We start from the raw sequence: 113,495 nt of genomic DNA, 5'->3' as shown, positions 1-113,495 counted from the left end.
TCTTGTTTTCATTTATACCATTCAGTGTCTCTGTTTGACTAGTATTGCTAGGGGACAGTCTGTCCTTGTTCTCTGGCCAAAAGAACACACACACACACACACCACAGAGGAGGGTCAAATAATTAACTCAGGTATTCCACAGACAGATTCCAAACTGCGTGAGTCTAGTAGAGGAAAGATGTTCACCATTGCCCTCCTTATTGATCTGATTCGTCTCTGAGCATGGTCCATGAGCACAGACCTCACTGGCCTGACCTTGAGGGTGTACCCCCATGGTTGTCCTTAGCACTGGAAAGTGTCCTCATCGACCCCCTTGTCTCTCATGGCACCATGCCCTTCTCCCCCAGCCTCACTGTGCTTTCACTTATTTCTTTTCTCCCCCTTTTCTCCCCACTTTCCCTCTCCAGGAGTGGCCCTTCCCCAACATTAGCAAGTCTTTGGCCTCTTGCTTTGACCTGGAAATTCTCTCAGTCCCTGAGTCCCTGCTTCGGGCTATGAGTCACAATTTCTTCCACCTGTTCCTGCTGCTGGATGGGAGAAGAGGGAAGGTTTATATCCTGAGGTGGAGATGGGGTCAGAAGGACATGGGCTGGAGAGACTTGTTTTCTATTTCTTTATATATACTTTTTTTTTTTTTTAAATAATTCTTTATTTTATTTATTTATTTTTGGCTGTGTTGGGTCTTCGTTTCTGTGCGAGGGCTTTCTCCAGTTGCGGCAAGCGGGGGCCACTCTTCATCGCGGTGCGCGAGCCTCTCGCCGTCGCGGCCTCTCCTGTTGCGGAGCACAGGCTCCAGACGCGCAGGCTCAGTAGTTGTGGCTCACGGGCTTAGTTGCTCCGCGGCATGTGGGATCCTCCCAGACCAGGGCTCGAACCCGTGTCCCCTGCATTGACAGGCAGACTCTCAACCACTGCGCCATCAGGGAAGCCCCCTTGTTTTCTATTTCTTTTCTTTCCTCTCTGTGCTTTGGCCATCCTATTTAAAATGCAGACATCTTGCATCAGATGGGTAATCCTCTGCCAATAGCTCTCAACTGGTCCATATATGGGAGTCATATTCTCCTTGCTACTCTAACTTAGGACCTTATCAATCAAACGAGCACTGCTTTCCTCCCAGTCTTGTGTAACATTGCAAGGTCCTCTTTTATTAACCAGCCTTGCGACTAGCCATTGCCCTCTACTAAGAGTTGAAGGAAAGGCAATCTCTCCATATGTGTAAGGTCTTATGAAGTTGCAGAGGTCAGCAAACTGTGGCTATGTCTGTGAGCCAAATGCAGCCCACCGCCTGTTTTATAAGTAAAGTTTTATTGGACATAGCCATGCCCATTATTGTCTATGACTGCCTTTGCTCTCTAACAGCAAAGTTGAGTAGTTACAACAGTGACCTTGTTACCAAACACAAGTTCATGTGCCTGACGCACAGTGAGACAAAATAAACTGAAATGTCAGAGTTTGGAGCAGAGAAAGGTTTATTGCAGGGCCAAGCAAGGAGAACAGATGGCTTGGGCTCAAAAATCCTGAATTCCTCGATGGTTTTTGGGGAAAAGTTTTTACAGGCAAAATTTGGGGTAAGGGCTGCATGGTGTGTGACTTTCTTCTGATTGGTTGGTGGTGAGGTAGCAGGGTGGTGCTCCAGGAATCTTGTGCTCAGCCTGAAGTTACCATCCTCCACCTGGGTGGGGGCCTTAGTTCTGCAGAAGAACTCAAAGATCTTGTTATGTAAATTCCTTGAGGAGGAACCAGGACCCTGCCCCAAGACTGCACTATTGTTTCTTTCTGTTTTAATTTTTATTTTATATTGGAGCATAGTTGATTAACAATGTTGTGTTGGTTTCAGGTGTTCAGCAAAGTGATTCAGTTATACATATACATGTATCTATTCTTTTTCAAATTCTTTTCCCATTTAGATCATTACAGAATATTGGGCAGAGTTCCCTGTGCTATACAGTAGGTCCTTGTTGGTTATCTATTTTAAATATAGTAGCCTGTACGTGTCAGTCCCAAACTCCCAATCTATCCCTTCCCACAACTGTTGTTTCTTGACTGCTCCTCCCTTGTTTCTGCATCCCCTCCCTTCCCTGATTAGCAACTGTTTGAATCTGCCCTTTTGAACTCAGGGAAGGTCAGGGAGGCTGAATGAAGCCTATTTCCTACAAACAAGAAAGGGGGGGACACAGAAAGGATTTGTACCCGGGAGCCCCGCAGGGTCGTGCTCGGTTTCAACCCTGTGGTCCACAAAGCCTAAAATATTTAATATCTGGCTCCTTATAGAAAAGGTTTGCCAACCCCTGATACGGTGCATCACACCTAAAAGGAAGAGCACTTCAATCAAAACGATTACGCTTAGCTGCTGCTTTTAAGGGTTTTGGGTAGCTTTTTTCTTTTTTTCTTTTGAATAGGAGACTTAGGCTCTGGAGAAGTTAATCCTTTCATTTTTCTTTCCCTATACCCTGCATGCCTTCATTGTGGCTAAAAGAAATGTCATTTTTTAAATGGCAGAATCTATAAAATTAACATATTTTGTCACTACCAAAAATTTAATTTAGATGGGCAAGTTCATAAATGTGAAACCTTGGAGTTGCTCTTGACTCCCTCTCCTCATCCCTCTATCCATATCCAACTGGTCACCAAGTTCTACTGCTTCTTCCTCATAAATGTCTTCTACATCAACCCCCCCTTTTCTCTATTCTCAGTACCGTACTCGAAGCCCTTATGTCTCACCCGCACTGTACAATGGCCTCCTACTTACTTTCTTGGCCTCCAAGCCATCCTACCTCAACTAAGTCATTCTCACTATATGTAAAGTGCCCTCCCTCCACTAAATTACTCACCACATGTGCAACCTTCCTCAACATGTACTAGTCATGTATACCTCACCATATGTACACCTCTAATCTCAGAATTGGGCTTCTATATTATTAAATAGCACTACTATTTACCTAGTCACTCAAGCCAGAAACCAAGGAATCATCTTTGATTTGTCATCTTCCTTCATATCCCCCACCTGATTGGTCAGCAAGCCCTGTCAGCTCTACCTCCAATAATTTATAGTAATCCTAACAGAGTTAAAGAGAGTTCAATTAACACTTATGTTCCCAGGCCCGTTTAAGAAACAACTGAAAGGTAAACATAAAAGTCAACAAATAGAGATCAAAATACCTAGGGGCCTAGACTCAGCTAATTATTGTTCTGACTGGCTCTCCATTTTTATTTCTCATCCCTGCTGTGCCTTCCCTTAGAATGCCAGTTCCATAAATTTCTCTGACGTGTGCCCTCTAGGTACATGCAAAACCTGTTTGCCACCTGTAATAACTGTCTGTCGCTGAATCTAACCCATATAACAATTATTTGAATATTTTGTGCTTATCTTTCTGGTCTTCCCCTCTCAAATTTGTTCAAATTCTTTGTGACCACTTGGTATAATGACCCCAGTCTTCAAAAGATTTTTCCTCAGTTACTCTTACTGTGGATTCTTCATCTGCTCCTTTTAGAGGAGATCCAGTTTACTCCTGGGTCTGACTTCTTGCAGGCAGGGGGCATTTATTAAGTCAGAGGTCTTACCTCTTTTCATTTGTTTTTTAATAGGCCCAGTCACTACTCCTGAACTAGTAATAATTAAAACATCTTTATCTTTTCTAATACCCTCTTTATAAATAATTAGAACTGAGTAAAATCCCTTTTCCTTTTGTATATATCCATCCTTGTCTCCAAGGGCTCATGTTGATCTTCCTATATGTCTAGTCTCTTCACTAAGCCCTCATTCTGTTTCTACTATGGACTGAATGTTTTTGCCCTCCCCAAATTCATGTTATATACTAACACCCAATGAGATGGTATTTGGAGTTAGGGTCTTTGGTACGTGATTAGGTCATGAAGGTGGAGCTCTCATGAGTGGGATTAGTGCCCTTCTAAAAGGGACCCCAGAGAGCTCCCTTGCCCCTTCCACCATATGAGGTTACAGTGAGAAGATGGATGTCTATGAACCAGTAAGCAGACTCTCACAGACACTGAATGTGCCAGTGCCTTGACCTTGGACTTCCCAGCTTCCAGAACTATGAGAAATAAATTTCTATTGTTTATATGCCACTCAGTCTATGGTATTTTGTTATAGCAGCCTGAACAGACTAAGAGGGTTTCCTAAGAAAAGTTTACTCTCCCTCTAGCTAATCATCTTGTCTCCCTTTATTTTGATTTCATTCTTTTTTTTTTAAATTAATTAATTAATTAATTTATTTATTTATTTATCTTTTGGCTGTGTTGAGTCTTCATTTCTGTGCAAGGGCTTTCTCTAGTTGTGGCAAGTGGGGGCCACTCTTCATCATGGTGCATGGGCCTCTCACTGTTGCGGCCTCTCGTTGCAGAGCACAGGCTCCAGACGCGCAGGCTCAGTAGTTGTGGCTCATGGGCCTAGTTGCTCTGCGGCATGTGGGATCTTCCCAGACCAGGGCTCGAACCCATGTCCCCTGCATTAGCAGGCAGATTCTCAACCACTGCACCACCAGGGAAGCCCCTGATTTCATTCTTTCACTTCCTTTGTTCTTATAGTCAGAACGAAGCATAACTTTCAATTCACCCAATCCCTCCTTGATTTCTTGAGAAAACTTCATTGTTGGAAATGAAAACTCCAGGCACAGGACTTTTAGGTTTTTTTCTACCTAAGGAAGTGGCATATTCTCTTTACCTTAAGAGCGTCCATTCCTATGTATGGGTTTATTAGTAAAATTTACCATTGTTTTATGGGTGAGATTTGCAGTTTGGGTCTCCAAAACCTAAAGCCATGATAGAACTTGTGTAACAAATCCAGAGACATTTGGGGCCACATAGCAGGGCTGATTCTTGAGTCTATGGACAAGCCCCATGAATGTTAGTTGTGTCATAATTTTCTCTCTGAGCTCAAACCACCAGAAAGCGGAACAAAATTCAGACAGCTGATCTAACACTGCCTACCTAGAGCTGGCAATAATAATTTAAAGCCAGAACCTTGTCTAACACCCAAGCCAATATCATCTCTTGACTGGATCGTTACAATAGTTCCTAATTCATTTCCCTGCCACCATTGTTACCAAGCAAGGGCTTGCTGCCCAACATGCATAGAAGCCAATACTATAGCACTGACTTTTGAGAAAAGAAAAAGCTATATTGTGAGGTCGACCAGCAAGGAGATAGGAGGCAGGGCTCTCAAGTCTGTCTCCCCAGTATGGGGTTTGGTCACACTTTTATGAGTTAGGGGAGGAGGGTTGGAATGTGGAAGCACTGGTGGGGATGGTTTGTATTGGAGGGCTTTGGAACTTGGCCATTTTTGGTAAGGATGGTAAAGGGTCTTCAGCACCAGATCTTCCTGAACAATGGACCCTTCACTTCTGAAAGTGTTCCTGCATTCAGGTTCTGTTCATGTCCTGGTCCTTTTCTTCCGTGGTGGGGAGAAACTTTGGTTCCCGGTGTTATTTGAGGTAAAAAATTTCCCCTCTGTGCCTTCTTTGGCCATATGACTTACAGTTTTATTCTGTTTCTCTAAAAAACTCAGTATCTTGTTAGAAACAGGATAAGGCCAGTTTGGGGCTGGTTCTGCAGTTACACCATTCTAGTGCCCCCCCCCATAGTTCATCTTCCACATAGCTGCCAGAATGATCTTTTAAAAACTTATATAAGGTCAAACAAAGGACACGATCAAGAAAGTGAAAAAATAACTCATAGATGGGAGTTCTCTGGTGGTCCAGTGGTTAGGACTCCGTGCTCTCACTGCTGAGGGCCCAGGTTCAATCCCTGTTTGGGGAAATAAGATCCCACAAGCCATGCAGTGCAGCTAAAAAAAAAAAAACAAAAAACAGATAACTCATAGAAAGGCAGAAAGTTTTTGCAAATCATGTGTCTGATAAGGGCCATGTATCCTGAATATATAAAGAACTCTTACAACTCAACAATAAAAAGACCAATAACCCAATTCTAAAATGGGCAAAGGACATGGGTAAACATTTCTCCAAAGCAGATATACAAATAGCCAATAAGCACATGAAATGACTCTCAACATCACTAGTTATTAGGGGAATGCAAAACAAAAAACAAAAAAACAACACATTAAGAGGACATCCCTGGTGATGCAGTGGTTAAGAATCCACCTGCCAATGCAGGGGACATGGGTTTGAGCTCTGGTCCGGAAAGATCCCACATGCCATGGAACAACTAAGCCCATGTGCCATAACTACTGAGCCTGCGCTCTAGAGCCCATGAGCCACAACTACTGAGCCCATGCACCACAACTACTGAAGCCTGCACGCCTAGAGCCCGTGCTCCACAACATGAGAAGCCACCGCAATGAGAAGCCCACACATCGCAGCGAAGAGTAGCCCCTGTTCACCACAGCTAGAGAAAGCCCGCGCACAGCAACAAAGACCCAAAGCAGCCAAAAATAAAAATAAATAAATAAATAAAAGTTAAAAAAAAAAAAAGTGGTGCAGCCACTTTGGAAAATAATTTGGCAGTTCCTCAAAATTGAAACAGAGTTACCATATGACCTAGCAATTCTACAGAAGAGAAAAGAAAGCATATATTCATACAGGTATATACCCAAGAGAAATGAAAGCATATAGTCATATAAAAACTTGTATACAAATATTCATAGCAGCATTATTCATAAAAGACAAAAAGTGAAACAATCCAAATGTCCATGAATAGATGAATGCATAAAACGTGGTATATACATACAATGGAACATCATTTTGCCATAAAAAGCAATGAAGTACTATTACATGCTACAACGTGGATGACCTTGAAAACATAATGCTAAGCGAAAGAAGCTAGACACAATAGGCTGTATCATTCCATTTTTATTAGGCAAATCCATAGAGACCAAAACCAGACTATTTTTTGCCAAGGCCTGGGGAAAGGGTCAAAGGGAGTAACTGCTAAAAGGTACAGGCTTTCTTTTTGGGGTGATGGCAGTGTTCTGGAATTAGTGGTAATGGTTGCACTCGTTATGAACTGCTAAAAACCAATGAATTGTACACTTTAAAATGGTAATACATGTTATATATAAATCATATCTCAATTTTCAAAAACACTAATGAGAAAAGAAAAAATTTGTAGTAGATCATGATCTTCTACTGGTTAAACTCTGCAATGGCTTCCTATAGTACTTCAGATAAAATTCAGTCTCCTCACCTTGGCCTACAAGGCCCTATATGATATGATCCCTACCTGCCTCTCTTATCTCATACCCCATCACTCCCTTCACCCCCTGTCTCACATTTACATTACATTCTGGGCTCACTGGCCCTCCCACTCCCAACTTTACACTTAATCTTCCTCCTGTTTAGAGTATTCTTTGCCTAGGGCTGCTCATGGCTGCCTCTTCCTTGTCATGGAGGTCTCAGATCAATTTCACCTCTTCAGAGAGGCCTCCCTCACCATTCCCATCACTGTCTATCATATTACCATGTATTATTTTCTTCACAGCATGTATCACTGTCTGAAATTGTTTGTTATACACACATTTTCTGAGAGCAGAGATTTTGTCTGCCTTGTTCACTGCTATCAACCAAGTGCTAAGAATAATGCCTGGCACAGAGTAGAGGCTCAAAAAATACATTTTGAATGAATGAATGGGACCTAATTTGTGAACAATGGAAATTTAGATATTTTGAAGGTACTTGGGGTGCTGAGAACTTCAACTGATTTTGAATGAGAACCTCAGAAACCCCATTCCTGAACACATCGAGACTACATATATAGCATCCAGGGAGAGCAGTAAGAAACAGGAGGGGTGTGGAAATGTACCTCACCATCATTTCCAAATTACCAAAGACAAAATTTCATAGTTGTGGAAACCATGATAAAACTGCCCAAAGTTTATGAAATCAGCTATATAAATCTTGCCACATAATTCATGATTCTGTCTGTTCTCTGAGAGGAGAGTTGAGGCACGCACACACTTGATCTGGGCTCCTTGGAGGAGATCAAAGGGAGGATGGCTATGAGGCAGCACAGTGGGGCATCTCTGGGATTGCAGTTCAGCCCAGACTCTGGGCTCGAGCTTTGTTCCTGGGAAGGGGTAGTAATAAAGAACAGAGCCCCCGAAAAGTACAGAACACAAAGTGCATCTGCTTTGGGGCCCAGGAAGAGGGTAAGCTGGGAGAGACGGGTGGCATAACAACCATTAAGAATGGAATTAAGGGGACTTCCCTGGTGGTCCAGTGGTTAAGACTCCATGCTCCCAATGCAGGGGGCCGGGTTCGATCCCTGGTCAGGGAACTAGATCCCGCATGCCACAACTAAAGATCCCGAAGGCCACAACGAAGACTGGCACAGCCAAATAAATAAATAAATAAATAAGTATAAATATTAAAAAATAAAAAAAAAGAGAGAATGGAATTAAGGAGCAACCAAGAATATACCTGTGCTGGGAGGGAGGGGGATGTCAAGGTAGTGGGAACCACAGGGCTGACCTCGGAGGGCAAATGAGGATGCCGGGAGCCAGGGAGACACCTCTGAAAGAGACACCCTACTGTTCTTGAAGGATCTGAGGCCTGGAATTTCCATATTTTGCTGATGAAGACCGAACCACGCGCTGCTGTTTCACGTTTCATCGATATGACCTAGGGAAATGTGGTTACACATATAACATAGGGAACAGTGCTCATATTCCCTTATCCAAATGAGGAAAATATTCTCTTTTTATTCTGATATAATCTATGAATCATATACGTGGAATCATTAAGTGGAAGCAACATTAGGGGGAGGACCATCTGCCACTGTATATTTTAGTGAATTTGATCATGAGGTGAAATGCCTCTAAACTAAGCCAGGTGGAAAAAGGATGTAAAGATAATTTAGGTTTAGATTATCAGATGAGGAGAAAAGTTTACTGAGGTAGGAAAGAAAAAGCTTGGAGGGTTGAGAAAGTGAGGTGGCGCAAAGAAATCAAAGGCTGGTTTAGAAACAATAACCAATATTATGAAATGGGAAGAATAGATTTTTTAGCTTAAAAAGGTAGGGCTTAAAAAATTTTTTTTAATAAAAAAGGTAAGGCTTTATTTTAAATCAGTTTGAACATTTACATGCAAAGTATTGAAAGTAAGTGAAAGTGATTTTTAGAAAGTTTAAATATAAGAAAGGAAGCAGAACGTGATGTGGCCCAGCTTGCCCAGACACACTGAGGTAGTACCTAGGGATGACCTCCACCGTGAGTTAGATGCATGTCAGGTTATAAGAAGGAACGTACTGCTGGCTTGCACAGAACTGAATTTCCAGAGCAGCCTGCAGGATGGCCTCTGCTGTCAAGCCATCCCGCACACTCTGTCGCCCAACTAATCTGCCTGAAGTAGGACTTTAATCACTCTAAAGCCTTCACTGCCTTCCCATCCATGTCTTACAGACTCTACCCTGAATTCTGCCTGGATGTCTAGCCCCACCCTACCTATTTAATCTTTGCTTTTAGTTCTCTCCGGAACACATCCCTCTCAAGGCCTGCCTCTCCACTTGTCCTGCACCTGGGTCTTTGCCTAAGAGGCTGCCTTTGTCTGAAGTGTACACTGTCTCCTGTCTGCCTAGCCACATGCCACCCTTCTCTCAAGGTGGAGCTTACATTTCACTTCCACCATGGGTCTTTCTTGATTGCCCCTATCTTTGAACTCCTCAAATACAATTACTCAATTACACACTGCCGTGCATTATTCACTATTCTTGTACAGGTAGTAGCATCAGGAGCTAGCGGAAAGAGAAGAGAGGAATTAATAACAGAGGGGATTGAATTCCCCATTTTAGATTCGGATTTGGATGTGGGTGTCAATAAAGGATGGAGGAAGGACAGCAGAGTGATCCCAGAGGCTTTGATGCAAGAAAGGAAGCAGGGTCAGTTGTAATGAGCCCCTTGCTTTCCCTGTCACTTGGCAACAACATCTTCAGTTTTAAGTTCAGCATCATGAGGAATGAGAAATTTATCTGGATGTTCCAGATAATGGAAGCTTACCGTGCAAATTCTTGGGTTCCACCCTACCTACTGAATCAGAATCTCTGAGGGTAGGGTCCAGCAATGTGTGTTTTAATCATGCTCAAGGTAATTCTGATGCACGGTAACATGAGAGAACCACTGCTTTCGAGCATAAAAACTTGAAAACTACTTGCCTTTTGGAATAGAACAGGCAAAATATAAAGTGGTCCTTTCTTGTGGGACCAGAGTCGCCATATGAACACGACTTCTTGCCCAGTGCCATTGCAACAAGCAGCACACCGAACTAAACACCACGCTGCCAGGGCAACAGTCCACCTGGTCACCTCATTCAGGCAACTGACTGCACTGCTGTTTGGGTCCACTCAGCCCTGATCATTACTTATAACAATACTGGAGGAATTCTTTCACTTGGGACTTGATAAAAACAATGCAAAGGCTAATTGAAGCTGAGTGAACCACAGTATAAAAGAAAGTGCATGCCGTTCACTAATTACACCCACACAATGCTACAGAACAGACACTGCGCAGTGGCATTCTGATGTTGTATTCCAATGTCTCCACTAAAGACGTGGTGGAAATTCTTAGGCAACTCTCAGGAAATGTTTCTGTTCTCAGCTGGATTTCAGATTTTACATTATCCAGGCTTTACTGATTCTCCTCTGAATAACTGACTCACTCTGTTCTTGCCACACACCTGTTTGCCCAGGAATGACAGCTGCTTTACAAGTCCTTTAAAAGAATTCTCAAAATCTGCATCTGCAATTGCTCAAAGTTCAGATTTACTGAGATACCTTCCCAGACAATGGCTGTGGGGTTGTAGCTGTCCTTGAATGCATTGTGGTGAGCCTGCCACCAGCTTCGTACCGCTGGGAAGTGGCCCCTTTTCTGCACTCACAACTTTGCATCTGTCTCTGACCAGCATCTCTGTGCTCTGCCTATATCGAGCTTTACAATGAGATTCATAACCAGTTCAGTGCCTTTTGGGAAGAAATAACTTCCAGATTGAGTCCCAGCTGAAGAGGATTTCCTTGGACCCATATGAAAATTTGACAGATGCTGCCAAAATGCCTCTCAGAGGGGTTTACCAATGTGCCCCAGAAATGTAGGGGATGCCTGTTTCCCTACAGCCTCACTGGCAGAGACGGAAATTTCTTTTTCCTGGGGATATCTTAGTGTCCTATGCCATCTTCCCGTGACAGTCACCATGAGAAGAACTTAATCATCTTTCTTCAGACGCTGCTCCTTCCTCTCGGATGCAATTTTCATTTTCAATTTAGTTCAAAGAATTGAACTGAGAACTTACTTTGAAACTACTCCTCACAAGTATAAAATCCCAATGCTGGCTATGATATTTGTAATGACCTCTATTCTTTTTCTGTTTGAAGATGAGTCAAGAAGGAAAAGAAAATTTTAAACGGTCCTGCCCCTTTTTGTATAATAGAATTTGGGGTCTCATGGCATCTACCTCCATATTCCAAGACTTGTCTTTTTGTTTCTGTTCATAGAAAAGCACTGTTATTTATTGGGAATCAAAAGGTTCCCTTACCACACAGTACTGTCCTATTCTTAATTTCTAATACAGCTGAAGTTCAAAAGTTAATCACTAATGCAGAATGTTAATTATAAGGGAAACCAGGCAGAAGAGAGGAGGAGTATATAGGATCCTTCTGTATTTTGCACTCAATTTTTCTGTAAACCTAAAACCGCTCTAAAAAATAAAATCTGTTAATTGTAAATTACGTAAATCAATTTTTATTACTGCTCCATTATTATAATATTTGTGAGATAAGATAAAACCAAATACAACAAACTGTCCATTTCAATTTTAACTCACTACAAATACTTTCCTACCTGAAAATTAAATATCATTAAAAGAAAGAGAATAAAATAGTCTATTAATTTTTTAAGGCAAAAAATAGAATGGGCTATGTAAGGAAATGCTGTGTTTTTTAAAATATAAATTTATTTATTTTATTTTATTTATTTTTGGCTGTGTTGGGTCTTCGTTGCTGCGCGTGGGCTTTCTCTAGTTGTGACGAGCGGGGGCTACTCTTCGTCGCGGTGTGCGGGCTTCTCATTGCGGTGGCTTCTCTTGTTGCGGAGCACAGGCTCTAGGCACACAAGCTTCAGTAGTTGCGGCACACGGGCTCAGTAGTTGTGGCTCACGGGCTTAGTTGCTCCGTGGCGTGTGGGATCTTCCCAGACCAGGGCTCAAACCCGTGTGCCCTGCATTGGCAGGTGGATTCTTAAGCACTGCGCCACCAGGGAAGCCCCAAAATGCTGTTTTTATAATTGAGAAATACATACACAGAAAACAACAAAACACATTTTACAAAAACACATACAGAAAGAAGATACTCATTTAATACGTTAGAATGGTGATCTTTGGGGGCAGTGAAAATGGAGGTGGAGTATGATGATGAAATGGAATTAATAAGAGAGGGACATTACATGGACCAACAGTGATAACATGCCGTGAGCTGAGTATGATCAAATCTGCCCTATGAACTTGAAATTCAGAAAGGAAAAGAAAGTAGTGGTTCTCAGTCTGGGCAGGGAGGTAGAGTTCAGAGAAATTTAAAAAGAACATACATGCTTCAACCCCATTTCTGACCAACTGCATCAGAAACTCCACTTGTGAAGCCCAAGCTTGTGAATTTTGCAAAAGTTCCTGTATTAGCCAGGAACTTTTAGTTACAAAAGTGCAACTCAAATAAGCATAAGCAATAAAACAGACTGGATTGGCTCATGTGACTTGGAAGACTGGGAAGAGGTCTAGCTTCAGACACAGATGAATCCAGGAGCTCAAGCGATCTCATCATGCTCTCTTTCACTGCTCTCAGTCTCTCCTGTTGCAACAGGTTCTCTTTCCATGTGATAGGGACATGTCTGGTCATGTGGTCACCTTTGTTCCTGAGGAGAAGAAGGTGGGGTAAAATGGAGCCCTGTAACTGACAACCCCTCAAGGGCCATGGGAAGTGAAGTAGGAGTTCCCCAGTAGAAGGGAGAGGCTAAACACACCAAACAAGAGATAATTACCATAATTTCCCAGGCAGTTTAATTTAGAATTATTTGAACGTTCCCTTATAGGGCAGTATGGATCTTCATGACTTAAAAAAAAAAAAAAAAATCACTGGAAACATTTTCCAGGTTCCTCATCCTGCCATCCTGGTCTTGTGCTCGTCTGGCGTATGCTGCCATGTTCAGTCTGGTCATGAAGATGCCATCATATTCAGTTATACCATGCTTTGTCCCAGGAATACAAAAGCATTCATTTGAACTTGCTGTGTGTCTGGCTTACAGCTCTCCAAAGTGGGCTTGGAATAAAAAAATAAAGATATTTAAGGCACCTGGGCGTTCTGTGCTTTTCCATATGTATTATCTAATTCTCACAATGTAGATGATGAGTCTAAGATGGAGACAGACTGGATAAATTAATTTATCCAAGGTGATTGCATGTAGAAATGAACCCAGGTTTTATAATCTCCAAACCTTATCTCTGTCCAAGGTGCAATGCTGCACAGGAAGTATTAATAATAACAATTGCTACTATTTATTGAGTCTTTCCTATGTGCCAGACAATGTTTTGCAAATATTATCTCACATATTCTCACAACAGGCTATGAAGAAAGTGTTATAAACTCCGTTTTACATATGGGAGAACTGAAGCTGCCAGAAGTTAAGTAACTGTCCAAATCACATAGCTCTCTGGTGGAGCCGGGACTTAAAACCAAGTACATCTAAGAAAAAGGAAAATTTCAGAAGGTCATATGCTGTATGATTTCATTTATATAACATTCTTGAAATAACAAAGTTGTAGGAGTAGAGAGCAGATTGGTGGTTGCCAGGGGTTAAGGATGGTATAACGGATTATGAAAGAGTAGCGCAAGGGAGATCTTTGTGATGATGGAATAATTCTGTACCTTGATTGTGATGGTGGTTACATAAATCTACACATGTGATAAAATGACACAGACTTATACACATACATTATACCAATGTCAATTTCCTGACATTGACATTGTACTATAATTACATAAAATGTAACCAATGGTGGGAATAAGGTGAGACCTCTTTGTACTATCTTTCCAACTTCCTGTGAATTTCATATGTTAAAAAACTAAAAATTACTTCAAAATTAAAGTTTTTAAAAAGTACACCTGATTCTAAAGCCCATGTCCTTAATTGCTGTCCTATATTATGGTTTCATTATTTGAGGATGAGACTAGCAGTCCAGCAGAGCATAGCACATAAGAAACTGAACATGATTATACAAATGTAAGGTACCATTATCATTTGGTAGCATTAATATGGAAATGTCAGTTCTCCTAGAAGATAACTTCAATATATTTTGCCTCCAGTAAGTCAGAAAGAGAAAGACAAACACCATATGATATCACTTATATGTGAAATCTAAAATATGACACAAATGAACCTATCTATGAAGCAGAAACAGAATCATGGACATGGAGAACAGACTGGTGGTTACCAAGAGGGAGGAGACTGGGGGAGGGATGGAGTGGGAGGTTGGGGTTAGCAGATGTAAGCTTTTATATATAGGATGGATAAACAGCAAGGTCCTACTGTATAGCACAGGGAACTATATTCAATATCCTGTGATAAACCACAATGCAAAAGAATATTTTTTAAAAAGAATATATATCTATGTATAACGGAATCACTTTGCTGTACAGCAGAAGTTAACATTCACACAACATTGTAAATCGAATGTACTTCAATAAAAAATTTTTTAATTAAAAAATTAAAAAACATATATGTAATTTTAACATCTTTATTGGAGTATAATTGCTTTACAATGTTGTGTTAGTTTCTGCTGTATAACAAAGTGAAGCAGCTATACGTATACATATATACCCATATCCTCTCCCTCTTGCGTCTCCCTCCCACCCTCCCTATCCCACCCCCTAGGTGGTCACTAAGCACCGAGCTGATCTCCCTGTGCTATGCGGCTGCTTCCCACTAGCTATCTATTTTACATTTGGTAGTGTATATATGTCCATGCCACCCTCTCACTTTGTGCCAGCTTACCCTTCCCCCTCCCCGTATCCTCAAGTCCATTCTCTAGTAGGTCTGCATCTTTATTCCCGCCTTGCCCCTAGGTTCTTCATGACCATTTTTTTTTTTTTTTTAGATTCCATATATATGTGTTAGCATACGGTATTTGTTTTTCTCTTTCTGACTTACTTTACTCTGTATGACAGACTCTAGGTCCATCCACCTCACTACAAATAACTCAATTTCGTTTCTTTTTATGGCTGAGTAATATTCCATTGTATATATGTGCCACGTCTTCTTTATCCATTCATCTGTCGATGGACACTTAGGTTGCTTCCATGTCCTGGCTATTGTAAATAGAGCTGCAATGAACATTGTGGTACATGACTCTTTCTGAATTATGCTTTTCTCGGGGTATATGCCCAGTAGTGGGATTGCTGGGTCATATGGTAGTTCTATTTTTAGTTTTTTAAGGAACCTCCATACTGTTCTCCATAGTGGCTGTTATCAATTTACATTCCCACCAACAGTGCAAGAGGGTTCCCTTTTCTCCACACCCTCTCCAGCATTTATTGAAAAAACAAATATATTTTGCTTCCAGATTTTTTTTAAAAATTTATTTATTTTTGGCTGCATTGGGTCTTCGTTGCTGCACACAGGCTTCCTCTAGTTGTGGCGAGCGGAGGCTACTCTTTGTTGCAGTGCGTGGGCTTCTCACTGTGGTGGCTTCTTTTGTTGCAGAGCACGGGCTCTAGGCATGCGGGCATCAGTAGTTGTGGCACGTGGGCTCAGTAGTTGTGGCGCACGGGCTTAGTTGCTCCGCGGCATGTGGGATCTTCCCAGACCAGGGCTTGAACCCGTGTCCCCTGCATTGGCAGGCGGATTCTTAACCACTGTGCCACCAGGGAAGCCCGCTTCCAGATTTTTAATGCGTAATAAATCTAGGCATAAAGCTTGCTTTGCTCCATATGTGAGTAACCAGACCCAGTTATGCACCTTAGCAAATTTACTTGGCCTCCACCTGTGCCCCTCCCCCCACTTCTGCTACTTGCAACTACTACCACCCCATCTTCTAACATCATCAACTTCTCAGCTTCCCCTGAGGATGAGGGCTGGGCTTCAGCAAGGAGCCCAATACATAAATTCCTTCTCCTCCCTCCATGGAGGGTTCTGAGTCTCATGGGGCTTTCTTTCCATGTCTTCCTCATTTCTCTTTTTCGCTCACTCTTGCTGCCCTGGGATTGCACCATCAGTGAACCCATAGTAGGTAAGGTTTGTTTCAGGTTTTGTTTTCTAGGAAAACTGGACTAAGATAATGTGTGTTGCCAAAAAGTTCTGCTCAAATTAAATTTTGTCAGATTGAACTATATTTTAAATGAATTTAAGGGGATTTTTCTGTTTAAAATTTTAATGGAATGAGAACCTCTCTGCAATTCATATAAATACATTCTACTATCACATTCACTTTTTGTAAGGTTAGATTTTTACCTATTAGTTTTTCACAATTAAGTTTATAGAACACAGGCAAATGGCTCATACTAAAACAAACACAGTTTAAAAATGTGTATATTTTTAAAGTTTGTAACCAACAGCAACAAGCATGCCCAGTGTGCCCAGATTTTGAATTCTAATACATTCTTTAATAAAAAGAATCAAGGCTCCTTAGGGAAATGGCTGATTCTAAAGCTGGGACAGGGAACATACAAGATGAAGCATTCTATTGTCTCAAAAAACAAAAGGATGGCGCAGGTCAAGGACATATGGGAGCCAACGTGAAGGAGCTCCCAAAAACAAACCTGGAAGAATCTGAGAGCAAAAATAATATAGCGTTGAATTATAACCCCCAAAATAAATAAATGTTCAGGAGTCCATACTGGTATAAATAAATGACTGAAAAAATGAACAAGAGAAAAGGGATGTCTTCCTTCTATTAGAATTCCAAATAATTGTTGTAGCTACTTCCTCTCAAGGAGGTGGAGCTTACTATCTCTTCCTCCCTTGAGTGTGGGCTGAGTTTAGTCATTTGCTTCCAAGGAATAGAGTATGATGAAAGGGGGAAAGTTTCTTTATGGTGAAGAAACCTGGCAAACACTACCTAAACTAAATGAGCAAGGTTAACATAACAAGTGATAAGTCATATTGATAGCATATATCCCTGATATGATGCGACGAGAATGGTACTTCACTTCTGTGATCATCCTCTCCAAAGCCTGTGACCCCAGTCTAACCAAACACACACACACACACACACACACACACATACACACACACACACACACACACACACAAATCAAATTGAGAGGGATGTACAAAGTACCTGACCAGTACTCCTCATCCTCAAAACTGTCAAGGTCATGAAAAATAAAGAAAGCCTAAAAAATTCTCATAGATCAGAGGAGGCTAAGGAAACATGATGACTAAATGTAATGTGATGTCCTGGATGGGATCCTAGAACAGAAAAAGACCATTAGTGGAAAAACTAGTGAAATTCAAATAAAGTCTGGAGTTTAGTTCATAGCAATGTATCAGTGTTGGTTTTTTAGTTGTAACAAATGTAGCTTGCTAATGAAGATGCTAACAATAGGAGAAACTGGGTGAGGGGCAGACAGGAACTCTCTGTACTATGTTGGCAACTTTCTTGTAAATCTAAAACAATTCTAAATTTAAAGTTAAAAAAAAACCCTAAAACATTCTAACTTACCAGGTACTTATGATGTAATTTAAAAACAGAAACCAGAAAGGAAAAACATTGCATATAGATTCAGCAGGAGAGGAGAAAAAAAGATATTGCTTATATTTCACGTGAATTATTATACACTTCCTTTTTAAAAATAGTTCTCTGATGGTGTTACTGGAATATTGTAAATGAAGAGGGACATCAGAGAAGTAAAGGAGAGCAAGAGGCAAGGTCACATTGGGGTGAAGGCTAAGGAAGCCAGAGTGAGAGGTCAGAGTCTTCTGAGCAGGCACCGCAAGCTCGGGGAGCCCGCAGGTGGGCTGAGCAAAGCAGCCTGCTTCGCCTCTTACCCGGCAACGCCTACCTTGCCCGACACTGTAACCCAGTTGGAATTGAGCTCAGTAATGCAGAAAGAGACTTTTTGGTGTCTGAGGGAAGTCATTAAGATCTGGAAATCTCCATATCCCAGATTATCCAGAACTGCCTGGGTCAAAATCTGGATATTGGTGAGGGTGGGGAGAAGCTAAGCGACTGAGGGAAAAATTCAGCTAAGATTCTGTTTGCTCTTTGCCCTGCAGGAGCTCACCATGGTGCTGTCCAGTTTTCTCAGACACAAGATGTTTAGAAATAGACAAACTGCTTCAGGGCAGAAATAGAGACACAGATGTGGAGAACAAATGTGTGGACACTAAGGGGGGAAAGCGGTGGGGGGGTGTGGGGGTGTGATGAAGTGGGAGATTGGGACTGACATATATACACTAATATGTATAAAATTGATAACTAGTAAGAACCTGCTGTATAAAAAATATATTAAATAAAATTCAAAAAAAAAAAAAAAGAAATAGACAAACTGCAACATCATTTTCCCTTTCATGGGATGGTGGTGCTAATTCATATTCAATAAACTACTTAGAAAAAATACTCCCACCAATAACACTGATTTTAATTGATTCTTATAGCTTAAGTGACTATAAATTCTACTCTACAGGAAAACATTAAAAAAGAATTTAAAACTTAGCTTATATTTACTTCCATGTTTAAATGAATCATCATATAAAGTTTATAATTTAAAAAATCTTAGCTGATTTTATTATATCAACCCACTGGTAGAATAGATATTATTTCCATCGTATAAATGAGAAAATGTGAGGCTCTGAATAATTAAGTACATGGTTGGAGGGCATACAACTAGTAAGTAGCTGATCCAGGTTTAGAACCCAAGTCATCTGGCTTCAGTTCTCGACCTGATGCTGGTCACTCCATATTCTCAGCCTGCCTGACACTGCCAGGTCCCTTTATAGGCTCAGAACTTCCAGCTTGAATGGGGTGAAGGTAGATCCTGGTACACTTTGGGGATAGGTTGTGCCTCTCACACTGGCAGGTAAGCTTAACCTTGCAGCTCTCAATGTCCTCATCATGTGCTGTCAAGCAGTGGGGAATTGGCTTTTTACACAGTCACAGTTCCACAAAACGCACTGAGTTCTAGGAAAGGCAGCGGAGGTTCCTTACATGGCATTTAAAAGTCTCCAATGAAATGATATGTTGATTGGATTCTGACATTTACTTTAAAATAATCCAGGAGGGGACGGAGGGGAAAGAGGATACCAATGACGTAGGAATGGCCATAAATATGTAGGAAATGGCACATACACATAAGAAATAGGAATGGCCTTATAACATAAACATTGAAGTTTAGTGATGGGTACATAAGGCTTCATTATATCATTTCCTCTACTTTCGTATGTTTGAAATTTTACAAAGTAAAAAGTTCATAAATTAACAAAGATACAGAAACAAATAACATCAAGACTAGACCCTGGGGGAAAAAATAATTCAAATAAATAAATTGATTAGACTAGACCCTGGGGGGGAAATAGGTATCTAAATTTTGAAGAAAATAGCTAATTAGGGTAAGTTCACTTACTTTATAAATTTATTTATTTATTTATTTTTGGCTGCATTGGGTCTTCGTTGCTGTGCGCAGGCTTTCTCTAGTTGCGGCGAGCAGGGGCTACTCTTCGTTGTTGTGCGCGGGCTTCTCACTGCGGTGGCTTCTCTTGTTGAGGAGCACAGGCTCCAGGTGCGTGGGCTCAGTAGTTGTGGCTCATGGGCCCTAGAGCGCAGGCTCAGTAGTTGTGGCGCATGGGCTTAGTTGCTCCACAGCATGTGGGATCTTCCCAGACTAGGGCTCGAACTCGTGTCCCCTGCATTGGCAGGCGGATTCTTAACCACCACACCACCAGGGAAGTCCGGTTCACTTATTTTGATACATAAACTTTAAAAGATAATCACTCAGCAGCTAAGCCCGTGCGCCACAACTACTGAACCTGCGCTCTAGAGCCCGTGAGCCACAACTACTGAGCCCACGTGCCACAACTACTGAAGCCCACGTGCCTAGGGCCTGTGCTCCGCAACAAGAGAAGCCACCGCAATGAGAAGCCCACGCACTCAACGAGGAGTAGCCCCCACTCGCCACAACTAGAGAAAGCCCGCACAGAGCAACAAAGACCCAACACAGCCACACACACACAAAAAAAGATAATCACTCAAACACAATAGAGGTTTATTTCTCTCTAACAAAATTGTTGTTCAGGGGAGTGTTGCAGCCTGGAGGAGTAGAAAAGTAAAAGGGGGTAGAGAATGCTCTGTGAAGTCATTCAGGGACTCAGTGAGGCAGTGGTTCTGCCATCTTCAACATGTGGCTTCCAAGTTCCCTCCACTTGTCACCATATTGGCCCATGAGAAGGAGGAAAGTAGCGCAATACCCACTCTCCTGAAAGCACAGTCCAGAAGGGCACATACTACTTCTGCTGCATTCCATTAACAAGAGCTTAGCCACATGAAACACTTAGCTGCGAGGGAGGCTGGACATTGTGGCTCCATAGTTACAGCCTCTCTGGAAGAAAGAACAAATTTTGGTGGAAAACTAGCTGTCTTTGCCACAACAATCTAGTAGACTTAGCCATTAACATTGGCAGAGACCAATTTATCATAAAGCTTATGAGAGTCAAACTTCTAGGCTTCTCACTTGCATAGGCCTCTTCCAAGGCCCTGTGAGGGGCCTGCATTAGTTACCAATTTCTGTATAACAAATTATTCCAAAACTTATCAGCTTAAAAACAATAACCTTATTATTCCACACAGATTCTGGGTCTGGAATCAGGGAGCAGTTTTCTGGGTGATTCTGACTCAGAATATCTCATGAGGTTGTAGCCAAGTCTGTAGATATTTAAAGGCTTGACCAGGGCTGGAGGATCCCCTTCCAAGATGGCTCACTCACATGGCTATGGGCTGGAGGCCTTAGTTTCTCAGCACATGGGCTTCTCCACGGGGCTACCTGAGGGTTCTCACAGCATGGTAGCTGGGTTCCCCAGAGTGAACAATCCAAGAAAGAGAGAGGTAGAAGTCACAATGTCTTTTATAACCTAGCCTCCAAAGTGACATCACTTCTACTATATTCTAGAGATTATATTGGTCTCACAGACCAATCTCAGCACGGTATTGGAGAGGAATTACACAACGGCATGGATACCAGGACATAGGAATGATTGGGGGAAATTTTCATAATGGGAAGATGGGTACCACTAGGCCCCCAGCAGTGTGTTCACATGTTCTTGTAACATTTGCAGAGGTAAGATATTTTTATATTCTTTCCTTTTTTTTTTTGGCTGTGTTGGGTCTTCGCCTCTGTATGAGGGCTCTCTCTAGTTGCGGCGAGCGGGGGCCACTCTTCATCGCGGTGCTCAGGCCTCTCACTGTCGCGTCCTCTCTTGTTGCGGAGCACAGACTCCAGATGCGCAGGCTCAGTAATTGTGGCTCACGGGCCTAGTTGCTCCGCGGCATGTGGGATCTTCCCAGACGAGGGCTTGAACCTGTGTCTCCTGCATTGGGAGGCAGAGTCTCAACCACTGCGCCACCAGGGAAGCCCCTATATTCTTTCTTTTAATGAGCCCCACCCCCACCTCCATTATATAAGTTTTTGGCCCCATGAAGCACGAATCCTTTTCTTATGTGACCTTGCTTGAAACTTTAAACGTCATTTTAGAATTTGGTGAAACTATTCCACAAACCAAAGTCATAATAACTAAATTCTGAAGGAAATGAAGTAATTTTTCAAAATGTGTTTGTTTTGATTACTATTAATTTTACCTAGTTTGTGCACTGCTGATTTATTATCAATGCTAGATGAGAAGTTAGGAGATCTGGATTCCAATCCAGATTCTACCTCTAACAGACTGGGTGACCTCCTTTTGATAAGATGCAGTCTGCTTTTTAAGCTGGCTTTTTTTTTTTTTCCTTTTGTCAGTACAGTGAGGGTTGCATTAACTAATCCATACAGGTACTTCCATCCAGCTCTTTAAAAGCTTATGATTTAATGATGTCTCTCTATGCCACAAATTCCTCATCCTTAAAAAGGGATAACAGTATTTACTTCATAGAGTTGTAGAGATGATTAAATGAGATAGCCTACATAAGGTGCCTGGAATATGCCTGGCAAACAGTGCATGCTCAATAAATATTAGTCATTTTTATTATCTTATGCCTGAAAGCTAACCAACCTCAAGAAGACTATTTTGAATGCTTTTATACTATCACAGTAAGTTCAGTTTTCATCTCAGATGATAGTATAAATTTTTATAAGTTGGCAAAAGATAATGTAAAGTAATATCAAGGATGTGGAACAACTGGAACTGCCATACATTTATTGATGGGAGTATAAACTGGTATGACTTTGGCAAAGTATTTGATAATATAACCACTTAAGCTGAACTTATGCATATCCTATGACACAGCAAATCCTCTTCTGGCTATACACCTAACAAAATTAGTGCTTATGTCCACCAACAGACATATACAATACTATTCATAATAACTTTATTCATAACAGTCTTGAAACTTGAAATAAACCCAAAATGTCCTCAATAGTAGAATGGATAAAGTACAATACAGTCATACAATGGGATGAGTATAGCAGTGAAAAAGAACAAAACTCACCAAGATGATGGTGAGAAAAAGAAGCTACTTCATTATGTGGAGTTCAAAGTCTGGCAAACAAATCTGTGGTGTTAAGAGGTCGGAAGCAATTACCTTTGAGAGGATGCTGATTGGCAGAGGCAGTGAGCGAGCCTTCTGGTCTGCTGGAAATGTCCTACATATTGATCTGAGTAGTGGTTACACTGACATATACATATATAAAAATCAATCAAGCTTTAGATTTAAGATTTGTACATTTTATTGTAAGTTGTACCTCAATAAAACATTTTTTTAAGTTGGTATAGAAAAACATACTGCCGGTATCCTCGACGTAGGAAAAGAGGCTTGGTCATGATTTAGATTTATGCAACTCTGTTTCATTTTAGCTAAATCTTTGACAATTATGGTCATTAGGCAGTCATTAATGAATAATTAATCATTTATTACTCCCCTATCATTTACTACCTTATTAATTGTGTCAACTGTTCATTCATTTCACAAATATTTAAGTGCTCAGTACTCTGCTAGGTGATGGGGCCACCAACAATGAACAAAAGAGACATAGTTCTTGCCTCCACAGGGTGAGGTGTATTGGGGCAAAACAGAAAAGTAAATCAGGAATTACAATTGCTTGTCACAAATGTATTATGGGGATGTAGAAGGTACCTCCTGCTACTGGAGAACAAAGCAGGGGCAACAACCCAGAAGGGAAAGATCTAATGAAGAAAATAATATCTAAGTTGAATTCAGTGACTTTAGAGCAGGAGTAGCATGCTGTTCCCCAGGCCAAAGAGAACATGGCATATCCCAGGACCTGGGAGAAGTTGAATAGGGCTGAACACAAAGTGTGCTGGAAAGGAAGCAAGGGGTGCAATAAATGATGCTGGAGAAGCCAACCCATGGAAGACCTTGCAAGCCCTGAGAAGGAGGTTAAGATGTTATTTATTCTATGGACAGGGAAGACATGATGTGGCATGTATTCTGGATGTAGCAGTCTGTCTTCAATGTGAAGAATGAACTAGAAGAAGGAAGAGACTGGTTAGGAGGCTGTTGCACTAAACTAGGCTGGAGGTGATGGAGCCTAAAACTAAGGCAGTAGAGGTGAGAGATATTTCGGAAGTAGAAGTTGTAGGACTTGAAGTATGGTTGGTTAAGCACAGAAGAGTGAAGAGTGAAGGTTGACACCCAGTTTCTGGCTTGAGTGCTCCTGTTGACAGTGGTGCCATTGCCCAGGGTAGGGAATATAATAAAGAAGTAGTTTGCTAGTTTGAGGGATTTTGATGAGGTGAGAAGAGGAAGCTAATAAGTTCTGTTTTGTCTATCTTATGTTTAAGGTGCTTTTGAGTCACTGAGGTAGAGATATTCAGAATGCAGCTGGTGCTGAGGAGAGGTAACTGTCCTGAAGAAATAAATTTGGGGGGATCCCCTGGTGGTGCAGTGGTTAAGAATTTGCCTGCCAATGCAGGGATACAGGTTCGATCCCTGGTCTGGAAAGATCCCACTTGCCGTGGAGCAGCTAAGTCCGTGCGCCACAACTACTGAGCCTGTGCTCTAGAGCCCGCGAGCCACAACTACTGAGCCCGCGTGCCACAACTACTGAAACCCACACACCTAGAGCCCGTGCTGTACAACAAGAGAAGCCACCACAAGAAGTCCGCGCACCGCAACGAAGAGTAGCCCCCACTCGCCGCAACTAGAGAAAGCCGCAGACAGCAACAAAGACCCAACACAGCCATAAATAAATAAATAAATAAAATAAATTTATTTAAAAAATTAAATAAAGTCAGAAGGCAGCATTGTACAGGAATTTTTTTTAAGAAATTTCTATAAATTTTTTTTTAATTTTTGAATTTTATTTTATTTATTTTTTTATACAGCAGGTTCTTATTAGTCACCAATTTTATACACATCAGTGTATACATGTCAATCCCAATCTCCCATTTCATCCCACCACCACCCCCACCACCCACCGCTTTCCCCCCTTGGTGTCCATACGTTTGTTCTCTACATCTGTGTCTCAATTTCTGCCCTGCAAACCGGTTCATCTTGTACAGGAATTAATTAAAGCTGTGAGAGTTGGGAAAATCTAAAATCACCCCTGAATAAAATGTAGAGTAAGAAGAGGAGCAGATTTGGTGTAGAACACTGAAGGATACACATCTAGATGATCAGCAGCACAGAAAGAAGGCCCCTCGGAAAACATTGAGGAGAAACGGAGAAAAAGTAAGGAAACCAGATTGTATACACAGAAGCTAAAGGGAGGGAGATTTTTCTAGAACTGTTAGGTGGGCAACAGGGTCAAATGGTTCCAAGAGGTTACATCAGGGAAGTCTCGGTGATCTTAACAAATGCAGTAGCAGGGAAGGTAGGTGCCAGATTTCAGTGGTTGAGGACTGAATGGGAGGTGAGGGGGTTATTGTGTCTGAATCTCAAACACTCACCCCTTCTCTGAAATTGGGGAATCCTACTGCCCTTGCATTGACTAATTTAGTATCATCATATTAGAGTACTAATTTTAGACAACAGAGTACACTCTCACTAGTTTAAGCAGAAAAGGATTTATTAAAGAGTATTGGTTAGTTTACAGGATGTCTGGGAAGGCTAAGGAACCAACCTTGGTCTTTGCACAGTTGTTGACAGCACAGCCAGGGGAAAGGCCCAACCACATCATGGGAACTTTCCAGCAGATATGTCCTCGCTGCCATCACCTGCTGCCTGCTACCCATGAACCTAGGATCTGGTCACTAGAACCTCTACAACAGCTGCAGCAGAAGAAACAAACGCCTCTACATCTGTGCTTGCCAGAAGAACCGTGTGGCCTCTGCCTTGTGATGCTCGCTTCTGCATGCCAAGTCTGGCAGGGGTACATCTGCCTGGCAGAAGCATGAGTAACCCTTGCTACACTTCATGAGAGTCTTGGAAATACAGTCTTTAGCTTTTCAGCTGCTGAAGCCCAGGAAGGCAGGCTACAATGAATTGAAAAGGTATGGCATGATTCACTCAGTAATATTGTCACTGTCCATCCCTTTGGCTATTCAGCAACAGTTCATCGCTCTCCCCATGCTTAAAATTTCAAACCACAAATTGCAACAACATGCTCCTTCCTTTCCTAATGCAATGATTTCTTGTACAAAAGAAGTTACATTCATTCTCTCCCTTCAAGATACAGAATCTCATCAATAATTTCATTCATCTTTGGTTAATGTTTTTCCTCCCCTGGTTAAGTTACAACTCAGTATTGATATCCTGAAATCTACGGACTAAACTGTGAAGCTAACCACAAAATTAAAAGATCAAGGGTAAAAGGAACAGAGCAAGGAAGAAAATAAGGATAGCTTCTACAGGCCACGAGGCTGTAATGGGCGATTATAACTTTCTTCTGCCCCTATTTAGTCTATGCTCCCTTTGCTCTCAGCCAGAAGCTTAAGTGGTTGGAGTCATTTACCTGATGAGATGATCCAAACCTTCTTTCCTGAAAGGTCTGAGCTTTTCATGACTCTGACATATAGATTCCTGAGGTTTTCCATTGGTTTTTACCACTAGGCATGGTAGTAATAGGAGGCAAGGAGGCCCTAGGTCCCAGATATGCTCCTCCTTGCCTTCATTGTATAGTAGAAACCCTATCTCCCCTTTAAAATCAAAATCAAGTACCCCAGCCAATACATGTAATCTCCCCCCCTTGTTCATGATGCATCAGGAATCCAAAAAGACCAGGTGTCAGTCTCAACCTCTAGTTCAATGAAACCACTTTTGTGTCTCCTAATGGACTCATTCCTCCCTTGGATAAGAAGACTGTCAGACCAGCAGGGACAGAAAGCAAAAATTTGGGGAGTGGGTCATTAGATTTATTGGTGGGAGGTGTCACTCCCACTTCACATACATGGGTTTCTGGACCCGTGTATTGTGGGCATGGAAGATATGCATTTACTGCATCCTAACTGATAGCATCATACCTCCACGAAATGTTGTTTCCCAGCTGGTACCTTAACTAGATCTCCCAAAGGACTATCTACCTTTCTAAAAGTCCATCCACTTCTAAGTGATGGGATACATAATAAGATCAGTGAATCTCAGCCATATTCTACTTCATACATCAATAAACAAATTCCCTGGTCAGAAGCAATGGCTAATGGGATACCACAACAATGAACTAGGTACTTAGTAGGACTAGAGATAATGACGCAAAAAAAAATTTGGCATTCAGGAAAAGTAAACCTATATCTATAGTAAATACATATTTACAGCGAGGAAGTATTGCTGTCCTCTTCATGATGGAAGAAGCCTATGTAATCAATCTGCCGCTAGACGGCTGGTTGATATTCCATTGTTGAAGCTGGCTCAGGGCTCAGTTACTGATCGCTGCTGCAGGTATGTTAGGTACTCAGAAGGTGAAGTAGCCCAGTCAGCCCCATTGGAGCAAGCTGATGTAGGAGCTTCTTCTCTGTAGGAGTCCTTGACAAGAATCCACATGGGACACAGTTATTCTCATATTCTGGGCAGAATCTAAAGATGTCCATTCATGCACTTCCTTCCTCAAATCTCCTTGTCACAACTTTCAATCTTGTTTTTTCCATGACTTGACTTAGCTCATGAATCAATATAGATCCACACCTCGGAACATCTCCTTCCATACAAAATGGACCACGAGGTGTTCCTTGTAAAACTCACACATCTGCATCTGCTCGGCAGAAAGAAGCTTGTTACGTGAGAAAACCCTTGATGATGATTTCTTTTTCCCTGTGAAGGGGAGGCAAGGTCATCTGCTAAAAGTGAGGAAGAAAGTGACAGAATCAGAGATATGAGGAATTCAACAGTTTTAAAATAGGGAGAGAGCCATTTGGAAAACAAAGAAACGATTTGGGAGCAGTTTTGAAAGTGTCCAATTACATAGTTATGTGATTTTTCTCCAGAAGCCCTACTGTAAGCCAGTGAGAAGCAAAAACCACCACAGTGGACAGGTACAACATGTTTACTGAAACTTCAAGACTATCCATTCACCTGTGTTTAAACAGAATTCCTGGAACTTCCCTGGCGGTCCAGTGGTTAGGACTCTGAACTTCCACTGCAGGGGGCAGGGGTTCAATCCGTGGTCGAGGAACTAAGATACCGCAAGCCGCTCAGCCCAGCCCAAAAATAAAAGTAAAAGTAAAAAATAAATAAATAGAATTCCTAGTTCACAAAATCAATTTACCAGTTCTGACTAAATCAGGGTTATTATTTACATATTAGCTTTTTAATAGCAGCTTTTGTCAATTAAGGCATAGGAGTAACGTATAAAAATTATTTTTCCAAATAAGGATTGTTTGGAATAATCATCTTTTAAAATCTGTAAAATCAATTGATAACAACGGTTGCCTCTGGGAAGGGGAATTAGGTGGCTGAAAGATGAGAGGGAAAAGAGATTTACTTATCCCTTTGTAGCTTTTTTTTAAAAAAACAAGACATTCCCGAGAAATCATTGCTTTCCTGGAATATACTTCGTCTTTTTAAGTCTTTTCTTTCCTCCTGGTAGTTCAGAGACTTCTAATGTTGATTTAGAGGTGAATAAAAGCGAAGGCAGGGCCGGTGCTGTGCGTTGGGCCATAACCCTCCACGGTCCACCGGGGCTCCATCTCACCCGGACAACAGCCATTTGCTCATCCCTGCCTGTCTATAAACAACAAGAATTTGAATAATTGCATGTTATTTACTTGTTTCTCTGTAAGAAGGATCTGGAGATGTGTATGATCAGGATTTCTGAGAAGGGCTTGAGGCTGAGAATTACAAAGAACAGTCTTCATTTAGGCTATTTCAAAATATCAAAATCAATAGATGAGCAAAGAAATAAAGACTGCAGGGGCTTCCCTGGTGGCACGGTGGTTAAGAAACCACCTGCCAATGCAGGGGACACGGTTTCTAGCCCTGGTCCAGGAAGATCCCACATGCCGCGGAGCAGCTAAGCCTGTGTGCCACAACTACTGAGCCCACGTGCCACAACTACTGAAGCCCACGCGCCTAGAGCTTGTGCTCCGCAACAAGAGAAGCCACTGCAATGAGAAGCCCGCACACTGCAACGGAGAGTAGCCCCCACTCGCCACAACTAGAGAAAGCCCGCGCACAGCAACGAAGGCCCAATGCAGCCACAAACAAACAAACAAACAAATAAATAAATAAATAAATAAAAATAAAAAAAAAAAAGAAATAAAAACTGCAAAAACTTCAACGAACTTAGAGGTTGCCAAAATCTAGCTCTGAGCTTCCTGGAGGCCAGAGCAAAAAAAGAAATACTTTTTCATTTTTTTAATTGCAGTATAGTTGATTTACAATGTTGTGTTCGTTTTAGGTGTATAGCAAAGTGATTCCGTTTATATATATATATATATTCCGTTTATATATATAATATATATATATTCTTTCTCAGATTCTTTTCTATTATAGGTTATTACAAGATATTGAAATAGTTCCCTGTGCTATACAGTAGGTCCTTATTGTTTATCTATTTTGTATATAGTAGTTTGTGTCTGATAATCCCAAACTCCTAATATATCCCTCCCCGCTTCCCCTTCCGTGACCATAAGTTGTTTTCTATGTCTGTGAGTCTGTTTCTGTTTTATAAATAAGTTCATTTGTACCATTTTTAGATTCCACATATAGGTGATATCATGTGGTGTTTGTCTTTCTCTGTCTAACTTGCTTCACTTAGTATGGTAGTCTCTATGTCCATCCACATTGCTGCAAATGGCATTATTTTGTTCATTTTTGTGGCTGAGTGGTATTCTATTGTGTGTATGTGCCACATCTTTTTTGTCCATTCATCTGTCGTTGGACATTTGGGTTGCTTCTATGTGTTGACTGTTGTGAATGGTGCTGCTATGAACATGGGGGTGCATGTATCTTTTCAAATTAGAGTTTTCTCCAGATATGTGCCCAGGGGTGGGATCACTGGATCATATGGTAGCTCTACTTTTGGTTTTTTGGGGAACCTCCATGCTGTTTCCCATAGTGGCTGTACCAATTTACATTCCCAGAGAAATAATTTTTGTATTTAATTTGCATTTGGAATAAAATGGAAGATGGCTGTTTTTGCCAAAAAAAAGAAATTCTTTTTTTTTTTTTTAATATTTATTTATTTATTTAGCTGCGCCCGGTCTTAGTTGCTGCGTGCTGGATCTTCGTTGGGGCATGCAGGATCTTTTTTAGTTGCGGCGTGCGGGATCTAGTTCCCTGACCAGGGATCAAACCTGGGCCCTCTGCATTGGGAGCGTGGAGTCTTAACCACTGGGCCACCAAGGAAGTCCCTCCCTTTGCAGCTTTTGAATTTATACCAATACATAAAAATACCTCTGTAGTCCCTCATGTGTCCAGCCTCACCAGATACAAGTGCAGTTCTCTAGAGGGCTGGATTTTCATCGGAGACTTGACTGGGAAAAGATCTGCTTCTACACTTACATGGTTGTTGGTGGCATCCAGTTCCTCTCCGGATGTCAGACTGAGATCCTCAATTGCTTGCTAGCTGTTGGCTGGAGGCTGCCCTCATTTCCTTGCTACGTGGTCCTCTCCTTAGGGAAACTCACAAGACAGCATCTTGCTTCTTTAAAGCCAGCAAGAGAAAGTCTCAGCAAGACGGATGTTATAATCTTAGTAAGTAATCACATCCATGTAACCACGTACATCCCATCACCTTTGCTGCGTTCTATTGATTAGATGCAAGTCACAGGTCCCACCCACACTCACAGGAAAGGGATTGCACAAGGACATGAATAGCAGGAGGTAGAGATCATGGGGCCACCTTAGAGTCTGTCCTGTACCACAGAACATGGCTTCAGGATAAAAACTAGGGGGAGGTGTCACAGGGGTGTCCAAGGGATCTGTTAGGACCATTTTAGTGAATATTTTTCAAATGACCTGGAAGAGAGGAAAAATAACAAAATTTGCCAGTTTTCCAATGGAAATAATTTTCTAGAGAGTGAGATGTCATGACATTGGGAATAAGGAAAGACTGGTCAATGGAAATCACAAGCAACAACGGTAGCAGCATCATTGGCAAGCAGCATGGGGACTTACATCTGAGAACCGTGACACAGAAGCAATAACGGAAACAGTCTAGAGGAGTCTATCAGCCAGGCAAGGTGCCTGCCTTAAGGAGTGTCAGGTAGTGCTGCCCCGAGAGGTCAGCAGTGGCGGAGGAAAACATGCTGGTCAACGCCACAGCAGGACAGCAATGGGGGTGTGGTGAAGATTCTCTTCTCAGAGACTGAAGGGAATTCCCTGGTAGTCCAGTGGTTAGGACTCCACACTTTCACCGTCAAGGGCACGGATGAGAAACTCTGATTGCTTTAAAAGAGAGAGAAAGAGAAAAAAGCATTTGCATTCCACTTAATTCAGGGGTATTTGTCACGGACAAAAACTAAGTAGGTCATAGTATATGGTTGTCAAAGCTCAGAAAAGATAACCAACTGATTAATTTCTTACAGACTGAATAAATTAAAAATGCACTTTAATATCAAAAATCCCATAATCTAAGGCTAAACTATATTGTGTTTTATGAGTATTTGCCCTCAGTTGTGTTCAAGAAATATTTATTGAGCAGTTATTATGCTAGGAAATGCTCTAGATGCTTGGAATACAATGTGAACATAGACAAGTGAGGTCTCTGCTCTCGTGGGGCTTATAATAGTGGGAAAGATGAGCATTGAATGAATAGTTACACAGATAGCCATGTAACTATTACTGATGACTGCTATAAATGGCAAGAATAGAGTGCTTTGAGAAAAATATAGCAGGGAGATACAATCTGGCCTGTAGGATCAGGATTGAAGGAAAAGTGACATTGAAACTAAGACCTGAAGGATGGGTTTCCCTTGCAAGAGGGGGAGAAAGAACAGGGCAGCAGAGGAAACAACATGGAAGAAGGCCCTGGGAGGGAAGGAGTTGAGACGTACTAAAGGACGAGGGAGGCCAGTATGGCTGGGACATGGTAACTAAGAGCTCAAAATGACAGTAGCATCATGTAGCACCTGGACAGTAAGCATTTTTAAATTTTATCTTAAGGGCAACGAGAAGCCACTGAAAGATTTTGCAAGCCAAAAAAATGACTGCTATGGTCTGAATGTTTGTGTCCCTCCTCAAATTCATATGTTGAATCCTAACCCCCAAAGATCATGGTATTAGGAGGTAGAGACTTTAGGAGGTGATTAGGTCATGAGGGCTGAGCCAACATGAATGGAATTAGTGCTCTTATAAAGGAGGCTCCAGAGAGATCTTTAGCCCTTCAACAATGTGAGGACACAGCAAGGAGTAGTCCACCCACACTGAATCTGCTGGCAACTTGATCTTGGACTTCCCAGCCTCCAGAACTGTGAGCAATAAATTTCTGTTGTTTATAAGCTACCGGTCTGTGGTATTTTGTTATAGCAGCCCTAACAGCCTAAGACAAATGCCATAACATGATCTCCCTTTAAACTGTCACTCTCATAGCTATTGAGGATTGGACTGGAGAAGGGGCAAGTGTGAACATAGAGTAGCCAGTGAGAAAGCTTTTCGGTTGTCCAGAGAGATACAACAGTGGCTTGGACCAGGGCAATGACAATGCAGATGGAGAGAAGTGGACAAATTCAACACATTTTTTTTTAATTGTTTCAAGGGCTTTATTTTTACCTTTTATTTTATTTTTAAGAATTTGTTTATTTATTTATTTTTTATTTTTGGCTGTGTTGGGTCTTCATCTCCGTGCAAGGGCTTTCTATAGTTGCGGCAAGAGGGGGCTACTCTTCATAGTGACGCGTGGGCCTCTCACTATCGCGGCCGCTCTTGTTGCGGAGCACAGGCTCCAGACGCGCAGGCTCAGTAGTTGTGGCTCACGGGCCTAGTTGCTCCGCGGCATGTGGGATCCTCCCAGACCAGGGCTTGAACCCGTGTCCCCTGCATTGGCACTGCGCCACCAGGGAAGCCCTCAACACATATTTTGAAGGTAGAAAGATCACTTATTGGACGTGAAGTACCCTTCACAGGGAGATGGAGTTTTCAAGCATGACAACCATGTTTCAGGCATGAGCAACTGGGTGGACAAAGTTACCATTTACTGATAAAAGGAATGCCAAGATGGGCATAGATTTGGGGAGAAGTTGAAAAGGCTTCAGTTAAAAGATGTGAGATATTCCCTTCACCAATGGTGGTAATAATAAAAATAATAATAAGATTGTAATGATTAGGTAAGAACTGAGCCACATGATTTTTCCTTTTCAAAATAAAATATGCCTTAAGAGTTAGGAGGTAGAATATTTATATGCTGCAGAAGCAGACCAGGATGTTACAGAACAACCTTTGGATTTTGAACAACTTATTTCTGCATGGAAATGCTAATGACATTATCTTAGGTTGGCAATATCCCATAATCAACTCTAGCAAGTTAGTTCTAAGCACACTGAGCACCCCCCAGTTGACCAATCTTACCCTTGCTGATATAGTAGCTCCCAGAAAGTAAAACCTTTGGAACTAGGACCAAACAACTCTTTCAGAGTTTGTAGAACACAAATTAAAATCATGAATGACCAAACATTTCTCTTCTGAATATAAAAGAACATTTCTGAGCTCTCGTCCAACTACCTGAGGATAGCAGGAGACCGTTTCTCTAAGTGAGAATAAAGCTTATTCTGCCAACATTATTATAATGTGTCACTGCCAAGTGATGCCCATATTGTGAAAGTATTGTCTGTGTTAACATTTCATAAAATTGATTTGTTCAAGTGTGTTTTGCTTTTCCATGTTGGTTGGCCTCTCAAGTCAAACATTGTGAGGCTGCTAGAAACAGCACTGTGTCTTATTCAACTTTGAGCCATTGTGGATGTTCAATGAATGTTTGCTGGGTAAAGAAATGAACGTTTATTGTGTGGAATGTAAAAAAAATGCAGAAATATGATAAGTGAATTCAATATAGATAAGTGTTAAGATAAATGCATTGGAAGAAAATAGCTCAGATCGCACTAATGAAATACTAGGTTCTGAGCTATCAAAATACAACCAAAAAAAAAAAATCTAGAACATAAATAACTGGTTTATGGAAAATATCTATTCTGTGTTTCTCTAGGATAGCAGCTTAAAGCAATGAACTGTAAACAGAGACTCCATTCACCATGATTTTAGAAATGTAGTATTTGGATATCAAAAACAAACAGGCATTGACCATAAAGAGACAATTTTTTATGTGAAAAAAAATCAGACAGCAGTGCATACAAAGTTACACACTTACAACTGGTTTATAAAAATAGAAAGTGGACTTATTTTGTAATACATCTGTCTCTTTGGAAACTTCTGTCAAAGATAATAATTACTTTAAACAGTCATTCGAATTCTGTGATATTGAGGGAGGAAGAATATTTCATAAAATATAAATTAAAAGGAAATTGATTCAAATCTCTGATGAATGATTCACTTATTACCATTTGTTTCCATAGTTTGGTTTCTTTAGCATGGTTAAATTGTAACCTACCTGGTACCTATTCAGTGATCCACAACAGGGCACTCTAATTTTTATTGTGCAATCATTTATAAACCTTGGATTGTAGCCACTTTACATGTAAACACCACCAATGATGACTCTTAGGAAACCGGTGCTGTGTGGTTCTTTCCAACAGTGCTGAAGCTATAGCCCAACATGGTTTTTTTTGGTCCTTAAAGACTAAGATTGAGTTGCAAAAGGATTAATTCACCACCTGCTCTTCAACTTTAGCTTCAGAAACTGTTGTGTTTTTCAGAGAGAAACGAAGATTGGGGAGCAGATTTGGGAGGAAGATTTGGTTTATTACTGGATAAACTCCTAAGTTTGATTTTCTTTACGTATTTTTACCACATGCATGTATTATCTTACGATAACCGCAAAGCCACAATTTTTTTCAAGTTAGCTACTTCTAAAAAACTACGTAAGTAATAGTTGTTGTTGCTGTTCAATCTCTGCTTTCCCCAAAGTTCCATGGAACTTACTGATATTCTTACTATGAAATTCTCTATTATATTATGTAAAAAACAAAGCTGAACCTCTACATAGTCAATCGGAACAAGTTAATTCTCTGTATTCCCAGGATCATGATGCCAAAAATAAGCTGAACTCTTCAAAATTCAAGGCTCTTTTTAGCAAATTTTTGATCCCAATCCCAACAACTTTTTGTTGAAGCTGCTCATAGGAAATGAAACGAGCTGAGATGAATTGAGTTGGATTGTCTTTTATTTCTTAACCTCAAGCTCCAATCAACGTGCCGTAAGCAGAGGAAATGCATTGAAAAAAAAAAAAAAAAAAGGCTGAGAATCTGGACAAGTATTGACGGGATTCAGTCACTGGGTAAGAAAGGACTGCCTGGCTGTGTGAGGCACTGACGTTAAGGTGATAGGAAGCAAAGCAAGTTGAAGTCATCTGGGGTCCAGGGTCCAAATTCACCCTGGAAATGAGCCCCAGATAAATTAGCTAATGTTATCTGTGCTCATCTGTGGCTCAGTTGTACTAGTAAGTTAACTTATTAAAGAATAGTGGGCAAAGAGACCTAGATCACCTCCGTTTCCTTTCTTGGTGAGGTAGGCCCACTTAGGGCTCCAAAGTTCAAGTCCGCAATTGCTTTGGAGAAGTCAAAATCAGAACCTAGGGCTTCTCTGTTCATCAAAATCGGGTTTAAAACAAAAATGTTTTCTTTCTCCTTCAGCTCTATGTTGGTTCAAAAATATGGAACCAGTTATGGAGAAAAATACTTTGCTGACAAAGCCATCCTTTTTCCTTTAAGACGTTTCAACATTCATCTAGCCTGAGGTTTTTGTGCAAAAAAAAAAAAAAAAAAAAATTTAGGCGTTAGGAAAGTTTTCCAGGATGATCTACACTAAAATACACAGCCTTTGCACATAGTCCAAATTTCTCTCTAGTTAGCCTTAAGATTTCATATTTGTGGTTTTCAGCGAGGGTGGGACAGGCTTGACCTGTGTACTATAGTTTGGAAGATATACCATGGTGATTTGAATATATCAAGTTGGTACCTATCCAACTCTAGTGGACACATTCACACACAAGCACAAAAGCCAGGGTCTCTGTCAGTACATCTCAGATTTTATCCCATTGCATTCCAGTGCCTTCTCACAGTAGATCTCATCCATCAACTGAACAGATTTTATCAAGCTTAATTTTCTTGGATTGTATTAGGAAAACAGTAGTCATATTCAATACACTTTTTAAAATTACACATGCTCTCCCATCATGAGAATAATTGTTCTGAGTTTACCTTTCAATTCCTCTGCTAACAGCGCCCTTTCCTTAAGTATATTCCTCACACCTTTATGATGGCAAAATTCCAAATTCATAATAATGCAATGTGACATTACAAAAGATTGCTCTAATACATTTTGGGTGAGTTTCTACATAAATACAATGTCTCCATAATATATTGTGACATTTGCTGCCACTTGTTAAATTCACTTTTATGGTTTTGGCTTTCAAAAAAATTGTATTCGCTTTTCACGAAAATCCCACGTAGTAAGGCACCACAGACTTTGGATTGAAACTATAGGGCCTGAGATTTAAATGATAATTCTCTACTGAATCAGCCACAAAATTATAAAGTGAAATTTTCATATTTTATTTAAAATAATCATCTTTATTAAAACCACTCGACATTTATTATTTTAAATTATTTTAAAGCCACTTTGAAAAGTACAGTCGGCACTTGAATAACACTGGGGTAAAGAGTGCCAACTCTCTGCAAAGTTGAAAACCTGCGTATAGTCAGCCCTCCATTTAATTCGTTCCTCTGTATCCGCAGTTGTGCATTCTCCAATTGAACAAACTATGGATGGGGTAGTACTGTACTATTTACTATTGAAAAAAATCCGTGTATAAATGGACCCATGAAATTCAAACCCATGTTGTTGAAGGGTCAATTGTAAAGAAATTCCACACCTTTATTAATAAACCTGCCACGGGAAGTCTGTAATGTGATCCTCAATGCACGAACCCTGGAGCCAGGCTGTAGAGTGGGAACCTAACTTCTGCTATTTTAATTTCTAATTTTTTCTTGAGTTCTATCACTTCCTTTTTGAATTCTAATTTATTTTGCTCTTTTATTTCTTATATATGTATTTTTTAATGTATTTTACCTCATTTTGAAACAATATAGTACTTCAGATCTGCTTATTGAGTATGTCTTTCTGACGTGCTTTTAATGTCTGTATGAATGTTATTTTACTCCTTATTCTTTTTCCTTATAATAACTTTGTATAGCATCAGATCTTGATATTTTCTTGTTGCTCATTTTTATATGAATTTAGTTTTACTGAATTTTAAGAAGAAAGCTTTGTTCAGATAACTTTTATAACTTTGTTCAAAATAGGGCAGCTTGCTTTCAGATGTTTCCTGATTGTTCCCCTTTCCCACATTAGTCTAGACCTTTTTTTTCTTTCTTTCCTTTTTTTTTTTAATTGAAGTACAGTTGATTTATAATACTGTGTTAGTTTCAGGTGTACAGTAAATTGATTCAGTTATATATATATATTTTTCAGATTATTTTCCATTATAGTTTATTACAAGATATTGAATATATTTCCCTGTGCTATACAGTAAATCCTTGTTGCTTATCTATTTTATGTATAGTAGTTTGTATCTGTTAATGCCAAATTCCTAATTTATCCCTCCTCCCACTTTCCCCTTTGGTAACTGTATGTTTGTTTTCTATGTCTGTGAGTCTGTTTCTGTTTTGCATATAGATTCATTTGTATTATTTTCTAGATTCCACAAATAAGTGATATCATAGAGTATTTGTCTTTGTCTGACTTACTTCAGTAAGTATAATAATCCCTAGGTCCATCCACATTGCTGCAAGTGGCAAAATTTCATCTTTTTTATGTCTGATAGTCCATTGTATGTATATATACACCACATCTTAAGCCAGTCATCTGTTAAGGGGCACTTGGGTTGCTTCCATGTCTTGGCTATTGTAAATAGTGCTGCTATGAACATTGGGATACATGTATCTTTTCAAATTAGAGTTTTCATTTTTTTTCTGGATGTATACCCAAGAGGGGAATTGTGGGATCATATGATAGCTCTATTTTCAGTTTTTTAAGGAAACTCCATACTGTTTTCCATAGTGACTGCACCAATTTACTTTCCCACCAACAGTGTAGGAGGGTTCCCTTTTCTCCACACACTCTCCAGCATTTATTATTTGTAGACTTTTTGATGATGGCCATTCTGATCAGTGTGAAGTGACACCTCATTGTGGTTTTGATTTGCATTTCTCTAATAGTTAGACATGTGGAGCATCTTTTCATGTGCCTGTTGGCCATCTGTATGTCTTCTTTGGAGAAATGTCTATTTAGGTCTTCTGCCCATTTTTTGATTGGGTTGTTTGTTTTTTTGATATCGAGTTGTATGAGATGTTTGTATATTTTGGATATTAGCCCCTTGTCGGTTGCATCATTTGCAAATGTTTTCTGCCATTCAGTAGGTTGTCTTTGTTTTGTTGATGGTTTCCTTTGCTGTGCAAAAGCTTTTAAGTTTGGTTCGGTTCCATTCATTTATTTTTGTTTTTATTTCTTTTGCCTTGGGAGACTGACCTAAGAAAATATTGCTACAATTTATGTCAGAGAATATTTTGCCTATGTTCTCTACTAGGAGTTTTATGGTGTCATGTCTTATATTTAGCAGACTTTTTCTTTCTTGACTGTTCCTGTCCTGCTAGATTTTGATTATGCTTCCAATCATTTCTCTTCAGTGTGAAGCCCCAGCCTTGAGGCAAAACTAATGCATCAGTTTTTTTGTTTTTGTTTTTGTTTATTTATTTATTTATTTATGGTTGCATTGGCCTTCGTTGCTGTGCGCGGGCTTTCTCTAGTTGCGGCAAGTGGGGGCTACTCTTCGTTGCAGTGCGTGGGCTTCTCATCACGGTGGCGTCTCTTGTTGCGGAGCATGGGCTCTAGGCACGTGGGCTTCAGTAGTTGTGGCACGCAGGCTCAGTAGTTGTGGCGCACGGGCTTAGTTGCTCTGCGGCATGCGGTATCTTCCCAGACCAGGGCTCAAACCTGTGTCCCCTGCATTGGCAGGTGGATTCTTAACCACTGCGCCACCAGGGAAGCCCTTAATGGGTCAGTTTTGAGAATTAATGGGATTACAACACTCTGGCCTGTGGGCCTTACCTTGAGATCCTCAGTTTCCTAGCCACCTACTAGCTGTGTGACCTTGGACAAAAATTGCTGTACCTTTCTGTGCCTCCATTTCTCCTTTCATAAGATGAAAAAATAGGATGATCAGTTTTCATTCAAGGTGGTTAACACATTGACACCCAGGGATCACTTTTTGAATGTTTGGTTAATAAGAAAAATATCCATCTGCTCCTTCTTTACGAACTCATCTTTAAGTTGTAGAAGCTCTGAGGTCATCTGATCACAACTATCCAAAATCCCCAGTGCCTCAGGGAGATTATTCATGGGCTAGCCATAGTTAAAGCTTTAATTTACCCACTCAACATACCTCACACCATTTTGGTTATTAATAAAAGATTCAAGAGAAAGGAAAACTGCTCAATGTCATCCTACTAAGGACACAAATGCCCTTACTTTGGTGTTGAGTCATTTCTTATTACATTTTTTTCATTTTTTTCTTCCCTAGGCTCTCTAGAAACTTGAAGGTAACTTTATTTGTATATATTCAAATAGGACTTCTCAACACCTGGTACTTGAGCAAAAGTGGCAAACAATCTTTTTAGAATGGCCCTGGAAAAACTTTTCTTAAAACTCCAGAGCATTTTTTTAAAGGTTTCTGAAGTTTTCATTTTTTATAGCTTATGATTTACTGCTGAAAATTTGTATGATCTATAGTAAGAGTGTGCCATTTCTTTAACCTGTTGGATTGTATGTTTTCCCTTTTAAGCAACTTTGTTTTAAAACTTATGAATACAAAAAAGGCTAATCAACCAGATTTTTGGAATTCAAGTTGCCAAAAAGCATTTTTCTACATCAACCTAGGATTTATCTACAAAAATATGACCCCAAAAAAGTGTGTGTGGAGGAACTCGTGACAACTAAATGCAATGTGTGGTCCTGGTTTGAATCCTGGACCAGAAAAAATGTTTTCTTCTTTTTCTATAATTATTGGGAATTGATGAAATTTAAATAATGTCTATAGAGAGCAATATTGTATCAATTTTCCTGATTTAGATAATCACGCTGTGATTGTATAAAAGAATGAACACAAAACATTTGGGGAAAGAGGCATCATGCCTGCAACTTAGTCTTGAAGAGTTCAGAAAAAAGAGAGGATGTGAAAGCAAATGTGGTAAAATGTTAACATTTGGGGACTCTGAGTGAAGGGTATAGGGGAATTTTTTGTACTGTTCTCCTACAACTTAGTGAAAGTCTGAAACTGTTTCAAAATAAAAAGGATTTTTAAAAGTTGGGGGGTTAAGGGAAGAAAGATAGTAAGATTAATGTTGGTAGGGGCACTTTGAGCATTTACAGTATCCCTGAATGTTGCATGTGGAAACAAAAACCTTATTTTAATAGAAAAGTTGGGGGCTTAGAATGCCTCAAATATCTTGACTAGGATTCCAGAACAAAGTCACTTCCCAGAAGTATTCACTTTGATAGGTGCACTGATGTTTGAGTCAGTAAACTGCCATTCCATATTAGCTGAATCAGTGATATCCTAGTGAGCTAATAACTCAGGCTAAGGTCATTAGAAATAGCAGGCACTATCAGATTGGCAGAGATGAAGTTGAGTTATTATGCTCAGCTAGCATGTGGGGCAACGATGGTGCTTGTAATCTGTTGGTGGGATTTAGATTGGTATAATCTGGTATAATCTTTTTTAAGGAGCAATCGGGTAGTATGTGTCACATTTTAAATGTTCATACCCTTTGACTCAGCAATTTTACTTCTAGAAATTTATCCTAAGGAAATAGTGGGGTAAGTGAACAAAGATGTATATTCAAGGATGTTCACTCTGTCACAGTAAAGAACAGGAGACATCAGTAGGAGATTAAATAAATAATGGTTTATCCATACAAGAAAACATTCTTCAGCCATCACAAAGTATGAGGTAACTGACAGGGAGCAATATCTCTAATATATTAAATAAAAAGTAGGTTGCAGAATAGTATGTATAATATGATCCTATGTATATTTGCATTACTTATTTACATTTAAAGTAGAGATATTACATAGGCATTTATTTTTAAAGAGTGAGGAAACATATGCCAAAAAGAATTTTGGGTAGGTAGAGAGTTAGAAGTGTATACATTGCATTATCCATGGCAGACTATGCAATTTGCAAGTCCCAGTGCAAAATGAAAAGGGGGAGCCTCTCGATAAAAAAAATTAAGAATTTCAAGATAGTGACAGCGATCATTAAGGCAAATGTGGGGCCCTTCTAAGTGCAGAGCCCGATGTGACTATATAGGTCACATGTCCATGAAGCTGGCCCTACATATACACTGTACTATACACTTAGATATATACTGCACTATACTATACATTACACTACAAAGTATATGCTAAGATATACACTACACTAAGTGGTAGTGTATGGAAGGGTGGGTGGAAATATACATGTTGTCTATCCACTCCATCCACCTCTCTGTTATTTTGGGTATAATAATCAGGGCAATACTTTGTGATAAGGGCAATTCAGAGTGTGTTTAAATTATTCCTAAAAGGAGCTAGCATGTTAAGGGTGCCAAGATTAACAATTTGCCAGTGTACTCTTTAGATCACTTTGCATGCCACAAGAGTGCCTCCAAGAGGACTGCCAGAGATTCAATGAGGAGAGAGAGATGTGCATCTCTCAAGAGAAATGTCTGTGGCAAATTTGAATTACTTTTAAAGAGGTTCCACTTTAATGACTATCAGGACAGATAAATGATGAGTGATTTTTTTCTTCTTTTCATGTGGCAAGTAGAAGAAAAAAAAGAACAAAAAATATAAACACAAATTTCCTATCTCTAGAAATTAAATAGCTCTTCTAGGCCATCTGGGTATCCATAAATATTTTTCTACTGCTCTAATTGTTCTTTTTTTTTTTTTTTTGCTGCATTGGGTATTCATTGCTGCGTGTGGGCTTTCTCTAGTTGCAGCGAGCGGGGGCTACTCTTTGTTGCAGTGCACAGGCTTCTCCTTGTGGTGGCTTTTCTTGTTGTGGAGCACAGGCTCTAGGTGCGCGTGCTTCAGTAGTTGCAGCACGTGGGCTCAGTAGTTGCAGTGCGCAGGCCCTAAGGCACGCAGGCTTCAGTAGTTGTGGTGCATGGTCTCAGTAGTTGTGGCGCTCAGGCTCAGTAGTTGTGGCGCTCAGGCTCAGTAGTTGTGGCTCACGGACCTAGTTGCTCCACAGCATGTGGGATCTTCCCAGACCGGGGATCGAACCCGTGTCCCCTGCATTGGCAGGCAGATTCTCAACCACTGTGCCACCAGGGAAGTCCCTCTAATGGTTCTGTGATAGACTTGAATTAACCAAATAATAGTATTGCTAGTCATTAGTTGACTGTCTACAAGCTAAATGCTCCTCTGATACTTCTCTTTATAAGTAGAGCTAAAAACCTGGGAAGTCTAATTTGGGATCAGCATGGTAGCTTATGTTCTGCCATGTAGAACATCAAGGTTTGATTAGGCAGATCCTAGGGATGTAGCCAAAAAGGCAAGAGGATAAGACATTCTAATATCTAACAGGCTTTAAATAAGATGGTCTAACACTAACCAGGCCCTGATTCTCAATAGTTTTTATAGGGCCTAATGAGTGAGTGTTGGGATAAGCATGTAGGTGAAAGAACAAGGATTTCCAGGGTTCAATCAAGTGGGGAAGAGGTGAGAAAAACATTAAAAGATTTGTTAAAGATTTTATTTTGAAGTCCATCATAAGGTAACTAAGTCTAACTGACACACCAGGAGTTCCAGACCTTTGACTCTGTAGGCATCTGGAAAATTTGTTGAAACTATTAGAGAAGTTCTCCAAGAGACTTCAGGGTTTTGTATAACATAGTGACAGAACTATAAATAGAAAGCTGATAAATCCTATGAGGTGTTATGTATTTCAAGGCTAATTTCTATGTCTTGAATGTGTTCAATCTTGTACTATTTTTAAATTCATTTTCTAGAATTATATGTGTATACATGGTACCATGTGTCATATCTAACTTATGCTCAGTAATAGGGAAAAACAACTAATAAATACATCAGAGTTCTACTTGTATGTGATTCTCCAAGGCAGTCAATTGTTTTAGGGCATCAGTTCTGTCTTCATTAAAGTTATTAAAATCACTCGTATTCATGAGAATTAATTTTCACCCGTCTGACTAGCACTACTATTCTCAAATTTCAAAAAAGGACCCATAATCCAGGTGTAAGACATTACTGAAGGCGGGAATCTATCATTTTCACAAATTTAAAAAAAAAAAGAGCTCCATTAATGCATCTGCCCTTTTTTTGTCTATAGATATTTAACTGCTCTGATCTTAAATATTACAATGACTTTTTCTTTTAAATGATATTATATACACACATGTGTTTGACATGAAGAAATTTCTAATGATATCCTCTGAAGACTGAATGGGTTATGATTTAAGAAATATTGAATTCCCCATTAATGAATGTGTTGCCCTTGATGAGAATGTTGAAGTGAGAATTCAAGCACAAAGTAGGTGGTTGAACTAGTTACCACGTGTGCTCTTTTCCAACTCTGAGACATCATGAATATGAAACAATTCTTACAGGTCTTGAACAGGGCAGAAGATGGTCACAGGGAGATGGGAAAGGAGGCAAATGAGAGAGACACCATGAAGATATCCTATTAATTCAATACCATCTGTTCTTGATTGGACATGGAATGGCAGGAGAAAAGGATGAAGAATCAGTAACACTTAATGTTTTCAGCTCAAGAAACTGAGTAGAGTAGCACCATTAAGAGAAATGAGAAAGGATTAAGAATTAACAAGTTTTCCTTTTTTCATTGTTTTGATTGTGAAGGAATCCCCTTGAACAGGGTGACTAAAAATAAAATTAACTCTGCATTTCTGTTTTGTTTGTTGGTATCAGAGACCATTCTAGGAGACCAGTCAAGATATGGCAGGAGAACCCATTCCTGACTGGACCTGCGAGGGTGTGGCCCCGAGGAGGCGGCTATAGAGGAAAACCTGGCAAACAGGCTAGAATTCAGGAGTCGAGGACGAACAGTTAATGGAGACATGCTCTGCCTCTTTGCAGATTGACTCAAGAGCTGGGACAGGCCTGAGCCTTCAAGGAGCTAGGCAAGTGGCAGAGGATATGAGGTTTAACCTAACAGCAAGGAACTCAGAATAGACTTTACAGGCTCAATGGAGCTAGTCTTTGAGAAGAATGTCATCAATGGTATTCGAGAAAACTCAAGGGAAAAACTGGAGGCAGAAAGGGGACCCAGGAAAGTATTGCATCAATCTATTCAGAAAGTAAAATGGAATTGGATATTACTGACCTGTAAATTCTATCCTTGAAACATTAATTATGTGGTACATTTTTTGAGTAAGAGTCATATAACCGTTATTTTATATTTGCAGTACTTTGAAAATTTACATGACATATCATCATCTATTACTGTGATGCTTAATTATACTTATTTAACTCTATCCTTACCTTAGGCTGAAACCACCTTAAATGGGATGGCAGGCCAGATCTAGTAGTTCTCAAAGTATGTTCCAGGAACCAGTACAAGCAGCATCAAGTGAGCACTTGTTAGAAATTCAAATCTTTAGATGCTATCGCAGACCTACTGAATCACAAACTCTGCGGATGGAGTCCACCAATTGGGGTTTTAAGACTTGCAGGTGGTTCTAAAACACTCTAAGGTTTGACAACCACTGCTTCAGGCATTTCAGACTTAGACCTCTTTAGAGCCTGTTTAGGAAAAAAATACTCTTCTGTTTTCTGTCGACTCACAGCACTACTCTCACTTCGGATCACCAAATGTGTGGGTTTTTTTCCCACACCAAACAATTCTGCCACACCAGCTGGGTGACCTACATTTAAACTGAGTTCTGACACTACCTGGAGATAGTGTCAGATCCAACAGGTTAAAGTCTTGTGGGACTGAGCCCCACCCCCTGACATCAGTCACCAGTTGCAAGTTCAAGGTGTTACCTGTGCTTCTGACCTATAAGCAGTAAATTGGGGGTTCATATAACCCCCTCCTGGGGCTTGATTAATTTCCTAGAGCAGCTCACAGAACTCAAGAAAACAGTTTATTTACTGGATTGCCAGTTTATTATAAAAGAATATAACTCAGGAACAGCCAGGTGGAAGAGATGCATAGGGCTCAGTATGGGGAAAGGGCTCAGCTTCCATGCCCTGTCTAAGCTCGCTGCCCTCTCAGCACCTCCATGTATTCACCAACATGGAAGCTCTTCAAACCAGTTGGTCTGTGGTTTTTATGGAGGCTTCATTAGCCACTGCTTCAACCTCCAGTCACCCTCCCCTCACCAGAGGTCCCTATCCTTAGGAGCTTTCCAGAAGTCATCATATTAACATAAACTCAGAGGTGGTTGAAAGGATGCCCATTTCATTCTGGAGCTATTTCACAAGCTGAGAAGGAAAGGTATCCCTATAACCCTTATTGCTTAGGAAACTACAAAGGTTTTAGGAATTATGTGCCAAAACTGTGGAGGAAGACCAAATATATATTTTTTAAATCACAATATCATTGTGGTCTGGCAGAGATTTTTGTTAAAAACCAGCGAGGTGGGAATTCCCTGGTAATCCAGTGGTTAGGACTCTGTGCTTTCACTGCTGAGGGCCTGGGTTCAATCTGAGGCCAAAAAAAAAAAAAAAAAACCAGGGAGGCAAAATGGTTTTTTTGTCTGTTCGGGCTGCTATAACAAAATGTCATAGACTGGGTGGCTTATAAACAACAGAAATTTATTTCTCACAGTTCTGGAAGCTGGGAAGTCCAAGATCAAGGTGATGGCCAGTTCAGTGTCTAGTGAGAAGCTGCTTCCTCATAGACCATCGTCTTCTCACTGTAATCTCATTTGGCAGAAGGGATGAGAGAGCTCCCTGGGGCCTCTTTTATAGGGGAACTAATCCCATTCCTCATGACCTAATCACCCCCAAAGGCCCTACCTCCAAACACTGTCACACTGGGGATGAGGTTTCATGAATTTTGCAGGGGCACAAACATTCAGTCCATAACAATGGCCAACTATAAATAGTGGGGGTTTGCAGCTGGTCAGGCCTGGAATCAAACTGGGGCTCCAGTACTTGTTAGTTGTATAGGATCTTGAGCGAGTTGCTTAGCCTTTCTAACCTCAGGTTCCTCACACAGAAAACAGAAACAATAATATCTACCTTGAGAGGTTACTATGAACTCTGAAGTCTGTGTACCTAGATGGTAATCAGGAGTGCTGACTCTGGTGTCAGACCCAGTTCAAATGCCAGCTCTTCTATTGACTGTGATCTTGGGAAAATTACTAAACCTCTCTGTGTTTCAGATTTCTCATCTGTAAAGTGAGTAATAATATACTTTCTTCATAGGGTTGTTGTGAGGATTCAATGAGTCAATATTATCAATGGCTTAGAAGACTGCCTGCCCCATAATTGCTCAATAATTATGTTTATAATAGAAATACAAATAACAACAATGATAATAAAATACATCACATAGATAGAATACCTAGACCTAGAATATGGTAGATATTAAATATTTGGTAGCAATTATTATTATTATTACTATTTTTAAAAATTTTTTGGCCTCGCTGCATGGCTTATGGAATCTTAGTTCCCCAACTTGGGCCCTTGGCAGTGAAAGCGCCAAGTCCTAAACACTGGACCACCAGGGAATTCCCAGTAGCAATTATTATTGTTGTCATTATAAAATTCTCAACAAGCATAGGGTTATAAGAGGCTCCAGTATATAGGCACCCCCTGATACTTTCATATAGTCTTTACATTCTAATGACTCCCGTCCCCTATGCATAAGCTCTATGGATTATATCAACATCAATTTTCTGGTTTTGATAGTGTACTATAATTACTCAAGATGCTACCATGGGAGGAGATGGAGCAGAGTAAAGGATATATAGAATGTCCTTGTACATTTTTTTTTTTTGGCAATGCCTGTGAATCTGTAATTATTAAAAAATAAAAAGTAAAGAAGAAAAAAAAAAAGATAGGGGTAGGGAGCTTGCCTGAAGTGAGAACTACTGGGGCAAGTGGTTGGGCCCAGTTCCTTATTTCTCAGCCCCTAGAATCCTAACATTCCTCTTTACCAGTTTGGGCTACTAGAAGCCATGGGAGCCTGACTAGTGAGAGCTAGCCCAGGTTCCCATAACATTAGGTAAGATATGAATTTGCAGAATCTCTGATACATGGAATTTTACATGTAAGGAACACTGTACTTTGTCACTTCCTCACCTAGCACAGTTCCTGGTGCATGGTGGCAAAGACAAGAAAAGTGCTCCTCGCAACCAAAGTTGTAACTCCAAATACAGCATTTTCCTCATAGAACTATTGCCACATATTGTCACTAGGTTCTATGACATTCATATAAGTACTTTATAGATTAAATAAGCCCTTGTGGGTTAACTTGAACACCTACTCACTAGTCATGACCATGCTTTTATGCACACGTTTCAAAGAACTAATCTTCAAGCAAACTTTTGAAATACCACCCATTTGTAAGTCACTGTACTTACAAACTGGTGCTATTAATAGAAATTTTTTTTTAAATTTTATTTATTTATTTATTTATTTATGGCTGTGTTGGGTCTTCGTTTCTGTGCGAGGGCTTTCTCTAGTTGTGGCAAGTGGGGGCCACTCTTCATCGCGGTGTGCGGGCCTCTCACCATCGCGGCCTCTCTTGTTGCGGAGCACAGGCTCCAGACGCGCAGGCTCAGCAATTGTGGCTCACGGGGCCAGTTGCTCCGCGGCATGTGGGATCTTCCCAGACCAGGGCTTGAACCCGTGTCCCCTGCATTGGCAGGCAGATTCTCAACCACTGCGCCACCAGGGAAGCCCAATACAAAATTTTTAAATTGAAGAGAGATAGTGACTCTTCTCAATTCACTGATTTCAAGTTTCCAAATAGTGTTCTGCTTAACACTGTCTCAAAGTTCCCACTCCCCGCACCCACCAAGTTCTAAACTTGTAGACCAAGGAAAGTTTTTGTGTTCGTTTGTTTTGTTTTAAAGAATACTTACTAACATCTAGATCTGGGGAACTCTCTGTTTAAGAAACACTGCTCTAAGTCATATGATCAGTCTCCTCGACTATTTGGTTTAAGTGGCTCCTTCTGTGCTGTTTACTTTTTAAAAATTAAAAATGAAGAGTATACGTATCCTTTCATTTTTTCAATATTTAGGTCCAAATAAAAAGCAAGTGAAGGAGGCTTCCCTGGTGGCACAGTGGTTAAGAATCCGCCTGCCAGTGCAGGGGACACGGGTTTGTGCCCTGGTCCAGGAAGATCCCACATGCCGTGGAGCAACTAAGCCTGTGCGCCACAACTACTGAGCCTGCGCTCTAGGACCTGTGAGCCACAACTACTGAGACCGTGAGCCACAACTACTAAAGCCCATGTGCCAGAACTACTGAGCCTGTGCTCTAGAGCCCGCGAGCCACAACTACTGAAGCCCATGCGCCTAGAACCCGTGCTCCGTAACAAAGAGAGGCCACCGCAATGAGAAGCCCGCACACCGCAATGAAGGGTAGGCCCCGCTCGCCGCAACTAGAGAAAGCCCACGCACAGCAACAAAGACCCAATGCAGCCAAAAATAAATAAATAAATAAATTTTAAAAATAAAAAAAAAAAGCAAGTGAAAAAAGTTTTAAAAAATCTATGGATGTTTGCCTGGTGGCAATACAAATAGATATTTACCAATAATCAATGATTTGTACACATGAATTATGAGTATTTCTCCAATTAATTAGTCAAAACTAAGCTTAAAAAAAAAAACTAAGTTAAAAGAAAAACTGGTGGCTCATCTTTCTCAGTCAGATTATTATCAACAGCTATGCTTTTAATCTCTTACCATTCCCGGACTTGAGTCAAAATAAGAAGTAATTTTTTCCAGGCTCCTCAAAAGTCTGAAAAATCCTGGCAATATAGAGGAATAAAGTCCCCCACTACCTGATCAGTTCTGTTTTCCTAAGAAAATAAAAGCATATTAACAAAGGTCCAATGTTTTTTTCTCTCTAAAAAAAAAAAAAGAACCACTCTACTATAAAAAATAGAAATTACACTTTAGTTAAGATTTAGCAGCACATAAAACTGCTTCTTGTTTCAGTAAATACTGCCTAGAGTTTTGCTCAAGAAATCACTCATAACTCCCCAAACAGTAACACAAACTGTAAGATCCATATTCTAGATTAAAGAGGGATTCCACAATCTTCAAGTTAATATATGTATCATGAGCATACTCCAAACTGCTTAAATGAAATAATGATCAATTATAATTATTTTTGAAATTACATTTGATCAGCTAAAACCCTGTATAAAGCTTCACAAATCCTCTCACAAGTCTCTGCTGCAGAACAGAGAAATAAATAAGTAAAGAAAATAAAGAGATAAATTTCTTTATTCAGAAAGTGACGAGAATTTCATGACACATTGAAAGCTAGTATCTCCATAATATTTTAGACTTTTTTTATACCAAAATAATAACAAGTCAGGATATTACGTACCTGCCATTGAATATCCTGTTTAAAATAGGTCTCATGTATAAGTCTTACAGTGTTTGGTTATAAATATATTTCATAATACACACAAAAAACTTGTTAAATAGTCTGTGTTGAAATGGTATTAATGGCTGCATATTACTATTTCCTTAGTTCAGCAAGTTAAATTTCTGACACCTCCTAACTAAGAGCTACCATATCTTGCCAATTAGATTGTCGATCTGCATTTAGATCTATTACCGACTCCCCGGAAAAAAAATGTACTCCTTTTATATAAATTATGTATCTTCTATCTGGAAAGAACTGGAGGTACAGACACTAAACATGTAAAGTGAGTGGCAATGGGTAGTGATAATTTCAAATGAAAAATTTAGGCCAGCAAACAGACTACCTAAGCATTATAATTAAGGACAACTGTTCGTTTTAGAAAAGTGTGTCACGACTCCTTCTAAACATGTGTGTGTGGGGGGTTGCTCTGAAGCCTATGTCTGATCTACCCCCTGAACTTTAACCCTGGAGTGAGCATGATACCAAATTAAGAATTATTAGAAGGAACCCAGTGTAGATTAGAAGCTGTACTAACTCAGTCAACATTTTTAATCAAGAAGTGTTAGCTTGTCTTTTAACTTATGAAACATACACTCACAGCAGCTTAGATTCAGGTCCTGCCTTTGATAGTCACTGAGTGCACACTACCATGCCAAGTACTAGGTGTCGGGTATATAGAGAAAAAAAAACAAATATGGCCCTTGACTTCAGAGAGCTTATCGTGTAGAGAGGGAGAGAGACCTTAGACAGACATTAAACAAATATTTAAAACCGAAATTACAAGTTGTGGTTATTTCCGGTTTGTATTGCATCTCTCTTAGTGGATAACTGTGATCACACCCTTCTTTTAGGAGTACGGTATTCTAAACTGAATTTTCTTATCCTAAACTCACTTTGAAGACATCAGTGCTACAGTGTGCAATGTTATTTCAATTAAATGATTCTTTGGGGAATAAAGATTTATAATGAACATCATTTTAAACTTAGAATCGGCACTGAATTTACATTCAAGTGAACGTTCAGTGTGAATTATTTCCAGGTACAGCTTCTGTTTGCCTAGGCAGCTCAAAGCATACAAAGTATTGAGGACTTTAAAGGTATTATACTTATTTTAAACGTTTTATCTCTGCACGTTCTACCCCGAAAAATATACCGGTAAGGAAGTGGGAGGGACCAGGTGTAAAAGTTCCCAAAGTAGTTTGAATAAGGGTCTCTTCCCGCTAACTCGCCAAATTTAAACACACCCAAAGCTTCTAAACACCCCGCTTTCCTTCCGACCCCAATTGCTCCTGCATATTTGAGGAGCTATTAGTTGGATTTAAATATATTTTAAACCATTTCCTTCTCCCGCTTTCTAAAACATTTTAGTACGTTCTTTGTAGCTTGTGTTATTTCTGCCTCTGGTAATAACATTTCTGGTAGAGATGTATATCTTTGGAACTCATTTCCTTTCTCAACAGAGTTAAAATATTACATTGCCTATGCCAGGTGCCACGGTCCCCGCCTTCCATAAGTTAGTACTTTGTGGCCGAGGAGCTCCTTTAACTTTCTAAGACGAAATATCCAGGGGGTGGTATCGTCACAGGATCATCAGCGCTTCCCAACTTCCCACCTGTTGCGGGACTTGGTTAGAGAGGATGAATCAGATTCGTCTAAAACGTCCTTTGCCTTTTCCACCCACTGTCTCTACCGCTTTCCGCTGCGCATCCCGAACGCACGTCACTCATTCCAGTCCAGGCCCCGAAGCCGGGCCCCCAGACAGCAGAGACCCCTGACAGGGTAGGGAGCTCGGTTGAGAGGAGGGGGTTGTCCCGACCCGGGATGGAGCAGAGGCGCAGATCCCACTTCCTGTAAAGCCAGCGGAGCTCGCAAAGAATGCTCTGGAAGAGAAGGCTCACCGAAGAAGAAAAGAACGTACTTTAAGTGGGCTTCGACCCCGGACCCCAGACGTCTGGGGTGGGCCGTACATGAGCAAACCAACTCGTTCCCTGGCGTCTCCTTCCCCTTCCCGCCTCTAATTCTCTTTCGCTTCCTCCCCCTTGCTCCGGGGGCACGTGGTCCCTCCGGGCTCTGCCCCCACCGCTCCCCTCCCCTCCGGGGCCAGGCCTGTGCCCAGGCCCCTTCTTCCCAGCGTCGCCCGCTTCCCCTTTCCGTTCGCTCTTCCGCCCCCGCTCTCCATCGTTCTTTCTGATTGGTTGAACGCACCAGAGTCTGGTTGGCCAATCGGCGAGCTGGGCTGGCGGCGATGGGCGTGGCCGAGGCGCCGGGGCCCTCAGATCGAGGCTTCCTCCCCCTCGCAGCCGGCAGCACATTCCGCCGCCGTTGCCGCCGCCCGGCCCCGCAGTTGTCTTCGCCGGAGCTGCGGTCGTGCTGGGGTTAGGGCGGGGGGGGGGGCGGAAACGGGCGGGGAGAGGAGGAGAAGACCGCGGCGGAGGCAGGTGAGAGGAGGAAGGAAGCGACGCCGCGGCGGGCACAGCAGCACAGGCGGCGGCCCGGTTGCTGGGAGTGTCGGTGCGGCGTGGTGGTTGGGGCGGATCCCGCGGGGCCCGGGCGGGGGAAGGAGTCACCGGCCCGGCCATGGCGGACAACGAGAAACTGGACAACCAACGGCTCAAGAATTTCAAGAACAAAGGCCGCGACTTGGAGGTAAACTCGGGGGCGCCGGAGGGGTGGGGGCCGTGGGCCTCGGGTTGATCTACGCCGGGACTCGGAGTGTGGGGAGTAGGGGCGGGAGCCGCCTCCGGGCCGTGGGGGAATGGCGCTGGGGGCCGGCCCGTCCGTGACGCCTGTGCTAACGCGCCGGGAAGTTTGTGTCTGGCCTGGTCCGCCTCCGCCGGGGAGCGAGGTGCCGGGGTACCGCCGGCGCGGCCTAGGCCTGCCCCGAGGAGCCGGCCCGGCTCGGGTGCGAGGGGCTGGGCCGGGCGCGGCGAGTGCGGAGGAGGCGTGCGTGTGCCGCGCTGCCCGGGCCGGGCTGCGGCCCCCATCTCGGTAGCGGCGGAGATTCCGGCTCTCGCTCCCGCACCGACGTCGGGCGCCGCGGGCAGGAGGGCGGTGGGAGGTGGTGGCGGAGGGGGACTAGCGTGTGGTGACCGAGTGGGTCTCAGAACTTCCTCAGCGAGGCCCGAGTCGTCTCCACTTAAAGGCATTTTCTCTGGTCTTCCCGACTCCCGCTTTACCCCTGCCTCCCCCCAGTATCCAAACTACAGGAGTCAACTTCTCCGTTGAAAAAAAACACCCCCGGCGTGAGAGGCCATCCTGGTGATGCTAACAGTTCCTTCCAGCGGCCTGTGTTTTACTATGGATATAGCTGATTCAAGATGTGGCTCACGGTGTGCCCTCTTCCAGGCAAAGGATACCCCTTATTTCAGCTTGTTCACAAATCTCTTTACCCCCTCCTGAGAGACCACCAGCTGCATTCTTACATATAGAGTCCAAAGGGTTATACAAAGCTGTCATCCTCTAGTCTACAGTATCCTTTCCCTCCACCTGCCGGTGGTGGTGGTAGCGGGGGATGGGGTGGGCTGTGGAGTGGCACCATCACATTTTATTATTTGAAAAGGGTGAAAAGCAACCTTCATTATCTTAAGTAACAGCTGCTCCTGAGGTTCTTAGGCTACATAAGGTGTGTGGGTTAAGCACACACCCACATCACAGATTTTTAATAGAAGACTTCTTGCCTTCAGGTTTAGGCGTCTAGGTAAATAGGGGTTTTTGTTTGTTTTTGTTTTCCATTCTGCATCTGAATCAGGAGGTTAGCTTTTAGGAGAAAGTGGTCAAGTAGTAATTTTTATGTTGTTTCTTTGTACTTTTTTATACTGAGATCTTCAAATTCCCATCATCTGTTTCTGAACTTTGAGCATTTGCTTGACTGAGATAGTAACTGTCTTTTGGACTTTCCACAAAGCCATTTACTTTCCAAGGCAGTTAGTGCTGTCTTAGTGGGTTTCCTAGTTTGAGGGACTATTTCCTAGTTGAAGTGAAATTTCAGCATCTTTATTGAGATAATTCATATGCTATAGAAATTGCCATTTAAATGTAGAACTTACGATTTTTATTAAGTTTACCTAGTTGTATAATGATGTGATTAAAAATTTTTTTGACCAGTATTAATATTTAACATGAGGGAAAAAATCACAAATTACAAAACCTAAAAACATAAATATCACAAAGTTACAAACATCCAGAGAAATAACAATTAAATGCTTGACAGTCCTTCTGATCCTTTTCCCCTCTACATTTCTGGCTGCGCTTTTTTTTTTTTTTTTTTTTTAACATTTCACTGAGATGTGATTCAAATACCATACAGTTCACGCATTTGAAGTGGCTTTTGGTGTTTTCACATAGTTGTGCAACCATCAGCACAGTCAGTCTTAGGACATTTTCATGTAGAAAGAAACCCAAAGAAAGAAACCCAAAGAAACCCAAACTCACTAGCAGTCACTCTTTGTCTTTCTAGATTTGCCTATTCTGGATGTTTCATATAAATGGAGTTATACAATATGTGATCTTTTGTGACTTGCTTCTTTTAGGTAGCATAATGTTTTCAAGGTTCATACACTCTGTAATCAGAATGTATTTGTGCTTCATTCCTTTTTATAGCTGAATATTCCAGTGTGTGGATAGACTACATTTTGTTTATTCCTTCATCATTTGATAGACTTTTGCATTGTTTCCACTTTTTAACTATTATGCATAATGCTGCTCTGAACATTCATCTACACATTTTTGTGTAGACCTGTGTTTTCAATTCTCTTTGCTTATACACCTAGGTGTGGAATTACTGGGTCATATGATAACTTTATTTATTTATTAAACATCTTTATTGGAGTATAATTGCTTTACAATGTTGTGTTAGTTTCTGCTGTATAACAAAGTGAATCAGCTATATGTATACATATATCCCTATATCCCCTCCCTCTTTCGTCTCCCTCCCACCCTCCCTATCCCACCCCTCTAGGTGGTCACAAAACACATATGGTGACTTTATGTGGAGTTGCCGAACTATTTTCAGGTGATCCTTATTTTTTGAATTGATGTTTCCCCTTACTGTGTATCTCTTATTATTTTAGTCAAAATAAGATTGTGTTGATTCTATATTAGAACAATATTATGGTATGTGACTTTTAAAAAAATAATTATAAATACACATTAGGTAAAATTTTTTTGAGAAGTTCATTGTGCCTTATGGGCATCCTTGTGACTTTGATAACCCTGTGTGTGTATTAGAAATATGAATATTTTCACATTTCCACATAAGAAAATGGAATATGACTTTAAGGGAAAGTCATACTCTCTCCTCACTTGTGATTTATTCTGTCACATATGCCTGCAATGAGATAGAAACATCTTTTATTATCCTTAGAGAACACTTGAATGCCTATTTTGTGTATTTATTCATTACATATATGCCTGTGTCCCTCAAAATACTAATTATGCCCATTTCCTCCCCCCTCAAAATATGGTTTCTGTATTGTGCTACAACAGATTCTAAGAAAATACTGCTTTTTGGTTGGTCTTACAGTGACATGTTTCATTGGAAGGTCTTTGAAAAGAAGTATGGACCAGTGCTGTCCAATGAATTTTATTTAATCCGGTATATCCAAAATACCATTTCAACATGTAATCAGTGTAAAAAAATTTAATGAGATGTTTCATGTTCTTTTCATACTAGTCTTCAAAATCTGGTCTGTCTTTTACACTTACAGCGTATCTCAATTTGGGCTAGCTACATTTCAGGTTCTTAATAGCTGCATATGGCTAGTGGCTACCTTATTGGACAGCACGGATATAGAGGATAGCATGAGATAATTATAACATTTTTTGGTTTGACCTAACATTGTTTGATTCCAAATTATGATGAGTACAAAGTCTTAAGAGTTAATTTAATCTAATCTCTAACTGTGTGTGCCTTTGGGAGAATCAGTTAGTCTTAGGGTTCTTTCATCTGTAAAACTAGAGGTCCTTGACATCTGCTTCATGAGTGTTGTGAAGATTAATAGGTTAATGTTAGGAAGATGCCTGGCAATTCTCTGAGCATTTATCACCTTCAGCTTTTCTTAGGGGGAGGAAGAAGATTTAATAGGATTCAGTGAAATTGATTCTCTAACTCCCTTATTTGCAGTTGGCTCTTTGTTTTTTCTCTGTGTGCATATATAAGTTATGTTGAACTTAAAATTAATGGGAACATTTTTAATGTAGAGAGATGTAATTGCTCATTGAAGGGCAGTTTGGGCACAGGGAATTAGTGACCCTTGTAAAGTCAGAATTTCTAAGTGTTGGAATTGAAACTGATTCCATAGCCTTCAGTCTGATAGTTATTTCTGTGTTACATTCTACCATTCTGGCTCCTCCAAAATATGGTCATGCTAACTTCTTGAAAGATAAAAGCATTAAAGAAGTTATATGTCAGTATCCATTTAAAATAACTTGCAGGAACTGTCAGATGACATTCAGGGTGTGGTTTCTTTTGTGCAGTGTGGTAGAGGATCATCATTATTAGTTTGAGATAGTAACCATAGCGAGGGTATGTACAGTGCAACACAGGAAATGGGTAGTGACCAAATTTCAAATTAAAAAATGTGTCGGAATAAAGCAAATTAATCTCATCTAGCTTATGTTTTAAAAGTAGAGGGGGAATTCTCTTACAGACTTTCTAATAAACCTGCATAATTTTTATAGAAGTTCTGAGGTTATCCAGGATTGAATAGAGCATAAGTTATGTTAGAAAAATAATTAGATCTTGTAAAAACACTAAGAAAAATACTTACCCTAAAAATAAAAGAATATTAAAATACTACATAATTGGAAACTTGTTATTGTCCACACAGCATCAAATATGAAGTCAGGTTGAACTTCAGGAAAAAATAGTTGCTTGGTTGGCAAGAGTTTAATAAATTGATCAGCTGTTTTATTGTTTAGAAATGGCCTTGGTGATTTGTTAAACTGTACAGAGTGAAAGGCATTGTTAAGCTATTAAGTCTTGTTAACTTTTAGAGACTGACCTCTCTCATCACAAATCTTGGACCATATTTACTATACTTAAAATAACCACTGTCTAATTTTTCATATAATAGTCCAAGCATGTGACAATATGAAATATCTGATAGAAATATAGTTGGGAATTAAATAATTGTTTTTGTGCTTCCTTTCAGCTTTCCTAGTTTATAAGGCAACCAATTTCAGAATTGCTTCATTGATAATTTTCTTAGAGATATCAAGATGTCGTTTTTCATAGAGACTAGTATGTCAAATGTGAATATAACAAGATTGGGAAGAGTTGTAGGAGTGATTTAGCTTTAAAAGAATGAAACAAGTTTAGGAAAAATGTGTAGGTAATTTTTAAACATTGATCTCTTGTATCTGATAGTGGTTGTGGGTCCTTAAGATATTTTTAAATGTTTACTGGAGTAGCATTCATCTACGTGAGGCCTATAATGGTGAAATGAGAGTTTGTCAAATCTAACCTTGAACAATGATTGTGATACTCACTGGTTTAGTTTTGGAACAGAGCAGAAGTCTGATTAAAGGGAACTAACTTCTTGAGCATCTACTGTATATGCTTTTAATTGTATTCTCATCTCTCTCAGTCATGTAAGTAAGAATTATTATTATGTAAAGAAAAAAATTCTAGAGTTAAGTGACATAATAGCATAACATTCAAGGAAAAGGTCTTAACTCAGGAATGTCAGAGTGAAGTCAATACTATTTGTACTGTACTATATTACCTCCCTTTAACTTCTCTCAGCCTTAATACAGATCTCAAAGTTGATTAAAAGGCTATATGTGAAAGCACCTAGCATAGTACATGGGGTATAATAGGCATTCAGTAAGTGTTGTTTCCTTTTTTTTTTTTTAAAACCAGAGATCTTTTTGGAAATTGTGTTTTATTTGTGGACTTTAAACTAGAGAACACAATCTGTTTACTTACTGTGCTTTCCATTTAGGTTTAATAAGACAGGGATGAGGGAGACTCCTTTCTTCCACAGATAAAATGAAAGCAATCTTTGTATTGGCACCTACTAAATAAGGACAATATATACGTGCTTGTTATGGTCTTAGTTCAGAAATTTTCAGAGCTTTGGGGCTCAAGACCTATTTATGCCGTTAAAAATAAGGACCCTCAAAAAACTTTATTTGGGGGACTTCCCTGGTGGCACAGTGGTTAAGAGTCCGCCTGCCGATACAGGGGACACGGGTTTGAGCCCTGGTCCGGGAAGATCCCACATGCCACGGAGCAACAAAGCCTGTGCACCACAACTACTGAGCCTGCGCTCTAGAGCCTGCGAGCCACAACTGCTGAGCCCACGTGCCACAAGTACTGAAGCCCACGTGCCTAGAGCCCGTGCTCTGCAACAAGAGAAGCCCCCACAGTTGAGAAGCCCATGCACCACAACGAAGAGTAGCTGCTGCTGGCTGCAACTAGAGAAAGCCCACGTGCAGCAACAAAGATGCAATGCAGCCAAAAATAAATAAATAAATAAATAAATAAATGTATTAAAAAAATTTTTTTAAAACTTTATTTGGGAGTTTCTATTAATAACAATTTTTACCATTTTAGAAACTAAAAGTAAGAATTTTAAAAAATATTAACTCAAAAATAACACTAACAAAGCTGTTTTTTAAAAATAAATTTATTTATTTATTTATTTTTGGCTGCTTTGGGTTTTCGTTGCTGTGCGCGCGGGCTTTCTCTGGTTGCGGCGAGTAGGGGCTACTCTTTGTTGCGGTGCACGGGCTTCTCATTGCGGTGGGTTCTCGTTGTGGAGCATGGGCTCTAGGCACACAGGCTTCAGTAGTTGTGGCACACGGGCTCAGTAGTTGTGGCTCGCGAGCTCTAGAGCGCAGACTCAGTAGTTGTGGCGCACGGGCTTACTTGCTCTGCGGCATGTGGGATCTTCCCGGATCAGGGCTCGAACCTGTGTCCCCTGCATTGGCAGGTGATTCTTAACCACTGCGTTACCAGGGAGGTCCCAGAGCTGTTTTATATAAACATAAATTTCTAACCGAAGATAACTTATTTTTCAAAACCTAGAAAATTTGGTGAGAAGAATGGCCATGTTTAACATTTTTTTGAGTCTCTTTAATGTTTGGCTCCAGTAAAGATAGCTGAATTCTCGTAACTGTTTCTTTCTTTTTTGTTTTTTTTTAGATTTATTTCACTTATTTATTTATTTTTTGGCTGCATTGGGTCTTCTGTTGCTGTGGGCGGGCTTTCTCTAGTTCCCGCGAGCGGGGGCTACTCTTCATTGCAGTGCGAGGGCTTCTCATTGCGGTGGCTTCTTCTGTTGCGGAGCACAGCCTCCAGGCGCGCAGCCTTCAGTAGTTGTGGCACACGGGCTTCAGTAGTTGTGGCACACGGGCTTCAGTAGTTGTGGCGCACGGGCTTAGTTGCTCTGCGGCATGTGGGATCTTCCCGGGCCAGGGCTCAAACCCGTGTCCCCTGCATTGGCAGGTGGATTCTTAACCACTGCGCCACCAGGGAAGCCCCCTCATATCTATTTCTGAATTCAATCTTTTGGTATGTTCTTTTGGTTGAAGTATATGAAGAACATCCAGTTTCACACAGTAGGCAGTTGGAAAAGGGAGGACCGTTTAATAGCCTTTTCAGATAATTAAGGAAATTATTCTTTGATATACCATATCATACCATATATGCCAAAACTCCAGAAATAACACTTTCTTAAAAGTTAGTTGCAATGTGGAATGTGAAACCATATTAGTAAACTTTTCTTACTTTGTTACATTAAAATCCATTGGTCTGTCTTGCACTTGGACATGCCTGATTTTGTAACATCATGTATTGGTCATTTGGGAAATATTAGTTCAGTGAGTTGTGTAGATCTTCCGAATGCTGACACATTTTATTTTACAATGAAAATTCACAATTATTAGCATCGCCACATAGCTCATCAGAAAAATCTTAAATATTGGTAATCTGTCAAGCTCACAGTGGTAGATACAAGTTTTCCAAAATTCTTATCTTCACTTGAAAGCTCAAATTTTGTCATTAGCAAGAGATACTTTAAGTTGTTTTCCTTGAAGCCATAAGTTCACTTTGCTCATTTTTGTGAAAACATCTGCCAGACACTTTCTGAATAGCCATAATTTGTCTCTCAGTTGTTCTTTCAAGTAAAAATGATGTTCCATGAAAAAAGTGGCTAGTTCAATTAGCAACTCAAAACAGTCCCACAAATACTTTTTCCTGAAACAGTCATCCTACTGCAGAAGGGGGTATGCTGTAGAAATGGTTTATGTGTAATCCCCATTTTATCACAAAATTTTAGAAAGGAAAGGCCGGTTTTTAATAAAAGTAATTTTTTTACTGTTTCATCAAGGACATTACTCTTTTTTCTTTTTAACATTTTTCTTTTTTAAAAAATTTATTTTATTTATTTTTGGCTGCGTTGGGTCTTTGTTGCTGTGCACGGGCTTTCTCTAGTTGCAGTGAGCGGCAGCTACTCTTCGTTGCGGTACGCGGGATGCTCATTGCAGTGACTTCTCTTGTTGTGGAGCACGGGCTCTAGGTGCATGGGCTTCAGTAGTTTTGGCACGCGGGCTCAGTAGTTGTGGCGCGCGGGCTCTAGAGCACAGGCTCAGTAGTTGTGGCACACAGGCTTAGTTGCTTCGCGGGATGTGGGATCTTCCCGGACCAGGGCTTGAACCCGTGTTCCCTGCGTTGGCAGGCGGATTCTTAACCACTACGCCACCAGGGAAGCCTCTCATCAAGGACATTCTTCAGTGAACAGGCTTTTTTCTTTTTAACTGAAACACAATGACTATTATTACAGCTTGGTGACATTGCCTTAATTCATGCTAAAGCATCAGCGGCTTTACCTATTGCAGTGCAGTACAGTGCAAATGTTAACATAATAAAAAAAAAATTAGTAGTAGTAATTTAAGAAAATAGTTTTGACCTTGTGGACCCTCTGAAAAGGTCTCAGTGTCCCCACAGGGGCCCACTGACCACACTTTGAGAATCACTGTCTGTGTTTATTATTGTTGCTTCTGTTATAGGTGATTGTCACTTTTAATTAATAAAAGACTCTTGAAAGGCTTTATGGTATCACAGTTAAATAACATGGACTATGGAGTCACACCTGGATTTGAACCCTAGTTCCTCTGTTTAATAGTTATGGAAGTTAACTTAATCTTTTTAAACTACTTAAATGCTTAATAGTGCTTGGCATATAGTGCAGGTAGAGTGAATGGTGGCTGCTTTTATTTCTACCAACTTGCTTCATCATACATTACATCCAAATAACCCCCTGTGTTCCCTGTCAGATTAACATTTTGTTTGCAGTTCCTTTTGTACCACTGTGCACCATAATTCAAATCACATCACATGAATTGGAGAAGGCTTCTTTTTCCCTTCATTAGCACTCAAGTGAAAGCCTACTTTCTCCTGTATGCTTAACCAAATTGTCACAGAATTACTAGTTTCTGACTTCATTTCTCTAATCCTGTGTTGTAAGTAGGTTAGTAAATACTTTATGAAGATTTTGTAACTGTTGTCCCACAAGACTGTAAATTTAACCAGAAAATAGCTCTTATTCACACTATTTGGTACACGTAATGAAAAATGGTTTAAGGCCATACACATTTACTGGTACTACAAGATTAGCTTGATTATTTACAATGCTAAACTGTTTTCTGTTACTGTTTGTTTACTGTTAGGACAAAATTTGATTAGCTATCACTTTGACCCTAAATTTCATTTACATTGAACTTAATGTAAATTACATTTTCAATAATGGTATATTCTGGCAAACCTGAAATTTCTTTAAATTTGTATTAACAAAAGTCAGAATCCTAAGATAATGTGGTGTTTCATAATTTGGTGATAGACATATTTTTAATATTAGAAAGCAAATTATGTTCTGTCTCAGTTTCTAGTTCTTTAAATGAAAGCTTTAGTTGCCCAGTATCTACTCTTAATACTTGTTTCAGTTTTTACAGCATGTGTGGTTCCTTAAAGTAAGTGTTACGTGAATTTAGTTACAGTAGTTGTATCCTGAAGGCCCTACAGCTAGTCTCTACCTGGTTGTGTTAAATGATCCTAACCTTTTTGCCACCCATCCTGCCTATTCCCCTGTTCCTCTTTAGCCTCTTTCAGCTGTTGCAGGTCCAGAAAAGAAGAAAGCAAAATAAAGTCTTAAGATTTTTGAATAATTGTTACATTACTCTTGGTTCTTTAGTAATTATGAAACCCAATATTTTCTGTCTTTGTTTAGAATAGTGGCTTTGAATACCATAAACTCTTTTTCCATAATGTTGATATTAAAAGTTAGGTCTGATAGCTTCAGGCTGAAAGAGCTGATTTTTTAATATTATACAGTTTTGTTTTGGGGAACAGAAACCCAGCTCAAATTAGTTAAAGCAAAGTGGGGAATCTGGCTCTCATAACCCAGTAAGTTCGAAGACATAGCTCACATTATAAGAGTTCTAATGAAAGTCTAGGGAGGACTCTGATTGATCAAGATTTGATTGCATACTTACACCTGAATTAATCACTGTGGGCAGAGGAATGTGGTTCTGTGACTGGCCAGCACAAAGTCATGTGCCATAGGCCAGCTGTGTGTGTGTGGGGGGGTGCTTTTGTTGGGGGAGGGTGTTGGTACCTCCACTTAAACCACAGGTTTCTCCAAAGAATGAGGGGTCTGTCTGTTAGAGTAAGAAGAACGGAAGAAAAAGCCTATTGAAGACAAAATTATAAAGCACTACCATCCGATACAGATGTAGAATGGTTTCTTATTTTGCCTTTGACTATTATGTAGAGGTGTTCACAGGTATAGCTACAGAATTGAGTTCATTGTTGATCAACTGTTTTCTCAAATGTCTTATATCAGAGTTTTCACACTTTTTTCTCTTAATGTCTTGAATAATTTTTTCCAATTCCCTTTTGTTCTCCAGCTTTAAAATGGTATTATCTTTAAATTATGACAAAGCTTATTTAGGACCAATAAACAAATAAGTATGATCCAACAGCATTAGTCATTAAGCTGAAAACCATAATGAGATACCACTTCACACCTACTAGCATAGCTGTAAGCAAAAAGATAGACAATAACAGGTGTTGATGAGGATGTGGAGAAAGTGGAACCCTCATACGTGGCTGATGAGAATGTAAAATGGTGCAGCCGCTTTGGAATGCAGTTTGGCAGTTCCTTAAATAGTTAAAGGGTTAACATGTGACCCAGCAGTTCCACTCCTAGGTAAAAAACCCAAAAGAATCGAAAACAAGTGTCTGCGCAAAAACTTGTACATGAATGTTCATAGTAGCATTATCTAAAATAGGCAAAACATGGAAACAACCCAAATGTCCATCAACTGATGAATTGATAAACAAAACCTGGATATGCATACAGTGGAATATTATTCTACCATAAAAAGGGATGAAGTACTGCTACATGCTACTACATGGATTAACCTTGAAAAAATGTTAAGAAGCCAGTCACAAAAGATCACATATTCTGTAATTCCATTTATACGAAATGTCCAGGATAGGCAAATCCAAAGAGACAAAGTTGATTAGTGGTTGCCAAGGCCTTGGGACAAGGGGCACATGGGGACTGGCTGCTAATAGGTATAGGGCTTTTTGTGGTGAAGAATATGATCTGGAATTGGATGGTGGTGATTGATGTGCAACTTTGTGAATATACTAAAAACCACAGAATTTTACAATTTAAATGAGTGAATTTTATAGTATGTGAATTATATCTCACTAAAGTTGTAGCTTAATTAAGAGAAATAAGTAGGGATTGTGGCAACTTTCTACTACCTAAGGGTCACAGGTGAACTCTTGGCAGCTCTTTTTCACTCACTTTTCATCTACCCTTCCCTGTATTGAATTCATTTGTTCAGCAAATAATTACTCAGTTTCCGTGTCTGAGGTTCTGTTGTAAGCAGTGAGGCTAGAGCAATGAATAACACAGGCTAAATTCCTATTCTCATGGTTTTACATTCTAGAAGGTCAAGATTTCTCAGATCCCTGCTCTAAACTGACCCTGTGGTGATATTTAACCACTGTGAGCTAGTGTTGTAGTAGATCCCTTATCTTTCTTTCCTAAACTCAAATTTATAATAAATAACATACCTTAAATTTGAAAGGAAAGGATATCCTAAATGTGTGGCATCCAGTAACTCTTCCCTTAAGATTTGTGGGAAAGGTTGATTTTTAGAATGAGAAGGCCTAGGATTGCATCTCATGAGCTATATGCCATCAGGAAAGCTTTATAATAATTTTTTTAGCCTCAATTTCTGTAAAATTAAAATCCCTCTTTAGTGGATACTTGCTTTGATTAAGCTTTTAAAGATGCAAGGAATAGGGACTTCCCTGGCGGTCCAGTGGTTAGGACTTGGTGCTTTCACTGCTGAGGGGCCTGGGTTCAGTCCCTGGTCGGGGAATTAAGATCCCACAAGCCGCTACGCGGCCCAAAAAAAAAAAAAAAAGAGAGAATGCAAGGAACACCCTTATTCAGACTATGTCAAATAAGGGTGGGGTGTTAGGAACATTAAGGAACCAGTTGTCACATTATCCCAGATATTTCAGGTAGGAGTATCTTGGTAGGAATTCATGGATCTTTGCTCTACTGCTCTGCCAGCCACTAATTCAGCTACTAAATTTTATTTTTCCTAGGTACTGACTCTCTTAGTCTTTATATAATCTTCGTGTTGAATTACTGAGAGAATCTGCTTATGCTGATAAGCTCTGCCCAAACTGAGGCAGATTGTTTTTACTGCTGGCCTGCTTATGGATTGGCTTTTCCCCTTCACCTCCTCCACCAGTCAGCTGTGGTGTGGGGAAGAGGGGTGTCACATAAGTAACACCCTTTGCTGGCTTTGCAACAACATCCCTGGAAAGAGAAGTTTCTCTATGATAAGGTTGTAAGTATGACGTTATTTAGTCAATGTCACTCCATTCTTAACTTTTCTGTTTGCTTTGTACTCACTGTTAAAATCTGGGGCAAATCATGATTACTTCATCTCTACAGTGGTTGCCTTATTTCTGCTATTGCTCTGCTCTAATTCATAAAATAACCAGTGTGGTTCTTTTAAAAAATAAGTAAATCATATCAACGCTCCTCATCTGCTTCAGTTGCATCCCACCACATTTAGCTTTCAAACTCCTTACTGAGACCTTTAAGGCCTTGCCAAATCTGGTCCCTGTCTCCTTCTCCTACCTCTCTCACTTATTATCTCCTTTTACTATGCTCTCACTCATCTTCTTTTAATTCCTCTAACTCTAACACATTAATAGCCCTCTCTTCTTCAGGCCTTTCACACATGCTGCTCTGTCAGAATGCCCTTCCCACTCCCTTTATCTTCATCCCCTTTCCTTCGCCTGCCTGGTTATTTCTCATCTTTTGAATCGTCAATATCATTTACTTAGAGGCCATCCCTGAACAGGCTAGTTGAAAGTTAAATCCCACTGTTGTTTTCCTCAAGAATACGTATCATAGGGCTTCCCTGGTGGCGCAGTGGTTAAGAATCTGCCTGCCAATGCAGGGGACACGGGTTCGAGCCCTGGTCTGGGAAGATCCCACATGCCGCGGAGCGACTAAGCCTGTGAGCCACAACTACTGAGCCTGCACGTCTGGAGCCTGTGCTCTGCAACAAGAGAGGCCGCGATAGTGAGAGGCCCGCACACCGCGATGAAGAGTGGCCCCCGCTCGCTGCAACTGGAGAAAGCCCTCGCACAGAAACGAAGACCCAACACAGCCAAAAATAAATATAAATAAATCTTTAAAAAAAAAAAAAGAATACGTATCATAATTTGTTAGTGTATTTACTCAATGTTAAATTCTCTCATCAGACTATAAGCTCCCTGAGAGTATGAACCTTGTCTATTTTGTATACCACTCTATTCTTTTTTTTTTTTTAAATAAATTTATTTATTTATTTGGCTGCGTTGGGTCTTCGTTGCTGTGCGCGGGCTTTCTCTAGTTGCGGCGAGTGGGGGCTACTCTTCGTTGTGGAGCGCCGGCTTCGCATTGCGGTGGCTTCTCTTGTTGCAGAGCACTGGCTCTAGGCGAACTGGCTCAGTAGTTGTGGCTCGTGGGCTCTAGAGCGCAGGCTCAGTAGCTGTGGCACACGGGCTTAGTTGCTCCGCGATGTGGGATCTTCCCAGACCAGGGCTCGAACCCGTGTCCCCTGCATTGGCAGGTGGATTCTTAACCACTGTGCCACCAGGGAAGCCCCCACTCTATTCTTAATTCTTGTCACAGAGCCTGGCAGATAAGTGGCACTTAAGTAAATACTTGTGGAAGTCAAAGGCAACTTTAAAAAAGAAAAAAAAAAAAAGAGAGTCATGTGTTCTGATTAGAATTAGTGACTAAATCAAATTTTTCAAATCAAGTTAATTTTTCTCTTTTTAAAAATGTTTATTTATTTATTTATTTTGGCTGCGCTGGGGCTTCGTTGCGGCATGTGGGATCTTCGTTGCAGCATGTGAGCTTCTTAGTTGCGGCATGCGGGCTTCTTAGTTGCGGCATGCGGGCTTTTTAGTTGCGGCACTCAGGCTTCTTAGTTGTGGCATGTGGGCTTCTTAGTTGTGGCATGCATGTAGGATCTAGTTCCCGGACCAGAAATCAAACCTGGGCCCCTTGTATTGGGAGCTCAGAGTCTTACGCACTGGACCATCAGGAAAGTCCCAAGCTAATTTTTTTCTCTTGAAATGGTAATGGCATGGTAATTGTAGAAATTTTTTAGAAAAATGGAAAAATAAAATAATCCTCCATAATCTTACTGCTGTTAATCTTTTGGAATGTTTCCTTTTTCTTGTGTACATTTTGAAATATATTTGGACTTAATTTGGGTTCTAATGGGAATAACTCATAGTAGAATTTAGCAAAGTTTCTCAAGTTTGGCACTATTGACATGTTGGGCCAGATAGTTCTTTGTTGTGGGAAACTTCCCTGTGCGTTGTAGGATGTTTAGCAGCATCCCTTGCCTCTGCCCATTTGATGCCAGTAGCATGTCTGTCCCCTTCCCCCCAAGTTGTAAAAACCAAAATTGTCTCCAGAAATTACCAAATGTCTCCTGAGTGGCAAAATCACCCTGGGTGAGAACCATTGGGACACAGTCTTGTAGGATATAAAATTAACAAACACTAACAAGGAACAACCTGAAAAGGAAATTGAGAGGCATACCCATTTACAGTAGCATCAAAAGGAATAAAATACTTAGGAATAAAACTAACCAATGAGAAGAAAAACTTTTACACTGAAAACTGTAAAATGTTGCTGAAAGAAATTAAAGGGGACACAAATAAATGGAAAGACATACCGTGTTCATGGATTGAAAGACTTATTATTGTTAAATGTCTGTACTACCCAAAGTGATGTACAGATTTAATGCAGTTTCTATCAAAATCTCAGTGGTATTATTTGTAGAAATAGAAAAATCCATCTTAAAATTCATGTGGAAGCTCAGTGGGCCCTAAATAGCCAAAAGTAATCTTGAAAAAGAAGATAAAGTTGGAGGTCTCATACTTCCTGATTTTAAAACTTAGTACCAAGCTGCGGTAATGAAAACTGTGGTATTTGCATAAAGTCAGACATATAGACCAATGGAATAGAATGGGGAGCCCAGAAATAAACCCTAGCTTGTATGGGCAAATGATTTTTGGTGAGGGTGCCAAGACCATTCAGTGGTAAAAGGACAGTCTTTTCAACAAATGGTGCTGGGAATATTTGATATCCACAAGCAAAAGAATGAAGTTGGACCCTAACCTAACGCCATATACAAAAAATAACTCAAAATGTATCAAGAGCCTAAATATAAGACAAAACAATAAAACTCTTAGAAGAAAACATAGGACAAAGGCATCATGGCATGAAACTAGCAGTGATTTCTTGGATATGACACCAAAAGCATAGGTGACAAAAGAGAAAATAGGTAAATTGGACTACATCAAACGTTAACATTTCTGTACATAAAAGGACCCAGTCAACGTTGTGAGAAGGCAACTGGCGGAATGGGAGAAAATACTTGCACATCTAATATGTGGTTAATATCCAGAATATATAAAGAACTCCTACAACTCAATAACAAAAAAAACCCTCTATTTTAAAATGGGCAAAGGATTTGAATAAACATATCTCCAAAGAAGATATACAGGTGGCCAACAAGCATATGAAAAGGTGTTCAATATTAATAGTTATTGAGGAAATGCAGATCAAAACCACAATGGGATACCACCTCATACCCATTAGAATGACTACTGAAAAAACAAAATCCAAAAAAAAAAAAAAAAAAAAAACCCCAGAAAATAACAAGCGTTGATGAAGACGTGGAGAAATTGGTACCATGGTACACTGTTGGTGAGAATGCAAAATGGTTCAGCCTCTATGGAAAATGGTATGGTGATTCCTCAAAAAATTAAAAATAGAATTACCCTATGACCCAGCAACTCCACTCCTGGGTTCGGAATATACCCAAAAGAATTGAAAAGGACTTGAAGGAGGTACTTGTACCCTTAATAGTCATAGCAGCATTATCTGCAGTAGTCAAAAGGTGGAAGCAAACCAAGTGTCCTTCAGTGGGTGAATGGACAAATAAAATGTGGTATATGCATGCAATGGAATATTCTCACTTAAGAAGAAAGGAAATTCTGGCACGTTACAATGTGGGTGAAACTTGAAGCCATTATGCTAAGTCACAAAAAGCAAAAATTGTACAATTCCACTTACATTAGGTACCTAGGATAGCAAAATTCATAGAAACAGAAAGTAGCTTAATGGTTGCCGGGGGGAAGGGGAAATAGGGAGTTGATGTTTAATAGGTTATAGGGTTTCAGTTTATTGAGATGAAAAGAGTTTTGGACATAGGGTGCACAAAAATGCGAATGTACTTTACTGAACTCTTCACTTAAGAATTAGTACGATGGCAAATTTTACATTTTTTAATAAAAATTTTTTAGTTAAAAATGGTTATGATAGTACGTTTTATGTCGTGTATTTTACCACAATTTAAAAAAAGGAAAGAAGAAACACTTGACAACCAATGTTAATGAGGATGTGGAGCAAGGGGAAGTCTCATTCATTGCTGGTGGGAATACAAGTTGGTACAGCCATGTTGAAAGACAGTTTGGCAAGGTTTCTTACAAAACTGAACATACTCTTACCATACAATTCATTAATCACACTCTTTGGTTTTTATGCAAATGAAGGTAAGTAAACTATGATACATTGAGACAATGGAATATTTTTCAGCACTAAGAAAAAATGTTCTATCAAACTATGAAAAGACATGGAAGAAGCTTAAATATATACTACTAAATGAAAGATGCCAATCTAAAAAGGCCACCTACTGTATGATTCCAACTATATGACATTCTGGAAAGGGCAAAATTGTAGAGACAGTGGAAGATCAGTGGTTTCCAGAGACTGTAGGCAGAGTACAGAGGATTTTTAGGGCAGTGAAACTAATCTGTATGATACTATAATAATGGTAGATACATGTTAGTTTATATTTGTCAGAACCTGTAGAATGTACCCTAATGTAAACTATGGACTTTGGGTGATAGTGATGTGTCATAGGTTCGTCATTTGTAACAAAGGTACCACCCTGGTACAGAATGTTGATAGTGGAGGAGGGGTGAGGAATACATGGGAACTCTGTACTTTCTGTTCAGTTTTTCTGTGGGCTTAAAACTGCTCTAAAGTTTACTTTTCAAAAAGGTATGTATGGCATATTATTCATATTAAATGTTAAATGTATTAAAACTATTATAGATGTGTTGATATACAGTCAAAACACTCATGAGAATTCAGAAAAATGGTTGCTTCTGGGGAGGCAAAAGGGGAAAGGGAGTGGAGAGGGTTGAGGTTGGAATGAGGTTTCAGCAGTATCTGTAACACTTAGAAATTCTTATTTCTTTAAAAAATAAAGCAAATAGGACAAAATAGTGATATTTATTGATACATGAGTATCTTATGATTTTCTCTACTTTTTTGTATATTTGACATTTTTAAAAAATAATTTCATACTTACAGAAGTGGTTCATTTGGGAATATATATGTTAAAATGTAGTCTACTTCATTGACTGCATTGATGGAGGGGGAACCATTATTTACACAAATTTAGTCTTGTCCTGAAATATACGACCTAGTCAGAAATAAGACTGCTTGCAGAGTGGCTTAAGAGAACAAGGAAGGGCTAGAGAGAGGGGTTTGTTTTCATTTGGAGAAATCTGTGTTGTGTAGATACCAGAGCTCACCTTTGGTTCTGTAACTTATTCAGGTACAGTACTGTAGCACAGTAAATAACATGTGGGTTAGAAGCTTTGAGTCTTGGGTAGTATTTTTCAGCTTATTAAGTGTCCAGGGATGGGAATAAATGGTAACAGGAACAGACCAGGATTCATAGTAGATTTGGGGTGGGATTCATAGTAGATCTGTGATGACAAGCCATATTAAATTATATTAATTAAGTTATATTATATTATAAATTATATTTAATTTATATTAAATTATAAAGTAAATATACAGTAATCTGTTGGTTCTCAGTCCTCATCTTATTTGACCTATCAGTACCATTTGACATAGTTAATTATGTATGCTTCCTTGAAAAGTAATTTTTTTTCACTTGATTCCAGATTTGCACAGATTCCTATTGCCTTCTGTCTCACTGACTGTTCCTTCTTAGTCCTCTGCCCCTTAATATTTAAAGTGCCTGAAGTTATGCTCACTCTGTAGATAATCTTATCAAATCACCTGGTTTTAAATATGATTTATACACAGCCAGCTTTCTAAGTTGATATTTTTAGTCCTAACCTCTTCCTTGAAACCTAGGCTCAAACTGACTTCTTGACTCATTTTGATTCATTATAAGTATATTAAGCTTAGCATGTTCAAAAGTCATATTACTCCCCAAACCTGCTTATCATTCAGTCTGCCCCATCTCAGTAAATGGTAGTTCCATCTCTCACTTACTTGGACCAAAAACCTTCCATTCCTCATTGTTTCCTCTCTTTCACAGTCTTATCCAGCCCATTAATTAGCAAATTTTGTAGATTCAGTCTTCGGAATATATCAATTTTCAGAATCCGCATCTCATATCTCCTCTGCTATCACTCTGCTCCAAACTATTATCTCTTATCTGGATTACTACAGTTATGGTGTATTCCCAACACAGCAGCTGGAATGATTCTGTTTTAAGTCAGAGTATGATGTCTCCTTTGCTCAAAACCCATCAGTGGCTTTCTATCGCACTAAGAGTAAATGCCAAAATCTTTACAGTGGCCATCCATTTCCTTCTCCTCTGTTCATTGCATGTCAGCCACCTGGACTCTTTGCCTTTCCTTTTCTCTCATGTCTGGTCCTTTTTTACTTGCTAATTCCTCTGCCTTGAATACTTTCTGCCAAATTACCAGCATGGCTTGCTTACTCATCTTAAGGTCTTTACTTAAAAATATCCCTCTTCTTGGGACTTTCCTGGTGGTTCAGTGGTTAAGACTCCACACTCCCAATGCAGCGGCCCCAGGTTCAATCCCTGGTCAGGGAACTAGATCCTGCACGCTGCAACTAAGACCTGGAGGAGCCAAATAATTATTTTTTAAACATTTTTTTTAAGTTAAAAAAAAATCCACTTTCTTGGCTTTATATTTTTTCTAATATTTGTCACTATCTAACATACTATATATTTTAGTTTTATTTATTGTCTTTCCCCACACTAGGTTCTGTGAAGACAGAGATTTTTATCCTTTAGTTCCCTGCTGTGTCCTTAACACTGAGAACAGTTTATGGTATATAATGGTCAGTAAACATTTGTTGGGTGAATTACTGGCTTTTTGTGTAGATGTACACATCTGTTTAGTATGTGAGCATAATTAGAGTTAATGCTTCTCAAATGGTGTTTTAGTAAAGTAATTCAGTGATTTGCCTTTTAATGAAGTTTTTCTGTTGCCATTGTGAAAGTCTTAGAACGTAAGTTCACAAAGAAAAATTAATATTTTGAAAATCCTGAGGAAAAAGAAGGAAAAGTAGCTTATTTGAAGAGATATGCAACAGAAGCAGACCTAGAATGAAAAGGTAGTATGGTCTAGTATAAAGAACATTGGTCTGGGGCCAGGATAATCTGAGCCTTGGACAAGTCACTATAAAATGAGATAGTTTAAATGATTTCTATTTTTTCCAGTTTACAAAATCCTATAATGATATTTGTGTAGATTTTTCTGTAACAAAACCATGAATTTGAATTGATTATATTCATAAAATATACGTACAAGGAAAATATTCCTTAATCTCCTGGTTTTCATGTTTTATTTTAATCTGATCTTGTTTTGTAAATGGAAATAATAATTGGTTTTCTCATGTGAGAATGCACCAGATAAGCAGAGATAGCAGATTTCTTTAGCAGTGTTGTAAAGCTTGGGTTCTGTTGACTTCCTTAACTTGGTTGAATCTCATTTGGTTTCCTGTTCTCCGTAGTTTTTCCCAATGTCTTTCCCGTATGTTTTCTTCAACTTGTTATTCAGTCAGTTCCTGAAATTGTATTTCTTCTATAAAGTACTCAAAACCTTTGAAGAGAAATGATCACTCTTGCCAGGTTTTGATCAGTCTCATTCTAAAAGAGAGGGGAGTACCTTCCCTTTTGCTCATATAAAATTCAAACATGTATTGTTTGGTATAACAGGTTTCTCTATGTGTTGTCCTTAATCACGTTCTATGTGATTCTGAAAGTTCACCTTGCAACATTTCCCATCTTTGAGAGGATTGGTCATATGTGTCTCACCAAACTTATGGTCATTGCTTAACCTTTTTTCTTTCCCTACCAAACACCTCCTCCTTGCCAGCAACACACATGCACAGACACACATACACACAGAGTTCATTTGTTTGGTAATGATCTCGGTTACCAAATCTGTTGAAAGCTCAATGATTTCCATGTCCTTTTGTCATTTGCAGCATAATTTAAGGCCAAAAAACCCCTGCAAGATGTGAAAACACACAGCAGCTATGCCAGAGCCACGCAATATCTTTTCATTGTTTAGAATTTTGAGCATTCTTAGCATAGAAGTTATTGCCATGGGTAGCAACTTGTACTAATGGCAATTTTAAATATTTTTGTGACTTTGTTTTTTGAAGTTGATAACATTGATACAATTTTTGAGACATAAAAGATGTTAGAATCCCTTCACTCTACAGATGAAGGAATTAATGCCCATAAACATGGTAACTTGACTAAGATTACAGTAATAAAAGGTAGAGCTGGGACTAGTAGCCATATACTAGTAGTTTAGCCATATGGTAGTTACCCATCCTGGGGGAAGACATGTATGTATTCATGTATTTTCTCCTCTGTTATGTGTGTGTGTATATACACCTCTTGTACAAGGTAGGTGAATATAGAAAACTTAGGAAATTTAACTTTTTCCTTTTCTTCTTACCTTTGTTTTCTAACTTTTCCAAATAGATATGTATAACTTTTGAATTTAATGTATATCCCTGTTGTTTGAATATTGATTAGATAGTGAAACTCTACTGCAATGCCATTCCTTAGAGTTAACAATTATTAACAGTTTCTAACATTTTTGTGATTTTTATCTTTAATTTATTTTTTGGCTGTGTTGGGTTTTCATTGCTGTGTGTGGGCTTTCTCTAGTTGCAGTGAGCAGGGGCTACTCTTCGTTGTGGTGCATGGGCTTCTCATTGTGGTGGCTTCTCTTGTTGCGGAGCACGGGCCCTAGAGCACGTGGGCTTCAGTAGTTGTGGAGCATGGGCTCAGTAGTTGTGGCTCATGGGCTTTAAAGCGCAGGCTCGGTAGTTGTGGCGCACGGGCTTAGTTGCTCCACGACATGTGGGATCTTCCCGGACCAGGGCTTGAACCTGTGTCCCCAGCATTGGCAGGCGGACTCTTAACCACTGTGCCACCAGGGAAGTCCCTTTGTGATTTTTAAAAAAGTACATTCATGTAATTTAATAAATTTAGTAAGTTAAATTTCAATGCTTATAATTTACATGTGGATCATTTTAAAGTATGGTATTTGTAGATTCAAATTATTTCTTAAAACTGCTCCAAAAGCTTGCCAAGGTTAAATCTGGCCTCCTACAGTGAATTTACTTTTAAACTTCTCTTATACTCAACCTCCATTCATCTTTTTACTTGTCAGAGATAAGAACTTGAGTCTGCTTATGAAGACTTTTGTCTATCACTAGTAGTGCTAATTAGAACTTTTCTCTCCTACTGCTGCTATTAATAAATATTATCGCTGAGAAATAAATCCACAGTTTGAGCAAGCATATAACGTTTAAGCATTTAACATTAAGCGTTTAACTTTTTATTGTCATAAATGTGAAGTTGGAATTTATTTGCTAATCACCTGCAGTTTAACAACATATATGCTATTTGGCAAAGGCATAAATAAGCACCATAATGACTGCTGCTGGAGAGATCAACAAGTGGAGATGAGAGGAGGGAGAAATAGGTAAAAAATGGGAAAACAGACTTTTATAGTTATTTATTTTTAGCATTTGGTTTACCATATTTATTGGGTTAAACAGCTGTTGTACTTATGTTTAGGATGCGATGGTTATTTAGGTTGAAAACACTAGTAACTCACTTTTAATTCTCTCTTGTTGTATATGCTCTATTTTCTACCTGAAATGCCTGTCTCTAACTGAATTTCCATTCAGTCTTAAAGATTCAGCTTATATTTCATCAGCTTATATTTCATCTTTATTACATAGTTTCTCTGCTGTTAAGATTAGTATGCACGTTATAACACATTACATATATTTAAATGAATAAAGTCAAGTAACATTTAGAATGGTGTTTGGCACCCAATGTTTGCTAAATGTTAGGCCTTATTACTATTTTATTAAATTGTGCTTTTTTGTCATAAGAGTACTACCTCCTCAAGGCCATGGATACGCTATGTCTGGTCCATTCTTGTATTTCTCGTGATTGGCAAGTAGGTGATTAATAAATATTTGAATAATTGAGTGTGTGCTTTTTAGCAGGCTCTAAGTAGTAATACAGTAGTAATCCATGTTGGGGGGAGGATTTGTGTGTGTGTGTGTGTGTGTGTGTGTGTGTAACTTTTTAAAAACTGCTTTATTGGGATATAGTTTACTTTGCATAAAATTCACACATTTTAAGTATACAATTAAATGATTTTTAGCAAATTTTCAGAGTTGTGCTAACATTACTACATACCAATTTTAAAATATAGCTCATCACTTCACAAAAGATCTTATGCCTGGTAAATTTTTTTATTCTTTTGCTTTTTTGTGCTATTATCTAAGTATCAGTATTCCTAGGGTAAAAATGACAGGCTGGATGAAATAAAATCAAAGTATTATATTCCTTACCTTTGAATGACTAACTTTAGAATTTTCTTTAAACGTTTTTCTCTAGTAAGACTTACTGAGTCCTTACTGATCTAAACCCTAGCTTTTTACTCAAGAAAATTTAAACCGTTCAGTTTCATACAGTATATTATTACATCATCATATCTTAAGTTAATAGTGTTTAAAGTTTTAAAGAAAACAGTATATTATATGGATAAAAAGTGACTTAGAAATTAACTAGCCATAAATTGGAAAGAAAGTACTCTACTTTTCACCCCATTGGAGCAGAGAAAGTAATTAATCCCTAGAACCTAGCACAGTAATGGATACATAGTAATTATTTGTTAATTTTAAAAACTACATACCTATTAAATGGAAATACCATTCTGTGTTCTGTAAGATTCACTTGTTTGAATTTTTTGACAATTTCTTGTTCCCTTTTGCCTGAATTTAGAACTTTGAAGCTGTATTACAAGCAAAGAAATATAAAAATTCTGGATGATCAGAGCAGCCTGAACTCTACTCTTTATTGGGGGTGGGGGGCTGGAGGTGGGCACCCTCTACAGCCTTTGTTTTTTAGATAGTCTTTGGCCTATAAATAAGCCTTTGGCCAGTTTGGCAGCCTTTTGGAATTCTGATTGACAGCTTACTGCATCAGTTAAGTCATGCGAATCCAGAACTATTCTATTTGTATGTAGTATGTAAAAACCCTGCTCTTTAAGATAAGTTAAGATTTAGAAAAAGAAGCCTTATAAATCCCTTTCATGAGACCTCAGAGAAATAAAAGTCCTTCTTGATTCGAGATGGGGTTGTGATTTGAAAATGTCTAAATATCTAATACCACTTTTAAGACACTTTGTTTTTTGCAATAAAAAACATGGGTAAATGCTGCCAGGTTGTTGCGTAGGATATCTTTCTATCTTACTATTTCATTCAATCTTCTCTTTACCTTGGAGGTAACAGCTTTCTCTCAAGAGAAGAAAACTCTTTCTTGCTCTGTTATATAAAGAGGTTGTCAGTTCTTTTATTTTGCAAATATTTCTGTGGATAGTAATAGCCCAAAGCTTACGTCACAGCAACTACAGTGCTAAATTGTCTTGATAAAACCTTTATTAAGAGTTTCAAATTATCAGAAACTCCAAATTTAATAAGTAAGATGTACTAAAATGGGGAAAAAATTGTGTAAATAAATATTTAGGTCAATATATAGCAGTTGTTTAGGATTTATTAATAGTTTGCTTTATTAAGAAGTTAAAGCCCATTCATTGTACATTAATCCCACTTCTTTAGATGGGATTAGAGACTAGACTAGAAATAATCTCTGTCCCTCAAAAGTCTACCTTTTACTGAACAAATCTTTTAAGTAGTACATTTTGCAGATTTTATTTTCTGTGAGAAACAGGACATAGTTTTATGTTATTGTTTATTTGAATTATTTATTGTTTTTGTATTGTGATACAGCGAAAGCGCATTGTCTTGATAATAGTACTTTTGCTTTGGAATGAACCATAGGCTCTAAAATTGGCTTGAACTCTATTTGACTTTAAGACTTGTGGGAGACAATATGGCATAGTGGTTAACTGGCTTTGTATGAGACTGTCTGAATTCTAATCCTGGCTGTCCCACTTCTAGCCATGTAGCCTTGGCCAAGTAGTTTAACTTCTCTAAACCTCAGTTTCCTTACTTGTAAAAAGAAAAATATTTCTTCTTACTTCTTAAAGGCTGTAATGATTAAACTATGGTGAATATTGAAACTCTTGTTGTAATACTTGTCTAATTATTTTTATTCATTTTGCAGCCTATCTTATTAGTATTTTTTAATTGTCTTGGTATTTTTATTTTATTTTAATATTTGTTTATTTATTTATTTATTTTGGCTGCACCGAGTCTTAGTTGCAGCATCAGACTTCTTAGTTGCAACATGCAGGCTTCTTAGTTGCGGCATGCATGCAGGATCTAGTTCCCTGACCAGGGATCGAACCCGGGCCCCCTGCATTGGGAGCTCGGAGTCCATTTTCTTAGCAGTTGCTGTATAGTGTATTAGAAAAGGCCTTGAAGAGAGAATTTCCAGTGCATTAGAGGAATAGCAAAGTTAGTTGAGGATACAGCAGAATGAATGGAGAGAATGATAGGAGCTGAGATCTTAGAGGTGGTAACCAGGGAGGGGGTGAGGTGGGAAGACTTAAGCCATTATAATGACTGGGCATTTACTCCAAAGTGGAGAGCCATTGGATGGTTTTGAAGAGGGCAGTAACATGACCTGATTGACTTTTTAGAAAGGAGTTCTAAAAAGGAGAAAGGAGTTCCTTACTGAGTCCTTATTATTCCCATGGAGTCTATGGGTGGAATTCAGGAGGTCCCCTGAACTTAGAAAAAAATTAATTACATCTTTGTTTTCACTAACTTCTAACTGAAACAGTATTCCCTTCAGTTAATAATGTAGCCAGTAAACCTCAGTAGTTATTAAAATTACCTGTGATTTTTGTCACCACCAATAGAAATCAGATTATTGTTGCAAAATATGTTTCACCTAATATCTTATCCAGTGCAATGGGCTTTCTCTAGTTGCAGCGAGTGAGGGCTACTCTTCATTGTGGTGGCTTCTCTTGTTGCGCAGCACAGGCTCTAGGCTCACAGGCTTCAGTAATTGTGGCTCGTGGGCTCTAGAATGCAGGCTTAGTAGTTGTGGCACGCGGGCTTAGTTGTTCCGCGGCATGTGGGATCTTCCCGGACCAGGGCTTGAACCCGTGTCCCCTGCATTGGCAGGCGGGTTCTTAACCACTGCACCACCATGGAAGTCCTCTATGTTAGGTAACTTTAAAATGAGAAAAACACTTTAAAAAACAGAATGGTTACAGTATGTGGTAGAATAATTAATGTGCTTCTTAGGGATAATGAAATAGATCTGCCTATACCACCATGACAGATCTTTACGATCTTTAAATAAATAAACAAAAATAAGGTGAAGATCAGAATAAATAGATAAGTGTGTCAAAATCATAGTAAATCTAACAATGTTTACCTTTAGAGAAAGAAACTATGAATGGGCAGCAAGGTTCTCTCCCCTTCCCCCACCCCCCCTTTTTTAAAGCAGTTGCATTTACTAACCTTATACATATATTAGTTTTTAAATAGGGAGTTCACATGGAGGGGTGAGATTACCTTGTATATATATTACTTTTTAAATAGGAAGTTCATATAGGGGGTGAGATTATGGGTTCTTTTTTTCTTTGTACCTTTGTATTTTTAATAATTCTTATGTTACAGTTTAAAATTTTTATGATATATCCAATATTACAACTCCATTAATAATTTCAAAGTGATGTTCAGTATTTGAGAATGTGAATATGAAATGAAGATAGGAAATCATCTATATAATACAATCTTTATTATGAGTAAAATATGACTATGTGTATATACGAGTAGAAGAAAAGATAAGGGGATGTACATCAAAATGTTAATATCAGTTTTCTCTGGGTGATGGAATTTGAGGTGATTTTTAAAAAATAATTTTCTTTAATTTCTTGTAGACTATGAGAAGACAACGAAATGAAGTTGTAGTTGAATTAAGGAAGGTGAGCCTGATTAATATTGGGTACTTTCAAACATAATTCTAACAACCTTACAGCATATAGAGAAATTAGCAAACGTATATTAATCTCAAGTGCTTAATTGGCATTTCTTTTTCTTTTGAAAATGGAAAGATTGACTAAATTTGACAAGCTATTGAAGTTGACAAGATCCAGTTTGTCCACTATCCATATATAGAGATAAACACATTATCAAATGATCTTTTCTTCTGTAATTTTAAATGATTTATATAAAGTATATGTCATACTAAATAGTTCTGCTATTTACAGTAGTAATTACTCCATAAAAGGAACTTGGTACTTAAAAATTTCATCAACTTTTCAAGTATTAAAGTAGGTTAGTTGAGAATATATTTTTAAGTTTGTCCCAAACATTTTTAGTGAAATTCAAGTGGCCCTTAAGTTTTGTAAGGTATTGTGGATTTTTGTCTGATTTTGAACTGCCCAACTTTTGCTTTGACTTTGTTTTTAGGTGATAAAGAGAAGCTCCCAGATGATGTATAAAATGGTTTAGTACTTTTAAATAAATATGTATGTTTGGTTCTGGCTAAACTGTACACTATCTTTTCTAATCAAATTATTTTGTTTTTTAGTTTATTTATACATTGTTCACGGTTCATTAAAAATGTAATATTTGGGGTTTGGGGCTCAAATTAGTGTTGCTTAAGTGTTTAATTCACAATTTGGTTTAATTTTCTGCATTTGCATTTTACTTTTAAAAGTCACTTCATGTTTTTTTGTAGGCACAGGACTGCTAACCTTTGTATGAAAGTATTTAGCTTTTTAAAATTTAACTGAAGTTTTTTTTTTTTTTTTTAAAGAATAAAAGAGATGAACATCTCTTAAAGAGAAGGAATGTACCACATGAAGATATCTGTGAAGACTCTGACATAGATGGCGATTATAGAGTGGTAAGTAATTGTTATTCTGGTAATTTAAAAATACCAGTGATAAATTTTTACATAAATACAGAATTACAAGGTGATTTTTAACTTAGTTTTCTCTAACTTTTTTCCCAGCAAAATACCTCTCTAGAAGCTATTGTTCAAGTAAGTTGAGTTTCCCCCCCTTTTCATTTGTATTTCTTGGACTTAACAACTAATTACTGTGTATCTGCATCAAAAATTGTTTTGTTTTTTATAGAATGCTTCAAGTGATAACCAAGGAATTCAGTTAAGTGCAGTTCAAGCTGCTAGGTAAGTTAAATTTTAAGGACATATTTTGTAACTTACACAGGAGTTCTCTTTTGGGTTTTCACTATATAGTAGTCCTGTTTCTTATATTGACTTTGATGACAAACGATGAAGAACAGTCATAGACCAACTGAATTTATTTTCAAAATTATTCTCTGATTTAGAGTATTAAAATTAGCAATTTTCTAAACTCACTAATACATTGAGGCTTTAGTGTGGCTAATAGGTACAAATGCTAGGGAAAAGTTGATTTGACAGGGTATTGCTATAGACTAATAGAAGAAAATTATTTATAAAGCTTTTTACCTTTTACTGATTAATAGGTATTTAATTTTATTAAAAGTCAGATTCATCAAATCCTGCTCAGGTAGCTAATTCTTCTCACAGTCCTCGTATTGATCAAACAATGAATTGAATTAAAGATTACTGTAACAGTGTACAGGGAAGTACACATTAAGATTTAGGACTACAGAGACTCCCACTTCTCAGTCAATGTAAGAATATTTAGTTATTTTTGCACATTTCTATTGTAAAACCTATGCCCTCATATTTTAAGGGAAAAACAAGAAAAAATTATTACTGAGACATTTGTATTAATAAATAGCTTGGGGAAGACATGGTTGTATCATAGTACAATATAGTGGTTTCTTTGTTTTTTTTAAATTAATTTATTTATTTTTGGCTGCATTGGGTCTTTGTTGCTGCGCGCGGTTTTTCTCTAGTTGTGGTGAGTGGGGGCTACTCTTAACTGCAGTGTGCAGACTTCTCATTGCAGTGGCTTCTCTTGTCGCAGAGCACGGGCTCTAGGGCGCGCGGACTTCAGTAGTTGTGGCACATGGGCTCAGTAGTTGTGGCTTGTGAGCTTTAGAGCGCAGGCTCAGTAGTTGTGGCGCATGGGCTTAGTTGCTCTGCAGCATGTGGGATCTTCCTGGACCAGGGCTCGAACCCGTGCCTCCTGCATTGGCAGGCGGATTCTTAACCACTGCGCCACCAGGGAAGCCCTCTTTGTTTTTTTATAAATAAAAGAATAACACCCTATGTTGTAATTGTAGGAAAGAGATGCTTAAGCAAGAAATTGATTCTAGTTACAGAATTTTAAAATGGAAAAAAACTTCACAGTTTTGTATAATATCTTATCCAGTGCATGAGTCCCTTTTATGTTTATTAGACTTTCCTACTTTTACGTATTCACTTTAAATGGCCTAGAACACATATGGAAATTATAGAATTAAAGTGTTGCCCACCACAGGTAGAAGAACTTCTTAGAGAGGACTTCGCTGTGTAGGAAGAAAATCACAGAAGTTTTCACATCTCAAAATGGCAAATTAATGTTAATAGGAAGAATGATTAAGAAATTGATACATTATGTTCACCATTGTCAGAGTTGATTATAGTATTGGAGCAGCTCTTCTCAACATGAGTTCTGTAAGATAATTAAAGCCCTAAGGCTCCTAAGACAGGGGATCTCAAAATATAGTGTGTGGATCCCTAGGAGAGCCTGGGATAACTTCAGGTGGTATTATTTTCACAATAATTCTGAGACTTTATTTGCCTTTTTTTTTGTTGTTTTTACTGTGTTAACATTCACATGGATGTTGCAAAAGCAACTGTGGGTAAACTACTGGCACCTTAGCACAGAGCAAGACAGTGTCACCAAACTGATGATACATTGTAGATACTGTATGTGCCATTTTACAGTCAAAGAAAAAGGGCCATTTCTCTTTAAGAATGTCCTCAGTGAAGTAATAAAAAATAATTTCTTTTATTAAATTTGAAACCTTGATTAAGAACGACTGGGTTTATTTCCTACGTTGTGCAAAGAATCGTACCATTTATTACGGAAAATACTGTGAAGAAGCAAGTGGAATAATTCTTGCTTTGGTAAGAAGTTTAGAACCTAATCAGGAAGGCAAAACTATATTAAAAATAGTGATGCTCAACAGCGAATGTAGCCATATGCCGTGTATATATTCTCGGAATTCAGAGAGGGTATTTTGAAAACATTTAACTTGAAAAGATAGAGTTTGAATAGGCAAAAAAGAGAGCATTCCAAGTGTGGGGAATAGGATTTGAAGGGCCTAGAAATTAGATTGAAATGGTCGGACAGACAACTGACCTGTTGTTGAATTACAGAGAATAAGATTAGTTAGATAAATAAGATGGAGCCAGTTCTTGGAGTGTTATAAAAAAACTCAGTCAAGGAGTTTACATTGATAGGGTAGTAAATTAGCAGCCATCACTTGGTTTATATAGGGGAATAATCTGATTAAGCTTGCTTAAACATTGTCTTCATATAGTAGTGCAGGGGATTCAAATTGGTGAAGATTTGTGTTAGGCCACATTTAGGATTTGTCAGCTAAAACTGCAGTCTGCCATATGTATAAATGGGCACTAGGTATTGTTGTTTTACTCTCTAAGCTCCATGAGAGCAAGGATGTGTCTGTCTTGTTCACCTTAGTATCTCCAATATTTCTCTGGATATTTTCCTATGTATTGCTGTGTTTATTTCATTTCCTTTAGTTGTTGAGATGAGAATGTTGTTCAGCTTTTATGACCTTTGATTTGGTATATAGAGTAGGATGAAGAACTGGACACTAGTATCAGCTATAAACTTGTACCAGCATCCTATCTGCTTTTGTCCTAACTTAAAAAAAAGTAGTTCATGTCTTACCATTTTTTTCCTAATTATTAATAATCTCTGTAAATTTATAAATTAATCTTTTTATAATAGAGAAAAGGTTGCATTATATAAATTTAAAAAGTAGCTTGCAGGGAGAGTATTTGCACCAAATATTCAGTTTATTGTAATATATCAAATGTGAATTTGAATTTAATTATATGTCATTAAGTTTCACAAGGGGTATATTTATATCTCTTATAGGAAGCTTTTGTCCAGTGATCGAAATCCACCAATTGATGACTTAATAAAATCTGGAATATTGCCTATTTTAGTCCATTGTCTTGAAAGAGATGACAAGTAAGTACATTATTTTAAGAAGTAATTTAGGATGTATCCTTTGCAGAAGACAAGATTTTCTTGTAGTTAGTTTGGTCTTTAAAGAAAAAAAAAAAAAGGGCTATAAGATGGAGTTGAGAAGCCAAAGTGAAAAACAGTGTAAGGTATGTTTACACCAAGAGAGGAAAGTAAAGACCAAACGGGAACTTGAGAATGATATATTTAACTTTTAAGCTTTGAAAATTGGCAAGAACTAGTTTAGCCTGATAGGTACTTGAGAAAACTGTTTGGGTAGTAATGTGCAGGTATCTTAATACAGAGTTCTTATTAAAAATAAGGACACCTGAGGAGGTTGTATGCTTTTTATACCGAAGAGATATTTTAAATAGTCATTGGAAGTTAAAAAAAAGGTACTGGGTGCATAGATCTTTTGAATAAAAATATTTAATACTTTTAAAATGCTAGGGGGAGGAGTGGTTGGTAGATACTTGGGCCAATGTAGAAATTCCTGCTGTTCAAAATTATTTGTTTTTTGTAGTCCTTCTTTACAGTTTGAAGCTGCATGGGCTTTGACAAACATTGCGTCTGGAACCTCTGAACAAACTCAAGCAGTAGTTCAGTCCAGTAAGTTGGTTATTAAGAGACAAAATTGTGATTTTCAAAAAAAAAGTTAATTAAAAAACTCAGTGCTTTTCCTAAAAGAATAGAGCTATTTATATTATAAAGTAATTAAGTATTTTGAATTCAGTAACAAATAAGGTGGTTGAAATAGGCCAACTCAAGTATGTTTCTTTGATCATCTTGTCCCATTGCCTGACATTTTCTATTTCGAAAAATTCATTTGATTCTAAATCTGAGAACATTTCGTAATTGTAGTAGTAGTTACATTATTGTGTTTATAGGACATTAAATAAATAAAGGTGTTTTTCCTGTTGCCATACTACCCGTTGGGCACTGTTAATGAGATGTCCATTATACATTTTAAAGAAATCTTCTTTTATAAAGTAGTCCTACTTTAGAGAATGGCTTGACATTTTTTTTTTTCATTGTTATTATAGGATTGGTTGTTTTTTATGTTCCAAGAAATGTAAGTGGGAAATAATTATTGAAAGTAATAACTTGAATTATTTTCATAAGTACTATTTGATTCTTCTACTAAACAAAGAAATTAATAATTTTAAAGAAGGTACTTTCAAAATCCCCTTCAAATATGTAAGCAGTATACTTGTCTAAGCCTGTTAAAATCTTAAGCACTGTCATGATTTTGAAAGGGAACAAAAGTGTTATGCAGTGAGGATTTTATTATATAGACACTTGTATTATAATATTACATAGAAAAGATAATTTCCTTAAATCTTAATAAAACTGATTAATTTTGGGTTCAGGTGATTTTAGGGTTTGGTTTTTTTGGTTTTGCTTTGTATAGTTGACTGTTTAGTTAATTTTATGATCTCAAGACAATGTCTTAATCCCTCTTTTTCCTTTCTCTTTTGTGTTCCTTAAAGATTAGAAAGAGGCTTAGAATTTGTTTTAACACTGTTAGTCTGTCTTAATACACCAAAAGTAATGGATAAATGAATTACTTTTTATTACTTTTTACTATAAGTAAGCATGATTGATCTACATGTACTCAAATAGCATTTTTCAGAGCAATATCAGAGGGAAGAAAAGAAATAGAAGAATCATTTGTTCAGTGCAGTATTATTCTGTTAAACGTCTCTTTGTTTTTCCTTGTGTTAAGCAACAGAATCATTTTCTGATTCAGAAGGTCTCACGTGGCACAGGAATCACTGGCCTGGCTAAAGACCCATATGATGTTATTTTAAATTTCTATATTCAAAAGTTATTTTAATAATTGGAGTTTTTTTCAAATTTGAAGATAATGCTAATCTTTAAGGAATTAATTTATTGAAATTGGAATTAAATCCGGTTTTAACTGTGAATGAAATTTTATCAGCTTAATTTGACATTTGTCTGTATGTTAAAACTGTCACTTTGATGATGTATAGTCTGCTAGCCAGAAATTTTCCACTACCGTTATTCTAATGAAAATCAATTAATGAAGATATATTTTAAATATATTTTTGATAGGTTTCTTTCTTTTGGGATTTCAGCAAAGAAACAAGTTTGATTTTTGGTTTAGATTATAGTGTTTTCAACCTTTTTTCTTTCAATTTTATTGAAATATAATTGATATATAACAGTATCTTCAAACTTAAATGATAGCTTATGTTTTCTTCCTTCAGATGCTGTGCCACTTTTCCTGAGGCTTCTCCATTCACCCCATCAAAATGTCTGTGAGCAAGCAGTGTGGGCATTGGGAAATATCATAGGTTTGTCTAAAACTTGTAATACTAGTCCAACAATCGTTGTTATCATGTACTATGTAATAAAAATGACTACTAGTAGTTGAAAAGAAAAAGCAATTTGCCTTTTTTAGTATTAGTTTTTATGAACTAGTTTACAGAAATTACAGCTGTTTAAGTATAAACCCATAGTAAACAGAATGAACATTTTTGTTGCTTGTGATACCATTATATCTCTTTGTATATAGTCACCTCTTAATTATTTGAATAATTATGAAATATGTATGTGATTTAGGTATTTTCCTCTTTCTCCTTTATTATGTTGGTCCATTTTATTCCTCAACTCTCTTACTATCCTAGGAAATAATAAAAAAGGAGGAGGCAAAACTTAAACCAAAATTTTTCTCTATAATAGCAGTTCTGAGAAGAATCTAAATTGAAATTTTTTATATCTCTTGTGGATTTTAGTGCAATGAAATATAGTAATGTTATCCACTATCATCATGAAGTCATCATCATACATGTGGTATCTGCACCTTATAGGCAGTCTCATTGAATGTTGACCACCGTGATTGCCATACCTTCAGGTTTTTTCTGATAAATAATTGTAGGAAGAATAATTAAAGACAATTCCAATATTTCAAGAATTTGTTTTTTAACTACAGCCTAACTTTACCCAAACTCAAAAATTCAAAAATCTATCCTCCAGTGGAGAATGGAAAAAATCTGGAGTCTGAACTGTATTGTGTACCATGATGTTAAAAGTTATTTTTGCCACAGATTTTTTTATTTTTGCATGGAAGTAATCAGTTTTGCTCTGATATACCTCCTCTTTATTACCCTTTTGGGGGCCAAGATGGAAGGTAAGGTATGGTTAGTGCCCCACAATTGTGAGTTTTCAAATGGGAGAGTTTCCCTATAAGCTGTTCTTGGCATATGGTATATTACTGTTAGGAATGCTATCGTTTGTATATCCAGAGTGCCTCACTTTTATACCAAATTGTAGATTTAGAACTATTAATACAACATCTTGATCTTTGGCTTTTAACTCCAGTGACATTATAGAATTAATTAGAATACATGGATGCAAAAAGAACAAGCATTTTATCTTCAAATACCACAGTGCAGGGCAAAGTGTTTTCACTTACAGAATGTAATACTTCAGTGTGGCTTTCATACTACAAATTACAGTGATACTCTAGATAGAGGAAATTAAATTTGGCACTTTTCTCTAGGGCAGTGATTCTCAAACTCTAGCGTGTTATCAAAATTATATTAAGGGCTTGTTAAAACAGAATCCTGGACCCACAGAGTTTCTGTTTCAACAGATTTGGGATAGGGCCCCAAAATCGCTATGGGAACCACTGATCTAGGGGTATTGGTTCCCTCTCCCCTGCCTTTTTGAGACATAGTTTCTAAGTGTATAGAGTAATTTATAGTTAATATTCTCTATGCTTTGATATTAGATCATCAGTATAAATTCTACAAATATTTTCTCTGTAATGGTATTTCAATATATCTCTTTTTATAACATGAAAGTTTCTTAAACTTAGAGTACCATTGAGAGAGAAGAGAAAAAGCAACAATTCTGTGTTCACAAAGTACTTTAAAGCCTTACTGAGGCTTTTAGATGGCATAAAAACATTTTAGGGTGAACAGCATATAAACCTGAATACATGAATAATGTGCAAAAAAATCTTAGTACCTTATCTTGCTTCTCTTGGCTCAAAGACCTAAAATGTGAACTAGGTTATTATTGTCTAAAACTTTCACATAAAACGAAATAGTGTACTTGGTTCAAATACAGGAAGTAGCATATTGAACCCAGTGCTTTACGTTTTCTGAGTTGCTTATTGTATTGAATTAATAAATCCTTCTTCCTACAGGTGATGGGCCACAGTGTAGAGATTATGTCATAAGTCTTGGAGTTGTGAAACCTTTACTTTCCTTCATAAGTCCATCTATTCCTATAACATTCTTAAGAAATGTTACTTGGGTTATGGTCAACTTATGTCGCCACAAAGACCCACCACCCCCAATGGAAACCATTCAGGAGGTAACAAGTATTTTTGTTTTTGTTTTCTTTTAAAGTAAAGTAGATATCATTATGTGTATGTTTTTATCTGTGTATATTTTAAAATCTCTATATTTCTCTCTTCAGATTCTTCCAGCTCTTTGTGTTTTAATTCATCACACAGACGTAAATGTGAGTAAATGCTTCCCGTCCTATATTTTTATATGTATATATGGTTAGGGCTTGTCCCAATGACGTAGGGGAGAAAATGACATTATGTCAGTGTACTTTATCAAATTTTTTCATTTCAGGAGCTGCAGTACATAGTTTGGTATTTTATATTTTCTCTGTGTTTACCCATATCACAATATTTAATTTCAGTGAAGAAATCAAGCCTGTTATTTTGGTCTGGGCAGTAATGTATGTGCATATATTATATATTAGTGTTGTGAAAACTGACATTGGAAGTTCTTAAAGTTGCCAGTTAGTAATCTCTCTCACTAAGATTTTATCTTTGATTGTTCATGAGCTTTTTATGAAAGCTCATTTTGACAGCTGGCCTTTGAGAGAACACTTAACACCTAGTGGTGGTATTTTTCGAAAGGTAATAAAGAGAAATATTTGTGCCTTTATGCATGGGTTTGTATTCATATACCATTCTTACACCAAACCATGAATATCAGTTGCTCTTTAATTTCATATTTACTCTATTAATTCATTTATAGTGACTTTGGTAATGGCTTCACTTGGTGTAGAGATAATTCTTGAGTATACAAACAAAAAGGAAAAAAATCAGTGCAGACTAGATTTTAAACATAATAAATATATCCTACTCATACTTAATAACACAGAGAGCAAAGGAGAAAGCAACTCAGGAAGTATGAATGAGTGAGAAACTGCCGTAACTGCTTATAAATTCAGTCTAGCCTTCATTGTGTTAGAAGAGCTAGGAATATAATGGGTAAAAGAAAATCACATGAATAAAACACATAGTAACAATCAGCACCTTGTGTAGTTCTTTAAAAACACAGTTTGGTATGATCAGTGTCTGACAAGCTGCTTCATTCCTTCACAGTTTCTAGGGTATTAATACCCTTTTGCCAGGATCTCTGTAAAGATACGGAACAAATTAAAGTTAGAATTATACTGCATCAAGCAGTGACATAATGTGCTTGATATTCATTAGATGAACATGATCTTTGTCCTAAAGATATTTTTTCTAGCTCCAGATAGTCTAGGGTGTTTAAAAAACAAACAAGCAAAAAAAACACACATGTAAACAAATTTTGGTTTTGGCTTACTATAGCCAAATTCTTTGATTAAATTACAGTTTTTTGTATTTTACTTTTATTAAAAGATATTCAAGAAAGATTAATCTCAAAGTTTATAACTCTTCTGGAAAACTAGACATCTTGGTTGACCTTATTCAGAGATGTATTGTGTTCTTTCCACTTGTTTACCCCAATCCATTTGAGATTGTAACTCCGTTTTTCTTGCTTTTGATATATCTTGAATTTCTCAAGCCAGTTTGCATTGTTCTTTTTTAGTAGCATTAGTAATATTGTTTACTAAACAATAATGTTTACTAAAAATGAAATCTTGTTAGGTTAACACTTAGGAACAAGTTCTTAAATCAGGCCATCAAAGAAATAAAAAAAATAAAATAACGAAACTGCTTCCACAAACCATAAGTGAAACATTGAAATTACGCTCTAGTTGTAATTAGTAAACTTATCATAGACTTAACTTTGCTGACACAAAAAGTGCCTATAAGATCAGGCCTGATTTAAATTGTGATTTTGATGTGAGCATATTAATGACATGTTTAGTATTGGGCCTTTTTAAAAAAATACATCTGGATTTTACATACAGTCATGCACAAGTAACTTGAAGTTTTTTTGCCTATATCAACAAATTTTGGCAAAAAAAAAGTTACTTTTGTAAGTTGAAATTTAGTTGTCTCACATATTTTGATACCACTTTATGTGTGTGAATTTTTCATTCGGTGTCTTCTTTTTACATTAAAAATATCCATAGTGCTTTCTTGAATTTCTGAAAGGGAAAATGGCAAAGTGCTATTTTCTTCTAGGAGCTTCTTGGATGTTTTAAACATATCATTGATTTAGAATTTAAAGGTTTCAGACTTTTCTGGTTTGTCTTTTGACAGAGTTCATATTCCAGAAAGGCTTTCGGAAGTAAAGTTTCAGGCACAATTATTTATTACTGTGTTTTTGTCAATAATTGTATTATTTAGCAGTTTAACAGTTGTTTGTCATTCTTCGTTTTGGCCATAACTTCTAATTAGGACTTCACATACAAAGAAAGAAGAAACACAATGGCCTGTTGTACTTTGAAATATAATTAAGTTAATTACAGAGGCTTTTTTTTTAAAGTACTTTTGGCAGCTGATGTAAATTATAGTTTTGTTTGGTTGGTTGGTTTTTGGGGTTTTTTTTTGTTTGTTGTTTTTTTTGTTTTTTTAACTAGAACATGTTTTTTGATTATAGATCTCACAAGTTGACCTATGGTTGCTTTTAATGTCTTGATCTGCAGCTGTGGGAGATTTCTATTTGGGAAGTTGCCTCTGGTTTTATAAGGCAAAGCGAACTGGTTGGAAAAGATGAAAGTACTATAATCCTAATACTGGAGTATTGGCTTTAGACCTACCAACATGGTATTGATGTGAGAACACCTTGAATATATTCACCTAGCCCAGATGTTTTGAACCACCGTGTATGTTGGATACATATACTCTTTCCAACTACATGCGTTTATCACAGTGTCCTTGGACCTAGTATCCCTCAATCTGAGCATTCGGGAAAGAGAATGTCTTTTTCTCATATTTTATGTGCTGTGTAGTGTGTTTGTATCTTTGTGAGTTAAGAGTAGATACCAATCTGTGAACAAGATCATAATTAACCTAAACATCCTAAATATGGCTATAAGATGCACACACTTGATATAGACATTCATAGATGATGATGCTTAGTATAATAGAGAAGACTGATTCCAGTGAATTTAGAGAGAAAAGGGAAGAAAGAAGATAGTAGAACAATCATAGGTTAGTCCATATGGTTAAGAATTTTTGAAATGAGAAAATATTCAAAGGCTATTTGAATTTTTTTTATTCATTAGATATTGGTAGATACGGTCTGGGCCCTCTCTTACCTTACTGATGCTGGCAACGAACAGATACAGATGGTAATAGACTCTGGAATAGTCCCTCATTTGGTTCCTCTGCTCAGCCACCAGGAAGTTAAGGTTCAGGTGAGTTTTTTATTGATAAAAACATGCCACTATTTGCTTTAAGTGTGACATTTGAACATGGGTAACGTCAATAGTGTAAAGTATTTTTTTAACCTAATAACATATCTGCGATGAAAAGAGTGAGTTATTATATCCCCATTTTAAAGATGGAGAAAATGAGATAGATTACTACAAGAACCTCCTCCTCCCCACCCCCCAACCCCCCCCAAAAAAGCCAAGTTGACTTCTTTGTAAATTACTGATTTCTAACGTAGACCAGGGCAGTTCATATAGCAACTTGGGTAGCATCTGAAACAAGTACTTATTATTTTTTCTACTTTTCCTATTTTTCTTCTTCCACTCTCCTGCTCCTTCCCCCACCCCCCTCCCCACAACAGCTGTCCTTTTTTATTCTCCTTCACTGCACCTGGCAAGTTTAGTTAATGCTTAGCTTCACTGGCACTGTGATAAAGGCTTTGTACTGAAATATGCTGCTTAGGGGCTTCCTAAATTGTCTTCTCTCAGTTATTTAAAATCTTTTTCTTTAATTTTGTTTTGTTTTATTCTTTTAAAATCCTTCCATATAAATATTTTTCCCAAAGAATCTGCATCTAGAAAGAGCCAAAAAAGAGAAGGTGAGAAGTTCACACTTATATTATAAGCAGTAGCTGTCAAACTACGATGGTAAAGGGAGATGCAGCAAGCAGCAAGCTCTCCCTACCCTTCTGAGGTAAATAGCATGCTTTAATCTTAGAATGACTAAGAGCCTATAAAGCACAATAATAGCATAAGGAAAACTGTTAACCTGATTCACTATTTCTCAACCATGGCTGGACAATAAAATCAGCTGTGGGAAGCCTAAAGAAAAAATATTAGTGTATTTCCCTTGCTCTACTCCTAGAAATTCTGTTTCAGTAAATCTGGATATTTCCTAGAAACCTGGGCTTTAAAAAGCTCTTTAGGTTATATTCATGTACTGTCAAAATGGAGACCCACTGCTATAAAATTTAAAGCACTTTAAAGAAAAGAGGGAACACTTAGCTAAATTCAGAAGAATTGATTAATAGAATAATTTGTCATTTAGAGTTGTGGTTTATTTTAAATATTCCTACTACATTCTTATGAAGTTTGCATTTCTTAAGTGTGGTACTTATGTCTTGGTATAGGTTTTTGGTTTGCATTTTGTTTTTGTTTTTTCAGAATGCATCTTCAGTTTAATACTGGACTTTATTGAGAAAATAGGGCTTGGACTTTCACTTGAGCCAACTCTCAAGGAAAGTTAATGTTCTGTACTTTACCTGGTAACTAATAGAGATTTTTAAAAACTTTTTCAACTTTCATGCCATAATTTAGGAACATAGAAAGAATAATGTAATGAACTATGTAGGTTTCCTCTATATCTCTACTTCCCCACCAAATTATTTTGACACATATTCCAGATATCGTCTAATTTCACCCAGGTTGCATCTCTAAAAAGTACGGCTATTTTTTTTAACATATCCACAATACCATTAGAGCACTTTAAGAAACCTTAATGTTAAAATCCGATCAGTATCTGAATTTTACTTATTGCCTCTTTTTTTTTTTTTCTTCACAATTTTACCAAATCAGTATTCAAACAAGGTCAACACATTGCATGTGGTAGCTATGTCTTTATGTTTCTGTTACTCTACAACTTTCTTCTCCTTTTTTTCTTTCCCCTATTAAATTTATTTGTTAAAGAAGCTAGACCACTACAAAACGTTTTTGAAAGAAGTTGAACAAGACCTAAATCAGTGGAAAGACATCCATGTTCATGGATTGGAAGATTCAGTATTATTAGGATGGCAGTGCTTCCCAAATTTATCTACAGATTAAATGCAATTCCTGTTAAAATTTATATGGAAATGCAATGGACCCAGAAATAGCCAAAACAATCTTGAAAAAGAACCAAGTTTGGGGACTTCTCACTTCAAAACTTGACTACAAAGCTAGAGAAAACAAAACTTTGTGATTCTAGCATAAGGATAGACGTATTGATCAGTGAAATAGAATCAAGAGTCTAGAAATAAACTTACACATTTATGATCAATTGATTTTCAGCAAGGGTGCCAAGAAAATTCAGTGAGCAAAGAATAGTCTTTTCAGCAAATGGTGCTGAGGCTACTGGATATCCATATGTAAAAGAATGAAGTTGGAGCCCTACTTCACACCATATTTTTTAAAAATTAACTCAGAATGAATCAAACAGCTTAATGTAACATTCAGAAGTATAAACCTCTTAGAAGAAAACACAGGCATAAATCTTCATAACCTCAGATTAGGCAGTAGTTTCTTAGATATGACACCACAAGCAACTAAGGAAAAAATAGATAAATTGGACTTCCAAAATTAAAAACTTATAAGGAAACCATCAAGAAAGTGAAAAAGACAACCTACAGAATGGAAGAGAATGTTTGCAAATCATATATATGAAAAGGTATTTGTGTCCAGAAAACATAAAGAACTCTTAAAACTCAATAAAAAAAAATGACAACCCAATTTTAATATTTATTTATTTGGTTGTGCTGGGTCTTAGTTGCAGCAGGTGGGCTCCTTAGTTGTGGCATGTGGGCTCTTAGTTGCGGCTCAAGGGCTCCTTAGTTGTGGCATGCGTGTGGGGTCTAGTTCCCGACCAGGGATCAAACCCAGGCCCCCTGCATTGGGAGCGTGGAGTCTTAACCACTGCACCACCAGAGAGGTCCCAACAACCTAATTTTAAATGGTTTAAAATTTTAATGTTCTCCAGAGAAGACATACAGATGGTCCATAAGCACATATGAAGATGTTCAACATCCTTAGTCATTAAGGCAAAGCAAATCAAAGCCACAGTGAAGTACCACTTTATACCCACCAGGATGGTATAATCAAAAAGACAGTAACAAGTGTTGGCAAGGATGTAGAGAAAGTATAATTCTCATACATTGCTGGTAGGAATGTAAAATGGTACAGCCTCTTTGGAATATAGTTTGACAGTACCTGGAAAAGTTAGATGTAGAGTTATTATATGACCCAGCAATTCCATTTCCAGGTATATACGCAAGGGAACTGAAAACATATTCACACAAAAACTTTTGTATTATCTTATTTTCTTTATGGCCATAATTACTATCTAAAATTATCCTTCATACTTACTTGTTTATTGGCTGTTTCTTCTTACAATAATGGAAGCTCCATATGAGCCGGGTTTGTGTCTGTCCTATTCACTCCTCTGTTCCTAAATCAGTGTCTGACACAACTTGCTCAAAAAGGTTAGGTAGGCATGAATGCATAAAGATATCTTTCATAACCTGGGGCTTCCCTGGTGGCACAGTGGTTAAGAATCCGCCCACCAGTGCAGGGGACACGGGTGCCATCCCTGGTCCGGGAAGATCCCACATGCTGCGGAGCAACTAAGCCTGTGTGCCGCAACTACTGAGCCTGCGCTCTAGAGCCCATGAGCCACAACTACTGAGCCCACATGACACAACTACTGAAGCCCATGCACCTAGAGCTTGCCCTCCGGACAAGAGAAGCCACCGCAATGAGAAGCCCATGCAGCAACGAAGAGTAGCCTCCGCTCCCTGCAACTAGAGAAAGCCCGCGCGCAGCAGTGAAGACTCAATGCAGCCAAAAATAAATAAAACAAATTTATATAAAATAAATATGTATATATCTTTCATAACCTGCCTAACATACCTTTGTGGTAATAAGAAGTGATTCATATAGAACAACATCTCATTAAATCTTTTTATGTTTCAGACAGCAGCGCTTCGAGCTGTGGGCAACATTGTTACTGGAACTGATGAGCAAACACAAGTAGTTTTGAACTGTGATGCTCTTTCACACTTCCCTGCACTTCTGACACATCCCAAAGAGAAAATTAATAAAGTAAGTATTTTTAAATACTATTTAATAATTAGCATATAAAGGAGCCATTTTCATTTGCAAAATTAGAGACTCAAGTGCCTTTAATACTGATTATTAATATAAACTGTCATTTAGACATTAAGAGAAAATAAAGTATTTTACTTTTTCTGACATGGATTGGTACATGATTTTCCACATATAAAACCGATTGTAAACAGTGCACATTTGGCTCTCTTGGAAATGATGAAATAGAGATAATTGGGTGTTGAATGTTGTATGATTGGAAGATTTTAATACGTAAGTTAAGTAATGTAAGTTTCATATTTTTTAGCTATTTGATACAGAGTGTGTGTGCATGTGTGTGTGCTTGTGGAGGCTATGAAAAGGGGGCACTGACTGGTGATGCTGATGTTGGAGTGCATCTGAGGCTGTTGTAGAAGTACGTGGGCTGTTGATTACAACATTGCCGATGATTATAACCCAAGAACCGCTCACCTAAGTGGCCTAGCACCCTAAAATCTCTAACAGGTTCATTAAACATGATCCTGTGATCTGATCCAAAAGAGCCGACTGCACACTAGGAGTAAAACTTGTTTACTACTTTTTTAAAATAGAGAAAATGTTTCCCTTTAGTAAATTCATATGTTTCATAAATTTATTAACTTTGGTAAATTATAGCAATATCCTACATAGGACATTAGGCAGATATTTTGTCTTATTTCATTCTGTGTTTTTAGTATGCATTTATTATCTATGAAAAAACATGACTTGTAATCATCTTGGTAGAAGTAGCACATTGTGGTGTAAAGGGTAGCATAAAAAGATCATTAAGGTAGACCAGTAAAGCAGTCAAACATCTGGTTCCACTTTAACTCTTGAGAGAGATGGTGCAATGAATGACTATTACAAATAAGTATACTAAAACAATCCACTATTTCAGTTTTTGTGTCTCCATTATCATGAATAATTGAGAGATTTATCGACTTTGGCTAGGACTCAGTCAGAACAGAAGAGAGAATAAATAAAGCACACTATGTGAGGAGGAGGCTGAATCTCCTTTACAATTGTTTTAGGATTTGTATTTGTATTGCAGCTCATCAGTTCCTTAGTGTTTGTTCAGCCAAGCTTCTTTTGAGTCTTAGTGTTTGGGAACATTGCTTTCAAGAATTTTTTCGAAGGGTTAGTTCATTATGACTTAGACTAGGGTCATTAGCAATTTATCCAAAGAAAAATATGGAAAGGGGATAGGGGAATTCAGATTCCTAAATTTTTTATTATGGAACTTACTCCATAAAATCATTTGGATGTTGTAGTGAATGTGCTTTTTCCTAGTTCAACTGCAGGTTTTATCTTTTAATGAGAAATACTGAAGGGGTCTTGTTCTACAGGAAGCAGTGTGGTTCCTCTCTAACATCACCGCAGGAAATCAGCAGCAGGTTCAGGCAGTAATTGATGCCAATCTTGTACCAATGATAATACACCTTTTGGATAAGGTAAGAAAGTCATCTTGTATGTATCTGCGTAAGAGGAAAAGAATTATGTGAATATATACTTTTCTGTTTAATTACAACCTATACAATGGCATGAGTAGTACAGTAAAATAGTATTAATATTAAAACTTTAAAGCAGTTTTTATGTACAGGAAATAGTTCCTTTTAGAAGCCCCTGGCCCTTTTTCTATATCATTCTTTTATCAAAATTACCATTATCCTGAAGTTTATTAAAAATTCATGTTACTACTACTGACTATAAATGCTTACATATTGTTCCAAGCACTTTACATATATTACTTTATTTCTTTATTACTGTAACTCTGTGAGGTTAAGAATTATTCCCATTTGACAGATGAAGAAACTATGGTATAGACAAATAAATTGCCCAAGATCAAACAGCAAGTAAGTGTGCTATTTAATCATACGCCATATCATTGCATGCTTACATTAACGTTTGGGAAAGAGACAGTTTAAAGTGTCCAATCACAGCATGAGGGTTTTTTTCTCAACACTGACCTGTTAATTAAAGAGAGGATATCTCGATCTTCTTTTCTTCCATGCTTCCTACAAACTGGTAGTAGAGGCTAATTTCCTATAAACTGGTAGATTGGGTTCAATTTTTAGGCAGAAATATTTAATGCACTAATGATTCACATGAGGAGAAACATTCTATCTGTTTGTCCTACATTTAGTGGTATTTAGATTAAGTCAGCTCAGATGTTATCAGCCTGTTCCAGCCAATTATTATAAAGTTATTCACCATTCTTTCACATAATGGTTTTTCGGCAGTCATGATGATCATTACCTAGATCACTTATTATACAAGGAACTGCAAAATGATGACTTTGTAATTCTGCCATTCTTTATGTATTAACCATGATTCTTCAATAAAGAAGAATAAAGAGCTTTTCCTTATCAACTATTGGTTTACTCTAAAATATATTTCATATAGGAAAGGCAAGACAAATGTTTGATTCTTGCTCATTATCACTCATTTTTTGAATGACATGGTTCCCTAATGACCTCAAAAGGAGACGGGTGTAAAGTTTTTAGTGTCATTAAGGAAATGATGGATTTACATATGTGTATATTTTTTATATAAGTTTTAGTCCTTTGTAGTTATTCTTTCTGACGTTCAGGTTGTCCCTGACCAATGGGAACCTCTTAAATTTGGTGCCTGTGTCTTTTTTACATCACTGCAGTAGTTTTTGAGAGCTTCCTACCTTTTGGATGTGATATGATTCCCAGGCTTATCTTGTATATGTTCTGATCTACACCTGGAATTAACTATTTTCCAGGGTGTCCTGGTTCCGTTTTGTAGCAAATGGTATTTAAAGATCATAGTTCAGGTACTAAGGATGATCATTGCTACAAGGTTGTCGTGGTATCTAGGCTTGAATGAACAAAATAGGTGATAATTTTTTTTTTAAAGAAAATGAAAAATATGCATGTTGTAATTTTATGAACATGAGATTCATAAAAAACAAATCATGAATGAACGGAAGCTATCCGATATTACTGGGTATTTAAGATAGCAGTGTTTTTATTTTTACTTCTTCGATTTTATATTTTTATCTCTTTTATGCTGGAAATCTTCCTAAATACATGAACATAATTATTTGACTTATATATTGAGATATATAATATAAAATCTATCAAAATAACAAGACTACATTGACACTAACAACATGATTACTCCACTTTTGAGATTTCCTTGAGGACTTTTTTGTCTTTAGGATGTATTCCATCAATGATGTACTTAAAAATGAGGGCGCTTGAAATAATTCCTGTATGTGTGGTTAAGATATACAACTTGATATACAGTTAGGTTATTTCTGTTTGTTTTTTATTTGTGGAATTACTTTAGGTTTTGTTTTTTATTTTTATTTTTTTTATTTTAGGCCGCACTGTGCGGCTTGTGGGATCTTAGTTCGCCGACCAGGGATTGAACCTGGGCCCTCGGCAGTGAGAGCGCGGAGTCCTAACCACTGGACCACCAGGGAATTCCCTTGTTTTTTATTTTGTTTTGGTTATATGAAGCATTTATAGTTTCCAAGTAAAGAATAGGTACTTTGTTTTCAAGGTATATACACAAAGGTCTAACTTCTGTTTCTGTTCATTCCTCCCTGTTCTTTCCCTTCCTTTACAGATAATCGTTTTTATTAGTTTTTGGTTTATTCGTCTCTTGTTTATACTTTAAATATAAGGAAATGCCTATGTAAAGTTTTTTCCATGTTTTTTGCCAGGTTGTATTTAGGATTACTGGATCTACAAATAGACATATATGTAAATTTGCTATATAATGCCCATCCACCTCTAGAAAGGTTGTCCCGTTTTACACTCCTACCAGTCTCACCAACACATATTTGGGATTTCTCAGTCTGATAAATAAGAGTAGATATCCCACTGCAGTTTTTCTTTTTCTTTTTTTGAAGTATAATTGATTTACAATGTTGTGTTAATCCACTGCAGTTTTAATTTTCATTCTTATTTACATATTTTTTTCTTAATACATCCTAAACATTTTTCCAAGTTGCTAGTCATCTTAACATTAGTGGCTGGTTATTATTTTATTCTTTAGATTTGCTATAATTAGTTATTCCTATGTTGTTTAAGTTGCTTTTACTTTCTGACTCTTATGTGCTGCTAAGACATTATATGGAAAGATACATAATATTACTTTGTTTTGAATTATTTGCTTGGTAAATTCTGAAAGGTAAGATTACTAAATCATATATATGACTTTTTAAATGATTTTTAAATTTATTTTTTCAATTTATATTTGAAAGACAATATATGAGGGTAATGTCTTTATGACAGTCTCATTAATGGTGGGTATTTTCATTTTTATAACTTAATGTGTTTAAAAGGATACCTTACCCTTGACATTTCTTTGATTAAAGTACAATTGTACATTTCCTCTTTTTATTTTTTTGACTGATATTATTTTATTTTATCATTGACTTCATTTAATCTGATATCACTGAACAGCAATATCAAGTCAAGTTTGTTGCCGGGAAAGTTCACAAAAAGGAATCTCCATTTGTTTAGGGTAATTTGAATTCAAAGCCTTATCCTTATTATATGTATATAGAAAGGCTAGAAGAAAACCTAGGGGAATAAGCAGTTGAAAAATCATTTCAGAAAACACCTTTTCCAGTTTACCCTATATTGCAATTTGTATCCTTTAACTTTGCTTTTACAGGGAGATTTTGGCACTCAGAAAGAAGCTGCATGGGCCATAAGTAACTTAACAATTAGCGGAAGGAAAGATCAAGTAAGTTCAGCTCTTATTTATTTCTCAAAACTGATAAAATAACAGTACCAATAATTCTAAGATTTAGATTTTAGTAAATCATAATTTAAGATAATAGCAAGATAACAGGCATTCTGTGATATATAAAAGTGTCACCTTGACTTCCTTTAGTTATATTTCGTAGATGTGAAGTGTTTTCTTTCCAGCTTCTTGGCCTACAAGAATTTTCTAATCCGTGGTAAGATGAAGCACTTACGGTCAGGGTTGTTTTTTTTGTTTTTTAACAGTGTTAAAAAAAAACAAGACTTTTTAGGTTAATAGGGCAGAATGAAACTGCCTCACAGATTCTCCTTACAAATGAACAACAACAAAAATTGTCTGGCAGCAAACCAAACAAGGAACTAAACTCAACCAGAAAGCTGGGACTAAGAACTAGGGTGAACAATGTGAGGTGCCTAGTGCATAAAATATCAAGAGACACTTAACTCTCATAGTTGTGCAGGTGACAAAGCTTAACATTGTGCCAACTGGCGAAAGAAAATGAGTTTTAAAGGACCCAGATATGGGGGACTTCCCTGGTGGTCAGTGGTAAAGAATCCTCCTTACAATGCAGGGGACGTGGGTTCGATGCACTACAACTACACGATGTAGTTGCACTACAACTACTGAGCTCGTGCACCTCAATTAGAGAGCCTGCCGCAAACTCTGAGCCCGCGTGCTCTGGAACCCGAGCGCCACAACTAGAGAAGAGAAAACCCACATACCGCAACTAAGACCCGTGCAGCCAAAACTAAAAAAAAAAAAGTCCCAGATATGTTTCACAGACAAGTAAAAAAGGATGAATTTGGAGCTGATAATTGTCACAAATAAGCTATAGACTGGTGGTGACCAGTGAATCCACTCAAATATGAATACAGAGCAGAATATAAATACAATATGTGAAAATAACTAAATAAAAAAATGATAGAAGAATATTTTGCAAATTTTATGGAACCAATAGAATAGCAAATTGAGAGGTGGCCAGGTATATATGAGTGCTAAATGTTATAGCAAAGAGTTAGAGGATGCTCTCACATTGAACAATTGTAGTTTTAAAAAAATAATCAGCCAGCCTCTTAACTGATTTCATAATTTCTTAATGTTAGAAAGTATCTCTGAAGGAAGTACTCCTTATGGCAAAGAAATGTGTCATATGAAGTTGAGTGATTCCTTCATTTTCACTTTAGTTTTTTTTTTCTAAGTTCATGAAAAATAAACATACTACATTAAAAAGAAAAGAAGGTTAGATTAATGTAGTCTAACTTAACATGTGAGAGGTGAGGTCATATTTCCATATTCAAGATTTTAAAGTCAAAATTATTCCAGTGAGGACTTCCCTGGTGGCGCAGTGGTTAAGAATCCGCCTGCCAATGCAGGGGACATGGATTCGAGCCCTGGTCCGGGAAGATCCCACATGCCACGGAGCAGCTGAGCCTGTGCGCCACAACTACTGAGCCCGGGTGCTACAACTACTGAAGCCCGCGTGCCTAGAGCCCGTGCTCCGCAACAAGAGAAGCCCGCGCACCGCAACTAGAGAAAGCCTGCACGCAGCAATGAAGACCCAACGCAGCCAAATAAATAAATAACTAAATAAATAAATAGTAATGAAAATTTAAAAAAAAATTATTCCAGTGAGATAATAGGGTGCACGAATGAAGTTCACTTAACACGTATCATATCATGGTATTTTCATTCTTCAGGTGGCCTACCTAATCCAACAAAATGTTATCCCACCTTTTTGCAATTTGCTGACTGTAAAAGATGCACAAGTTGTGCAAGTAGTACTCGATGGACTAAGTAATATATTAAAAATGGCTGAAGATGAGGCAGAAACCATAGCCAATCTTATAGAGGAATGTGGAGGTAAGTTTATTATAAGCTATTGATATTATTCCACATTTTAATGTTCTTTTTGTAACTACTTTTATTTTCTAACTAATACAGCACTTCTGTATTTTTCTGTCTTAGATAATCAAGTAACAGAATAAAGTAAATACTGTATTCTATATCTGCAGTCCTGCTCAGCTTCTTGCATATGCTTAGGTAACTGAATTGTTGCCGTATATTGAACAGGCACTGTGCTAAGGTACTGGGAAGACAGTGGTAAACAAGACACAGTCCTTGCCCTCAAGGCATGTAGTCTAGTCGTGGAGATAAATATGAACTGATTTAATGTGCTAATTACCCTAATAGAAATGTACAACAAAAGGAAATACCCTAATCCATCCTGGAAGAAGCAGGAAGTGACACCTGAGCTGGATTTTGAGAGATGAATAAGGATTAATAAAGTAAAAAGGGATGAAAGGTGTTCCAGGCAGAAATAACACCATGAGCAAAGTCTGAGGTGAGAAATAGCATTCAGCAAATTATAAGTAGTTTAGTGTTGCTGAATCACAAAATATGAGGTAGAAACTGCCAACAGATAAGGCTTCAGACTTAGCCATTGACCAGGCCCCTGCAGTCTTAGAAGCTTTGTAGCACAGCATATACTTCAGGGCAGTGGTTCCCAAATCTGGCAGTGTACCAGAGCCACCAGGAAGGTAAACAACACGTCTCAGCTTTCAACCCTTAGGATTAACATGTAGACAGAACATGGAAGTCTCAGATGTGGCTGTGGAATAACATGTAAATGTTATCAACCTGGATAAGCATAAAAGTAAAGATCTTTGTGATAGAAGTTGAGAAGTAAATGAAAGGAGGGAGAGGTAACTAAGAGTAGGAGAACCAGTATCTTCAGCTTCCTTAGTAGAGTTCAGAGGCTTGAAAATTAATAAGAAGTAAGTATTTTTAAAGTTACTAAAGTGACAAGTAGAACAACAACAAAAAATGCATAATTATCAAGTTGGGAACAGGACATGGGGAATACTGTTAGGGAAATAATTAGGAAGGGAGTACCAGAAAAATTAAAAGCAGGCATTGTTAAAAAATTTTCCTACTTGTATGTTTTTTTCTTTTACCATATAAACATTTTAATTATTAAAAATTTATTTTTATATATTAAAATAAAAATATAGATCTTGAGCATTGCCTGTCTCACTGGAGGCAAGCCCTAGGAATATGTATCTTACAAACTTCCCAAAGGATTCTGCTGTAGGGTATGACAAGCCATTGGAAGATCTTACCTAGTGAATTGATGTGTTTAAATGGAGCCATGGATATGAGGGGAATGGAACCATTAGAGACAAGCAGGAAACCACCTAGGTGGTTTCCATATATTGTGGTGAGGCCACAATAAATGAAGGCAGTGATAATAGAGAAAAAGGGGAGATGACAAGATTCAAGAAATGGATAGACTTTTAAGGTTTTTGAGATTTGATTATAGAGTATTGAGGGTAAGGGGAACTTATTAGTCTGTCTCTCAGATTTCAAACTGTTGTTGAATATCACCAATAAGAATACGGTATAATAAACAGTGTAAATGAAGAATAAAAATTACAAGTAACAAATTGCAAATTTGTTAAATATTTAACAAATTTATTTAAATTTATTTAAATAAATTTATAACAATTTATTTAAATAGCAAATAACAAATTGTGTTTTGGATAGTTTGAGTTTTAGGTACCTGTGAAATATCCTTGTGGAATTATCATACATGTTTAAGATTTTCAACATGTGAAGCTCAGAAAAGAAATGAAGCCATAGATTTATAAATCCTCAGCCTATATGTAGTAGTTAAACTTTTTCATGGAAGGGCCCCATAAAGAGAGTGTGAAAAGTGAGAAACATGCCCAAAACAACTTCTCCACTTAAAGAATAGATAAAGGAAGAACACTCATGACAGGGCAATTTCACTTTAATTCAGAGGCCTTAAAATTAATTATTACCCCTGTAAAGCAAAACAATACCCAGTTTGCATATCAGTAGGTTAAGTTTATATATTCTGCCTATGATTTAATAAATTTATTAATATTTACAGGGAAAATTCCCTTTTCCCCTGAAATAGTGTGGTTGATCTTGATCATTTTTCATTATACTTTAATAGCTGTCTTAACATTCATATTTATTAATCACGAGTACTTAAAAGTTTTTTTCCTAAATGCTCACTAGAAAAACTTGGCAGATGCTACAAAGTAGAAGGAATTTGCTTTTAACTTTTTTTTTCCTTGCCTCTTTGGGGATGTGTGTGTGTTTGTTTGTTTTTGGCCATGCCACATGGCTTGTGGGATCTCAGTTCCCCGACCAGGGATTGAATCCGGGCCACACAGCAGTGAAAGCCCAGAGTTCTAACCACCTGGCCACCAGGGATCTCCCAGCTTTTAACTTTTAACAAAGCAATTTTACATGTTATTACTCTTTATAAACACTGATGTGTGTAGTTATTCTGCTGAGTAGATAGATGTCCCATTGCTTATGTTTATATGTAGTTAGACACTCAGATAATTTTTTAAGATAAATATGCTATATCTTTGTGCATAAAACCTTATTATTTATAAGATTCACCTTTAGAATAGATTCCTCAAAATTGGATTTTGTGTTCCCAAGATTATTGTAACTTTTTTGTCACTGCTTTTTAAATATTACCATTATTTCACTTCATAAAATTTCTTACAGGACTGGAGAAAATTGAACAACTTCAAAATCATGAAAATGAAGACATCTACAAATTGGCCTATGAGATCATTGATCAGTTCTTCTCTTCAGATGATGTATTTAATAATTTTATAATTTTCTTAGTTTTATGTATAAACATAAGTCTGGATGAAATGTAAGCTAGGGCATATATGTATATATTTTGGGGGAATGGAATTGAAATAGGTACATGACAGTAATGTTACTTATTTCAGAAGTACAAATATTTCAGTATTTTAAAGTCCTTCAAGGTATTAAAAAGTAGTACTAGCTCTAATGGCAAAAAAAAAAAAAAGATAAGAATTTTTTGACAGTGGATAAATCAGGCTTTATTTTCCCTTGATGTCTTTATAAACAAAACAGTGAAACTAGTATATCCTATAATAAATCCATTATGGCAATAATTAGTCTGTATTTGAATATATTGTCACTGTTATTTTTAGTTGGTGACCAAAAACTAATACAAAGATAAATAGATAAAATGAAAAAAATTATCAAGAAACATAAGTATTTCTTGTAGTTATAATAATATATATATATTACTATATAATGTAAGGTATAGTCCAGAAGAGTGTCTTCAGATTGTCAGTATGTGGTAGTTGAAATTAAAGAATTATTTTTAGTATCGCCTCTTTGGGAAAGTTAAATGTAAAATTAAAGCAGTTGTTTCTTAGAAAATTATAGTGATTATAGATAGAACCACCAGTGGATCTCTTGAATGATTTTCTCAACTTTTCAAAAAAAAAAAAAAATGGAATGTTATTAAATATTTTGTTAAGCATGCATGATTTGAGCATTAACTTGACAAGGATAATACTAAAGAAGAATTACAGATTATCAAGCTAAGTCCTATTTAGAATATAATACTAGTTGAAAAGCATACTTTTTTAAAGGTAGTTTTTGTCACATGTCTTAAAGTTGAATTTTTAGAAGTCCTAATTGATAATTAGGTATACATAAGGCCTTATGATTTCTGATACTTCAATGTGCAGGTCTTGTTTACTCTGTTGCATCATGAAAAGAATAATAAAGATGATGTGCCTATTTATAGGAACTACACTATAGGTGCATAATTTTGTAGTATTTCAACCTTTAGATATAAGTCATATAGAAAGAATATTATACATTTTTAGCAGAGCTATTATTTTACTACTTTAAGCTCAAAAGTCATTTGTCTCCAATTGCTATTAAAAGATTAACCAAAGAATACACTTACTCTCCAAAAGTGGTAGCATTACAGTGAGTATACTCTCTGAGTTTGAGATGTAGGACCATCTCCAGTGTATTACTTCTCTTTCATTCTTTCAAAAGATATACGTTTTGCATATTCTCTTAAGTTTCCTCTCTTTTTGGCATCCCTTAAGACAAAGCCTTTATAAAGTGTTTCAGGTTTCTAAAGGGGTGGTAGGACAGTGTTGGCACCCATCATCTCCCATACTTTTTTTTTTTTTTTAATTTATTATTTTATTTATTTTTGGCTGCGTTGGGTCTTTGTTGCGGTGCACGGGCTTCTCACTGCGGTGGCTTCTCTTGTTGCGGAGCACGGACTCTAGGCGCGTGGGCTTCAGTAGTTGTGGCTCGTGGGCTCTAGAGCGCAGGCTCAGTAGTTGTGGCCCACAGTAGTTGTGGGCTTAGTTGCTCTGCGGCATGTGGGATCTTCCGGGACCAGGGCTCGAACCCGTGTCCCCTGCATTGGCAGGCGTATTCTTAGCCACTGCGTCACCAGGGAAGCCCTCCCATACTTTTTAAATGGAAATAGTACTACAATGCTATTTTTTTAAAAACTAATTATCACTTTCTTTTTCCTTTTTTCCCTTAGATTGAAGAAGATCCTAGCCTTGTTCCAGAGGCAATACAAGGTGGAACATTTGGTTTCAATTCATCTGCCAATGTACCAACAGAAGGGTTCCAGTTTTAGAAAGATGTTGTGGAGGTTAGGTACAATGCAGCACTGAGATATATATATATATACACATATATATAAAAAGGTTTGATCCATCAAGCTTGGCTCATGGGATCTGCTGCTGCATTAAATCGGGAAAGAAAATGTGAAGATTTCATTTGGAATCACAGCAAATGCCCAAATGAGGTCAAGATGGCGAGTGGGTGCGAGTGAGAATGAGTGGCAAAATGTAACGAAAACTTTACATGAATGCTTATTTAGGTTGTTCAGAGTAAAAGGGCTACAGGTCACAGATCTTCAGTGCCTGAGGAGGAACATTGACATTATATCAGCTGAGGGGAAAGTGCAGTAATGTCATCTTCAAGCCTTGTAAGCATAAAAGAGAATAGGATGCCCATATAAGTCAAAGGAAAATGAGCCCAGGCCTTGCTATGAAGCAGTGTGTGAATGGACAATGTTGAATGAATGTCTGGCTCAGTGATAGAGAGCCAGGTTCATCTTTGAAATCTAGGGCTCTTCATTCATGAAGCAGACTCCTAGTCGTGGAGTGACTGTGTACGAGAGTATGATTGTGCTGTATGTGAACGCATGCAAGCTTGATTTGCCTTCAGGGGGCTGATAACAAACCTAGTAAATCATCAAAGTGAGATCATAAGTGTTACTGTACACTGGACATGAAAACAAAGACCAGTTCAGCAGCAGACATTGGTGTACTCTGCAGCCTGTGTTTTCTATTTCCCTTCTTCCCTTTTCCCACCCCTCCTTTTTTTTTTTCTCTCTTTTTTTTTTGTGGGTTTTTTTTTTTTTAGGTTTTGTTTTGTTTTGTTTTTAGTTTTTTTTTTGTGGGGTTTTTGTTTTGTTTTTAGTTTTTATTTACTTTACCTAGTACGGCTTTTTAGTTGCTTCTCAAGTCAGAAAACTTTCAGGAAGGTTTCCCTGTGCATTTGCACCAGATGAATGTTTGATGCTATGAAAAGCTTTCCATATCATCAAAACTAATTTGTGTAGATTTTTGCATGAAAAAAAATCATAAATTTCCCTCAAAATAGACTGTGTTGCAGTACACAAGTTACCATAATAGTATAAAACAGTAAAATGTGCTTTAAAAAGCCATCCTTTTCATTTTCAGAGATAACATAAAGATCTTTGCATGAGGTAAATCTACAGCCTAGTTCATTTTTAGATTTTGTTGAGTCCTGTAAAGAAGAAGAAAAAAGTTTCAGTTGTGGTAGAATACCGTGCTGTGTTTAAATGTTACTTGTTTTCAAACTTTGTTTTCTATGAAAATGATATGGAAACTTCTAAAATGGAATTTGGTGCATATGTACTGCTGAATAAAGACCGATGAAGAGGTTTGAGTAGATGTACAAATCAAGTAATGGTTTGAACACCTTTAATAATATGCCTAATCTGTTCAGTTGTTTTAGAATCTTTTTATCTTAGATGTAGGCAGCCATGAACAATCTATTTTGAGCCACTTTAGGGAGAAACCTTTGTATTTTTAAAACTTGCATAAAAGTTATGCAAGTGGTTTTTATAAATTGGAATAATACCTCAGTTTCGAGGTTATGCACACTAAATTAAATGTGACATAAATTAATTTGTACAAAAAGAACTCTTTATAAGGTGGCTCATTGTAGGAAATCCTGTGCCTTCCCCTTTGAGCACAAGTGTTGCATGAACAACAGTTTGCTATAAGAAACATACCAGATTAGCCACCATTAGCATCTATATCTACTTTGTGTTTAAAAATCAACTGGTAATTCTGAAACACTGTAGAATGGATAAAAATTATTTTGTGATCATAACTCTTTGTTGAACTAGAGTATTTTTGCAGCATTCCTTGTCATCAGAAACATGGTTAAAGTTTAAAACTAGAAGCAGCAGAAAACTAGCTTGTAAAATTTATCCAAGTAGAGTGCAGGCTAGGCTGTCTTGGGGAAATAAACATTAAAACTCAAAGCAATGTTTTACATGGGGCGTGTGTCTGTGCTGTGTGGATTTTTTTATATATTAGTGTCAAGTTAAGAGTAACTCAGTGGCTTATGTTTGCTTGTCTTTCATAAGCTTTTGATATAGACCCAACATTACAGAAGAAATTTCTTAAATTATTTAATTTCAGTATAGATGTATTAATAATCTAACTGACTGAATTTGTTCAGGTGACACCATCTTTGCTTCTACTTTCTCCCTGTCCAAACCAAGATTTTGACCTTCCTTCACCCCTCCAGCAAAATGGACTGAGAGAGACAACTTGAGCTATATTTTAAGTATTTCTGTAACTACAACATATGGTTCCAAATAGATTGCATACAAAGCATGGTTTTTACAAATGGCTTAAGTTACCAGAAGGTGGACATAATAGTACTTTGCATAATTCATGTTTCTTAGTAAACAAAAACCTGGTTCAAAGTAAGCCAGTGAGGTTATAATAGGCCAAATGATTTTATAGAATAATTTTCTTACAGATGCAGGACTCATGGCAGCTTGCTTATTCAAGGCCTGCAGGAGAATCTGATCTCAGAGAAGGCCCTAAGCTCTCTTTTAAAGGGCTTGCCTGATTAAATCAGGCCCACCCATTATAATCTCCCTTTTGATTGACCCAAAGCCAAACTGATTAGTACCTTAATTATACCTGCAACATCCCTTCCTCTTTGCCTTATACCATAGCCTAATCACAGAATGATCTCCATCATATTCACGTATCCTGCCAACACTTGAGTAAAGGGGTTTATAAAGGGTATAATCACCAGGGAATCTTGAGAGCCACCTTAGAGTTCCTATACCACAAAGAAATATTAGTATTTAGAGCTGGAGCAGTTTAGAAGTGATCACCTGATATATTGCAAGCTTATTTTTAGATGAAGGTTACCTGTGAGAATCTAATGAAAACTTTGGACCGGCTTCCTTCCAAAATGCATATACATACAGTTTTAGGGGTTCTGTGGGAGTCTGAATTTCAGAATATGAATGAACTGTCCCAGTCCCCCAGTTCAGATGATAGAGTTGCGAAGAAGTGACTTGATCAAGGCCAGACAGCTATAAGGGCTAGAGAAGACCCAGATTGTACCTTCCACACCATTGGAAGCTATGCTTTCAATTACTGTTCTAAAACTGAGTTCATTTAAATTTGTGAGCCAATGCAGAAAAATGTTTATGCAGCTTTTCATATCTGTATTTTGAGGAATGGCTAACACTGATTCTTAGAGAAGCTTGTGAGTTTTGAAATTACAGTTCACCCTTGAACAGTATGGACTTTGCAGGCCCACTTAAATGCCAATTTTTCTTTCACTAAATACATACTACAGGGTCAACTGTACTTTAAATCATCTTTAGATTACTTGTGATACCTAATACAGTGTAAATGCCATGTAAGTAATTGTTAAGTACAATGTAAGTGCTGTGTAGCTAGTCCCTTGAACAAAGCTGGGGTTAGGGGTGCCGGCCCTCCGCACAGTCAAAAATCGAAAATCCTCATAACTTTACTGTTGGCCCTCATATTCGTGGTTCCACATCCAAGGATTCAACCAGCCACAGATCATGAAGTACTGTAGTGCATATTTAGTGATAAAAGTCCATGTATAGGTGAACCCAGGCAGTTCAAACCCATGTTGTTCAAGGGTCCACTGTATTTGATTTCTTTGAGTTTCCAAAAATTGATCTTTCATTATGGATATTAAGAAGGTGAACAACAAACAGGCCAATCTAGCTTGAATCAAAAAAGTTACTAGTTAACGCCTGAGGTTTAACGGATTATTTACTTCTTAAACAACATTTTAAACATTTAAGGAGAAAATGGTTTTTCTTTTTAACAAATAAGCACATTATTGAAGTATATACTCTTTAAAAATATAAGTAATGAAATTATGCATATATGCCTTTAAATAAAATCACAGTGCACATTTATAGTCTTATTGTAATGAGTTAATTCCTAAGTTAAAGGAAGATGAAAAAAATGAAGATTTGTAAAGCCTATATTCCAGTGTGATCAGAAGCAACTGAACTGTAGTGTCACATTGCATATTAACTATCACGTCAATAATATATAGGAAGGTAGATTGAATGTTTTTTCTCAAGACTTATCTAAGCAGTTCCATTAATTTTGAATATTCTAAATTCAGGCCCTTTAGGTGACAAATTTGGTTCAGGATGTCCATGCCAGGATGTACTGTTTATAAAATTGACTTGGCAGCTGCTACTTGGTGTATAAGAGCAGCTGAGTGTGGAGGAAAGTAAATACTGCCCTGCAGATTCTTTCTGATTTACCTCTTACCAGAGGCCTGCACTCCTGTCTTTTTTTCTTTTTTTTTTTTAATTAATTAATTTATCTTTGGCTGCGTTGGGTCGTCGTTGCTGGGTGCAGGCTTTCTCTAGTTGTGGCGAGCGGGGGCTACTCTTAGTTGTGGTGCGCGGGCTTCTGATTGCGGTGGCTTCTCGTTGCAGAGCACGCGCTCTAGGCACATAGGCTCAGTAGTTGTGGCACGTGGGCTCTAGAGCGCAGGCTCAGTAGTTGTGGTGCACAGGCTTAGTTGCTCCGTGGCATGTGGGATCTTCCCGGACCAGGGCTCAAACCCATGTCCCCTGCATTGGCAGGTGGATTCTTAACCACTGTGCACCAGGGAAGTCCCTGCTCTCCTCTCTTATCACTTACATTGTTGGCCCAATTTCCACCTTCTCTCCACAAGTTTTGCATCTTTGCAGCTCTAAATATGCTTACTCCAGGTTAACTTAGTTTTTCCAGACTGTCAGTTCTTCCAGTTTTATTCTTCGTGAAGAAGATTTTTTATAACCTTTTCATTTCTTTTTGTTATTCTTCAAGCATGAATCCTACTTCCAGATCATTCATTAAGTGTCCCATCCTCTCTAGTCCTCTGGTTTTTGAGCATTCCGAGCCACCTTTCCCCCATACTTTCTACATGGTTACCTTTTTACTGATTTTGTAATTGGATACTATAATGCTAATATCCAACACTTGGACTCAGCTTAGGAGGGTATTTCTCTTATCTTAAAAAAAACAAAAACAGGGAAAACGCCTGGCGGTCCAGTGGTTAAGACTCCATGCTTCCACTGCAGGGCGCACAGGTTCCCTTCTCAGCCGGAGCGCTAAGATCCCACATGCCACACAGCCAAAAGTCATTTTGGCTCATAGTTGTGGGGTTGGGAAGCAATCGACATACCCTTAGTCTCTCCTGCCTTACTGCCGTACTTCTTGTTTCTCAGGGGTTGTCCCCCTGTCCAACTCATTAACGTAAAATTTATCTATTACCTATTATGGCTATTTTCTGTCTCCAACCATTTCCCTTTGTACTTGCCAGCGTGCTCCCTCCATAAACAAATTACATTCTGCCTCAAATCTAGTAGCTCCCATCTACAAGATGCCCAATCTATGTAACCGTATAACTGATGCAGAGAAACTGGTTTTATCTTTTTTTTTCCCCCTTGAACCTGTTTAAGATGGTTATAGGAAAGCTGTTAAGGAGCTGTGAAGGTACCTAAATAGTAACTTTGTTCCAGTCTGAGTCAACTAGTGATGTACTGAAATTTTGTTTCCCTGTTCTCTCTATCCCCGGGTAACTCTTTTTTGCGGCTCTTCCCAGCTGCAGAGAGTAAAGAAAGCTAGAGGTAGCAGATAGGAAGTGTCTTGTTTGGATCCTGATTTCTCAACCACTTTACATACCTTGAACATTCCAGATATCTGTCTCCTTCAGGAAGCCAAATATATCCAGTACTGTCTACTACCCTTGCCATCCCCGTTAGCTCTCACTTTGCAGTGTGTGTTTTACACCGATGGTAATTTTTCAGTCTGTAGAGTCTGTTCAGTCACTGCTCTATCACATCTGCATTTTAGTCTTTCCACTAAATTGTAAGCTTCTTAAGGGCCAAAGTCAGCAAATAAAGCTCTGTAAACCCCATGAAAGTGCCATGAATTCTGTGGACACTCAATAAAGATTTGTGATTACAGTACAACCTCTCACATGAACTGATAGTAGTGACTATTTCTAAAACTCTTCAATTTGGAATTTTTCAGTTTGCCTCATTGCATCTGAAGTTTAGAATGCTTTCTGTAGGAAGGCGTTCATTGCCAGATGAATGCTCATTTCTTTATTCCCTTTTTTCACTTTTGATATTTACCCAATGTCAGATCTGGATATCTGACACAGGATATTGCAATGCATCGTCATGTGTCTTTCAAATACCAGCCTTCCATAATATAAAGCAGGGGGTAACCTAATATATAATACTATTGATGCAATTAATTTTTTGAAATGTGTGATTTATTGAAATATCTTTGCATCATAATAGTGTTTTTACAAAGAAAGTATCCAAACCATAAAGGTAAGTGATTACTGTTTTAGTCTATAGCATGAAATTATTAGAATGCTTTTTGGTTATTGATGTTGCAGTGTTCTTTTTTTTTTTTTTTTTTAATTTATTTATGGCTGTGTTGGGTCTTCGTTTCTGTGCGAGGGCTTTCTCTAGTTGCAGCAAGCGGGGGCCACTCTTCATCGCGGTGCGCGGGCCTCTCACTATCGCGGCCTCTCTTGTTGCGGAGCACAGGCTCCAGATGCGCAGGCTCAGCAGTTGTGGCTCACGGGCCCATTTGCTCCGCGGCATGTGGGATCTTCCCAGACCAGGGCTCGAACCCGTGTCCCCTGCATTGGCAGGCGGATTCTCAACCACTGCACCACCAGGGAAGCCCTGCAGTGTTCTTTGATTAAAATAATTACATAAGCTTTCTTCTACCAGACTAGTAATTATACAAATTTTTAGATGCTGGAAATAATTAGGAGCAAGCCCAAGGAAGTCCCTCAGTTTTATCTAGTCCTGATCTAAACAGTTCTGATAATCACCATGGTGTTCACTCATTTTTTCCTGTTCAGTGTTGCAGAGGCCTTAAGAGCAAATTCATACAGTGGTCCCTTTGATAGAGTTTCTGGCTTCATATCCTAGCTCTGCCACTTAGCTCCTGTGGAACTTTGTAAAGTTACTTTAGGTGCTTCTGGTTCTTCATCTGAAAAATGGAAAATGTAGTAATGCCTACCCAGTGGGTTATTTTGTGATTTAAATGAGTTAATTCATGTAAAGCACTCAGAATAATCCTACGTAAATAATAAGCACAGCAGCTAGGAGAATTTCCCTTTAACTTTTGCTGGAAATAAAGGCAGGAGCCTTATTTTTTACATTTAACAAATACCTGAGAACCCATATTGAGCTAGGCATTAAATCAGGAGTTAGAGGTATGAAGCCAACTAAAATGTGTACTTGCTCTCAATTTAGTTTACTGAGGGAGAGACAGTCAAATGGATACATTAAAAGCAGTAAGTACGGTGACAGGTGTACGTGGTACCTTTGGTAAACTCCACTGTTTGGGGACTGCATCAGAGCATTTGATGGAGCATACAAAAAATTTAGACTTACTCTCTAAATTCATTATCTCCAACTTAAGACTTTCTTTGGCTATTCAGACTTTAATTTTTTTTCAAATCCTAACCCTCTATTTCTTCCTCATTAGTAAATTACCTTTCCTATTTTAGGTGCGGGGAGGTGGCAAAGAGAAACTATATGAGAGAAACTCCCTCAGCTCACTTCCCGCCTAGAGACTTATACTAGAGGAGATAGATATCTTTCCTCATAACTAGGGCAGTCCCATTGTCTTCAATCCTGTCTCCTGCTACTTCTCAGGAATCTCACACTGTGAATTATGGCTTTTCTCTCCTTTGTATTCAGCTGTTCCCCTTCAATGTGATCCTTCCCATTAACATTTGAACATGCAACGAATACTTCCCAACCTAAAAATGAAAGTGCAGCCCTCCCTCCCCTTCCAGCTCCATCCTCCCCTTACCACCACAGCCAAAGTTCTTTTAAGAAGTTTGCTTCCAATTGCTCAAGCCTCATTCTCAACCCATTAGTCTCTCATTTGCCCTCATCACTCCATAAAGTCCTTGAAAAATCACCAGTGCCTATATGTCACTAGATTAAATGGGCAATTTTTTGTCTTTATCTTGACTCAGAAAAACTAGACACTTGACCACTCCCTTCTAGATTTTCACAAATTCACATTATTTTTCCTCCTCTGACCATTGCTACCTCCTTCCCTCTCTCTCTCCCCTCCCCCGCCAAATTCCTAGCCAGCATTTTGTCTCCTTTCTAGCACATCCTTTTCCCTGTCATTAAATGTTTAAGGGGTTTAACTCTCAACCCAGGGTTCTCCTCTCACACCAAACTTCCTTTAATCTATGCAAAGATAGAGTAATCACACTTCAAGGATCAGCTATGACATGCCACTGATTCCCAACTTAGTATCAGCTTTCTCTAAAATCTCCATACTGCTTCCTTGAAATTCCCACGTAGATACCTGAAAGACAACCGCAACTGTAACTTGTCCAACACTAAGCCTATGATCTTCCTCTCCTATCACCAAGCATGTCCTCTTGGATTGTTCCCTATCTCAGTATCAGTTCCTCTGAGTTCTCCAAAA

General features: G+C 38.1%; 1 protein-coding gene and 1 non-coding gene across 2 annotated transcripts; both read left to right on the top strand.

Annotated features, from left to right (window-relative positions):
• The first annotated feature begins 51,595 nt into the window (after positions 1-51,595).
• Positions 51,596-105,838, top strand: KPNA4 (karyopherin subunit alpha 4). Its single transcript, XM_068546190.1, has 17 exons — positions 51,596-51,938; positions 78,115-78,159; positions 78,996-79,085; positions 79,194-79,223; positions 79,318-79,370; positions 82,249-82,344; positions 82,862-82,947; positions 84,570-84,656; positions 86,516-86,685; positions 86,791-86,835; positions 89,779-89,910; positions 93,649-93,777; positions 95,145-95,249; positions 98,455-98,526; positions 100,245-100,407; positions 103,096-103,190; positions 104,933-105,838. Exons 1-17 carry the CDS (start codon positions 51,870-51,872, stop codon positions 105,029-105,031), a joined length of 1,566 nt encoding a protein of 521 aa, XP_068402291.1. The 5' UTR covers positions 51,596-51,869; the 3' UTR covers positions 105,032-105,838.
• LOC137766884 (small Cajal body-specific RNA 7) lies at positions 93,992-94,317 on the top strand. The gene has a single exon (XR_011074414.1). It is a non-coding gene; the product is annotated as a small Cajal body-specific RNA 7 (non-coding RNA).
• Positions 105,839-113,495: the final 7,657 nt, after the last annotated feature.

The sequence above is a fragment of the Eschrichtius robustus genome, chromosome 6, assembly GCF_028021215.1.
Source record: "Eschrichtius robustus isolate mEscRob2 chromosome 6, mEscRob2.pri, whole genome shotgun sequence".
Taxonomy (NCBI): Eukaryota; Metazoa; Chordata; class Mammalia; order Artiodactyla; family Eschrichtiidae; genus Eschrichtius; species Eschrichtius robustus.
The sequence above is the reverse complement of the archived record's forward strand: the minus strand, read 5'-3'. Positions and strand labels throughout refer to the sequence as shown.

What these genes read in the sequence shown, in the direction of transcription:
- KPNA4 (XM_068546190.1), top strand. Translation starts at nt 51,870, where the DNA reads ATGGCGGACAACGAGAAACTGGACAACCAACGGCTCAAGAATTTCAAG. An exon ending in CTCTAGAAGCTATTGTTCAA is followed by an intron (nt 79,224 to 79,317) that starts GTAAGTTGAGTT and finishes TGTTTTTTATAG; the next exon opens with AATGCTTCAAGTGATAACCA. An exon ending in ACCAGGAAGTTAAGGTTCAG is followed by an intron (nt 89,911 to 93,648) that starts GTGAGTTTTTTA and finishes TTTATGTTTCAG; the next exon opens with ACAGCAGCGCTTCGAGCTGT.